The sequence below is a fragment of the Cibotium barometz genome, chromosome 27, assembly GCF_041138505.1.
Source record: "Cibotium barometz isolate CiBa-2024 chromosome 27, ASM4113850v1, whole genome shotgun sequence".
Taxonomy (NCBI): Eukaryota; Viridiplantae; Streptophyta; class Polypodiopsida; order Cyatheales; family Cibotiaceae; genus Cibotium; species Cibotium barometz.
Window position 1 is genome coordinate 50,225,538 of NC_141072.1, and position 144,179 is coordinate 50,369,716.

General features: G+C 41.9%; 1 protein-coding gene across 1 annotated transcript; it reads left to right on the forward strand.

Annotated features, from left to right (window-relative positions):
• Positions 1-25,152: 25,152 nt before the first annotated feature.
• On the forward strand, positions 25,153-92,142 carry LOC147623491 (GDT1-like protein 5). The gene is made up of 11 exons (XM_086821656.1): positions 25,153-25,286; positions 37,226-37,294; positions 37,525-37,584; positions 38,640-38,687; positions 66,976-67,067; positions 67,167-67,203; positions 67,307-67,417; positions 67,792-67,836; positions 67,923-67,984; positions 91,560-91,632; positions 91,733-92,142. Exons 1-11 carry the CDS (start codon positions 25,266-25,268, stop codon positions 91,799-91,801), a joined length of 687 nt encoding a protein of 228 aa, XP_086677782.1. The 5' UTR covers positions 25,153-25,265; the 3' UTR covers positions 91,802-92,142.
• The last annotated feature ends 52,037 nt before the right edge of the window (positions 92,143-144,179 follow it).

Below are 144,179 nucleotides of genomic sequence, written 5' to 3' on the forward strand. Positions count from 1 at the left end.
TGATTTTTGTAAGGAAAATGTCCATGGAGTCTCCCTCATCCATATGATATGACTCTAATTGCTTGCGTATATAAGCAACATGTGCTTCATTATGTACCTGGTATAATGACGCAAGTGTATCCCAATCATGTTTTGTGGTCCTACATGACCGCATGTTTTGTGCTTCATTATGTACCTGGTATAATGACGCAAGTGTATCCCAATCATGTTTTGTGGTCCTACATGACCGCATGTTTTGTGCTTCATTATGTACCTGGTATAATGACGCAAGTGTATCCCAATCATGTTTTGTGGTCCTACATGACCGCATGTTTTTGTGGTCCTACATGACCGCATGTGAGAAATGATACTCCTCTTAACTAACAAAGCAAGCAACGCATGCGCTTGCGCATCTCTTCCATCCCACTTTGTTTGTTCCTGTGTAGGAGGTATGCTATGCTATGGTAATGTACCATGTAAAACTAAGTCCGTGTCTACAGATGTGCCTTCTGTATCATGTTCATCAGAGGAACTAGGATGTTTCTCAACACCAACCAGGGTTAAGCCATGAGATAGCTTAGCCTATGAGATGCCTTAACACACGTGAGGTGGTTAGCGTGTGAGATAGCAGGTTCTTGACTCGTGAGTTAGCAGGGTTCAAACTCTAAGGGTTTTTTACTTTAAAAGCTTTGATTTGTCAACATTTTGAGAGTCAGATTATGTGGCCTCTTTCTAAGGAGCAAGGTGGGTGTCATGAAATATCAGTGGCTAATTTACATGAAAATCAATCGCTATGCGTGATTATTTTATGCACATTTTATAGGTACAACGAATGAATGTATGCCCACATGCAGCAACAACACAAAATAGAGCACTTGCAACACGGTTTCCACCACTTGCAAGATTTCACATGACATGCGATTTGTGTGCTACTTATCCTCAGTAGAAAAAACATACCAAATATATCTCACTACCTCTAAACTGCCATTCCTCCTGTAAATATCTAAGCCTTGGTAGAAAATGCAAATATACCAACTAGTTGTAGGTATTGTCAATGCCTATTAAATGCAACCGAAATGGCTGCCGATAGATCATTGATGAGGCGATGGTGTAGAGTGTGGGAATGATACTTAGCAGAGGAATGCAAAAATGATAATATTGACGATGTTGTTGAAACTATTAAAGAGGAGCTCGAAGATGTGATATCAAAGATGATCACATCACTATCTACACACCAATTGTTTTTGTTATTTTGTAGTTCAAAAATAATTCAAACTAACACTCCCTCAGGATGCTTGTGAAAACATTCTAGCATGTGAACTAGCCTCGAAAGGTGCCCGAAACGCCCCGAAATGTGCCAAATTTTGTTAACAAAATTAACATAGTTAACGCAATTAATAAAACACTATATGGTATACCTTCTCCACCAAAGAGGATAGCTCAATCTAAGATAATCAAAAGAGCAACTCAAGGAGAAGATGACAAGGAGGTGGGAGCCAAGATAACCTACTCTGATACCAATTATTAGAGTGGAGATTAATATAGCAACACACACATAGATGTAGCATGCAAGGTGAGAGAGATATATATAACCACAATACTCGAAGTATATTGATGAGAATGAGTGAAGTACAAGGGATGTGACATGATAAGGTCACTACACTCATAAGAGTGCATATACATGCTCAGGGGGAAAAACTTGCTAAAGTGGAAAAAAAGTGCCCTGACCCATTATTAGCCTATATCCACATATCACTACTATATAAATGCTGAGAGAGAGAGAGAGAGAGAGAGAGAGAGAGAGAGAGAGAGAGAGAGAGAGAGAGAGAGAGAGAGAGAGAGAGAGAGAATAATCTGCTCCTACAAGGAAACCATGAGAAGGAAGCCAAGAAGGGGAAAGATATGCAGGAAGATACGTAGCTTAGTAGAAATACATGGAAGAAGAAGTAGAGGGAGTGGACGAGAGAAGAGGACAACTAAAAGAGTAGGGGAAGTTTATGGGAGACAAAGAGAAAGAGAGGCAAGGAGAAGAAATATGAAGTGTAAAAAGTAAAGGAGAAATAGAGAAGTCAGGAAGGCAAGAAGTGACGAGAACGGAGAAGTAAAGAAAGCAAAAGGGGGAAAAAGGAGGAAGAGAAGCCCAATGATGAAGACATAAAAAATACACCCAAGACTATGAACAAAGAATTAGGAAGCCAGAAGAAGAAGTAGGTTGGTAAAGCAAAAGATGCTGGAAAGCAGCATTAGGTCAAGCCGGAGAAGAAGAAATCCGCAAAGTTCCAAATGCAAATGGAAAAGTAGAAGACCGACGAGGAGTGATAAAGCACATGAGATAAAAAAGAAGTGGAAATCCAAAAAAAGGTCATCCACATGAGCAAGCAAAGAGAAAGAAAGGTTGGTCACAAGCATGACAAAAGTGGTAGAAACAAGTAAGCAACACTTGCTGCTGAGTGAAGCAAGGTAGAAAGAGCAAAGGGGAAGGTGATCGGAAAACAATTAGAAGCTAGCAAAAGGAAGGCTATAAGCTAGCAAAGAGAACAACTAGGTAGAAGCTACCGGAAGGTAAACAAGAAAAGAATGCAAGTTGGCATTGGGTGTAGTAGAAGCAAGAAAGAAAGCAAAAAGAATACGAGACAAACTAGGAAGAAAGCAAGTGATCGATCACCCTCTAGTACATATTACTAAACCAGGACCGATTCTTGTCAAATGTTATTGAGAAGGACCTATTCTTGTCTTATGTATATTTAAGTGCTCTTATGAAGCAGATTATTATGAAGTACAAGAATTGAGTTATATAGACTCTTATTGAACTGCTCTATGTTGAAGTAGCCACTTGTTTGGTGAGGATTAAAAAAAGTACGTCGACTTGCGAGGCTGATATAGATATCTTCAGTTTAAGGATTGAAGATCATTGATTTGTAAAGATGGTAGCGTTGTTTTTGGAGAGGTTTGTAATTTGAAGGAAAATTCTAGGCGATGGGTTGTATGTACCATTGACCAGGCTTTCGCCCGCCATGGCCCCCCCATCCAGAGATGTACCTGGAAGTTGTCAATGGTGAGGCTTTGGTGCAAACGTTCTCCAGTGCATGAGTATGGATATGTACTCATAGAGCAGTTGCTACATTAATTTAGCCAAAAGAATACTAAGCAATAAGCTAACATATATATAATGGCTATTGAAGATTATTGGAAAAGCTTAATGCGTGAGATGGCTTAATCCGTGATGAGGCTTACATTGTGAAAGTACAGGTTCTTAAGCTGTGAGATGGAACTCCGTGAATTATAATTTCGTGAGATGGAATGAATTTGCAGGTTTTGACATCGTGAAGTTGCAGGTTTTGACCTCAAAAAAAAAATTTTGGGGTCATCTAGGTCATGACTTACAAAGAAACCGCTTCTTATGCACTTATTTCTCACATCCAGAGGAGTGACAAGAGCATTGTTTTTTTTGTCCTTGATGCGCTCATAAGTCTCCGTTGCAGATGTGGGTATTGATTCTGGAATTTTGTTGAAATTTGAGCATAATGATGAGCTATGGTGGATCATGCACTAGAATCAACATCATTAACAAAGTGATTAGCAAATGATTAAGACGTAATTAGTGAATAATTAGCACATAGATTAATGTAGGCATGGATACTCAAAAACCAGCAAATTCTCATTAGGGCTATGCCTCAATTTATAGAGTTTACATCAAGCATCAAATCCCATTGATTTCTCCATGATTCACTCCCAGAATATCTCCACCTTTTGCCTGATTCTCTCCACCTCTTCTCTTTTCCCTGAATATCTCCCAGAATATCTCCACACTCCTAAATTCTCTCATGCTACCCATTATTCTCTCCTAGTAGATTCTTCTAACCTTTTCACAGGTTCTTTCACAATTACATCTCCTCTTTTACAGCCTCTATCCAAGAGCTTGTTCCCACACACACCCTATTCACTTGTATTTTCAACACCTCCCCTCAAGTGAATAATCCTAGCACACCTGGACCCTGTATCAAGTTTCCCTCTTACTTGATAGCCCGCGACCAGTGCCTCAAGTCCCTAAACTCCATAGTCCTTGACACTCTCTCTCTCTATGTGTCCAAGGCTACTATAAGTGCCCGCGACCTTGACTAAAGTGCTCACACATACATCTACCACGTGGCCTACATCATCGGTGGCTCAGAGGTGGTTTTACTTTATTGGGGCAGGTTACATTGGGTTGTGGGGTCTCTCTCTCTCTCTCTCTCTCTCTCTCTCTCAGAAAAGATGATCCGACTCCACTTCCCTTGGAGCCTCCATGAAGTTTGCCGATGTCATTCCTTCTTCACTGGGTTTGCTGTAGCAGTCTCTCGCCATGTGTCCTGGCTTTCCACATTTGTGGCAAGTGAAGGTCCTCCCTCCTACTCTGCCTCTTCCTCGTCCTCGTCCTCGAGAGAATCCTCCTCGGGTGAAGAATGCTTTTTCCTCTCCTGCTGTTGAGTCGAGCCCTTTCTTCTCTTTGCCTCTGCTCTCTTGCTCCAGTAGAGCTGCTTCTATCTCATGTATCTTCAATTCAAGTACATTCTTTAGTGTTGCTACAATGTTTTCATAATCTCCTTTGTCCACACTCTTCAGAAGTATAGCTAATGCTTCATCATCTTCTACCTTTTTGCCAATAGCTGCCAGCTGTTGCTTAATGCTTTTATATTTGTTCAAGTGTGTGATTAAAGGTTCACTTTCCTTCATGTCCAATTTGTAGAATTGCATTAACAGATTTATCTTTGAATTTTTTGCTTGTGTACCAAATAATTTATTGAGTTCATCCCATGCATCTTTTGCCCACTGTATCCCTGTGATATGATGAATGATTTCATCATTTAAACTGAGTGCAATAAGTCCCAATGCTTTTTCATTCCTACTCTTCCACTCATTTTCTCCTCTCTCTAGGCATTCATCTCTCCCTTCAACTAATCCCCACAGATTTTTCCTCATCAGCAAATACATGGTTTTTGTCTGCCATGTATAAAACTGTTCCCCATTAAATTTGGCTATTTCCTGTGCTGAATTCATGGTGATGTGAAGGGGGTCTTACCTCTTGATCCAAATTCAAGATTCAAGGGCAGTGTCTACCCTTTTACAACTCAATCTGGTGTTTAATAGATGATTACAATAATTTTATCAGCATAAAATCACCAGAAATTACATTAAATTGAAGGTAACCAATTTGTACGGGATGGTTGGAGTATCAAACCAACTCCGATTTGAAATCTGAAGCTTTAGGGATCTGTATCAGATACCTAATGGTTAATTTGAACCCTCAATTGCACCAAAATACAGTGATTAGCACACTGATTAGCAAATTAATGCTCTGGTTTGTGTGCAAAAAACAGAGTATGCGGGGAGTCCAGATCTGGTGCCTTCCACTTCAAATGAGCTCAAATGCTTTCAAAGGCATCAATAGCAATGAGTCCAGTAGAGGATTAAGCCAAGAAACACAAGATTTGACCAAATAATGAAAGCTTAATCTCTGTTTTACCAAAGTCACCTGCAGATTTGATGAAGAGCTTTGATCTCAATGTAGACTTGATGAAATTGATTTCTGTCTTCACCAGCTTGTAGAGCATGCTTGATTACCCCTTGGGCTAAGAGGAATTAGAAACATTTGAACTGGCTTGAAGAAATCTCCATTCTGCTTCAAAAAAACGGTGCCCCTTCATCTGCAAAAATCAGCGCTGATACGTGGCAGTTTGCTGCGTTTTTTACATAGGCTTGAAGCCAAGGATGTTAGCTAGCTAGTGGTAAAAGCTTTTGCCCTAATTTGATATGTGCAAGATGCTAGAGATCCTCCACTGGCTGGGGGTGAAGGGGAAGGTGAAAAACTCACTAAAAATTGATTTTTTTGCTAATTACCTACTAATCCTAATTAATTAACTAATGGGCTCATAAACCTAATTGATTCTAGGCATGGCTCTGATACCATGTTGAAATTTGAGCATAATGATGAGCTATGGTGGATCATGCACTAGAATCAATATCATTAACAAAGTGATTAGCAAATGATTAAGACGTAATTAGTGAATAATTGCACATAGATTAATGTAAGCATGGATACTCAAAAACCAGCAAATTCTCATTAGGGCTATGCCTCAATTTATAGAGTTTACATCAAGCATCAAATCCCATTGATTTCTCCATGATTCACTCCCAGAATATCTCCACCTTTTGCCTGATTCTCTCCACCTCTTCTCTTTTCCCTGAATATCTCCCAGAATATCTCCACACTCCTAAATTCTCCACCTCTTCTCTTTTCCCTGAATATCTCCCAGAATATCTCCACACTCCTAAATTCTCTCATGCTACCCATTATTCTCTCCCAGTAGATTCTTCTAACCTTTTCACAGGTTCTTTCACAATTACATCTCCTCTTTTACAGCCTCTATCCAAGAGCTTGTTCCCACACACACCCTATTCACTTGTATTTTCAACAAATTTGTTGCTGAGATGTTGTCAAGGCAGTAGGGAAGAATGCTGATTGTTTGGTTGAACACACAAGCTCTTGTGTTGGTGCTGAATGCACGAGAGTTGTTGAGTGATTTGCTGGCCATTGCTTGGGTCTCCATTCTTATCGAACTTTAGGTGAAGTTGTTGAGGTTGAAGTCGGTGGTGAGGTTTTCTTCACATTGTTCGATTTTGGCAACTATATGATGGAATTACCATCATAGTATCCTTGTTGTTGAAGCACATGCATAGGCACCCATCTTTGATGAACATTATAAACTGGTGGGGCCGATGTGCTTGGTGCTAAGGCATTCTTCTTTGTGCAAGATTAGCGGACTTTGTGATGCGCTTGGGGACCCAAGCTTTGGTATTTCTTTGGTAGTACCCTTGTGCCTGCAATGCAGTGTTTTTGGTACCCACACTTGATGACTTGGTGGAGTTTTTTGAGGAACTCGCATATGCTTTGGTGGACTATGTTGTGGAGTACTTTTCTTTTTCCTTGGCCTCTGAGTGCTATGTTGAGGAAGAGGATTTGACTATTGAGGCACCCAAATTTGATTGACACTTTCATAGTAGCCTTGAGCTACAAGTAGCTGCTTTTCTACCCACATTTTGATACTATTAAGATACCTTGATTGTGGTTGTCGTGGGTGGAGTTTTCTTTTGGGTTGATGTGGAAGGTGTTGGGTCCTCCTTGGTTGATGCTGAGGTTGTAGGTTTGAGACTCATGGACATTGTTGATGAGGATGAGGGTAGAGTCTTTTGTGGAGTGGTTGTCGATGATAAGGCCTTTGAGCATGTGGTTGTCTCCTTTGTTGAGGTTTGTCGATGAAGATGCATAGGCTCCAAGGTTTTTCCTTTGAGTTCCTTGTTAGAGAGAGCTAGTTTGGCTGTGGGAACTTCTTTAGAAAGAGCTGCTGATTGCAAGGTTTTGGCATCGAACTTCGTATAGGTGAGGATGGAGTTGAAGAAGTAGATACTTTATCGGAGTCGGTCGTTGATGCAGATGGTAGGTTATTGTGTAGAGGGGCTTTTGTGGAAGAGGCTTGTATCCTTTTGTGTTGAGCATCATAGATATCCATTAAAGTTGGATCCTCTTCCTTGCAGTATGGTATTATCAATTTTTTGTGTTTGACCATCACGATGACTCTATCGCTAGCAAAGCACAGTGGTGCTTGGGCAGTAATAGTCCATTTATGCCCCCAAGATCAAATCTACTTCTAACACATACTCAACCACAAAAAACTTGCAAGTGAGGGGGTTAGTTTTAATATACATTGTATGTTTAAAGTACCCCAAACATGGCATGTTCAAGTCTTGTCTAAAGTTTATTCTTTCAAGATGTGCCGTGAGTGTTGGTTGACCTAACAAATTCCATAGCTCAAGGGGCATGAGATTGTGTTCTCGTGTTGGATAAAGCTATGCTTGAGCTGTGGTGATTTTATTTGCAATTTCCAATCCAACTAGAATCCTAGGGATCTTTTCAATAAGATATGTTGGTAGTTTTTGCTCTTGCAAGGTTGCTTCCTCCCGTAATAGCAAATTTACATTGCTTGCAGGAGTTTTCAAGGTGATTGTTTGCATGGATTCATCTAATGAATACAACGATTCACCTATCCACCAAGTTCTACCAAGGACGACATCATACTCAAGGGAATCTAGGGTGACATGGAATGTAAATTCCATATCGCCATATCGCCACCATCGATTGTTTGAGTTGTGTATCTAAAGTAACCTGGAACTTCAATGTTTTGTCCATTGGCTCCTTTTGCAAGACTATTGCTTGTAGGGATGAGTTTAGGTTATCCTAATGACACCCAAGTGTCTATTGTCACCACGATGTTATGACTAGCTCGAGAGCTAATCAATGCGCATTTGCGCTTAACATCATTGCCTGTAGGGAATTCTAACCATACCATGATAGAATCTTCCAAAGAAACCATGGGTGTTTCAGTTATTGTTTTGGCTTCAGATCCCGTTTCTGTTTCATACTCCCATTCACTTTCATCCTCATTTTGGCTTCTAGCTTTTTCAAGAGTACCCACCAATACATACACTGGCACACTTGGCCTCTGACAATTCTTAATGATGTCTGTTTGGAAACTTGCGAATCTTCCACTCTAGAGAAAACCTTTGGAGCACGAGCAAAGCACTCTAAAATAAGTATAAAAATGCAATTATATGGGCTTTCTAAATAGCATAATGAATCTATTGCATCTTTTGTAAATAAGTTGAAAAGCACTATCACCCAACTTGTGTATGTAAAAGCCCCTGTGCGCCTGATGAGGATGCTATAGCCATCTTGCTTAAAGCAATGCCTATCAAATACAACAACATCGTCTCATTGTGCTCAAAGAGAAGGAACTAATTCCTTTCTTAGAGAGTACAATCAATTCAATACAGGAGGAGGAGAAGAAGCGGAACTTCAATAATAATCTTAACACAAGTTGTTTTCTGTTCAGTCTTTGCTTCATTACAAGTAGCTTTTGCATCAGTTTCAGTCAGTGGCCATAGCTGATAACAGCAATGATGTATTTCGCATGTTATCTGCTGTTGATGACAAATTGGATGGAGACAGCAACTACCCACTTTGGGCATACATGATGCAGCATGTTTTGGTTGCAAAAGGAGTGTGGAACATTGTGCAGGGTATGGATGTACGTCTAGGTTTTGTGGATGTAGGATCTATTGAGGATGTTGCAGGTTCTAGTAGCTCTACTGTTGCTGCTGTTTTACCCACTGCTGGAACAAGCTCGTTGGGATGGTAAAGATACGCAGGCTCATGCCTTGATTGCAGTTTCTGTCAAACGTAACATCACCCCACATATTCGTTCAGCTAAAATAGCAAAACAGGCTTGGGATATTCTAGGTTTGTATGCAGGTTAACGAGGCAAAAATCTCTTACCTATGTAAAGAGCTAGAATCGAAGATTATGCAGGAAGATGATGACATGAATGTTTTTCTTGCTGAGATTAAAGATCTCAAGGAACAGTTGATTTCTGCAGGTGAGATTATTCCTGATCATTCTCTTGTGCAGACTGTTCTTGATGCTTTACCTGAGTCATATCAGACTTTTGCTTCCACGTGGAGACTTGTTACTGAAGGACAGACCTGATGTTGTCAAGTATGATACTTTAGTCAACAAGCTCTTGCAAGAAGCACAGTCCAGGCAAAACAGGGCTAGGCAGCATGTAGTTGATCAGGCATTTATTGCTGCCCAGCAGAGAAGAAGTGGTAAGGCAGCCCCTTTCACTGTTTCTTCTCCTATTAGTAGGTCTGCAACTTCTTCTCCTTCCACAGGTGGCAACAATAAGTCTAAGAAGGCTCTTGATAAAGGCAAGAAAAAGACCAGGTGCAACTATTGTAAGGCAAATGATCATGTCATTAAGAATTGCCCTAAGCTAAAGGCTAAAGAGGCAAAGAAGAAAGAGTCAAATGCAGCCACAATAGCGGATGCTTCTACAAATGCAGATTCTGTAAATGTTGTGCAGGATACAGATTGGGCGTTTAGCGTGTATTGCCAGTTTGACCCATCTGTACATGATGCATGTTTGGCAGTTTCTGTTGACTCTAATGTACGGTATTTTGATAGTGGTGCTACAAAGCACATTACCTCGCATCGTGATATGTTCACTTGTCTTGACGTTGTCTCTGATGGGAATACTGTCACATGTGCCAATAATGCTTCTTACCTAGTGAAGGGCGTTGGTAAAATTATACTAACTGCTGCAAATGGCAGCGCTTTCACACTTTTAGATGCTTTGTATGTGCCAGGGATAAAGAAGAATCTATTGTCTATCTCTGCGCTTGCTAGACTTGGACTTGTAGTCAAATTTGTGGATGACAGATGTACTGTTCATGATTTGACTTCTGGTGATACGATTATTGCATCTGGCACCTTGTTTCGTGGGCTGTATAGGCTCAATTCTTATGACAAGTGTGTGGAAGATTCAGCAAATGCAGTTTCTGATGAAAAGGCAGTTTCAGATGCAAAACTATGGCATGCTCGTTTTGGTCATCTGAACTTTGCTAGTTTGCTGCGTTTTGCAGAAATTTGATATGGTTGCTTCATTGCCCCCTCTTGAGGCACCATTGAAACATGTTTGTGAAGGCTGTATTTTGGGCAAAATGCAGCGTTCTGCGTTTCCAAAGGATGGTTCTGTGCGGGCCACTCGCAAATTGCAACTTGTACATAGTGATGTATGTGGGCCTATGCAAACTCCGTCATTTGGTAAACACTTGTACTTCGTGACTTTCATTGATGATTACTCAAGGCATGCATGGGAATATCCACTGAAGGCAAAGTCCGAAGTGTTTTTGTGCTTCAAACAGTTTTTTCTTATGGTTGAAAATGTATCCAATTGTACTGTGGGCACCCTCCGTTCTGATCGAGGGGGGAGTACTTGTCTAAAGAGTTTGATGCATTTCTGGCTAGTCATGGGATAAAACACCAATGTACAGTGCCGTATACCCCTCAGCAAAATGGTGTTGCTGAGAGGAAAAACAGGTCACTCATGGAGATGGCACGATGTATGGTCAAGAGCCAAGCTTTGCCACATGTGTTTTGGCTTGAGGCTGTCATGTGTGCTGCATATGTACTCAACACGTGTCCCACTAAGGCCTTGCAGTCTATTACTCCATACGAAGCTTGGCATGGCAGGAAGCCTTCTATTGGTCACTTGCGTGTCTTTGGTTGCTTGGCCTATGCTTTAGTGCCTGTGCAACAACGCAAAAAATTGGATGATAAGGCTGTCAAATGCATTTTTGTTGGTTACAGTGCTGAGAGCAAGGGTTACAGATTATATCATCCGCAGTCAAAGCATATCTTGATTAGTCGAGATGTTGTTTTTGTGGAAGATGCTGTGCAGCCTTTGTTATCATGTACCAAAGAGACAGGTGTGAGCTCACGGGATGTATTTGATACATTGTTGCCTTTGTTTACAAGAATTCAAATGTAAGTCCTAATGAGGCAAATACTCAGCCTATGCAGATTTCAAACGACATCATAGATCAGCCTATTTCTGATGCAGATTTACAGGATGTAATTCATGAGGATAGGGCTGAAAATGAGCAGGCTAGAGGTATGCCTAAATGGCTGGTGCAAACCTTGCGTGATAGTAAAATTGATACACCTATATCTAGTCGTACTCGTTCAGGTTTTCAGCATGCATCTTATGCATCAGCAGATTGTTATGCTTTGGCTGTGTCTAGTATGTGTGAAGAGGAAGAACCTCTTTCATTTGATGAGGCACAAAAATCAGAAAATTGGTTGGCTGCAATGCAAAGTGAATATGATGCTATAATGAAGAATGGTACATGGTCTTTGTGTGATTTGCCTATTGGTAAAAAGGCCATTGGATGTAAGTGGGTTTTTAAGTTGAAACGAAAGCCAGATGGCAGTATTGATCGCTATAAAGCTAGACTTGTTGCAAAGGGTTATGCTAAAGAAAAAGGCATTGATTTTGATGAGACCTTTGCTCCCACTTGTCATATGACTACCATTCATAGCATTTGTGCATTGGCAGCGCATAATGGTTGGAATGTACATCAGTTGGACATAAAGACTGCGTTCTTGAATGGAGATTTGCATGATAGTGTATTGCAGTCTCATGGTTTTGTTCAAAGAGGGCAGGAAAACAAAGTGTGCAGGTTGAAAAAGGCTTTATATGGTTTAAAGCAAGCTTCATGAGCTTGGTATGAAAAGATACATGCATATTTGACTGCACATGGTTTTCAGAATAGTCCAACAGAAAGCACTTTGTATGTTAAATGTGTGGATGATATACATCTAATCATTGCTCTCTATGTCAATGACATGCTGCTCACAGGACCAAATGAAAGTCATATTGCTGATTTTAAGGCTGATTTGAATGCCTCTTTTGAGATGTCAAATTTGGGGCATTTGCATCATTATTTGGGAATACAATTTAAGCAGTGTGATGGAGGTATTGCTTTGTGTCAGACAAAGTATATTGAGACATTGTTGCGGAGATTTGGCCTTGAAGACTGCAAGCCTATTGCTACTCCAATGGAGATAGGTTTGAAGTTGAGTCTTCATGACGCTGGAGATCACTTTGATGTCACACTCTATCGGATAGCTGTTGGTTGCCTCATTTATGTATACATTACGAGGCCGGACATTCAGTTTGCAGTCTCACAGGTGAGCAGGCTTATGCATAGCCCAGGATCTCAGCATTGGAAGGCAGTTAAACGCATCTTTCGCTACTTGAGTGGCACCATACATCTTGGGTTGTTTTATCCCAAGGGGGGATCGTTGCCGCTAGATTTACATGCTTTTTCAGATTCAGATTGGGCTGGTTGCTATGACACAAGAGTGTCCACAAGTGGTTTTTGTTTCATGCTCGATAGCTCGTGCATATCTTGGTTGAGCAAGAAGCAACCTACTGTGGCCACTTCTAGTTGTGAAGCTGAGTACAGGGCAGCTTTCACAACTACGGTTGAGTGTGTGTGGCTCAGATGGCTTATGGCTGACCTGGGTGTTGGACAGGAGTCTGCCACCTCTATCTTCACTAACAGTCAGAGCGCATTGGTAGTTGCGAGAAACCTAGTTTTTCATGCTTGCACAAAGCACATTGAGGTGCATTATCACTATGTCAGGGAGAGACTCTCAGCAGGAGAGATCAGCTTGGCCTATGTGCCAACACAGGACAACCTCGCCGATCTTTTCACAAAGGCGCTGCCTCGTGAGAAGTTCGAAGCTTTCCGCAAAGCTTTGGGCTTGCTTCCCTTTGTGGACTGATCTACTTCGGGCATGGCACTCCCCTATACATGAGTGCCATCTCTCGTTCACACCATCACTCCCAGGGGGGATTTGTTGCCATATATATATAAGCAGTGATGTGTGTGAATACACTTAGGACCGCCGGGGCACTTTTTCCCTCTTTAGGAGGTTTTTTTCCCCGGCTTGTATATACGCCCATCCTTCTAGGGCTACATTGACACAATCTAATACATTGTGTGTTGTGTGCATTCTTGCTTCTTCTTCTCCAAGCTTTGTGTGCTTTCCTGCAACCCTAATTCCAACATGCTGGGGCTGACATTGGATGGCCATCTCTGTCCCTTGTCTGTAGCTTGAACTTTTTGCCCTGATCCCCTAGTTACTCCTTTTGCATCATAGTATTTCTAGGCTCGAAGTTGGTTCTTAGGAACCCACTGTTGAATTATTAGACTTTGATTGTTTTTTGCATGGGGACTGTGATGTTGACACCTTCTCTGTACGATAGCTTCTTTCTTTGGCATTAGAGTTTCTATGTCATCTATCATAGCCTTCTTTCCCTTGTTTAATGGGCTCCATAATGGCACGGTAATGATATCCTTGCTCTCATCGAGTTGTGAAGTCCTCTTTTCCCACTGGATATTACAATTACTGGCACAAATCCAAGATCATCCAAGGATCATTTCTTCCTCCATAGATCTTGCAGGCATAACAAACACCTTTCCAACCAAGGGATTATTTCTGATGGAAATATTAACACTTAAGAATCCCACGGCTTTGGTAGTTGACAAATGCACACTTCATACTTGTGCATTGGTGGCTTCAAGGTGACGTTTGTCTATAGCTTCCCATGTTTCATAAGAGATCAGGTTATGACTTGATTTCGTATCGATTAATGCAATGCTCATTGCATGACTTTTAGTCATAGAGACTTTCACACTGAGATGTGCCGGCTCAATGTCCAGGTCATCCTCCTCAAAGAGGGTTAATGAAGCCATGTTCACATGATGAAATATTCTTTCATGGAGTCTCTATTTGGCCTTGGCTTCCCTTGCCTTGGCTTCTTCTCGAGCTTGCTTGATTTTTTCCTTGGCTAGCTCTTTCTTTTGTTTTAGTAGATGCCCTTGCATGAGCATCTCTTGAAACCTGAAAATCCATCTAAGAAGCTCTAAGCTTCTTCACCAGCTACCCGTTCCAATACGTGTTCCAATATAAGGCAGTGGGTAATGGTCCTTCCTCGTAGCTACATTGACCTTTTTGAGATCAACATAGACCCTAAGTTTCCCATTTTTCTTTGGCACTATCACAATTGGTGATAGCCAATCGGTGTGCTCAATTTCGTAGATGAAATCCGCAGAGCAAACAATGAGTTTGTCAAATTCATCCTTTATAATTGCTGCATATTTTAGATTCATCTGGTAAGGTTTCAGCCTGGTAGGTATTGATCCTTCCATGATTGGTATCATGTGTTGTACCACTTCAAGTGGTACACCCTTTATTTCTTTTTAGTTCCAGGCAAAACAATCCTTAAATTCCTTGAGGAGAGCAATAAGTTTCCTTTCCTCATCTAGAGTCAAGCCCTTCGCGACATAGATAGGTTTGGTTTCCTCCCCTGGCTCTGTAATATCAATTTCCTTTACTTTTGCTGGACCATCCTAGATGTGGACAAGCCATCTTCCTTAACTCTTTTGGTTGTCAATTGGATCTTTTTTCGTTTGTCAATCGTGTATGTCTTGAAGTGGTCTGGAACTAAGAGTGGGTCTGGTTTATCTTCATCCTCTCTTTTTGTTCAAGCTTGAGCCATCACCTTCTTGGCCTCGAGCTTGGCTTTCGCCAAAGCCTTGTTTCATTTTTTGCGGCCCGCTTTTGTTAGCCTAGGCGTTTCTAGCTCTTGAGGGATGACCTCCTCCTTATGTCTCCCTTTTCAGGATATCTTGCTCAACTCCTCACCCCAATTCTTAGAAAACTTATCGTGCACCTTAGTAGCTTTGAGATATCTCAGAACAACTAGGCATCCATGGGTTAACTTCGTAGCAGGGCATTTCATCGAGTGATATACCTTTTCTACTTCTAGCATCTTCTAAGGCATTGGGCATTGGTGCGGCCTTGTGATCTAGTCCCTTCTGTCTGGAGGCTTCCTCCTCCGACTTCTCTTCACTTGGTTGTACATTGACCATACAGACAGAGGTGGTAGGAACATTCCCGAATTCAACGTATTGGGTTCCTCGGGGTTGCATAACATCTATGGTGGCCAACATATGCATCCAGTTTTCACTAAAATCTGGAGGTGGAAGCGATGCATACATTTCAGCTTCTTCTTCCTCCTTTGAAAATTCCACAGTTGGCTGGCATACTTGTATGGATGTGGTTTGCTCAGTGGGTGACCGAGTCATTACCAAACATTTGTCCTTCCATTGGGTATGCTTTCCACGTTCACAGATCTATCTTTAGGATTTGTGAGTCCCTTCAAACATACACATGGTCTAATGCCCAATCATGCACCAATTTGGATTCCCTCATGAAGGGTCTCCCCAAGATTATGTTATATGAGTTTGGTTGGCGTAGAAAGTCCATTACCACAAATGTATGATGGTAGTGGAACGTGAAGAGTTTAAGTCGTACATTCTTCAAAAGCCCATGGGTCTTGAAGATGTTTCATCTACTGTTTAACGATAAGATCCGCTCTTTCCAGATCTGGTTTTCCCCAATTCTCCCAACCTCTTTTTGTGATGATGCCAACTCCCGCTCCTCCATCTAGGATAGCCAATGCTTAGTACCCATTATGATGAATCATGATTGTAGCATTAGTGTCATCACTTTCATAATACCGAACCAATTGATTGACCAGTATCTTGACGAATCTAGGCATTCTTTCCCTTGCGTGTTTTAAGTTTCTTTCTGCTAGAGGTGACTTGGTCTCCTTGCAGTGGTCGTTGGTTTTAATCCTCCCTCTACCCATTCTTTTATATCTACCCAGAATGTTGGTAAACTGTGTAACAGTTGTCCTAATGGCATTTGGACGGGAGTGGATAGTACATCAGCGAGATTGCTTATGTCTCTTGGTTCTCTCGCAAGTGAGGACTCCTTCCACATGTGTGTATCATATTCACTCCTAGGGAATGAATGAATGGGCATATCTTGCTCAACCTCCCCAAACATTCTTGCCACCATAAGGTCTCCTTGAGATCCTTCTTCAAACTCTTCTATAATTGGAGTAGGCACATCCAATTCTCTTTCCCTTATCGGCTTGTTTCTTGGATACATTGTATCCCTAGCCTGGTTAGCCCTTAATTTGGCTTTATGAAGTCATAGGACAGTCTTCTATTTGATGAGGTCCACTCTGCAACCAAAACATTATAGTGGCCCCCTTCTCATATTTGAGTTTATGTCCTTACCTTTATATTATGGTTTGGAACACTGGTACTGGCGTGTTATTTTATAAGACATAAAGTTCTGGCGCAATCTCTGTGGCTTCCTCATAGTACTCACTATTGATTTCTACCTCACCCTCATCCGATGGCTCCTCCATCGACACTTGGTTGATTTTAGCTTGTGGTGGTTATGGCGGTAGAACAGGTGGTGGCAGAGCTAATGCATCATGTACCCATAACATCCCTCTTGGTAAATAGGATGGGTTTGTCTGACTTGCAGTGATTTGCATTAGTGGTGCTGGCAATGGGTGCCAGTAATTGTGCTACGGTTTGGAATCTTGGATACCTGCACATGAAAGTGTCATGGGTCCCTAATTTCATGTAATGAGCACAATAGAGTAATGGCCTTACTCTTAATTGAGGGCAGTCTCAGTAGTGATGTGATTCATTCTGCACATAGAACACCACACTAAATCTCTTCGAGGGTAGAGATGAGCATGCCCATGACCTGATGCTTCTCTTCCATCCTTAACCTTAAACTTGTCTAGTATGGCATTACTGAGGTTGTCCATGCTCATGTTCCCAACTTGCTTGCTCGGAGTTCTTGTGTCTTGGTGACTCAAGACTCACGAAGTTATTGCTGCTGTTGCTGCTGAAGCTTTGTTGACATCTTTAGGTTGATTCAAGCATATTGTCTTCATATTCGACTTCCAACTTACAACATGCATCCAGAGTAGCCGGTCGGGGGCTAATACTAGATAATCATGCATTTTGTGATCTCAAACTCCTCTGTGGAAGCAGGGTAATAACTGATCATTAGTTAGCCTCTCATGTAGTTTACATCTTGAATTCAAGTGCTTGAGCCGGGATACATAGTCTCGCATAGACTCATTTTCTTTTTGTTCGATATTATGTAGCCATGCCACAGGGATCCATCTGTCACCACTTCGGTCAAAGCTTGGCACGAACATATTCTTGAGCTGAGTGAAATTGATCTTATCTTTTGGCTTTAGGGTTCAAAACCATTGATGATGCTTTCCTTCTAGGGTCAGTGTTGAGAAGGCATGAATCATGGTTACATCACTCATTGGCCCACAGGTTTTGCATGTGGACTCAAAGATCTCAACATGTTGGATTGGGTCCCCATCCCTTATGGCCCTCCTCATCCTAGGAGTTCCAGTGTTAGACAGCCGAGAACTCGAAGGCTAGGTTGGTACTTCTGGTCTTACGCCTTGTTCAGCATTGGTTGATGGGCCTACACCCGCCCAGATTGTGCTTCGTCTTCTGTGTTGGTTTGGAGACCAAAAAATCCCCTGATACCACTGGATCTTGTAGGGGAAGAGGGTTTTTTCTTCCTCTCCAATCCTAGGGAATCGTAGCCCTTCTTCCATGAACTATTCACTACTTGTATCAATGGTGGTTAGAATTCTCTGAGCTGAAACACTCAATTGAGTGCTCACAGAGTGGCCTAAACCAACACTCTTTTGATAAGAAGATCCTCGGTGGTTCGATACACTATCGTTGTTGGGAGTAAGGTCATCTCCGATGAGTTTGCCAGACCTCAATTGCATGTGAATATGATTTGATAGACTAAATCACTACCACAAATGAATTTTTGTACGGTTCTGTTGATCTGAATTTTTAGGCCATGAGATTGTAGGTAGCAGCAGTTCACGTCGTGAGATAGGAGGAAATGGTTCACGTCGTGAACTACTTTTTGCACTTTCACGTGTTCAATGGTTACTTTGAATTTTGTGTCCACGTGCCCTGATCTCAGTTGGTTGGGCTCAACTTGCAAATTTTAAAGCACTTTCCTAACTTGAATCTGACTATCCTTGGTTTGTGAACTAGATCCACTACTGATAGTTCACGTCATGAAACCATAAAAAATAGTTCACGTCGTGAAGTAGTAAGCAATGGTTCATGCCATGAAAAGGTATACAGTTCACGTCGTGAAATCAAAATGGTTCACGCCATGAAACAGGGGGTGTTTCACATCGTGAAGTGTAAAATAGTTCACGCTGGTATACAGTTCACGTTGTGAAATCGAAATGGTTCACGCCGTGAAACAGGGGGTGTTTCAAGTCGTTAATTTATTCTCTGCTAATTCATGGGATGAGGTTCCGTAGGATCCATTGTGTAAGAGGTGTCAAGATAAGGTACCCTATTTTTAGCAAGGTAATCCCGCAAATTGCGGTGCTGATTGCGAAAGTGGTTCACGCCGTGAGATAGCAGGAAATGGTTCATGTCATGAACCATTTTCCTGCACTTTCCCATGTTCACTCCCACGTCGAAAGAGTGAAGATTGGGTATAAATTACCTATCCAGATGCTCCAAAATGGTTATGCTAGTAATGAGGATTGTGTTCACAACCAATGGCTCCTTATTTTTGTGATTTTTTTGAAAAAACAAAAATAAGTATCACTCTACTCGTTCACACCAAGTTTGGTGATACAAACATCAAAATTTGAAAGAAAAAACAGTGTAGTTTTCCTCTAAGGTCACCCAAATACACACCCACACAACAAGAACAAACAATTTCTCACAAATCTTTACTTCTACTCAAACTTTATCCATTCATTCTTTACACAATGCACTACCTGAATGCAAGGGCAATGATGAAACATGTATAATGGGAGTTGAAACTCAAAGATGATGGAAGAAACAATGGTGTTTCCCAAGCATCGATGCCAAAAATGCTATGGGCTACCACACCTCCCAAGAAGGAACTCTAAGTAGTCTTCATGCTAATTACTTAATGTTATATTTTGTTTTCTACACAACACTCTTAGACTAGAACTTTGACCATATTTATTTTCTCTTTATTTTTCTTTTTCATTTTTTGTCCATCACTAGCAGCAGGTGGCAAGAGATAGGTGATTGATTTTTGGGTGGTCACAATTAATGTTTTCGTGTTTTATGCATTTGAATGAGTCTCAAGCACATTTGGAGGAGTTTGTGTAAGAATATATAAGAGTTTAATGTTCCATAAGGATGTATGGGGTTATTAATTGAATTTGTATGTCTATTTTTCATTTGCTTATACAAAAGAAAATTATACACAAAAGATTATATTTGTACTAGAGGGTATAACGTAGAAAGGAATGTAGTCGTAATGGTAATGGAGGGTAGTGTAGGTAGTACTAGTATGGTAGAATATTATATGTCATTAGTTTGAAGAAAAGTTAACATTATATAATGTACAACACAAATATAATAGTAATAAATAATATGTCTTCTAAACTATTAAATTAATTATTCTATGTTTCGTAATAAATATTATACTGCAAAAGAGAATAAATGCTAAGAAATAGGTTTCTCAATATGTGAAATACAACTTTAATAAGGCTTTGCTTATTTGTTTTTAAGTAATATGAGATAAAGGAAGGAGAGAGAGAGAGAGAGAGAGAGAGAGAGAGAGAGAGAGAGAGAGAGAGAGAGAGAGAGAGAGAGAGAGAGAGAGAGAGATTTTCAAGTTATAACCTTCATTATTAGAGGGGGGACCTCTAAAAAAACTTTGTGCTCTCAAAGTTGAGGGGGGAACTCTTAAAAACACTATGGAGGGGGTGTTCATTATAGAGGGGGGACCATTAAAATATTATTGGAGGGAGGACATTTAAAAAAAATATTTGTTATGTACTCTTAAAGTTATAAGAAAATGAAAAGTCTCCATTTTATAAAGGGAGACTTTTTAGACATTCCTTTGAATGTATCCTTATAAAGGGAGATTTTTTAAACATTCCCTTCTCTTGTATGTTTCTTTGTTATATTCTTTTAGATTTTTTGAGACCCTTTAACTATTTGAAAGTTTGAATGTCACTCCTTTAAACTTCCTTTTTCAAAAAAAGATGATTAATATTATGTAGTTTTTATAGGGAGTTTTCAAATATTAAAAATTCTATTAAATCAAAATTTATACTTCAAGTTACATCCTTTGTACAGAGGCAAAATTAAGGGGTGGACCTCTAGGAAGCGAGCTTTGTGATGTACTCTCAACATTAAAAACAAATGTCACATCTTTCATTCATGAAATAATAGTTTTTTTGAATATTTTCTTGAATATGTATTTGTTACATATCTTTCAAAGTTGAACTCTAAAATCAATATCTTGAAGATTTTCTTGAAAATGTATTTGTATATATCTTTCAAAGTTGAACTCCAATAATCAATATGTTTTTATTTTTATTTTTAAAGACACCTTCATTGTTTAAAGTCTAAAATTCCATCCAAAAAGGCTTTTCATTATTTTGTAAATTTTATAAGGACTCCAAAAGTGGAAAAAATCATATGTCAAATTTTATATTAATGCTATTCGTACAATTTTCTTTCCCAAATAAAGGCCAATCATTATTTTGTAAATTTTATAAGGACTTTTCAAATGTTAAAAAATAATTATTTGTAAAATCTTATACTACTAAGGAAACAAAGAGAAGCCACATGTGGTGTTGTGTGGCTTCTCTCCATGCATTCCTATTGGAAGTTGGGAGTGCAAATTACCATGTCTAGGTTTACCATTGGCAAGATTGGTTAGGGATAGTGATGTTGCGAGTAGAAGAATCGTAGGTTGAAAGTGTGTTGAGAATTATAATATGTAAAGTAATGGCATCTTAAACCTAAAACATTAGCAGAAGGCATCCTAAAATGGTCCACATAATTTAAAAGTATGTGGGATACTATAGAGTGTGGTTCGGTGTATAAAAGAAGGGCATCCTAAACATAGGTCGTGGGCATCCTAAAATGGTCCACATAAAGCTAAGGAATACTAACACTCTTATCCATATAATAAAATAAAGATAAAGTTAAAATATATGTATTAGAATGTAGTATTTTCATTAATACAAAGTGAGATTTTATATATACTTTTCAAATATATATTTCTTTAATAATAGACAAATATCGATATATTTTATAAACTATAAACACTAGTAACTTAAATGCACATATAGCTTAAATGCACGTAGACTCTTAACACTTTATTGGTAGCCTTCCACGTTGAAAGGCACCTCACTCCCACCTGCCCTCCATTCATTAGCCTATTCACCCTTCCCTTGTTGGGCCCACCTACCATTTTAATAGCCTAGCATTTGCATAAATGCTTTACCCAATGTGTGTGTGTGTGTGTGTGTGCATGCGTGTGCGTGAGTGCATGTGTGTGTGTGTGTGTGTGTGTGTGTGTGTGTGTGTGTGTGTGTGTGTGTGAGAGAGAGAGAGAGAGAGAGAGAGAGAGAGAGAGAGAGTGAGAGTTAATGAATGAGGACCTTTTGTTAATTGTAGGTGTGGAGAATATGGGAACATAGGTCTAAGGGAGTGAGGTGTGGATAATATGGGAACATAGGTCTAACGGAGTGAGGTGTGTGTAAGTGGAGGACATGTTCTCTTCTCTAACACATCACCTCCAGAGTTGCCTATGTTGTGATACACCTTTGAGTCCCAACCTCTCTTGCAAAAATCTATCATGTGGGTAATGTGGATGAGGCTACTCAACCTCTCTTGCAAAAATCTATCATGGGGAATGTGGATGAGGCTCCTCAACCTCTCTTGCAAAAATCTTCTTTGATCTCCCATGATCAATTTACACATAGGTCATTTGAGTTGTAGTATTACTGTTTGTAAACATCAAACTTTGTGTTGGGTGCTTTTGAGCTAAGTCATATTTGTGTGTAATTTTTGCATGTGGATGAATGGCATAGCATTACCATGGGTTTCATACTAGGACTTATATGAGAGTGTCTTCAATAATATGCAAAGAAGTGAGTATCAATGTCTTTGATGTACAAATCTCATTAAGGGAACGATTACGAAAGTCTAAATCCTATATTTAATCAATGTTAGCTAGGGTAAGTGATAGATGTAAAATTGTCAAGGGTATGGTACCGTGATTCTAGTAGTGAGTATCAAAGTCTTTTGATTACACACGTCATTAAGGGAATGATTATGAAAGTCTAAACCTTATATTAAATTAGTGTAAGCTAGGGTGAGTGATAGAAGTAGAATTGTCAAGGGTGATACCTATGTTATAATATAATAATTAGAAATTTAAATTTCTGCCATATAAGAAATGAAGATTTCTTGTTTAATTGGGCAAGAAATAGATTGACTTATAATTTTGTAGCTAGGTTACGAGAGTAGAAATAGTCTAGATTAAAAAGGCCATTGTCTTTTCTTTCCTATACTTCAAGTCTTATTCAAATAAAATGCTTGAATCACAAAGAAGTTTTTGCATGTGGATTCAGACATGTTTATATTTAGGTTCTTCTCATCTCTAGTTGCCTAGTCACATCCTTTTAGGTTCTTCTCATCTCTAGTTGCCTAGTCACATCCTTTTATTGGTCTTCACCTCACATGCCATCCCTATTTGTTTTACTTTTTCTCATCATGACTTCCTTATTATTGGGCACTCGATTACCATTGATCTAGATTCCAAATGTGCTACTACAGAATTGGCAAAAGAACCATTTCACTGATAGAGTTCATGGTGCTTAGGGAGGACCAAACTAAAGAATTAACTCCATAATTTGATAAGTAAGATAACCAAAAATTCAATTCAAAAGAAGAGGCTTTGGCACATATACTTACAAATCACTTCAATCCATTCATTAAATCTCTTCAAAATGGGAGCCAAGTACATGCCACCGACATTGAGCACTTCAATCCATTCATCAAATCTCTTCAAAATGGGAGCCAAGTACATGCCGCCAACATCGAGCACAACAAACGTAAGGCATCACTCTTCTTTAGATCTCTATTCTTTTTACTTCATTGACCTAAGGATTGAGATAGTTATTGTGCCCATTACTTTGTAATCGTACTTGAGAAATTTGGAACCATATCTACATATTACTTTGTAAAACCCCCTTTTCTCCATTCCCCCCAACCACATTATTTGAGGCATCATCTTATCATTGACATCTAATCACTTTTCTTCGTGAATACAACATTGAAAGGGCATGGTAGCTAAACCGAGTTTTCTAAAGGTCATGCTCTTACAAGCTATAGTCCAGTTTGCAAATGTTTATTACAAATGACTAAGAGCTTTATCACATGTTAAAGACATAAAAAGTCAATGTCCTAATAATACTAATACTTATTGGTTTTTGTGTATGCTTCCTTCTAATTTCTCCTTAGCAATATAGCTTAGTGTAGGCTAATTTTGGTTAATGTTCCTCTCACATTTTTTTAAAAGCAAAGCATGTGATTATTATAGAGCACAATAAAGACAATGGAGGAGAGACTAAAAAGGGTGTGCTTTCAAAGGCGCGAGCTCAAGCAATACTTGTGTGGGCATTTTCCCATGACGCACCACGCCTTCTTTGTATGCTGCTCACCCTCTAGCTTCTCAGGTTGCTTAAATATCTAAATCTTGGGCGAGGAAGCATTATGATGATACTAAAGAGGGTGTGTTTTCAAAAGCATGAGCCCAAGCAATACACTCACGTGGGGACTTTCCCATGATCCACCACACCTTCTTTGCATGTGACTCACCCCCTAGCTTCTAAGGGTGCTTACATATCTAAATCCTAGGCAAGGAAGCATTATGATTAATGGGTAGTCCATAAGCAACTTGAGTTGTAAGTGCACACCCATAGCTACCCTCTATTACCATTGCAAATTCTCTTATTAGGGTGTATATAGAGTTGATGAGCGCACATCCTCCTTCGCCCTATGTATGGGTGAGCACTCTAGCAGTGAATTAGACAAAATTTACAACCCACATTGCAAATCTTCTTGGAAGTTCCCTATGTAGTTCTAATCTTTGTTAGAGCAGTAACCTTAGGTGCTTTACACAAATTGAAAAAAGAGGGAGAATCTTGCTAGAGGGGGGGGTCTCCCTTGCTTATTTTCATGGATGGGGAGTCTCATTGGCCATCTCTCCACCCACTCAGGGGAACTATTATAGTCATCGAGAAAAGGGAGAGAAAGGGGGATCTCCCACTCATTTTAGTGGACATGGAGTCTTCTTTGTCCGTCATGGTTTGGGGTCGTGGGAGGGATGATCCAGACCGTTCAATCAAATGTCTTTTTAATCACATAAGCAACCCACATAATCAAGGAGATTTTGACACGTCAGCCCTTCGACTGCATGACCCATCCAACCAATCAATCAAGCACACATCAGCAGGTGGAATCAAACTGGATTTCACCACATCAGCTGTGGAACGCTAGAGATCTTTCCACATCAGCAGGTGGGGATGTACTTCTCCTTGAACGCGAAGCAATTGATGAGCTGCAAGGACCAACACTTCCGCCTTTCTCCCCTCCATGTCGCTGCTTCCCCGCGCTCCGCGAGTGAGCAAGTTTGACATTGGACCTTGAGCCCCCGCCCACCTCGCTTGACCTCCCACTCCCCCAGTACCATGACGGTCGGGAAAGGCCGTTGGGAGGCCTTTCCGGTCGGAAGGGGGCTCCCGGCCTCCCTATACCATCTCCCTAACAACCTCATGAACACCGCGTAAGCCTGTAAACAAACTTATATATTTTGTTGAAATAATGTGTCAAGAGTAGCGAGGGTTCTAACTTAAGACCCTGCCATGGATTTTGTGTACTTGTCCGGCCTAACAAGGGAACCTTGTCCGGACGCCGATAACTTGCATAGGTAATGCGCTTAACTATTAAAGAAAAAGAAGAAGATTCGATTAAGCTTATAAGAATCGATAATCGAAGATGGAGCAGCAGAAGTAGCTGCTGTGAGAAAAGGTCTCCTCCTCGACCACGCCATGGGCGTGTCTGTGATTGAGGTTGGCTCTTGTAAAAGCGTCCCTTTTTTTTGAATCGTGGCTGTGTGTGTGTATGTGCGCGCGCCTTGCGTTTTTATTGCCTAGCTACATGTTAGCTGAATTACTGTGATTGTAGCCTTCTACAGAGGAACCTTCTTTGTGGGTTTCTTCTTCCCAAATGTTTGCCTCGAGAGGTTAAAAGAATTATAGTCAAGACCTCCAAAGATCGGAAGGGAGATTGCAGATCTAGATTTTGAGGAGGATTATGATTTCTCTCTCCTCTCTACCACACTCTTCGGAACTTGTGTGCTTCAGGTTCCATGGTATTTTTGTCCTTGTTACTCGGGCAAGAGGTTTTCCCAACACTGGTTCGAGTAACAAAAGGCACTGTTATGTCAACAATGGCTTTCAGCTTATTCCAAGAATTAAAACTTGTAGAGCTTCAAATCCAAAGGTTTTTAGAGTGTCTGACTCTCTTGTTAACTGACCTTTTTAACTTCAAGTTGATGCAAACATACATGCAAAGGAAGACATATGCTACACCGAAAATAGAGACACATGCCTACTGATTCTTATATTACTGCACGACCAAGATTTTTAAAAAATTAATATAAAATGCGTCAGGGACAACATGCCTTTTGTCAGCTGCTTGGACTCAAGATGTCACATGCGTCAGCTTCAACACTGAGATGAGTGTCATGCCGGGGCCACCAGGGTTTTGCAAATGATTTAGCTCATGTAGCTAGTTCTAACCTATTAAGGGACTAAATACGCTGTGAGTGTGAGGTAGGGTGTCTTAATGGGCAACAAAAGGCCCAGTGTTAAAGCAATGAATGCAAGTTATGCACACTGACACAAACTAATGCAAGTAGACCTGGAGATCTATACTTAAATTTCCTCCCTCCCCATTCTATACATTTTCTATGAGTCTTTTGGAGTAGCTAGCCTGAGAGACGATGAGAACTACAAAATTGGGCTTCAGAAGGAGTTATAACAGCAGCAACTTATGTATATCAGTCCAAGGCTTCCTAGTAAAGCAGATTTCAGCAATTAGGAGAGGACATCTTGCTTGTTCGCATCCCTGCTCTTTGAGCTCAGTAAGCATTTCATTATTTACGAGATTTAGTGGGATTCTTCTTAAAATTGTGGTCTTTATTCAATCCAGTAATATAAATTATAGAGTAGTTTAGGTTGAAATTATCAAGTCTTAAGTTGTTATTTTCTCTTCCTTTTCTTTGCGTTTACCAATTTTGTGCCTCTGTGTGGCTTAAAGAATCACTGTTTTGTTAGTGCACCCTGCCAGATTAACCTGACATTCCCGGAAGGGCATGCTTTTCTATTGGTCAAAGGTACTGGAGCATGTGTATATATCCAATTTTTAACCACATAAATTTAGTTCCTGTTTTAGGGGAGATTCAACTTATAAGTCAGATTTGAAGGTTGTTTCAATTCGTCAATCAGCAATTCAGCTTCAAACACAGTAATCGGAGGGGGTTTCTTGGTTGTTTATGTGCCACTGTTCTTCTTGTGGTCATGGATGGTGTCTCAATCCAAGTACTGTGAATCTTTTGAAGAGAAAGTGGCATTGGATTTTGTGAGGGCACTTATTCTTGTCTGGAGAGGATGAGGAGGATATGTGATGTTTATTTTTTTGTCCACGTCTTCCTGTTCTCCATATTCCTCCAGGGTAATACATTAGGCCATACGTATGGTCGGTGCCATACCCTCCTGCGAATAGAGTGTGAGCCACATAATGACATTTCAGGTCCAAAGCATAACTAAGAAAGGAAATAAAAGTAGGGTTTGGGCTGGATGTTTGCAATTTCTTTTTTGGTATTTCAACGGATATAGAAAGCCACCACATCTCAAACACGCTCAGCTTCATTGACTCGGCATCGTTGATAGTTTCAAACATATTATTTGCAACCTTGATCTCTGATGACTGTCATCATCGCTTTGTCTCCTCATGAATTCCCACACTTGTCATCCTTCTATTCTTGGTAGCTCTTCCACTGGAAAACCCCGCCCTATCTGCCTATTGGATTGAGGTTGGTGATGGTTTTGGGACGGGTGATAGTGTTGATGGTGAGCCAGGATGCATAGCAGTCTCTTGTGTAGTGAGGAGATCCTTGTATGCTTGTGGGAATGCATGGTCCACGATATTGCGGGAAGGAGGAGGTGTATCTACAAACTTTTACAGTGGATGTTCCTCCTAGAGCCCTCTTTTGGGCACGAGTGATCACCATGCAGGTGGGGGGTCGATCACCAACAATGATTGAAGTGGGTGGTGAGGGGGAGACTCCTAGGGAAGGAAGGAAAGTAATTGGGACTGGATGTGGTTACAAGGGGCATGCTCCTTCTCCCACTGAGACTAGGTGTGTTGTTGGAAAAGTGAAGTCCGTAGATGGAGAAGCCCGAGTGTCAGCCTTCTGTGTAGGGTGGCCATGGGTATAGTGATCCTTCGAGCCTGGGCAGTAGTGGCAAGGTGGTCCTTTAGGCAAGAGGCATTTACTTTGGTAGCTCACCACACGTGCAATCTCTCTCTCTCTCTCTTCTCTCTCTTTTGTATGCATTTTACATTAAGCATGTTCTAGGATGGTGTTTAGGGCTGAAAGAAGACTCCCAGAGCTTCCGCATGTGACAACATGCCACTTATTGCCAATATTAGGAAGGCGCCACTTGCTTGCTGATGGTGTGCAAGTGGCGGTTCTCATGGACTTGGTAAATGCCATGGAGCGTGCGTAGCCGACGAAGAGGTTGGTTGTAGCCTGTAGGTAGGTACTTCATAGTAACAGGAAATGCCGTTCTGGGTGGTTTGGAATGGTGTGTTGGCATTATCATCTCCAGATTGGGCATATATGTGCATATTTCATGCTGTATCTGGCGAGATTTATGAGGCCATGCATTCATCTTATTTTAGATATTTTTTTGCTATTTTGTCTATTTTTTAGACATTATTTTAGTATTTTTTGCATAGTCGGCCAGCCCACTATTTTTATACTGGCTGACGAGCTCTTGTCCAACCTATAAATAGGTGGCTTGGGTTTGCATTAGCATATCATTATTCAGCTATTGCTTTTGGTTGTATGCACACCTACGGGCAGCCCTCGTGCTCTACTTCAGCAGATAACAAGTTTTCTACTTTAGTTCTTTTGCACGTGTGTTTCTTTGCAAGATCTATCTGCTGTTTTTCTGATTTACAGCCATTATTTCATGGTATCTGAGCCCAGTGTTGCAAAGGGACCTGCGTTTTCTACATCTACTGCACTAGGCAAAGATCCACCGCATCTACATCTACAAAGGAGCTGCGTTTTCTGCTGTGGACCTGCGTTTTCTGTTGTGGAGATGCGTTTTCCATTGAGGAGATGCGTTTTCCACTGAGGAGCTGCCTTTTATTTTGAGGACCTGCGTTTTCCACAGAGGTGCTGCGTTTTCAGCCTGAGATCTGCGTTTTCAGATCTCAGCCCGTATTTTGGTGCTACAACAAGGTTTTTAACCCAGGGGAGTCATTTCTTACCTCTCCTTTTGGTTTCCTACCCTCCCATCCCTTCTTCTCCTTCCTTTTTCTTGGCTGCACTCAGCTTTCGAGGAGGAGTTTGCTGATTTTCTGATCAGCTTTGTTGAAGAGGAGGATTCTGCTGCGTTATTCGAGGATATGGCTTTTGGTCATAGTCATTATTCTCTCTCGGGGATTCTCTTTTCTTCTCTCCGATCCCAAGCCCCAACTTCACAGGCTTCTTCTTCCCAGCTTCCTGTTTCTCTACCTTATTTCCAAATTCCTGCTTCTTTTCCTTCCATATTCCCCACCATCACCACTTCTCTTGTTTCTCCCCTCCCACAAACTCTCATCCCAACCCCTTCCCATGTGCCATCCTATTCGCCCCCTCAAGTGAGTGATTCCATGAAGCTAACTGCTACCAACTACCATACTTGGTCGTTTTATACGCAATTGCTTTTGAAGGAGCAGGTGTGTGGCCCTCTGTGACTTACTTACATGACAAATGTTTATTGAGAGGCAAAGGGAAGACAGATTCTGCCTTTGTTGCCCAAAGTAAGGGCAAGTCCAAAGGAGACAAAGGAGGCAGCAACAACAAAAGCGAGAAGGGCAAAAGCAAGGATTCTAAGGAATCCAAAGGTTCCAAAGAGGAGGAGTGTGCCTATCGTGGCAGGCCTGGCCATACGGAGGCTTGGTGTTTTGCAAAGCGTAATGATTCCAAAGCCGCCAAAGCCAAGTACAAAGCCAAGGAGACCTCCAAAGATGCTGACAAAGATTCCAAGGACAAAGGCAAGGACAAGGTTCCAGAGGAGGGCAATGCCAAAGTGGCATACATGGTAGTTACAGATACTCCCGTTTCTTCACAGGATTCCTTCCTTGTGGTCACAGAGATCACTTCTGATGCAGAGGTGAGTGCCACACATGAAGAAATTGAGTGGATTGGTGATAGCGGCGCTTTGGCACATATGACCAAACATTCCCACATTATGGAGGATTACAAGCCACTTTCTTCTTCTGTACGCATTGGAGATGACTCCTTCTTACCTGTCCATGGAGCTGGTAACATTTCTTTTGGTTCCTCTGCTACTTTACATGATGTTTTACATGTGCCACGTATTTCGAAGAATTTGTTTTCAGGGAACATGGCTGCTCGGAAGGGACTTGGCATTTATTTCGATGATGAGGTGATTGATCGGAGGACTCTTACGGTTGTGGCTAATGGTGTTCATGATGAAGGCCTCTACAAGATCACCAACTTCTCTTCTCAGTTTTCTTCCTTGGAATCTCATCTTCATCAGCTTTTCTCTCCCTCCCATGCCTTAGTTTCTATTGCAGATACTTCTTTGTGGCATTCACGTTTTGGTCATGTGCCTATTACCGCTTTGCAAAAGCTTCATTCCAAGCAACTTGTTAGTGGACTTCCAGAGTTGAGAGCTCTCCCACACATTTGTTCCTCTTGCATGATGGGGAAACTGTTAGCATTATTCATCTCTTGGTAGTGTGCCCAAGTTGTGTATTAGGGGTGCCCAGATTTATCCCGGGCAGCACCTTATTTTTTCCTCATGTTTAGGCCCTCGGTTGTAGGGTTGGCCACCCATTATCACATGTTTATTTTTGTCCAGTCGTGAGACTTTTCTGGAGCAAGTCGGCCAGCTTATCTTGGGGCTATATAAGGCTTGCCTCCTCCTCATATGTACTCACTTTGACAGGGGCTTCCAGGCCCGTGTCCTTCCTTAGGGGAGTAGTTCATCATGCCCACACATACGGGGACCACCCCTTGCACAGGGCTAATTGTATCATTGCTTCTTCATCATTATGCAGATTTGTTTTCCTTCTCTCTGTGCCTATGTCTTACGCGTTCCGCTGCGCACTTTTGACATGGTATCAGAGCACCGGGTTGAGGCTCTTCTATGGAAGGTGTTCTGGCATTTTTTTTAGAGAGAAGGATTTCTGTGTTTTTCTATACTGCTGTTTGCAGAGGAGGAGGGAGCGTTTTGGCCTTGTCTAGGCGGCTGAAAGAGGTACATGGCAGTCCCTACTGGCTGCGTTTTGCAGAGTTGGGGTAGCAAGCAGGGGAGACACCCTGGCTGCGTTTTCTGCAGATATGGGGGAGCAAGCAGGGCAGACAGCCTGGCTGCGTTTTCTGCAGATATGGGGCAGCAAGCAGGGGAGACACCCTGGCTGTGTTTTCTGCAGATCTGGGGCAGCCAGAGGAGGTGCTGAAGTTGCTGTGTTTTCCTCTTCCCTTTCTTCTTCTTGGTACACGTGCTGCTGGCTGTTTACAGCAGCGTTTTTTGCATTATCTCATCTGCGTTCTTGGAGGCAGTGGAGGCAGGTGTTCTTTTTCAGTAATGGTGCCTTCCCACATGGCCTTGAGCCCTTGCTCGGCCAATCTTTGCTTTGTCAGAGTTTTCAGACTCATGGGTGCACAGTTGGATTCTCATCCTCGAGGTGTGTGTGGAAGACAGTCAGTCCTTTCTCGACAGCAGAGGGGGTCTATGAGTTTGTGCCAGTTCAGCATAGTTTTGCTGGTGTACAGGTGTTTCCTTTAGGTTCTCAGGGTGTTCACCTTTAGAGGGGGATGTGGTTACTTGGCAGTGAGCCACTCCTATTCCCTAGGAAGATGGCCTTCTGGATTACAGGATATAGGCACACGAGTCTTCATCCCTAGGATAAGCATTGATTTGGGAGCTTGGTGTACAGGGTGATATCGGCATTCATGCAATTGTAGGCTAGGTCACTTGGTGACGAAAGGTGTTGTCGAGGTTCACTGGTACTTGCTTAGTTGCAGAATGGGTACAGGATGCATGGTAGGTGTACGGGTTCATTGGGTGCAAGTAGGTACCAGTGGAGCAGCAGTTTGGAGTAGATGATTGACATCAGATTGTGCTTTGGGATGATGAGTTGTGGATGTTTGGTTCCACATGGACATGTGACTAGTTGGTTGGGAGCTTGCCAGCTGGGGGTGTCAGGTTTTGGCAGGAGAGCTTTCTTGAGCTCAGTGCCATAGTTAACACCAAAGAGCTTAGGGGGTGTTGCCATGTGATTGGGTGACTCATAGGGGTGTGTGAGTAGTAGTCCCATCACGCGACGGCGAGTTATGGATACAGGTTTTAAAGGTCAGGTGCCAGCAGGATTGTCAGCTACAGTATTGGAGGTATGCTTCTTCCACTTGGAGTGTTAGCAAGACAGAGAGGCATTCGTGGACCGAGGGATACATGGAGATCCGGAAACCTTGTATTTGGAGATTGGTGCTCAACAAGCTCAGAGTTGGAGGCTTGAGTACCAGGGCTGATGTAGATATTTCTAGGGTGTCTAGAGGGGGTGCCAACAGGGAGACAGTTTGGCGGTGTTCTCTAAGGAGCAAATTTTTTTTTTCTTGGAGGTAGAGTCAGACGACATCCTTTCTTGGGTTGAAGAGGGAGCACATTGTGTGACAGGTGTGATATAGATTGGGTTGGAGATATGGACATCTGGTGGTTCATTCTTTGGATTTTGTTGGCCTTCTGGATCGGGAGCAGTTTCTTGGAGCAAGTGGCAAAGGCGGGAGCAGATCGACTTTTCGACTTGCTTTGGAGGTTTCCTTTTCGAGCTCCTTGGACCGGTTTCACTCCCAGGATCTGAGAGGGGGTGCTAGCATTATTCATCTCCTGGTAGTGTGCCCAAGTTGTGTATCAGGGGTGCCCAGATTTATCCCGGGCAGCACCTTATTTTTTCCTCATGTTTAGGCCCTTGGTTGTAGGGTTGGCCACCCATTATCACGCTATCTGGCAAGAGTTGATTCCCACCCTACGACGCCAGTATGACCGCATCTGGGGCGACTCGGATCGAGCGATCTTGCGACGCCAGGCCTTCCACACCACTTGGCGCAGCGGCCCTTTCTATACTCTACACGCGGGTACCCCCCGCTGGCACTACAGGCCACGTGTTTGGATTTCCCTCCCTCCTATTGTATGATATAGCCTCTCAGTTATTTGTACTTTTCTGCACCTAGGGAGAGTCTCCCTAGCTGCCTTGATTGGATCTCTGCTCTACCTTCTTATGAGCAGGAGAGGGTTTGTAGCCCATTGGGCTTTTTTCTTTTTATAACTAATGAAAGGATCTTTTCATGGAAAAAAAAAAGTGTGTGTTGACGTGATGTTCCCGTTCCCTAATCCCTAATCCCTATATGCCGTTCCCATTGTGTTGTGACTATGAGGTACTTTCATCAATGAATCACCAGCTTGGAGTGCCACTTGTCACTTGTCATGATAGCTCGATGGCCGACACTAGTCAATTGTGAGGCAATCTGATAAGATTGCTCTCAAAAGATGTGCCCTTCAAGTCTCTTTATATAGGCGACCTCCATCAGCCCGTTTTGGGTCCAAACCAAGGGTGCCCATGGGTTGGCCCATGGCCCCCCAAAGACTAAGGCTTTTGACCATATAAATGGCTGGCCTTTTGACACTTTGACACCACACATTTGCCCAAGGCTCGGACAAAGACTTGACACACACTTGGGCTTCCCCGGGCACCTGACCAAATAGTCTAATAAGTGCGTGGTTGGCCAGTACAACATTATACAACTTCCTCGGGCGCCCGACCAAATAGTCTAAGAAGTGCCTGGTTGGCCAGTAGAGCATTATACAACTTGCAAAGAGGGTTACATGGACTTGTGCCACAGGCACAACGGACACCAATCCTAAACGTAGATGTGCTTGGCGACTTGTTCATTGGACTAGGGCTCACAACATGTTGTTGGCACATCAGAATAGGTGACTGATTTCCTAGAAGCTGTAGAATGTCCACGTAGGACAATGGTGCATGCGACATTCACTCGTGCTTAACTTGTTGGTAGAGGCTAGCAATGGTGCACCGTTGCGTTCCATCTGATGTTCACGTTAGCTTTTTTTTTTTGTTTTGGGTTTTTTGCTAGTAGGTGATGGATGCAATAAAAAATAGTTTTTTTTTGAGTTAAGTGTGGGAGAGCCCAGGATGGGGTAGCCAAGATTGGCCATATTTAGTTGGTGCTGATTGAGAAAATTAAGAGCCCAAATCGTCATGCTGGCAGCCAAGTGTCACCAAGCACAAGCAATTGTCACTCTTCCAAGAATGTACGCACTCGCGCATGCGGTGAGGAGGGGAAAAGGATGTGGGCAACCCAATGTGTGACATCCTCACCTACTCTCTTATCTGTTGTTTTTTTTTTTTTGGGTTGAAGTCAATGCATGGAAAGAGACGAAAGGGGAAAAAATCTAATTCTCTCTCTCTCTCTCTCTCTCGTAGGGGAGAAGATATACCTAGGGGATGATCTTACGCAGACCTAGGTAGAGCATAGATGAATGAACAAGTGACCATTCACACATGGGCGGACACACACAATACCAAAAGAGATACTAACAAACCCCCCTTTGTGTCACAAGGACAACAAAAGTGGACGGCACAATATAAGAAGCGCAAGAATTTATGCAGCATTCTACATGAATATGAGGTCCGACAGCTTCTGTCGGGGACAACAATGGAACAGATGCTGAGTTCTTCAGCAAGACTTGGAAGTGGAGATCAGGAGTGGAAGGTGTTCAAACAAAAATATCAGTCAAACTCAAAGTCAGTAGTCCAGGGAGGAAGGATGACAAAGTGTCCACCCCGTCATCAAGTTCAGTAGGAGGGAATGTCACGTGCATGCCTGTGCCATGGCTAATCTCAAGCATGAACAGTCTTAATCCTTGATTAATCATCAGATAGGACATGTAGTTAGGTCACCATCTTCTCCCCCACAAGGGAGTGGGTCAACATAGTCAATAGAAGTTTACAGAAGTTAGCTACAGTCAAGTAGAAGTGCAGTAGTAGTATTCATGCATTGTACATAAGTCTCATACATCATTTTCGGTGTATAATAAATACAAAAAATTAGCACCTCTCTCTCTTCTCTTTTGGTCTTTATCAGTTAAGTTAAGCATCTTTGTTCGCAGTAGAAGGTGCAAGTGCCTGTGGATCAGTACAACAAGGCTACTGCGCATGCAACACTTTGGGTTAATGGTGAAACAAACCATTAACACGAAGTAGAAGTGAATGTATGGGAAGGTCTTACTCTGGACTCCGGAGCAGTGTCTAGTCCCATACAAATTATTGGGTAAAAAATAAAGCATAGATAATAATAAAAAAGAATATATTATTTATAAAATCTGAAAGAGGAGGTGGACCAAATAGATGTACTGAAGCCTGAATCAAGAAGTGTTGATGTCGGACAATCTCAGACTGCTGGTCCCCCCCTCGCATGTATAGCACCCCGTGAGCACTCTCATGTCTCATGCAACATGATATTGAGAGTGGTTAGCGAAGACAAAGCTGCATGAAGATGTCAAGAGTTGATGCCCCCCTCAATCAGTAGTGCTCTAGAGAACATAGCTGTCATCCTCCCAATCATCATAGGGAGGTGTCCGTGATGAGGGTGGCATGATTTGGAGCCTCGTACGTTGTTGCAAGATCAAGATCCTCCGCAATAAAGTTCACGTGTTCCTTGTCCTGGAGATCTGCGAACTTTTTGAAGCATCTTGGTTCTTGATGCCACTTCGGGAGAGACTTTCTTGTGGGATGAAAGAGGCTGCTTTAAAGTACGAGTTGCATAGACCCTGTCAGAGTTTGTAGCTGTCAGGGCCCTTGTCCCTGAGCTGCCGGTCTTCCTCAATGAGGAGACCCACCATGTCCTCGTAGGAAAGTATGTCGATTGGCACGGAGGACGGCCAGAATTTCGGAGTATTGAGGAATGTCCTCAATCCCCGAAAGGAGGCAAACACACAACTAATAAAAATATGCCACATGACACACACTAGGATAAGATAAGTGGATAAGTGACACATGGGTAGACACACACAATACTAAGAGAGATACCCATGATGAGATTACATGGACACTATTGTATCTCTTTTGGTCTCATAGACCGATTGGGTCTTTTGAAGAAGATACCTCAAAGAACTCTCTTAAATAGAGTGCGCGTTTCTTGAGAACCTTTTACAAAAAGGAGCCAAGTATTTCATTAAGATTGACTTAAGAACGTGTTACCATTAGATCTGGATTAGGAAAGTGGATGTTCTCAAAATTACGTTTTTTGCATAAGGTATAGGCATTATTGGCTTTTGATGTCATCATTTGGGCTTATCAATGCACAAGTGAGATGATGAAGGATTGCTATCCTTTATGTTTGGGAGACATTTTAGAAGGTAGCTTTGATGGAAATCCATCATAAACTCATCAACCAAGCAACATAAAATCCTCTTTTTCTCCAAAGACTCATAAGGCTGGACTAAGAGGCTTCTTCTTGTTAAATCCATGGTGTAATTATAAAGTGAAATTGAGGAGTCCAAAAACCGAATTCGCCCAAGGTTGAATTTTGCTCACAAGCTCGTTAATGCTTTGTTGATCTATAAGTGAAGTGATTTTTTTAATTAGATCTTCATGTAAGAAACACACTGCTCAGTGAGCCGAAAAATTGTGATTCCCAAACTGTACAACAGTAGAAACTACAAACGATTTGATGCAAAAACACATGTTTCTTCAAAAAGGGTTAGCTTCATCATGTTCTTTAAGGACTGCTGGCAGCTGCATCTCCATCATTTTATCAGTGATAGTGTGGGCATTGCTAACTAGTGTGGCCATAAGAGTTGTCTTCAATTTGGCACTAGAAAGGGGTCCTTTTAGTGCATGGGAATTGCAAGGGTTCTATGAGCAGTACTGCAATGGCAAAAAATGATGCATTTTGTGGAAGTATTCTTGCGACTTGTATTTACTTGATGAAGGCTATTAGATGAAGTGCTACCATGCTGTGATTGTGTAACACGCGGAAGCTCTGGGAGTCTTCTTTCAGCCCTAAACACTCCTGGAAACATGCTGATGCAAAACGCAGACATGAAGAGAGAGTAGAGAGAGAGCGATATGCTGGAAAATTCAGTATATTTATATAGTACAAAAAGGTACTCTTCTACAGCCCTAGGCTGTCTTCATAAAAAGGGTGATAAACACCAAAATCTGTCCTAGACTAAGGACCCTAAGGATCCACTCCCTAAAGGAATGAATGACCACTATGAGGAGCACCCTTGCCTATTTATAGGCCTTCTGGAACATTGAAGGAGCTGGCCGAGTGCCGTCGGACCAGCCGACTGATGCTTGGACTCCCCTTTTTACTGGTCGGGCTGCTCCACACCATGGACTGAAACGCCTGCTGCAGCTGACCTCTTCTGGTACAGCCGACAGGCTCTTGTCTTCATCCTACATCATCTGTGTGCAGCCGACAGGCCTTCCTCTTGCCCTCCAAGCCTTGCTCCAAGTCCACACTGCCAATAGCACTCTGTGCTCCAAGTTCTGATTCTTATACTCTTTTTCTGGCTGCTTCTTTTGGACCAGCATCTGGTAATGTCCATGGCATTTTATGCACATGACAGATTGATTGAAGGCGTAAGCTCTAAAAGTTGTTGTGTGTTTTTTTCAGGGTTTTATCAAGTCAATAGCAATGACCATTGTTTCTGAGATTGGAGACAAGACCTTCTTTGTTGCAGCGGTATGCACAAAAACACGACTTTCTTATCCAATTATTGTTATGGTTTTGAACAGGTTCAATTTTTCACATGATTCCCATTTATCAAAGTCATGAACACGGTTTTAGCTATGGCAGAATGAAGTCTTCCAAATGGCTGTTAGAGCTGCATGACATGGATATTTAATTTGCAAAAAGCTCTACTTTTTTTTGTCGGTTATGTGTTTGCATATATTTGGTTGATTTTGCTGCAGCTCATGGCCATGCGGCACCCCCGGAGGCTGGTTTTGGGTGGAGCGTTTGGAGCTCTTGCGGTGGGTGTTCTTATCTTGATACTAAGTAGACCTTATCTGGTTTGTTTACTATCCAAGGTGGGAAAAAACGTTATAAAAAAAACAAAGTTACAGATTGTGGTGAAATGTCCCAGTAGTTTTTGTTAGTGAACGGGCAGTTGGAAATTTTATTTGCATCTTAAGCCTATGGATTGGCGAGACTAAGTTTTAGAGGTAAGGAGTAAAAGAGGAGTGATCCACTTACTAGGGACAAGTGGTATTGTGACGGGTCTTATGTTCTAGAGATCGATCTTGTATGGCATGTACATGCATCTCTCACTATGTACTTTCACAAGTGGTGAGAGATACTTTCTCATGAGCCATGTTTTATGACCCTTGGTGCTATGCCATGGCTAGTCGAGGAATAAGAAGGCCATTTTCCCCGTATTTGACTGCCACCATAGAAAGCAGGAAATTGGTCTGAAACTAATCTTGAATGAGAGAAAGAGTAGAGGATGTAGGAACTGAGGTAAGAGGGAGCTTGAGAGAGGAAAGATTATCTTTGATGAAATTTACTGTCTGTCTAGAAGCGGTAGGAGCTAACAAACAAGAGCTTTGTGTGTGGAAGAAGCTTAATTGCAGCAAGAGCTTTGTGAAATGAAATGGCAAGGGATGCAATCATGGATTTGGGGATCGTTATTGTAGAGAGGGAATGTGTAGGCTGAGATAACAAGTGTAGGTGGTAGGTGTAAAAGTTGTATTTGCTTGGGTTATGCTGATCTAGCCTACACTCAATCAATGGTTGTGTAGATTTAACCTTGATTACATGAGTCATCGCCACAGGTGCCCATGGAAGACAAGCTGGAGTGTGCACTAGCAATGTTTTGACTGACTGCATGGGATTGACCATAACCTGTGGCCACTCATAAGTGTTTTGACATAGCTGTGATGGAAAAACCTGGGTGCTTAGTTAGACTAATAATGATATGTGGTTTTTTTCAAATCTTTATTTGGGAATTCAATTTCTTTGTGTCTTTGTTTTAAGGGGGATTTTAAGAAGATTGTTGCATTGATTAATGTCTAATGCTGATTTGCAGATCATGACAATTCTATCTGCAATGTTTGGATGGGCAGCACCTAACCTGGTAATGGACAAGTTCTTGTTGAAAAAAAGAGCTCCATAACTGTGTGTGTTACTTCATGAACATTTTAACACATCACAGGAAAATGTTTTTTTTTGGTATCCAGCTGCTAGCTTCTAGCAAGGACTTGAATTTTCACACAAGTGTGGATCTGACCCTCATGCTTTCACCTAACATGTGTTCTACATAAAATCGTGTGTTCTACATAAAATCGATCCAAACATCATCTATACAAGATCCAATGGCCCTTTGCATTTACAGTTACAGTATTTTGGACATTAGATTGGAGAGAGAAAAAGAAAGAAAAGAAAGTTGTATAACATCTTACAAAGGACTACAAGGGTCTATGAGCCCAAGGTAATACATCAAGAATTTATCTATCATGCACATTGGCATGAAAACACGTTGAAGAAAGGTAAAACAACTTACTGCTTACTTCATAATGGGTGCTGAAAATAGGCAACTAAAAAGGATGGAATGATAGAAGGAATGTGGTTTTGTGAGTGAACACCTATAAATATACCCATGTAGCATCTGCTCTTTGCCTTGTGCAATAAGAGGTTTTGGGTGCATTTCAAAACCTCTGTATGATTGTGTCTGCCTGTCTCTGCTTGTCTACTTGATGTCATCTGGTGTGGGACTGCAAACATCTTGTCTCGATCATACATATGACAACATCCTCCTAGATGACAAACATCCTCCTTGACTCAGTGCCATCGTGAGATGCCCTTGGACTGGCGGGTCTCTCAAAGCTAAAAGGTTTTTCTTGAAATATTTCTAGCCTAGTATAAAGAGGTAAGAAGGCTTTGTGATTGTCCAATAGCCTCTAGAAGCGGTCGCCGGTCATCCGATAGTCTCACTAGTGGGTGTGCACATACACACACAAAAGAGAGAAAAAGAAAGATGTATTAAGGTCTTCAAAAGACCTAGAGGGTCTATGAGACCAAAAGGTAGTACAATGTATCCATGATGGATATTGAAGAGAGAGAGAGAGAGAGAAATGAAATGATATATTAACGTCTTCAGAAGGCCAAAATGACCTATGAGACCAAAAAGGTTACAACAATTGGTGGATCTGATACAATGTCTGTGTAAGAAAAGCTAAAAACAACTAAACAACTAACTGAAACTGAACTAAGAGAGAGAGAGAGAGAGATAGAGAGAGAGAGAGAGAGAGAGAGAGAGAAATAAAACATGACTCAATCTGAGAGTGGCAAAATGATTCAAATGCTTTCTTGATTATCATTGAGAAGAGTGCCTTTAAATAGGCTCCATACATGCTGCTAATACAGCTTAATTGTCCACTTGATGCATTAGAGGGAGGTGGCATCCTTAGGCCTTCATGCTGCATGTTATAAAGTTTTCTACGCTTAGCCCATAGTAGCTTTGAAACGCGTTTCAGATTGTACGAAACGGATCGAAACGTTTTGTTGTATGAAATGCATTTTTATCCCATCCCCCTCCCCCCAAAAAAAAATAAAAAAATAAAAATAAAAATAAAAATAAAAATCCGTCTTATCATTGCGCCGACTTTTTGTTTTGTGGCACACGTTTTGAGGAGCTCCTTTTGTTTTTGTGCGCATCTGTTCCGACTCCCATTGTACAGTTGGAGAGGCCTGTGTTTTGTCATTGCAACTTGTGATTGATAGAGCAGAAAGGCAACCCCATCGAGCCTCGCCAAGTCAATCCTGACAAGATTGATATCACAAAGTGCAAGGAGATTCCCGACATCCGTCAGGAGGAGAGAGATATCTATTCCATGTTGTATGAGGAGATTACAGCTACATCTCGTGGTACACGATCCCAGGCACTTGCTAGTACCAGTGTGACACCAACGGATGAGGCATTTGAGGAGGATTCAGCCAGTGGTAGTGAGAGTGAGGATGAGCGTGATGGAGAGGAGGATGAGGATAATGGGCAGGAGGATGAGCCTTGAGTCATTTATCTATGTACTTTTTTGGATTTGGTGGGTGATTGTCATGACTCTTGGGACTCATCATGATTTATCTTTATTAAGATGTTTTTTAATCTTTGTGTTAAGTGAAGTACCAGACTCTTGGCTGCCTAGTATCATGTATGGAATGTGGATTCTAGAGAGATGAATATGGGTGTTGTTTTCTAGCATTGAATCATTGTTTACATTGAATAATAATGAATCGAATGTGTTTTCTCATGAGTCATGTTTTTCAAGTATTTTGCTTGCTAAAATAGGCTAAGGCCTAAAAACTTATTTCTTGTACTGTTGTACATTCTATATATATATATATATATATATACATTTTTGTTTGAAACTTTTTTTTGTGGTCGTTTCAAAAAAATATGAAACTTTTGAGACGTTTTTGAAACCCGTTTCAAATGAGGCATTTTTGAAACTCTTGGTAACTATGGCTTAGCCGCTTCCTCCTCACCTAAGCTAGCTGCTTCTCTTTCATCTTTACAAGATATGGTGGCAATAGCATAAGTACCATTAACACTGGCATAATTGCTTATGCTAGCAATAACATAAGTACCATTGACACTAGCATAGGAGTAGTGACACTACTAGAGGATGATCCAATATTGACGTCTTAGACTTGGGATTTTTTTTTCCTTTTTCTCCTCCTGTCATCGGTAAAAGCATACTTATTTCCATGAAGAGAGATGGTTTGGTGTGCAATTAATTTGTCGTCGAAACCATACAATTATTGAGTGTCCATTGCTAAGGCTTAGGCAGCAACAATATTGTGCTCAATTCCAGCGCCATGGGAACCATGATAAAACTCATTGTTGGTTACCAAGGTGTTACGTCCTGACCGACCTAGGGTGAGGGCTAGGGACATGCGTGCTAACCCAATATTAGGGTTAAAGGCTTGGTTGGGACATGGGGACCTGGAGGGGCTAAGGGTGCTAGCAAGAAGAGGTCTAGATTGGCTAAGATCTTATAATTAATACCGTAGGGCTAATAATGGCTAAAAGCTTATAAATAAAGTATGAAAGCTTTACAAAATAAAAGCATGCCACTTATAGCAGGGTTATTACTGAATAAGTGACCTTGGGGTCTCTGATTAGAGTAGCTTGGGGCTACTAGAGAGTGTGCAAGATCTCACGGCCATGGAGCTCCTAGCGGGTAGCTACAGCTTGGTGGTATGGGATGCGAGGTTGGGGTCATTGGTGACTTGCAGGTTCACGACAATCTGACCTCAAGCTCAGGAATGGTTCGAGGTACCGATTGGATGGTGAGTTGTTAGCCACAGTCATGGGATGCGAGGTTGGGGTCATTGGTGACTTGCAGGTTCACGACAATCTGACCTCAAGCTCAGGAATGGTTCGAGGTACCGATTGGATGGTGAGTTGTTAGCCACAGTCTATCGTGGTCACATGATGTGTTAGAAGTTCAGGTCTATGGAGACCTTTCTATGGTTTCTCAGATGTCCTCTATCTTGATCCACAATGGTTCTATGTCAGATTATCCATGGGCACGATCTAGTGAAGACCTTACATTGGTATCAAAGGCTGGACTGACAAGATTGAACTTGAGGCATGAAGGATATACGTGACAGTACCCTCATGCGGGCTGGTTTCCTTGCATGTGGATGTGTGGGAGAGACAAGGAAAAGAATGCTCCCATGCTTGTGGATGTGGAAGGGGCAAGGAAGAAAGAAGCAAAAAAAGCATGCACGAGATCCCATGAGAGATTCTTTTTCTGCTCTGCCCATGTTGGTAGACAGGGATGGTGGAGCTTATGGTCAGGGAAAAGCATGGAGAAGAGGGGCAGTAGTGCACAGCTCTTATGGGGAGGAAGGTAGACAAGCTTTGGGCATGGAGGCCATTGTTAGCAGTCATCTCCTGTCTTTACACTATGTCAGGGCCTCTGTTGTGGGTGTGCCCGCCCGTTTTAGTGTCTTCCCATTTTTCCTCACTCTCCGTGTATTTTTCCTATTTTTCTAGAGGTGTGTTTGGGCTGTCGGCTGCCTTCAGGTGCTGCCCGACTTGTCCCTCAGTGTTAGCCGACTGCATGTCTTCTGGCCGATTGAGCCTTTTGCTGGTCGTGGGCAGCTAGGGCTGTTGTCGCCTGTTTATGGGCCAGCCGACCAGCAGCCTAGGGCCATATTAAAGGGTCCCTTGCCCCCACACTCCACATTGTACATTACTGGGATTTTATGTGGTGTATATAGCAGAGTTACACAACTTCTCTCTCTCTCTCTCTCTCATCCGTGTATTGCTCTGTACAGCAGTTGTCTTCATTTCCGCTTTGCATTCTGACATAGTATCAGAGCCCCAGGTGGCTTGAAGCTTGGAGACAATGGGACGTCGAGGGTTTGCTGATTTGAGGTGCTGATTGGAGATTGTTTGGCTGGCCGCTGTACGGGACTTGGAGATCGGGTAGAAGGCAACCATCACCGTTGGACAACCACCGTGCATTTTATTTGCAGCCTCTTCTTCTTTTTTCCCACCCACCCTCCCTTCACAAGACCTTGTGAACCCTTGAGATGGTAGACTTGCTTGAGATGGCTGAGAAGCACGTGAAGATTCCAACACTCCCCACGTTCCCGGTGGACCGACAGTTGGACGGGAACAACTACGGCATATGGAAGGTAATGGTGGAGTCTGTTTTGGAGTCTTATGACTTGGCTGATTTCATTGTTGTTGGGGTTCCACGGCCGGAGTTGGAAGATGGGAAGTTACCCTCTATACGGAAGGAACGGGAGGCATAGGCACAGTTATGGGATCGTGTTAATGCCCGCGTCCGTTCTTTCATCGTCCTAAATTGCACACCAGAGGTGATCAATCACATAAAGCATATGACGCTGGCCAAAGGGATTTGGTAGCATTTGGCTTCTCTGTACAATAGGGTATCACCTATGAAGAGGATCTCCTTGGAAGTTCAAATGCGGGTGATGAATCCTGCAAAGTCGTCGACGATGCAGCACCACATCAACAAGTTGCAGGCTCTTCAGCAGGAGGTTCTCTAGGCGGGGAAAGAGATATCGTTAGAGGATATGGCCATCACGTTGTTGTTCCATTTGCCCTTTTAGTACTCAACATTTTACTCCTCTTTGATCACCAATGGCAGGCTCAGCACCATCACATGGGAGGAGCTTGTGCCAATGGTCTTGGACCAGGAAGAGCGATTTACGAACCCTCCACAAGATGAAGTTTCTGAGGCCTTGACTGGTCAACTTTCGAAAGGCCGTAACAACAACAGCAAGGGCAAAGGGAAGTCGTTAGAGAAGTCTTCTGAGTGAAGAAGCCCGATTTAGACCGTGAGAGATTGAAGGCTGAGAGGACCTGTAACGATTGTGGCGAGAAAGGCCACTATTGGAGAAAGTGTCCCAAATGGACTGGGAAGAGTGCTGATTCTTCAGCTTTAGCTGCAAAGACTCCAGCCTTTGTGCACTTGGAGATGTTGGACACCGATGCTTCATCTTCTTCGAGCGAGGAGGCAGTTGGCTTCATCGCCAAGGATACTTGGGAGTGGATTCTTGATAGTGGTGCTTTCAGACGCATGACTCCTTCCCGTTAGTTCTTTCAGGATCTTAAATGGCAGTCAGGTTGCATTTTCATTGGCGACAATTCCACCATACCGATTCACAATGAGGGCCGGATGGAGATCATTCTCGATGACAAAGGGGGGAAGCATTCCTCTCGTGTTCTTTACGTCCCCGCACTTGGTTTCATTTGTTGTCAGTGCATGAGGTTTGCAAGACTGGCTTCTGGGTGGAGTTTGAGAAGCATTCTGTTGCTCTACGGGACCGAGAGAGTGGCCAGGTTGTTTGGGAAGGTGGAGTGGAGAATGGTATATACAAACTGTCAACACTCTCCTTATTGACAGGCTCTCAGATTGGTGACTTGTGGCACTTTCGGTTTGGCCACTTGAATGTGGATGCGTTGCGGCGAGCTTTCCGGGACCAGATGGTGGTTGGCTTGCCAGCCAGATGTTGTTAGCAGGTAGGGATGTTTCAGGTAGGGATGTTGTAGTTCTTGCATTCGTGGTAAGCAGCACAGGGAATCTTTTCCGAAGTAGGCTTCCAGGCGGGCTTTAAAACCTTTGGAGTTGGTACACACTAACTTGTGTGGATCTATGCAGACACTATCCTTGGGAGGTTCTTTGTATTTTATGTTGCTTGTTGATGATTGTAGCATATTCACTTGGGTTTATTTTCTTTCACAGAAGGACCAAGCTTTCACTCAGTTCAAGGAGTGACATGTGATGGTGGAGAAAGAGTCTGGCTTGCAGATAAAGACTCTTAGGGCTGACAAAGGAGGAGAGTTTTCTTCCAATGCATTCTTGCGGTTTTGTGCAACATGGCATCAAGCGGGAGCTGGCCAATACAGGTTTGCCTTCAGAGAATGGAGTAGTTGAGTGAAAGAACAGGACTGTGGTGGAGATGGCGAGGACGATGCTGGAGCATAGTGATCTTCCTCGTTCACTTTGGGGAGAGGCTGTGGCTATGGCTGTCCATATCCTCAACCGTTCTGCGACGACTTCAGTACCGAGAACATGACTTCCTTTGAGGCGTATTTTGGTAGGAAACCAGATGTCTCCCATTTCCGTGTGTTTGGGAGTGATGCATATGTTCACATTCCAAAGAAGCAGAGGGGGAAGCTTGACTCAAAGTCCCAAAAGCCTGTTTTTGTGGGATATAACTCTCTTTCCAAGGGATATAGGTTGTATGATCTAGAAAGGAACGAGGTCGTCGTCAGTAGAGATGTGGTTTTTGATGAGTATGTTTCAGTTTCCATTGTTGGTGAGCCGCCACTTCTTGGAGACCCAGATGACTTTGATAATGATTCCCAGTCGATTGTTCCAGCTGGACAGCCTCAGTCAGTTGAGGAGGTTGAGTCCGCGGCTGGAGATGAGTCCCTGCAGAGGAGGAGGCTTTGCGTTCTGTTCAAGTACCCAGGTGGTTGGTAGACACCCCTCGGGAGTCAGGTGTTACGGAGCTTCCCTCTGAATGGACCATAGAGGACGGACCTCGAAGATCACATAGAGTTCGTGTTAAAAGTCATTTAGCGGAGCTCTTACAAGTAAACTATGCTTTGATGTCTCGTATCATGTGGGACAAAGAGCCCACTTTTGTCAAGGAAGCCCTTGCACAGGATACTTGGAGAAAATCCATGCAAGTGGAACTTAGAGAAGAATAAAACTTGGGAGTTGGTTCCGAGGCCATCGAAATGGTCTGTCACATTGGTGTCAAGTGGGTCTTTAAGACCAAGTATATGTCAGATGGGTCGGTGGACAAACACAAAGCCAGACTTGTGGCTAAGGGTTATGCTCAATGGCGGCCAGGCATCGACTACGAGGATACCTTTGCACCGATAGCAAGGATGACCACGATTCGGACCGTTCTTGCCCTTGCTTCTTCGTAGCGGTGGCCTGTATTTCAGATGGATGAAAATCTGCGTTCCTTAATGGTGACCTGCAGGAGGAGGTGTATGTTGAGCAACCTCCAGGCTTTGAGGTTCCAGGATCAAAGGGGATGGTTCCAGGATCAAAGGGGATGGTTTATAGGTTGCGGAAGGCCTTGTATGGTCTTAAGCAGGCTCCCAGGGCTTGGAATTAGAAGATTGATTCCTTCTTTCTACGGACTAGATTTGAGAGAACAGTTGCAGATCCTAAGTTGTATCTCTTTTGGGAACGCGGCATGGTCACATTGATCATCCTTTATGTGGATGACCTTATTCTCACTGGCAGTCATGTGGAGCACATTGCAGTGACGAAGGCTGCCTTGTAAGGAGTTTGAGATGACCGATTTAGGCTTACTCCACTTCTTCTTGGGGTTGGAGATGTGGCAGACCCAGAGGGGGTTCTTTGTCTCTCAGCACAGCGGTATCTCCATGAGTTGCTTGAGGCCTTTGGGATGGAGAACTGCAAGTCTATCACGTCACCGATGGACCCGAACACAAAACTTACATTTAATGACCTTGTGAGCTAGTTGATGCCTCTTTGTACCAGAAGCTGGTTGGTTCATTGATTTGGTTGCTGAACACCAGATTGGACTTGAGCTCGTTTATGCAGACACCGTTGAAGTCTTATTGGGATGCAGGATTGTGGATCTTGCGGTATCTACAGGGTACGAAGGATCTTGGACTCTTCTACGCCACTGGAGGTGAAACGAAGGACCGAGTTCGACTCCAAGGTTGGAGTGACTTAGATTCGGGAGGAGATCCAGACACGAGGAGATCTACATCAGGCTATAGTTTTACCCTCGGCTCAGGAGCTATTTCATGGAGGAGCAAGAGGCGACCAACTATTACCTTGTCGTCTATAGAGGCAGAGTACTGGGCTGCTTGTGAGGTTGTGTGGCTGCAAAGGTTGCTTGGCGAGATTGGGTTTCCACAGAAGGAGCCCATGGTCATCCAATGCGATAACCAGAGCTGTATCGCTATTGCTCAGAACCCGGTCTTCCATGCCCAGACCAAGCACATAGAGATACAATATCACTTTGTTTGTGAGAAGATCTTGGCTGGTGACATCTTGCTTCTTTATTGTTGGGCGGAGGACAATGCGGCAAACCTCTTCACGAAGTCTCTACCTCAGGCTATGCTCCGGCGTGTGTGGGAGAGATGGAATTAGGGTTAGGTTAATTCATGTGTGGGAGACATACACAGAGAGAACAAGGGAGAGAGAGAGAGAGAGAGTTGTGGGGATAAGTCAACTCATGAGGCATGAGTGTGTGACTCCCCTATCACACATGTATATTGCACTAGTACACATAGTGCACTTAGTACATTAAAAGTACTAAGTGTACTATGTACTATAACTTATGGGCTTGTACACACTATAAGGGTGGGCATAGTGCCTTTATCCCAACAACCTCCCACTTAAAGGCAAAGTGCCCTTAAGTAAAGGAAAAGAAAAAATCAGCATGTACATGATAATATACAAGGCCATATCAAGGCTGAAACTGGCCTCATCCAATGCCCATCAAGTGTCTGCAATGAGCAAACCGCTCCGGAGGCAAACTCTTTGTCAACAGATCAGCCGGGTTGTCATCCGTATGAATCTTAACAAGCTGAATTTGCTTGTTCTCTATCACCTCTCTGATGAAGTGATACTTCACATCCACATGCTTCGTCTTTGCATGAAAGACAGGGTTCTTTGCCAACTGGATGGCACTCTGGCTGTCACAATGCAACAATGGAATATCCCCAGTATAACCCAAATCAACCACTAACCGAGATAGCCATAATGCCTCCTTGCAAGCCTCTGTGGCTGCAATATACTCGGCCTCTGTAGTAGATAAGGTTGTGCACTTCTGCATCCTGGATATCCATGACACAGCACCTCCTGTGAATGTAAACACATAACCGGTAGTAGACTTCCGGTTATCTGGATGACCGGCATAATCCAAATCCGTGTAACCATGCACCAATGCATCCTGTTTGCCAAAACAAATGCACAAATCCTGTGTGCCCTTCAGGTATCTCATGACACCTTTCACTGCTTCCCAATGCTTCTTGCCAGGGTTGGCCATGTATCTAGAAACCACTCCCACTGCAAATGCAATGTCCGGCCTAGTAGCAACCATGGCATACATGAGACTGCCACAAGCTGAAGCATACGGAACCTTGGCCATATCAGCCCTGTCTCTATCCGACTGTGGGCTGTCCATAGCACTGAGTTTCACATATGGAGGCAAAGGAGTACTAGTCTTCTTCCCCCCGTCCATATTGAACCTCTGCAAGACTTTGCCAATGTATTCCTTCTGAGACAAATACAACACATGCTGATTTCTGTCCCGAAGTATCCGCATACCCAAGATGTGATTTGCATCACCCAAATCCTTCATATCAAAGGTTTGATGCAGCCTCTGCTTCAAGGTATCCATCTCCTTACGAGATTTCCCGGCAATCAACATATCATCAACATACAAGATGAGGATTAATAGACTGCCATCCAAAGCTTTCTTGGTGTACAAGCAGTGATCTATGTCACTTCTCCTGAATTTCTGGGATTTCATGAATGTATCAAATTTATGATACCATTCCCTTGGTGCCTGTTTGAGCCCATAAAGACTCTTTTTCAGCTTGCATACAAGCTTCTCCTTTCCACTCACTGCATAACCCTCTGGCTGCTGCATATATATCTCCTCATGGAGATCACCGTGAAGAAAAGCAGTCTTCACATCCATCTGAATCAAGTCCAGATCATCATGTGCAACCAAAGCTAATACAGCTAAGTGTGGTCATTTTGACCACTGGAGAGAAAATCTCCTCAAAGTCCACACCATATTCCTGCTTGAAGCCCTTAGCCACTAACCTGGCTTTGTATCTTGGCTTTGCATCTGGTGCAACTTTGAGCCTGTATACCCACTTGCATGGCAAAACTTTCTTGCCTGCAGGCAAATGCACCAACTTCCAAGTTCCATTTTTATGCAGAGCTGACTTCATGGTACGCTCCCAAAGAGCTTTGTCTGCCCTCTGTAAAGCCTCCTTATAACATGAGGGCTCCCCACAGTCAGTAAGCATCAAATAGTCAACCCCTGGAACAAACCTGTCAGGGGCTCTGGAGGGTCTTGTGGACCTCCGTACCCAATGACCATCATTTGCAGGTTGCTGTCCAGCCTGCATATCACCCATTGGTGGCTCCTGTTCCATGCCATAAGGCTGAAAAATCATGCCCGGTATCTCCTCTAACTGTGGTATATCCATAGGGATATCTTCTGCCATCTCTGGCTGTCCATTTGGACCATTTTCAGCACCATTTAAGGGCTGGTTTTCCTGCTGTAATGGCTGATTTACAGCCCTTTGTTGTTGTCCATGATGTCCATCATCATCAAAGATGACTCTGCCAGGCTCCTGTTGCCTTGCAGGCTCCTTATACATGCATGTTTCATCAAAAATGACATCATTGCGCGTATAATCTTTCTATTCAAGGGATCCCAAAGTCTATACCCCATTTCACCTCTGTCACCATATCCTAGGAATATGCATTTGTGAGACTTAGGATCAAGTTTGGTGCGCATTTCCCTGCGTATGTGCACGTACGCAACGCAACCAAACACTCTCAAGTGCTTGTATGACGGAGGCTTCCTGTCCATACCTCTTTTGGCACTTTCCCACCAAGCCTCGTGTTAGGTGACCTGTTTATAAGGTGAACGGCTGTCATAACAGCTTCAGCCCAAAAACCATGAGGTAACGCAGCATGTGACAACATAGAACGGACCTTCTCCTGAATGGTCCTGTTCATCCTCTCTGCTGTCCCGTTTTGTGGAGGATCATAAGGAGTAGAGAGCTCCCTCTTGATGCCTTTAGCATCACAAAAGTCCTGAAACTGTTTGGACATGTACTCTCCACCATTGTCGGAACGCAAAGCCTTCAATGTTTTGCCAGTTTGATTCTCAACATGAGCAACAAACTTCTGAAACACTGAGAATGTATCACTCTTCAAACGAAGAGGATAGACCCACACCTTACGTGTGGCATCATCAATAAAAGACACAAAGTATTTTGTCCCTCCCAAAGAAAGCTGAGGCATCTCACATACATCTGTATGCACAAGCTCTAACTGAGCATCTTTCTGTCCAAGAGCTTTCTTGTGGGGGCACTGTAGTTGCCTATCATATATACAATGCTCACAAAACTGAAAACTTGAAAACTTTAGAGAAGGCAAGTAACCCAAACGAGACAATTGCTCCATTCCTTTGACACTCATGTGTCCCCAACGGCTATGCCACATAGAGATTTCCGGCAGCTCGGTTGCATTTACATTAGCATGGTGACAAACACCTGCATGCATGAAATAAAGAGTGTCCACCTTAGAGCCTCTGGCAACAACCAGTGAGCCCTTACTAATTTTCCACTTTCCACTACCAAATGTGGTAACATAATCAGCATCATCAAGCTGTCCAGTAGAAAGCAGATTCTTCTTGATCTCAGGCACATGCCTGACATCATGGAGCATAAGCTGTGAGCCATCTGAAAACACAAGCCTCACATCACCTCTGCCAAGAATCTTGCATGCATGGTTATCACCCAAATAAACCACTCCTTCATTGCCAGCAGTATACCTGACAAACAAGTCTCTGCAACCTGTGACATGAAAGGAGGCACCTGAATCAATGATCCATGAGTGCATACCATGACCACCTGTAAGAAGTGAATGGGCATCGAGTGAAGACGTAAATAGGACCTCATCCTCACTGCCACCTGCATGTGACACATTGATTTCTTCAATCTTGACTCCACTTTTGCCCTTTGGCTTTACATCTTTGGCTTCATCTTTCTCTTTGTCTTTGCCTTTTCCCTTTTCCTTTTGATCATTTTTCCATTTGTAGCATTGCTTTTTAATGTGTTCCTTCTTGCCACAATAATGGCATTCCAAATCCTTTTTGGAGCGAGACTTGCTCCTTCCCCGTTCTTGGCTTTTTCCCCTTTGTTGGGATCTCCCACGTGCATTCATTGCATTGGACTTTCCAACAGAGTTGTTTTTCCTGTTCATCTCTTCTTGAAGAAGAGCACCCTCAACATCTGCATATGACAGCATAGCATGCGAATTGCTAGTGGCTGTCCTGAATGTGTCCCAACTCTCTGGCAAAGTGCATAACAGAAAAGTGGCTTTGAACTCATCGTCCATTGCCAATTTTTGATTAATGACCTGGCTGACAATACCATTAAACTTATTTAGATGGGCTGTCATAGACGCCCCTTCCTTCATCTGAAGACCTATGAGTTTCTTCAACCAATACACTTTGCTTGAGGCACTTTGTTGGACATACAAGTCCTGCAATCTCTGCCACATTCCCCAACCTGTCTTCTCTTCACGAATGCTGAAAAGTAATGAGTCTGACACAGACAACATGATAGTAGATCTTGCCAGCTCATCCATATCTTCCCACTCTTCAGCAGTAAGAGAAGCGGGCATTACACCCCTTTCTTTGATAGGCTTGTGCTGCTTTTTCTGGAGCAACACATTGTAGCACTGGGTTTGCCAAATATCATAATTATGCGAGCCTTCAAGCTTCTTGATATGAAGCAATGAAGAGCTCTCACCTGTGGTTGCCATAGCAAAATGCAACCTGTCAATGCCTGACTCCCTGCAAATTGTGCAAACACTGCACCAAAAGCACACACAGTGCTCACAGTTGTTCTCCCAAGCTTTATCTCCCACTGTGGAAGCAAGAATGCAACTTTTCTCCCAATGTTTGTGATGAAATCACCAAAATCTGGTTGCTGCAGATTTTGGACAGCACCTTAAATGTGCTCTGTTGCCCTTCCAAAGTACTGTACAGCAGTACCAAGTGCTCACCAATGATGTACCAAACCTGTACCGGCAAGTACAGCAGCTGAAATTGAACCTTTTGGTCACTCAAAACAGTGTACAGCCATGCCAAAACTTGCACAAAGCTGTGCCAAATCTGTACCAGCAGGTACAATAGCAATAAATGCTCTCCTGGCTGTCCAAATGAGTGAAAATCAGACTTTTACAGTCCTGTATACTGCATACAACAGTCCCGAACAGAAATTGGGCAAAAGCCCCTTGACTGCAAGCTGATTTTTGAGGATTCAAGGCATAAATGTCTTGCCTGTTGCTTTGCCAAGCTCAACAAGCATACAAACTTGAAAAGCCCCTTGATTTAAGATCAATTTCTGATCATACATGGTACATTGACGCACATGAAAGCATCCAGAGTGTTCACAGTGCTTTCCCCTGGCCACATATGCATCCAAATAATGAAAGCCCCTTGATTTACAGGCACATTGAGTGCTTGTAAGGCATCAACACATTATCCACAGCATCAAATGCGATCGCCTGCATGCAAATCAACCCAATCGGCACAAAAGCCCCTTGATTTGCACTGCAATTTGCTGCAATTTTGCCCAAATGTGCAATTTCTCACATCATACAGCATGTATGAGTGCTTAATTGCACAATTACATCAAAAGCCCCAAATTTCGACATCCAATTTCCTGCAAATTGATCCTAATTGTGACCAATTTCCTGCAAATTGATCCTGATTGTGACCAATGTCACCCAATTTTGCCGATTTTGCTCAAAATTGAGCAATTCGACACCTGTATCTGCTCAATTGTTGATGTACTTGCTCAATTGCAAATCCCAAAAAAAAATTGAGGAAAATACCTTGTAATTTTTTGATTTTTCTCTGATTTGCAGGCGGGTTTTGTTGTTGCAGGAAAAGGGATGATGATGTTGCTGCTGTTCTGTGCAGGTCGGGCGTAAGAACAAAAGAGCATAAAGCAGGTCTTGTTTCTTCACTCTCTCGGTTCCTCTCCCACTGCTGGGCTGCAACTTGCAACAAACCAGGCACAGTAAACGAGTCGCATGGGCAGCAGGCTGCAGCACCTCCTTGTACTTTCGACCCACCAGTGAGCGTCCTTGCCTTCGTGTCCTTGGCTTCTTCGCTCGCCTAGAGCCAGCCTACACGCCTGAAGTTGATGGGCTCCCTTCGCTAATGGCCAGGCGCTGCTCTCGCTTCAGTGACGCTTAGCGTTTAACACGCCTGGCTTTTACGTGGACCACTACCCCGCTTACGAGCTCGCCTCCAGCTTCGCCTGCTAATGATTGCACGGTGTCCAAAATATGTAGCGCCTGCTGTTGACGGGCACCCGCCTGGGTATGCGCCTGATTGGCTGCCTGTTGGGCAGCGTAGGCTACCTGCTGCGCTGCCTGCCTGGCTGGTCGCTTCTCCTCTTTACACAGGCTGCGCTGTAGACTAATGAGGGTGACAGCCAGCTGATAGCAGTCACAGGGTACAACTTGCACAGGGTACGACCAGCAGAATGACCATGGCTCCAGTTGAAGGCTCTGATACCAGTTGTGTGGGAGAGATGGAATTAGGGTTAGGTTAATTCATGTGTGGGAGACATACACAGAGAGAACAAGGGAGAGAGAGAGAGAGAGAGTTGCGGGGATAAGTCAACTCATGAGGCATGAGTGTGTGACTCCCCTATCACACATGTATATTGCACTAGTACACATAGTGCACTTAGTACATTAAAAGTACTAAGTGTACTATGTACTATAACTTATGGGCTTGTACACACTATAAGGGTGGGCATAGTGCCTTTACCCCAACACGGCGGCACTCCAGCTCACTGGGATTGGTTCAACATCCAGGAGATGAGAGGGGGTGTTAGCAGTCATCTCCTGTCTGTACACTATGTCAGGGCCTTTGTTGTGGGTGTGCCCGTCCGTTTTAGTGTCTTCCTATTTTTCCTCACTCTCCGTGTATTTTCCCTATTTTTCTGGAGGTGTGTTTGGGCTGTTGGCTGCCTTCAGGTGTTGCTTGACTGTTCTGGTGTCACCAACCTGGACATTTCCCAGTATGAAAGGAGTCTGGTGGACTCCAGGATGTCTAAATATTTGGAAAGTAAAAGCTTTGGGAATGGATTATCCTAGAATACAAAGGACCACACTCCTAAAATTTAGGAGAGTTGCTATTTTTGGCCCGACTCCGATGGAAATTCTGTTCGCGTCATTACATCTGGAATTGAGCTGATACCAACAGTCAGCAAAGTACCTATGACAGAATGTCTACTAGTTGGGATATTTTTAGAGGTAAAGATTATGGAAGGACCCATCTCTTAGATTGGGACATGTGGCAAGAAAGTGAACCAAAGTAAGACAAGTGGCCTGACACTTGTTAGAAAATGGATCAAAGTGAGACAAGTGGCCTCACACTTGTCACTTCAGCTATTGTGTGGCTCTCCACTTGTCATTGTAGCCTTCTCTTGCCATTTTAGCTCATGGGAGGCCCAAATCTATAAATTGAAGCCCTCTCTCTTCATTAAAAGAGGCTCTCTTGCTGCACACTAGCCTCTACCACCGTTACAGGCTGCCCTAATGATGGCTACTCTCTTTCTCTCTCTCTTGAAGGCTGCCCATGAAGAATACCGGCTGTTGGGGTCTGTTTTGGAGGCTTCCATCGCGAAGAACGATGGAAGAAATTACTGAAGGCAAGGGTATTCAATCATTTATTATGATTTCTAGCCATTGTACTTATTGTACCAGCATTTGTACTTGCTGTATCTGCTGTACCAGCCACTGTACCGGCTGTACCAGCCATTGTTCTGGCTGTACCAGCCCTTGTACCAGCTGTACCAGCCATTGTACCTACTATACTGGCCACTGTACCTATTGTACCGGCTGAATGGAGAGCTGAACCTGTTGTACCAGCTCTATTGCATGAAGACCCGTGGTTTTTGGGGAAGAATCAGCACCCACACGGAGGTGTATGGATTATGTTGTTGGCTCGGCATTTCTACAGCCTATGTTCCGGCTCAGTTGCCTTGTGTTGGGCTGTGTTATGGCATTTGTATATGGATAATCCGGCATCTCCCGTGGGGAGAGTAAGGCCCTCAAGGCTTGTACATGATATTATTCTCCTTGGGTAATAAAATACTCCAAGGGGGGGGGGGTCGGCCCATTCCGGCCTCTATGTGGTGTCACATGTACAAGCTCCATTTTCAGCATTTGTGGATGTTTTTGTCCAGCTTTTATGTTTTATGCAAAGTGATGATGGATGTGTTAAGGCTATGGCCATGTTTAAGTGTTTTAATATGCATTGATGGTATCAACAAGTGTGTCAAAGGCCCTAGTCCCCCGGGCGAGTTACATTTGGTGCTGCCTGACCTGTCCCTCTGTGCTGGCCGATTGCATGTCTTCTGGCCGACTGAGCCTTTTGCTGGTCGTGGGCAGCTAGGGCTGCTGTTAGCTGTTTATGGGCTGGCCAACCAGCAGCCTGGGGCCATATAAAATGGCCCCTTGCCCCCACAATCCACATTGTACATTTCCGGGATTCTATGTCGTGTATATAGCAGAGTTACACAGCTTCTCTCTCTCTTTCATTTGTGTATTGCTCTCTACAGCAGTTGTCTTCATTTCCACTGTGCATTCTGACAGCCATAGGCCCATGAGGCAGCACAAAACCTAGGGTAAGGCCGGCCATAGGAGTTGCGAGGAAGCCCCAAGTGAGGCAGCACATGATGATGGGCAGATCAGGCCAGCCAGTAGGGGGTAGCAGGGCAGCAGGGTGCGCAGGTCCACGCCCAGGCCAAGGCTGCATGGTAAAAAAAGATTTATACTCTCAATGTTTGATACTCTCTTGGAGCAAGGTTGTGGTGCTGGGCTTCACCCAAGCTCTCATTCGCACGAGATTTACAAGCTTTTCTTTAAACCTTTCATTTCTTTTCAATCCGTAAATCCTTACCTTTTACTACATTTTCCAAGAAAAGTACGCAAGTCTGGCAGAACTTTATGGATTTAGAGGAAAGTATTTACATGGAATCAGTGGGAGTGAGTTGTAACTCAATGAAGTCCTTCGATATAGTATAACGACGTGGAGTCGTTCAACAATGGTAACTTTGAGCACGTGAAGCCACCAAGATGGCTTGGATTTTATCCACCACCAGTTGCACAGTGCAAGCTGGTCAAGAGCATGGTATCCAGTATCCCACAAGGGAGGATGATGTCAAAGTCCAAATTAATGGGTGCTCAATGCCTTCACCGACAAGTGACCATGTCCAGTGGTGTTAGGAGGCTACGTCTCAGTGGGATTCAAGTTTGAATTTGCACACACATTAATGGGTCCAAGAATAGCTCAATAGTTTTGACTTCATAGACCTTAAGTCGCGACACTTGTATTTTTTCTGTATTTTTTCATACTTTTTAAAAACCTCACTTAATGTATTTTTTAAAGAGGTCTTTGCCGAAATGTGATTTTATTGTCTTGCATGCTTTCTACATAAGTAGATAGAACTTACCCTTGGTGTTATCCGGAAAGTACCTTGTGGCAGGCAGTCTTGTTAGGAGTTGACATAACCCATGATATTGTGCTGATTCAGGCTGTCTTGTGGCGGAGGTGATTGGTTCATCCCCTTCAGAGACATAGCCTCCGAAGGCAGATTTAGTGCACATCCCTTACACGTTGGCAGGTCCAAACCTACCTTCGAGTGAGTACGAACCAAGTGAGTGCGAATATTACCCACAAGACATAGCAGGCCTCACAACCTTCTTGTCATCTGAAATCCGAGTCCTAATAAGTTCTCTATTACAAGGAAATTCTTAACTTGTCTTATCCGAATTGATGAATGGGAACCTAAGAGCCCATATAGTTGAACCAGAACCTGAAGACGAGGAGGATGAATTGTGCCACATTGAGCACTCTCCCTCTATACCCAAAACCAAAGGACAGCCAAAAGTGCGCATGAACAAGTTTGGACGCTACGAAAGCAACAAAATGAATGCCGTGTTACCTTTCGTTTATAAAGGAACGACGGTCTCCAAGGGCTTTATAATTTGACTATATATCTTGTCGTTTCATGAGAAACGCTTATGGTAACTATGCTCTGATTTCCCTTTGGGTTCTCGTGATCTAAGTAGATGGGTCTAGTGAATTATCACCATTTTGGACATTTCATATGTGGAAGGGCTCTAGAAAGCACCAGGACAATGCCCAAAAGGCTACGATTGTACAAGTTGTGGCAATGGGAGATCGCCCCGCTACCTGCATCTGCTCTGCTGGTTTGGGTTCTGGAAGAGGCCTTTTTGCCACAATGTCTCTTCAGCTACCCCTAGAAGGGGGCAACCTCTTTTGTGTCTCTTGGGATTCCATTGTGCACCATTTAGTTCCCCTTTTACTTTAACTTTTATGCCTGCGTATTAACTATTGATTAGGTATTTCCTATTTGAAATCCTCTGAGCCTTATCTATATGTAAACCTTTTACATATAAATGATCTATCCTAGTCTTACCTTTTACATATAAATGATCTATCCTAGTCTTACCTTTTAGTATTTCCTATTTGAAATCGCTAATGAAAAGGCATGATTAGTAAATAAAAGGTCAAGGGACTGAAGTTTGAAGGTCATGCACCATTTAGGCCTATATAACCATGTGTTTAGGGTCCATCTGGAATATGGTTGTGTGGAGAATCAAAGTACTAGTCTTACAAGTCCTCAAGCTTGTAATGCAAGGCGCATTACATTGGTATCAGAGCAAAGTTCGTTGTCTTTCATGTTTTCATTGAGCCACTCATTGCTAACTCTAATTATACTTATACCCATTAATCTCTACACCTTAATCTCTTTTCAATTCATTTCCATAGCTAGTCCCTATATTTCTCAAATCTTCTCCATACAAAATATCTCTTGCTTAATAAATTGAGCATACCTCTTGCCTAATAAATTGGGCATACTTTGGAGGTCTACATGGAGCAAGGGGAGTACAATACAACCTTGAATGATCATTGAAGCAAGTATCAACAACGACGAATCAACATAATTTTTGTTCCAAAGCATATGTGTTCTTCATCAACAACTTCTTCATCTTTGAGAATTACATCACGGATTATTAGTTCTTGATCAAACTCATCTACCTCGGGAAGAACCATGCTCAGAATTTAGGTCTCATTAGCATGGAAATGACGCTGCAAAAGGGTCTTCACCAACATTGAGGGGGAATTCTTCCCAATCTTTTAATCTATTTTCTATTTTATGTTGAGTCAAGGGTTGTTTGCCCGGGTCATCCCCCAAAACCTGAATATAGCCTTGATGTTATAAAAGGCATAGGTAGCTTCCTAAACCAGCCCCATAACGAGCCCACAGCTGTGGTCATCCCTCTATCCTAATTGAAAAATGTAATCATAACTAGATGTCTAGCATCTGTCATTAGGGATAATTCATAATTACCCAACCAAATAAGGTCATTGTAATGCATTGTTTTTTCTTTGTAAGAAAGTTTTTATTTTGCCAGAGTAAAGCACCCTTGGTTTTGTTGGAAGGGTCCGGAAGGATGACATGGATTTGTACGATGGCTGTAAAGCCTTTGGAAGATCAAAGATGCATGGGAAGCTACTCTTATAGGCCACTGGGAGCAGCCTAGGCCATGGCCATGTGAAACAAGGAGTACACTTTTGTTCGTTTTTATGTTGACCAGTTCAATTTTTTTTATAAAAACAGTGGATACTTTGAACAAAAGGCGAGTCTATTTATAACAAAAGCACCCTGTTTTTTAGTACATGTGAAAGGGATTACTCAGGAGGCTGTCCATACTGCATGTTTCGACTCTCTATTTATATGTGGACACTCTGTTTATATGGCATGATGGCTGGGCATACATTTAAGAGGGCGTGAGCATGCTTTTTGCAGGATCAGCATCACTCCTAGCATGCACATAATCTGGAGCAGCCCAGCATCCTGTCCGTGTATCCATACAACTTCAGCACCCCGTACATACATTATGCTTGCTGTCGTACACCTGTTTGCATAGATCCGTACTGTCTGTGCTGCTGTCTGGACTCCGTACTGGTTGTACATGCTTTGTGTATTTGCTGAACTGACAGTACCAGCTGTTGCATGCGCGGAAGCCTTGCTATACTGATCCACAGCCATAAGTCTGATTAAGAACATTGATGCTGAATAAAGCATAACTAAGACAGAGGAGAGAGAAGAAGAGAGAGATTGGGTATCAGGGTTTTTTGTATTAATATGGTACAAAAAGGTTACATAGATGCTTGTATATGACTCAGGGCTATGGTTAGCCCCATAGGGGTTGACCCTTGGCCCTTCTACATATCTTCTACTGAGCCAATGATGAATGAATGATGGATGAGACTTGATGATTGCTGAATTCTGTATTATGCTTATATATATGCTGAGGGATGCAGTCGGCCAGCTGCTAAACCATGTCGGCCTGCTGTGGACAAGGACCCAAATGAAATATTTCATTAAACATGCGCTTTTTGACTGTTGCTCCTGCCACTCTTGCTGCCCACCATCTAGCACTTAGCGAACTGCTGTACAAAGGCCTGCTGCCAGCCGACAGAGTGCTGGTTGCCAGCTGACAGCCCTTCTGTACCTCCTCATAACGATGCTAACAATGCTGGTGCTGATGATGATGGTACTGTTGATGATTACGATGACGATGATGATGAAGATGCTTTTGATGCTATTGCTATATGCTATCCTAACTGTTGCACTAATAAGGGATTAAGCCTATTCATGATGAAGATTAGCCATGGCACGGTCATGCACGTGACACTCCCTTTTGCTAAACTTGATGACGGGGTGGACACTCTGTCATCCTTCCTCCCTAGACTTCTACTGACCTTAAACTGCAACTGACTTTCTATTGACGTGGACTTTACTGACTGATATTTTTGTTTGAACACCTTCACTACTTATCTCCACTTCCAAGTCTTGTTGAAGAACTGAGCACCTGTTCAATTGCCGTCCCCATGCCTACTTTCCCTTAACCTTGACACAACATCGGGTCACCTACCGGAACTGATCATGCCTGTTGCTAGGCCTTTGGAAATGATCTGAGAGCTTAATGAGGTACTGGGTATGTGTACCTTCCCTCAGGGAATGCTTGCAGACCACTCCATCTGCTACCCTATTACATCCTTTCTCCCCTATTACATCCTTTCCCTTGGAACTGTGCACCTTCCTTGGGACAATGCTTAGTGGCTGAGCCTAAATGCTATGATACCAATGTTGCATGCACGGAAACCTTGCTGTACTGATCCATAGCCCTAAGCTTGATTAAGAACATTGATGATAATTAAGAATGATTAAGACAGAGGAGAGAAGATTTTGGTGTCAGGGTTTTCTGTATTAATATGGTACAAAAGGTTACATAGATGCTTGTACATGACTTAGGGCTATGGTCAGCCCCATAGGGGTTGACCCCTGGCCCTTCTACATATCTTCTATTGAGCTAATGATGAATGAATGATGGATGAGACTCGATGATTGCTGAATTTTGTATTATGCTTATATATATGCAGTCGGCCAATTGTTAAACCATGTCAGCCTCTTGTGGACAAGGACCCAAATGAAATACTTCATTAAACATGCGCTTTTTGACTGTTGCCCCTGCCACTCCTGCTGCCAACCATCTAGCCCTTAGCCAACTGTTGTACAGAGCAGTGTTGCATAGAAACGCGTTTCATACAGTTTCAAAACGTACGAAACGTTTCGTACAATATGAAACGCGTTTCATACATCATGCAGTTTTTAAAAACCTTAAAAAACGTTTCCTTTCGTGAATCGTACGGCGCAGTTCATTCACGCTTCCCAGTGGCGGCCGCCTGTGAGTTTGCAGATTTGTGTGCCATCCTTTTGATTCCTTCCATCGCTTGTGTCGGCCCCCTGCTCCTTGGTGTCCTTGGGCCTTGTGGAGGTCTTCCAAAGGGGTAATGTCATGTTTTGCTTTAAGTTGGTTTTCTCTGCACAACTCACAAAGCAGCACACTTTTTCTCTTCCATCAATATTTATGGCATATCTTCCACGGTCCACCCTTGCTCTATTGAGATTAGTTTATGTTATGTGTCGCACTTGCAGGGCCAACAATTTGCATTTATCCCCGCCTTGTAGGATGCCTCGAACAGGTGATTCTCTTTGGAACGATGTCACCTTCGAGTCTAGATATGGTGGCTCAGGCTCTGGAAAGTGGAAATGCAACTTTTGTGCTGATAAGCACCATGGCAGTGTCACCCGGTTGAAGGCACATTTGTCACAAACAAAGGGTTTCGGCATTGGGCCATGTAAGCATGTGCCACAAGAAATCTATGATAGCCTCAAGGCTTGGAAGGCCATGCAGCTAGGTATCCCCCTTGAGGATATCCCCAATCTGGGAGAGCCTGAAGCACGTCAAAGTGTCTCCAAGAGGACTCGCAGTATCAGAGAGGAAGATACCAGTGGTGAGGTTGCAGGTGGTTCTAGCTCGGCACCTCGAGCCAAAAGAACTAGTCTTCCAGTGTTCAAGAAAGGACATGTACAGGCAGGGATGCAAAAGGCTGCCATGAAAGAGGCAACGAGGGAGTTGATGAAGTTGTTTATTCAATGTGGATTATCCTTCCACATTGTCAGGACTCCTCGATGGAAGAAGGCAATGAGAGCTATCTCCCGCATTGGGTGTGAGTGGGATGGCCCCTCCTACGAGACATTGCGCACTACTGAGCTTTGCAAGGAGCAACTAGCTGTGGAGATGGAGATGGAGCCTCTCAAGGCCACTTGGGCAAAGTATGGTTGTACTTTGCTTTGTGATGGATGGACAGATGCGCGGAAGAGAAATGTGTACAACATTCTTGTGTCCTCCTGCAAAGGCACAATGTTCATTCGTGCCATAGATGCATCGGTGCCAGGGATAGTGGTTACAGGGGAGTTCATTATGTCCCACATGCGCCAGGCAATCAATGAAATTGGGCCTGATAACATTGTGCAGGTGATCACGGACAATGGGTCCAATTGTGTATCCATGGGCAGGATGTTAGAGGAGGAGTTCCCCAAGATTGTGTGGACACCTTGTGCAGCACACAGCCTTGACTTGATGATTGAGGATGTGGGGAAGCTTGATTGGGTGAGCCATGTATTTTCAGCTGCATCTACCATGGTGAACTTTGTCACAAAGAGGCCAAAGGTTTTGAGCATGTACAGGGCCAATAGTGATCTTGAGCTTCTAAAGCCCTCCAAAACTCGGTTTGCATATATGTTTATTGTGGTGGAGAGACTAGTGAGAGTGCGACATGGCTTATTACGCACTGTTGTGTGTCGTGAATGGACAGCATGGGAGGACAAGGATGAGCCCAAGTCTATAGCATTCTCTCGTATGGTCATGAGAGATACTTGGTGGCAGGATGCAGAGGGACTTGTGAAGGCACTTCAGCCCATGTATAGTGTCCTTCGGCTCACAGACATGGAGGGAAGTACCATTGGGCTGCTTTATGAGTTCATGGACGGAATTGGTGAAGCTCTCAATGATTTCACTACCTTGTCGCGTGACAGGTGCTCACCCTTGGGCTTTAACTTTAGTCTTTGAGTTATTTTATAAATCTTGATCTCTTATGTATGTCACATGTTACATGTAGAGTTCAAGATATTAAGGAGATCTGGAATCGGCGTTGGGATTGGTTTCATAGGCCAATCCATGCTGTTGCTCACATTTTGCATCCCCTTTGGAGGAATGAGGAGCATGTTAGAAGTCATCTCCTGTCCAGTTTTATACACCAGGGCCTTTGTTGTGGGTGTGCCCGCCCTTATGAGGTGTTTTCCCATTTTTCCCCACTCTCCGCATTTTTCCCCTATTTTTTTCCATTTTTCTGAGGCTTGGGAGGGCTGCCAGAGGGTGCCAAGAGCAGTACAGTGCTGGCCGACTGGATGTTTATCAGTCGTGGGCACTCTTGCTGCTGGCCGATTGGTTTTGATCAGTTTTGGGCACCAGATTGCTGGGCGACTGCACTTATGCAGTCGTGGACCTTTTTATCAGTCGTGGGCTTTTCCTTATGCTGGCCGACCCCCCTCTAGGGGGGTATATATAGGTCCTTAGCCCCCATACCTCATTTGTATCATATCTCGGGATCTTCTTGTGTATATAGAGCAGAGTTACACGCCTACATCTCTCTCTCTCTTGTGCTGTTTTTCTGCCTGCGTTTTTGCTCGTGTTCCCAGATTTGGTCATCATCTCCGCTGCATATTCTGACATGGTATCAGAGCCCTAGGCTCTAGATAGGTCTTGGGATTTGTGTGAGCAAGAGGGGGCTGTTTTGTGGCTGATTGGTGGACTGTTTTGGGCTGATCGGGAAGAGGAGAAGCAAGAGGAAGGCGGGCTGATTTGCTGGACAGCCACTTGCAGGTATCAGTTCTTCTTTGTTCCCACCCACCCATCCTTTTCAGAGTACATCCCCGCTATGGCAGATCTGTTTGAGATGGCCGAGAGACATGTGAAGATCCCGACACTCCCCACGTTCCGGGTGGACCGTCAGTTGGACGGGAGCAACTACGGCATATGGAAGGTGATGATGGAATCCGTTCTGGAGTCCTACGATCTCGCCGATTTCGTCGTTGTTGGTGTTCCACGGCCGGAAGTAGAGGAAGGGGAGTTACCGTCATCCCGAAAGGACCGGGAGGCCCAGACGCAGATGTGGGATCGCGTCAACGCCAGGGTCCGTTCGTTTATTTGCCTCAACTGCACACCACAGGTAATTAATCATGTAAAGCATATGACGCTGGCCAGAGGTATATGGCAGCATTTGGCCTCACTTTACAACAGGGTATCGCCCATGAAGAGGATTTCCTTGGAAGTACAGATGCGGGTTATGAGCCCTGCAAAGTCGTCGACGATGCGGGAGCATATTAACAAGCTGCAGGCTCTTCAGTAGGAAGTTCTCCAGGCTGGGAAGGAGATATCGTCAGAGGACATGGCCATCACGTTGCTGTCAGCACTATCACATGGGAGGAGCTTGTGCCCATGGTCCTGGACCAGGAGGAACGATTCACGAACCCTCCTCAGGGTGGAGGTTCGGAGACCTTAACTGGCCAACGGTCGAAAGGCCGTAACACGGGCAAGGGGAAGGCTTCGTCGGAGAAGTCTTATGAGAAGATGTCCGTTAGTGACCGCGAGAAACTGAAGGCAGAGAGGACCTGTAATGATTGTGGCGAGAAAGGCCACTACTGGAGGCAGTGTCCCAAGCGGAAGACCGAGAAGGGTGAAGACTCCTCAGCAATCATGAAGACTCCGGCTTTTGTGCACCTGGAGGTGATGGACACCGATGCTTCATTTTCTTCAGGCAGGGAGGAGATTGGAGAACTCTCCGCAACGGATACTCGGGAGTGGATTCTCGATAGTGGTGCTTCCAGGCACATGACTCCTTCCCGTTCCGGTTTACAGGATCTCTGCAGACTTTCTGGTCATATTCTTACTGGGGATACGTCCACTATCCCAGTTCACAGTGAGGGCAGGATGGAGATAGTTCCCGATGGCAGAGGGGGGAAGCATTCCTCCCAGGTGTTGTATGTTCCGGCACTTGGTTTTCATGTGTTGTCAGTGCATCAGGTTTGCAAGACTGGCGTACGGGTGGAGTTTGATGAGCATTTTGTTGCTCTCCGGGACAAAGCAACAGGCCAAGTGGTTTGGGAAGGTGGAGTGGAGAATGGAGTTTACAGGCTTTCAGCACTCTCTCTCCCAGGTCCTCAGGATTGTGATGAGTGGCAGTCTGGTCATGGCTACTCAAGTGTGGATACGCTGCAGGTACAGGCTTTCCGGGACCAGATGGTGGATAGCGTACCAGTAGTTGGCAGCAGTTGGCAGGAACTTTCCAGTACTAAGGTTGGTAGTTCTTGTGTTAATGAGTCAGAGGAAGCTGAACAGGTCACTTATGCTCTGATGTCTCGCTCTATGAGGAGATCATGGCTCCGGTTCGCACTACACGATCTTCTCGAGAGGCTAGAGGATGAGGCCTTTGAGGACTCGGCTACCGGCAGTGACCTTGAGAGTGAGGCTGCAGAGGCAGAAGATGCAGATGAGGATGAGCATGAGGATGCAGATAGTAGCTAGCAGCTGCCAGTATCATTTTATTTGGACATGTTATTTAGTTTGAACTTTGGACATGTTATTTATTTTGATCTTGGATTTTGAGTCATGACTCATCACCCACGTGGTGATGCTTTTGATTTTTGTTTAGTCATCAGTGATCACCCACGTGATTTGTGATATCATCATATCTTACATGTATTTTGTTTTTATTGAAATGAATTCAATGTGGTCTCTTATAAGTTATGTCAACAGTTTTTTCTTTTGTATATTTCAAGTAAAAAATATACATGTTTTTTCTGTTTTGTATGAAACCTTTTTGTACCCGTTTCTTACCTTTTATGAAACGTTTCAAAACGTATGAAACCCGTTTCATACCTGCCGTTTCTGAAACGCCTGGCAACTATGGTACAAAGGCCTACTGCCAGCCGACAGAGTGCTGGCTGCCAGCAGACAGCCCTTATGTACCTTCTCATAATGATGCTAACAATGTTGGTGCTGATGATGATTTACTGCTGATGATTACGATGATGATGAGGAAGATGCTTCTGATGCTATTGCTATATGCTATCCTAACTGCTGCACTAATCAGGGATTCAGCTTGTTCATGCTAAAGATTAGCCATGGCACGAGCATGCACGTGACCCCAGCTGATTTATTGTTTGTATCAGCTGATTTTCCTCTGATTGTGCTGTGGGCTGCATGTGCAAGTGCACCGGTTGTACATGCATAAGTACTTGCGGGTATTTATGATGTATATTGTGTTCTCTATTCAATTAACTTTCATGCTGTATTTGAAGGCTTCTTGAGTATGAGGGGAAGATCAGTACCCACATTGGTGTTGAAATCACTTCATTAGTGTATGGTAATATGGGCATGTTGAAATCACTTCATCAGTGTCTGGTAATATGGGCATGTGTAAGGCACATTTGTACTTGTAATACTGGATATCATATTTGGATATCCCAGGGTGAGGGAAGAGGGGGGTGCATAGTTACCAGGAGTTTCAGAAATGCCTGATTTGAAACGGGTTTCAGAAACGTTTCAAAAGTTTCATATTTTTTTGAAACGACAAAAAAAGTTTCAAACAAAAAAGCAAAAAAATAAAAATAAAAATAAATAAATAAATAAATATATATATATATTAATATAGACTGCACAACAGTACAAGAAATAAGTGTTTAGGCCTCACCTATTTTTGCAAGCAGAATACTTGAAAAACTTGAATATTTTTTACACCCTAATAACTATTGCCAACATGGTACACCCATAGTATTTATGGGGCCATAGACTATAGCTGCACAAGCTCCATAGTGCAACCTATAGACGCATATGCCAAAAAAAAGGGCAGAAGGCTGCAGGCTGCAGGCTACAACAGCCCATATAGTTCAGAAGCATATGCAAAAAGAAGATTAAAATACCCTGACTCAAGGTAGGCTTACCTTGGCACTTTCACCTGTGACCCGGCAGCTTCACAGTTGGCAAGTACAAGGTACACTGTACACAGCAGCGGGAGTTAGGACAGATGCACACAAATACAAAAGGAACACCTTGAAACGTGTTCCACAAAATGGAAAATCAGTGCATCAATAAGACAGATTTTTTGGGGGGGATTTTTTTTGCTAAAAAATGTGTTTCAATAAACGAAACGTTTCGGTCCGTTTCGTACGGTTCGAAACGCTTTTCAAAACTACTTGGGGGGGGGGGAGTGGGGTGTGTGTGTGTGTCGGCCCATTCCAGCCCTAATGTGGTGTTACCTATGTGTATCTCTTCTACAGTTTATGTTCAATGTGGCTGTGGCCATTTGTAAGTGTTTAATTTGCATTAATAGCTAGTGTGTAAGCTCCCTACTTGAGGTACAAAATCCTCAGTTCTTGTTCTCATAGGCAGTATCTGACCTTGCAGATGCTAATACAACTTCTCTCTCTTTCTCTCTCATGATAACGGTGGTCATGCATCAATTTTGGAGCTTTTCTGAATATATTTATCTCAATAACTAGTTTTGATATTAAGTCACCTAATTCATTCAAGAAACAGATTTCTCCCAGGGTCACCCACAACTTGGCAACTGTTCTGTTTTTCTTTTTTGGACTGCGCTCGCTTTGGGATGCTTTTACAAAAAAGGATGGGTGAGCACGGACACATTAGATGCTTTTATTTTATGTTTCCTCTTGCATTGTTGCCCAAGGAATTGGGCTTTACTGAGCTTGTAATGTGAGTGGTTTCAGGGAATCATCGGAGCTGGCTGAGGTGGAAGCTGAGCTGGTTAGTAGAGCTCATTATTAAAAAAGCTGGCATTAATGGGTTCTGTAGAGTTGAGCTTGTGGTCTCTGCTGCTGGTGATGTATGTGATTATGGAATGTAACAGGATAATGACCAAAAAAGGAAAAACAAGAAGCGTTCCATGAATGAGGATAATGACTTGAAAAAGCAGCAGAGGTCGTTGCTTACAATGCTATTTTCTCCCATACTTCTGGAGGCATGTATTTTCTGGCAATTTTTCAATAGTATTTTTCACATGTACAGGCGCACACATATTAGTAAGCAGGTGCCCCTTCACCACTCCCCAAAAAAGCACATGCACACACACGTGCATGCATGTATCCCCTGTGCAAGAATGCACTCTCATGTGTCAATATGCACAAAATAGCCAACATCCACATACATCCCGGCACACTCAAGAAAACAGGCACAAAATAGCCAACACCATTCAATCTCATCAAATGAAACAGCTTCTATGGTACTGCAGTTCAGACAACACCAGACAAAGAAATGGATGGGTGTCTATCATGTCTTTAATATTTGGGAATGATTTTTGTCACAAAAGCTGACTCCGTTGACTTTCCATTTCAGACTTTCTCTCTCACCTTCCTTGGTGAATGGGGAGATAAAAGCCAGGTATGTTTCCTTTTTTCTCAATTGACATAATAGTCGATTGACATTGCCAAATTTGTTACTTCAGAGTTTTGAACTCATCCTTGCAGATTGCCACAATTGGGCTTGCTGCAGAGGAGAGTGTTGTTGGTGTGGCACTTGGGGGTATACTGTAAGTTAGAATGTTGGCTTTGTTAACTATATATCACACTCATTATGCATATGCGAAGACATATTGTATGTAATTTTGCCTCGGATGGTGATGTGCTGTTTGGTTGAATCTTGAAAGAAATCTTTTAAAAGTTTTGAACAAGGACCTCCTAAACTTGAATCTAGAAAGTGATTGTAGAAAACAAAATAATCAAAGCTAAAGAACCTTCTACAACATCCTAAAAACCTGCACATTGGCCGAAGCAAGAAAGAGGATACAATTCAAGTCTCTTGGGAGGAAAATGGGCCACCTCACACCTCTTGAGCCTGCCTAAGTGCAGTGCTCCTATGACTCCTCTATTCACTGGTATTTACTGCCATCTCTGGCATCAGGCTGATTTATCTACCCATACTGCCATGTCCGAGCTGCAAGGGCAGTAGGTGAGCTCACAGATGCTTCTCAGCTAAGGGTGTAAGCTCACTCTCTATTAAAGAAATGGAGTTACAGAGCCAGCATATAATTTCATCTTTCAAGGGTCTGGATACTGAATTGTCCATGTTCACGATCTGTATTTACTATGGCTGGCATGATGGTGGTCCCCCCATGTGGATTTTTTGTAATCTCCTCTGGATAGTGTTGTCATATGCATCACCCCAACATGGATGTGCATACCACTGGAGAATGAGTTGACTAGGTGAGTGTTGGCCTTATCGGATAAAGGGATGAAGACCTGTCACATGTGGAAGCCCTAATACATTCATTGCTGATTTGTGCAATTATTGTGGTGCGTTAACTGAGAGGAGAGAGAGGAGAGAGAATATGCCAAACATTGGATATGGTTCCTATAACCCATTGAAGGCCCCCCCCCCCCCCCTTTTGGGGTATTTGGTTTTTTATGAAGTTTACATGAGTACAATGCAGTTCTTAATCTTTGGCCTGAAGATATTCCCTTTCTTGTGTAGTTGAACTTTGGCCTTGGTACCCAGACTGAATGGTAGTCAGCCTTGCTACTCCGATTGGTTTCTTGCTGGAAGAACCTGCCTACTCAGCGACTTTCTAGAATACCACGTTTTGTAATTGTTTGTAGCAAAACATTTGGTCTTTCTCTATTAGAAGTCATCTCCTGTCTATACCTATACACCAGGGCCTGTGTTTTGGGTGTGCCCGCCCTTATTAGGTGTTTTCTCATTTTTCTCCACTCTCTGTATTTTTTCCCATTTTTTCCCTTTTGAGAAGTTACAGCATGATGCTTGCTCATTCTCTACGACTCGTGCTATGAGTGATGCAGAATTATGGCATGCACGATTTGGCCATTTGAATTATGGCAGTCTGTTACACCTTCAAATTTCAAAGGCATGATATGGTGTTTGAGTTGCCAACTCTTGAGACCCCTACTAGAAATGTATGTGAGGGGTGTATTCTTGGTAAAATGCATCGGGCATCATTTCCAAAGGATGGATCTGTGAGAGCTGTTAAGAAATTACAGCTTATACATAGTGATGTATGTGGTCCTATGAGAACACCATCTATTGGGGGATATCTCTACTTCGTCACTTTTATTGATGATTACTCCAGATATAGCTGGGTGTATCCATTAAAGCAGAAGTCAGAGGTTTTTATGTGCTTTAGGCACTTCATATTCTTGGCTAAAAATGCATGTGAATGTAAAGTTGGCACCCTTCGTTCAGATCGAGGGGGAGTATATGTCCAAGGAATTTCATGCATATATGGCTGGAAAAGGCACAAGGCATCAATGTACAGTGCCATATACACCTCAGCAAAATGGTATGGCTGAGAGTAAGAACATGTCTCTCATGGAGATGGCACGATGTATAGTGAAAGCCCAAGATTTACCTCATGGTTTTTGGTTAGAAAAAACTATGTGTGCAAACTATGTGTTGAACAAATGCCCTACCAAGGCCTTACAGTCTAAAACTCCTTATGAAGCTTGGCATGGCAGGAAGCCTTCTGTGGCTCATTTTTGTGTTTTTGGTTGCCTTGCTTATGCACTTGTGCCTGAGCAACAACGTAGTAAGCTTGATGATAAGACAGTTAAATGCATATTTGTGGGATACAGTTTAGAAAGCAAGGGATATAAACTCTACCATCCGGCCTCAAAGCAGATTTTGGTAAGTAGAGATGTTGTTTTTGTTGAAAACTCAGTTCAGTCCATACTTTTATGTAAAAAACAGCAAAATGTATGCTCACAGGACATGTTTGATTCGCTCCTACCTTTGTTTAATGGAGGGCAGCTATATGTAGAGCAATTGAATTCCCAACCAAGTGCTGAAATTCAGCCTTTGCAGGTGCAAAATCAGCCTGCAAATCAGCCTTGTGATGAGGCAATTATTGAGGATGTAGTGGATGAGGAGAGAGCAGCCATAGAAGAATCTAGGTGTATGTCAAAATGGCTTGTGTAGACATTAAGGGATAGCAAGTTGGCAGCTCCTTTACGTAGCAGAACTCGTGCAGGTTCTCATCGTGTAAATTATTCTCATGTGGATCATGTTCTCATTTCTACTTTATGTAATGAGGAGGAACCTGTTTCCTTTTTGAGGAAGCATAGGATGATGATCATTGGATGCATGCTATGTAGGATGAGTATAACTCTATACTCAAGAATGACACCTGGTATTTGATAGATCTACCTCATGGCAAGAAGGCCATTGGTACTAAGTGGGTTTACAAGTTAAAACGCAAAGTAGATGGTAGTATTTGATCGCTACAAGGCCAGACTTGTTGCAAAAGGGTATGCCCAATAAAAGGGCATTGATTATGATGAGATCTTTGTACCTACATCTCGTATGACTACCATTAGGTGTCTCATTGCTTTGGCAGCACATCATGGGTGGAATGTACATCAGTGGGACATTAAGACTACATGCATTCTTGAATGGTGATTTACATGAGGAGGTGTATGTATCATAGCCTCCTGATTTTGATGTGAAAGGAGAAGAGTCTAAAGTATGCAGGTTGAAAAAGGCTCTTTATGGTCTTAAGCAGGCTCCTAGAGCATGGTATGAGAAGATTCATGCATACTTGGTTGCAAATGATTTTTGCAACAGTCCAACAGAGAGTACCCTCTATGTGAAGAGGAGTAAGGACACATTTTTGGTCATCGTTCAATACGTTGATGACATGCTGCTCTCATGGGACCCGGTAAAGATCAGATTTCGGCCTTTAAGGCTGATTTGCAGTCATCGTTTAAGATGTTAGATTCGGGATCCTTGCATTATTATTTGGGGATTCAGTTTATGCAGCGCAATGATGACATTGTTATGCTGCAGTGTAAATATATACAGAAGCTATTGAAGAGGTTTAATCTAGAAGACTGTAAACCTGTGGCTACAGCCTACACCTATGGAGACAGGTACTCGACTTAGTCTTCAAGATACAGGAGACTCTTTTGATGCTAGTTTGTATCATCAGGCTGTTGGATCTCTTCTTTATGTATGCAACACGAGGCCAGATATACAGTATGCGGTCTCACAATTGAGCAGATTTATGCATAGACCAGGTACGAAGCATTGGTAGGCTATCAAGCGGGTTTTCCGCTATTTGCAGGACACTGAATATTTTGGATTGTTTTATCCAAAGAGGGATGCGTCACAGCTGCATGCTTTTAGTGATTCAGATTGGGTTGGATGTTATGACACACGAGTATCCACTAGTGGGTTTTGCTTTCGCCTTGGCGATTCATGTATATCATGGCTTAGCAAGAAGCAGCTTACAGTGGCCACTTCCAACTGTGAAGCTAAGTACAGGGCAGCTTTTACAGCTACAATTGAGTGTGTGTGGCTCAGACGTCTTATAGCTGATTTGGGTGTTGGACAGTCGTCTAGCACTACGATTTTCACTGACAGCAGCGAGAGCGCATTAGCAGTTATGAGAAACCCAGTGTTTCATGCTCGCACTAAGCACATTGAGGTGCATTACCACTATGTCAGGGAAAGACTTTCTGTAGCAGAGATCAGCTTGGTCTATGTGCTTACACATGACAACATGGCAGATTTATTCACGAAGGCTCTTCCTTGTGAAAAGTTCGAAGCTTTTCGTAAAGCTTTGGGCGGCTTACTGCCTTTTCAGGATTGATCTGCCATACCTTGTACTTGTTCACATCATCACTCCAGGGGGGATTTGTAGCATTATATGGTAGTGATGTGTGTGAAGACACTTAGGACCGCTGGGCAACTTTTTCCCTCACTAAGAGGTTTTTTCCCCGTGCATATTATGTACACCCTCTTATCTACTCATTTTGGGGTGTGTACTTATCTTTTGTATCTGGCACACATTTGTTCATTCTAATCTAGTGAGTTTGTGTGCTCTCAAGCTTCTCTATCTTGTGTGTGTGCATTGTTGCAACCCTAATCCTAATTCCAACACCTTCTCAGATCTTTTACAAGTCGAAAAAACAGATGTGTGAGAGCTGGCAGCCTAGCAGAGAAATGCAAGTAGTTGGCTTTGTTTGCCTCCATTTCTCAATCCGATCCCTTTCCGACGGTCTGGTCATGGATTTATGTCACTGCAACATGTTTCTATAGATCAAGGGAAGGAAGAAGCTTGCCAATTACAATTTCCAGAAGTGAAAGCATGAGGTTTGCCACCATCCAAGTGCTTACTTTGTTGAGTACTCACCTGTGTCATGCTTGGGCTTCTCCAGTGATGCGTTGACATTGTGACTCATTACACCACAAAGCACACAGCAAGTAGGATCAAACCCAGGCCAAGGCACAAGAGCCTCTGAGCTCTCCCACGAGCCACATAGCCAAACGCTGAACGTGTCTTAGGAGAGGCTTTTGCTAATGTGTTAAAGCCCTCTGCACAACTGTACTTTGCCGATGGCAGTGTTGATGATGACGTTGTTTCCAATGGTGACGATGATGATGACCTTTGCTTTGTTATGCAGAGTTGACTGTAGCACTCTTTCACTCTCGTGTAGGTGCACATTCTCAAGTATATGCAGCTGATTGAAAAAACAAGCTTTTCCTTGAGCTTTTAAAAAAAGCAAAGTCTTCTCGCTATTTCTTCCAATGTCCACGCTTCTTCATCTTACAAAAAAAAACTATGACTCTTCTTTTCTAGAAACAATTGTTCTCTTCTTACAAATAGAAGCAAGAGGTTTAAGTAGCCATAGCTTTCAAATTTAGCTTTCTAAAAGCTAATAATTAAAAAAACTTCCAAGCTTTCCCCCCAAATATTGCTTTACATGGCTTTAAAAAAAAACTTTGAAGGGTTGAGAGATCCTTGAGACTTATCAACGCTCTCAAAAGCTTGACGAACCTTCTCAAGGTGCCCAAACCTAGAGGAATAGATGCAAAAATCATCCAAGTAAACACGAAGAGACGTACCAAGATATGGCTCAAACACCACATTCATAAAGCGTTGAAACGTTGCCGCGGCATTCGTAAATCCAAAGGGCATTACATGATGAGCAAAGCATCCCCATGATGTGATGAAAGTAGTCTTCAATTGATTCTCGGCAATACGAATTAGGAAGTAGCCTGAATACCCATCACACACCGTATACATCTCATGACCCGCCACACGATCAGGAATCTCATCTTGGAAAGGAAGAGGATGGTGATCCCTTTTGGTGCAAATATTAAGAGGTTAAAAATCAACACATATGCGCCACTAACCTCCCTTCTTTGGAGACACGACCATGGGTGAAACCATTCTAAATTCTCTAAATTCTCCACGGGAAAGATCAAACTCGCTCTCAAATGTCGATCGATCTCTATCTTCAAAGCATTATGTTGGACGGTCCCCAATCTTCGAAGTCGTACCACTGGCTTTGCCTTGGGCTTCAAATCTATCTTGTGCTCAATCATAGTTACTCATCAAAGATCTGTGTACTCTGTAGCAAAGAGTTGGGGAAAACCATCAAGCATCTCAAGGTAATCCTTCTTCTCTTCCTTCGTCAAAGAGGATGCAAGCAACTTTGCATTGTTGGTCCTCCTCTCATGTGCCGGCATGATATCCCTATCCAAAACATCAAGATGAACCCTAAACACATCCATAGAGATCTTATTGAGTGGTGAACCCTCTTCCTCATTATTATAAGAAGAGCTTGTAGCATCAGTGTCATACTCTCCTCTATCATAGGAGGTCTCTTCCTCCAACTCTTGAGCTTGCCCACTTCAAATGTTGTACCTTATTCGATGGTCACCATATTGCATAAGAAAATTTCCCATCTTCCACTTTTGGGTCATGTTCACTTGTCGCATCCAAGGCCTTTCCAAGATGAGAGGGTAGGCAGCCCGATCCGCCTTAGTAGGAATAACCTGAAAATCTGAAGGCACTTGCATACCACATATATCAATGTTAAGCTTCTTAATCATCCCAAGAGCTCGCACATGAGAATTATCGGTCAACTTGATATGAAAGGGAGAAGCTTCATGGCAACAAAGCCCAAGCTTCATGGCAACTTGATATGAAAGGGAGAAGCTTCATGGCAACAAAGCCCAAGCTTTTCCATGGTTGCTTGACTCATGACATTCACGGCCATTGCTCCATTGCTCCGTAAATGGTTAAGCCATAAATAATCACTGGCAAATCATCATGCAAATGGATCGTAACATCACTTGCCTCTTTGTGAACTCCCTTGGACCGTTGCTTGGATGACCTTATGCTAATAGCTCGTGACCATTGTTTCCTCATAATTGGACTAATAGCCAAAAGCCGCTGAAGAGTCATGTCCACCTTGAGTGTTCATAGATCCTCCATCAAGTCATACGCCTTGACGCCACAGCCAAGCTCAAAATCACCCAATCCAATCTTTCTTTTGAAGATCTTCTTGCATTTTCGTGCCGCATGAGAAGTCTCAACCTCTTCCATGCTCGCCTCCACTCGAGCACAATTTCTTTTCCCCACAAGAACCTCCCCTCGACTCAGTGCTTCCCGAAGCTATTTCTCAATAGACGCGCCCCAAGCCATTAGCTCCTAGCATAGAATATGGATTGGCCTCCTAAGAGCCTTGACAATTGTCAAGCACATGGCCATGTTCTCGACAATGAACACACTCCACTTGAGCTACCCCCCCCTTCTCTAGGCTGGGTATTTCTCGGTTGTTGCTGCAATAACTGAACTCAAAGGTTAGCAAACTCATTAACCAAACGATCCACGGAATTCTCACCTTGATTAGCAACAACCGGCGTTTGTGTAGGAGCCGGTTCCAAAGATGGAGGTCACAAAGGCAACTGCATCTTTGTCTCTCTCTCCTTGGCAATCTGAATTGCATCTTCAAGAGAGGCCGGTCTTCATCATCAAACCTTGCTTTGTAGCACAGGGTCCAAAGAATCAATACAGCAATTTAGCTTGCCTTTGACAAATTCTGAATTTCCACCCACAACTCTATAGGGCTCTCAACTGGCCAAACGTCGTACAGAACGCTTGTACCAATGCATCCCAATTGTGATGAATAGCTTGGGGCAAAGAAAAGCACCAATTTCGAGCATCATCCTCAAGCCAAAATTCAAAGTTTTGTATGTGTTCTTGAACACTCCATTTGTCTTTGACACTCAGTAGCATTTACTTTGCAAGAAACACATCCATCGACAAAGGAGCATTGGGGTAAAAAACATCACCATGCATGCTAGAAAAAAGATAGAGAAATCACCAATACTAGTCAGCAATCCGCGTCAAAGAGAGGCTTCCATGGTCACCGCACCAAAATGTGACGCATCTGAGGATCTGTGTAATGCGTCAATTTGTGTTAGTGGAAGCGTCAAGAGGGTATTGCCCCGACTAGTCTGTACACAAACCACCAGTGATAGTGTCCCGTCCTTTAGTAGTCCCGGAAAAGTTATGTCAAGAAGTACACACACAAAAGTGCCAAGCGTGCGTGAATACACTTCAAGGAAAAAACATCATTGTGAGCTTAACTTCTCGGAAAAAAAGCTCTCCCCTCGTGGGAGGATTTCTGAATTTCCAGAAAGCAAGCACGGCTTTTGACTTTATGGTTTTTTGGAAAAACAGTTGCTTCTTTAATATGAATTCAAAAAGTTAAAATGGTTGTGTGGATATCCACATGTCCACACAGTTCACTGCACAGAAACCGCCGCCGGCAACAACCACGAGAATCCAGCCAACACACAGCTCCGGCCAAACAACCAAGCCACACCGATGGGCGCCAACCAGCCACAATGTGAACACCACACCACAAAGCGCATGGCAGGCAGATTCGAACCCGGGCCAAGGCACAAGAGTCTAGAAGCTCTCCCACTAGCTACAAAGCCAGACGCTGAAGGGATACTTTTGCTAAGGTGCTAAAGCCCTTTATCCTCGACTGTACTCCACTTCCTCCCTTCGATGGCAGCGCTGATGATGATGGTGTTTGTGATGATGGCAACGATGATGATGATGGCCTTTGCTTTGTTATGCACAATCGACCGTAGCTCTCTCTCTCTCTCTCTCTCTCTCTCTCTCTCTCTCTCACTTTTGGTCTCATAGACCCACTGGGCCTTTTGAAGATGTTTATGTAACTTTCTTTCTCTCTTGTAAGGCGCACACGACTGAAGCTCTCTCTCTTGCAAAGCTCGCTGTCTCTCATGCACCTGCGCACACCCTGCCCGCCCGCCTGTGCGCTAGTGCCTTCGCCTCATGCACCTGCACACACCTTGCCCTAGTGTCTTTGCCTCCGCATGCACCTGCGCACCCTGCCTGTGTGCTAGTCCCTTTGCCTCATGCACCTGCGCACACCCTGCCCGCCTGCCTGTGCGCTAGTGCCTTCGCCTCATGCACTTGCGCACACCCTGCCCTAGTGCCTTCGCCTCCCCAATCCCACCCACCCTTCCTCACACCTGTGCACACCCTGCCCTAGTGCCTTCGCCTCCCTTCCTCACACCTGCACGCACCCTGCCCTAGTGCCTTCGCCTCCCTAATCCTGCCCACCCTTCCTCAGGCCCCCAAGGCAGCAACATAACTCTCTCTCTCTCTCTCTCTCTCTCTCTCTCTCTCTCTCTCGGGAGGGGATCAGAGAGGGAGAGACACCTACAGAGGCAGATTACAGACTTCTTTCGACCAGAGATTGAGCAGTCAGGCCAGCAGGCATTGCAGCTAGCCCCAGAGTATAGCCGCACCAGAGGTACAGTGATTGGGCTCTAGAGCTGGGGCAGTCCAGGCGCCCCAAGATGAGAGGCCCATCTCGACACGGGTGGAGACTACAACAGAGGATCAGGACCATACTAGCACGGCATGGGAGACGTCCAATCAGAGTACTCACCATGGAGGACATTGAGGATATCCGCCATCGACCGATGAGAGACATCTTTGGATAGTGATGTATATGATGCTTACCTTTGTTGCTAGAGTTTTCCTCCCAGATGTTATCCATTAGGAGCTCCTAGTACCTTACTTTTTCTCATAGTTGTTTCAGTTTTAGTTAGTTGTTTAGTTGTTTTTAGCTTTTCTTACAAAGACATTGTATCAGATCCACCAATTGTTGTAACCTTTTTGGTCTCATAGGTCATTTTGGCCTTCTGAAGACGTTAATATATCATTTCATTTCTCTCGCTACTCCCTGCCCGTGGAAAGCACTGTAGAGTAATCTCGAGGAATGGCTCCGAGGCTCCAAGAGAAGCTCGAGGCCCTCGAGACGGCAATGAAGGCACTAATCAAGGAGAACAAGAAGACATCCGATTCCAACCTCAATGAGGTGGAGAACAAATTACACCGGCATATCATGGCCCTCGAAGCACGGGTCACGGACCTTGAACAAGAGAACACGGCACTTAAGGAGGAGGTGAGTGCATTGAAAGTGGAACTGGTAGCTGTCAAGAACACCGAGAAGGAAGAAGGGGAGATCAATGACAACACTCTCACGGCCATCAAAGAAGAGATCTCCAAGGAGATCGCAAAGGACATGGAGGGAAAACTCGAAGCCAAGCAGTCAGGAAGGGTTGAAGTGGTGAAGAAGAACATCCGTAAAGAAGTGAGGGAGGAGACTCAAAGGGAAGAACACCAAATCATTCACACCACCATTGAGGAGGAGAAGATGAGGCATGGCCGTCGCCTCAACATTCGAGTCACAAGTATAGCCGAGACACCCGACTCCACTCCCAAGAAAGATGGTTAGCTTCTATGCATGAAGCTTGGCTACAAGGAAGCGGACTCTCTTCCCTTCACCAAAGCATGGAGAGCCGGGAAAGACTCAACACGCAAGAGAGCCCCCATCCTACAGTTTGCAGGAGAGACGGAGAGGGTCACCTTCATGAGGAAGAGGGTGGTTCTACGAGGATTACAGGGAGATCCCATCTATTTGGATGACGACCTTACAAGGATGCAGATAGAACACAGGAAAACATGCATGCCGAGAGTCCTACAAGCCCGGAAAGAGGGCAAGAGAGCATTCTATCGCGATGGCCGTGTCATCATCGATGGCAAGGCCACTGATTAGCGCCAGGCGGCCTATGGGACATCGGCTATGGAGGATCTAGATTCACAGATACACACAGCAGTTTGGAACTGCAATGGAGCACTTTGGACCCATCCTGGGAGGATGGAGGAGGTCATGGAGGGATGGGACATCATACTACTTACAGAGACGCACCAGAGCACCCTCCAGAGAGGGGGCTACCCAAAGTAGAGGGCTATCAGTGGGAGTTTACATACAGGGGGACCACACGGCAGAGCACATCGAGAGGATCTGGAGGTATAGCGGTACTCTTCAAGCAAGAGCTACAGGAGCGCCTACAGGTGGTAGCACGTGACCAGGAGGCTAGATACATGTGGACTAGACTGTAGCTCTCAGCAGACAGGGTGTTATACATTGCTCTATGCTACTTCTCTCCTAGAGGATCGAGATATTCCATGACAGCAGAGGAGGAGAGTAGAGGGGAGGAGGAGAACACAGGGCCATTTGGAGAGTCACCATATGCAGCCCTTTCAGATGAGATCATACACTACTCCAACCAGGGGGAAGTCCTCCTTATGGGGGACTTTAATGCATGGACACAAAGCCGACAGTGCGACATTTATGATTTCGAGCACCCCGAGGTGATGCACACACTAGAGGTGGAGGACACGGGAGCTTGCAGGGTGTCAGAGGACATGGGGCTGGATAACACCAGATATGGTCATCACTTACTTGAGCTGGGAGGGCGACACCATCTCGTTATTTATAACAGGATGAGACAGTGGCAGGATTTAGGAGCACTAACATGCTTTCCATGATCAGGGGGGGTTGCACAGTGGACTACATCATGGGGTCCATGGAGACCACACAGGCAGTGACATCTTTCACCATCCCCCCCCCTGTCCTATTGGTGCGGATCACACGTACCTCTTACTATCACTGGCGAGCTCCACACCAGCATCCACACAGCCCACACAGGCATCGCATACAACTTTCTACTTCACCCATGACTTGGCATAGACATATATAAGCATCATGTATATGACGGGCTACTCCAGATGGATCCCCTGTCACCTCTAGACACACTCACCACCCAGCTGTCATCTCTACTACATACGGCCGCCACCCGCAGCTTCCCCCATCATACACACATTGCACACAGATAGATCTGGGAGCATGTCCCAGAATCGGTGGTATGATGATGACTGCAGAGAGCTATATAGACACCTCCGTGCCCAGAGAGCACTGGGGACCATTACACAGAGACAGGCGAGCCAATAGATGAGGACCCTCACACGCCATAAGAGGCGTGCATATGAGGAGGCACAGTACTGGGATATATACCACCTACTCATGAGTAGAGATGTAGCCACTGCATGGTGCAGGATGAGAGAGCCTCGCCCTCGTACCCCGATTGAGGATCCACACACATGGCACACATATGCAAAGAGCCTCTACCATATCCCTCAGCAGTCGCCCATACCATAGCCATAGGAGTCCCGCCCTATCACCTCTACTTTCTTTACCACCTCGATGGTACAGAGAGCTATCCGCCGGTTATAGCATGGGAGATTGGCTGACCACACAGGTATACAGAGTGAGCATCTTATTTATGCAGCTGACACACTGGGACCCTTTGTTGCTCACCTCTTTAATAGGGCACTAGTTGAGGGCCTACCAGCTGAGTGGACTATGCACACCATCGTGCCTCTCCACAAAGTGGGAGACATGCTAGACCCCAGCAACTACAGATGATTGGTCATGCATTGGCCAAACTTTATGGCGCAGTGCTCGAGGCATAGTTGAGCTCATATGTAGAGGAGGAGGGACTGCGAGCACCAGGGCAGGCCGGATTCTGACGAGCTTTCTGATTGACCAGGCTAGGGTGCGGGAGAAGAGATTATACTGTTGCTTTGTGGATTTCCGCAAAGCATTTGACACGGTGCCACGTGAGAGACTCTTCTAGCGCCTACAGTCATTGGGGATCCCATTAGAGATAGTTTGGGGCATCTATGCTTTATATGAGCAGGTCCTTGGGCGCATACGATGCCCCTGGGGGCTATCTGATGTTATTGCTAGCACCATAGGTGTGAAGCAAGGATGCCCACTCTCTCCTACACTATTTGGGCTATACATCGATGAGGTGGCTGACTTCATTGGTCACGGTGGTGGGGATGGGGTAGACATCTCAGGTACCACAGTCCACATTATGCTATATGCAGATGATATTATTCTGGTCTCGGAGTCGCGGATGGGACTACAGCACCATCTCCATGCACTTGATGACTTCTGCACACAGAGGGGGCTTACATTGAACCTTGGGAAAACCAAGGCCATGATTTTCCACACCTTAGGGGCCAGTTCGACGACAGGCTATCTTCACACTAGCAGGAGGACAGGTAGAGGTGGTAGACTCGTGTGTACCTGGGGATTACATTTACGACTCCGCCAGGAAGATTTACTATGGCACTGGCAGCCAGGGATAGACTCACACGAGGGTATGCAGCTCTGGCCATGCTAGAGAGACTGTGTCACCAGGCACACTTCCAGGAGTCCCGCACTAAGGGGTGGTTGTTTGACACACTAGTCACCCCTGCTTTGATGTATGCTGCAGAAGTATGGGCACCTGGGCTCGCCACCTCCACATGGTCTTAGATAGAGAGGCCTCATATTCTCATGCTCTCACGGATGATCCGCAGCAAACCCTCCGTCCCACATGACATTGTCCGGACGGAGTTTGTTGCACCTCCTATGCTAGTAGAGGCCCTCTTCCAGACAATCTGCTTCATACAGAGGATCAGAGATATGCCATCAGATCGACTCTCACATAGCTTTTGAGGCATCCAGGCAGCTTGCAGAGAGTGGAGATAGGAGATCATGGTATTCACAGATGATACAGTGGCTCACTCAGCATGGTCTCGACATAGATCACCTACCACCTTTCCAGTATGATATACATGCACCACACATCCAGCTCTCTCACAGTGAGAGGAACAGAGTCCTTCGGCAAGATTTATGGCAGTGATACACTCAAGAGACTTGGATTACACCCAGTCAGCCTCTACCACCGAAGATGCTATACTACACAGAGATCAGTTTATGCGTATCTCAGCGGATGGATTCATACAGAGACCTGGATACATGGATGTGTACATGCCTCACAGCGCCCGAGTGGCGATTGGCCAGCTCAAAGTGTCATCACACCAGCTTGAGATTGAGGCAGGTAGGGTAGCACGGATCCCCAGAGTAGAGAGGATATGTAAACTATGCCAGGAGGAGGTTGAGAGTGAGGAACATTATGTATGCAGATGCAGAGCATATAGTGTCATTAGAGAGAGATACACCACCATCTTCAGTGGACATCCCTCACTCCGCCAGATCATGGAGTCCGCAGCATAGTAGCAGGGGAACGCTAAAACCGGTCTATGGACACACAAAGCGGTAGTTCATTCACAAATAACCTGGACTTACTGAGACACACATTCACAGAATCCTCGCTCCCTCGCTCAACAACACATTGGCCTCGAAGTCCGGCGCCCCTTGCGGTATTTCTTTATTGTTAAAAGGTTGGAAATTACAAAGCACAAGTGCAACAAAGCACTCTACTTACATCAGCTGAATTTTACAAATTCTAGGAGAATTTTGCCAGCATAACTGCATTAAAACTGTTCCATAACATCTCAGAATGAATCCCAACTGACAGGCTCACTTCCATAGGCATCAAGCTACCCAATGGAGTCCAAAACATCACAATTCAGCTTGCTGTAATTTTCTGCTCAGACCTGTTTTCAGCTCTGTTTTCAGCCCAAAATAACCCTTGTACTGTCCTGGAGGACTTAAACAAAGTCCTACTGCATTTTGGCATCAACCGGGCAACATAACAGCCCAAAAACAGCACCTAAACAGTGCTGAAACAGCATTGTTTTGAAGAGGTTATTACCCTCTTCTGTCCCTGCTTTGGTGTAGGAACCAACTACACCTGTTCCTGTTCAAGGAAGCAACTAGCCTTTGCATATAAGCATGAAATTCACACAATTGTACCTGATTTTATCTGATGATAGCATTTCCATAGTCTGCAAGAGAGAGAAAGAGAGAGAGAGGCTGTGGGGAGCAAGCTCAACCCTCAATTTCTGAGTTAGGGCAAGGGAATGCACCACGAATGCTGGTTTTTCCTGCAACAAAACACCACGATGGCTGCAAATGAGCCTCCTTCCCCAAATTCCCACGCTTCCCTCTTCTCAATGAGGAAAATGCACCAAAATTTGACACTTGGCACATTTTTAAGCCTTTTCCACATGCAATCTTCCAGGCTAAAAATCTCCTGACTGGTTCACATTCTCACAACAGCCCTTTGTCAGCTTTTGGTCCCCTTGACATTCTGCACAAACTGACGCGAACACTTTTCAATTCCGACACTGCCAAAAATAGCAGTTCCCTAGATTTTAGGGATGATGTCATCTGCATTCCTTCTGGTCTCCTGACCATCTTTGACCACTATGGTCACTTCAAAATTTGCTTAGAATTCAAGATACATTCACATTTCGGTGGCGGCCACTTACTAGTGTAAACTGGCCTATACCCTCTTTCAGTGCCCATGTCCTAGACACTGTCATTCATCTTTCAGTGCCCATGTCCTGGACACTGTGCTTCATCTTTCAGTGCAGTTCTCAGGCTTAGCCAACCACTGGTCCAAAGTCCCACTGGCTGACCCATTTTGACATTGCAATGGCCCAAGCCCTTCCAAGAGATCCCGGGGAAAGCAACAGCAACCAAAGAGAAAGAAAAGAAAAATATATATTTATAAAGAAATGTAAATAAGGAAAACAACTGCAAAAAGTTTCACCTCCTGGTGACATACCCCCCTCTTGAAAGAAGCAAGCGACCTCGATTGCAAGTCCACATGCAAACGGATGACACAGGACGATCACAAGACTCCGCAGGTGATTAGTGTCATCGCATGTATCTCCTGCCAACGGATGACACGGGGCGATGATAGGGATTCCCCACTACCATTTGTGCCATCGCAGGTTCAAGCCTTTCAAATACATGTTTCCGGATGCAACACAGGGCGATAGCATATATCTTGTACTATTAGTGTCACAACATGTAAATCATTCATTTGAAGCGTAACAGATACAACTTCAAAGCACTGAAAGTTCATTCATTGATTAAGTCATTGACAACAAACGTCAAAACTGTACATTGCCAAACATATAATACAAATGTACAGGTCATTTAGAATTCAGCTTCAAAAAGCAGAAATAACTGGGACAGACTCTCCTTTCAGCTTCACATCCAAAACATGAGTCTTGTCCCTATGTACAATTGTGATTTTCCTGTTGAAAGCATCCAACACTGCATGTTTCCTATGACACCATGGAATTCCCAATAGGACATCACATCCTTCCAAGGGCATGATAAGAAACTCCTCTGTGTCGACATAACTCTGTATATGCATGTGAAGTTTGCCAAGTATGGGAGTGACAGGAACTGAATGCCCAGGGCATGCCAAATCAGCCTGTCCAACTAGTCCCATCTCTTCAGCACGAATTCCTAACTTGGCTGCCAATGCTGGTGAAATAAAGTTGGCTCGAGCACCAGGGTCAAAAAAAATCAGCACTGTAGCATCTCTGATTTTACCCCATGCTCTGCACAATTCTGTCGCATAATCACATTGCTGGTCACCAACCATGTCAGGTATCAATCCTGCACTCGACATTGTCTTCTTCTTGGGTGGCCCTTGTTTATCCTCCGCATCTTTTGGTGGCTGTTGTGGACATTTTGCAGCCATATGCCCTTTCTGTTCACAGATGAAACATTTCCCAGCTTGCATCAATGCCTTTCTCTCTTCAAATGACTTGCCATATAGTGGCCTCTTCTGTCCTTTGTCTTGAGGTTCCTTCTTCACTGTGCTCTTAAAGCCACGTGAACCTCCCTGTAGCAATGCATTAGCCATGTTTGCATTCTCAATGAGCTGAGTCATATTAGAAACATTGGTCTTAATGCAATAATCCCTGATTTCTTTGGGCAAACCACAACAATACTTCTCTATTTGCTCTGACAATGGCACTGTCCTGTAAGAAGTTACTGGCAAGAGTGCATCCCAAAACTTCTTATTATACTCTTCCAAATTTACACAGATGGCTGCATCAAGTTTGTGCCATGCTGTCATAACATCCACTTCAAAAGTATTTGTAAGCCAGGCAAAAGAGAACTGTTGTTTAAACTGAACCCATGTAGCAGGTGCTTGTCCTTGCATCAACAGTGAGGTCCACCACTGCAATGCATTACCTTTCAAGAAAGTAGCAGCCTTCCGCACCATAGAAGACTCTGTAAAGTTACCCCCAGTGTGCATCAAACTGCTGAATGAAAGTCAGCGCTTTCAATTTGTCCTGCATCCCACTGAAAGTCTCAAACTTTACTGCTTGACCTCCTTCTTTGTAATCCTTTTGCACCTTTTCTGCATCAGTCCTTACTGCTCTTTGTCCACTAGGTTGAGAAAATTCAGCCACACTGACAGGTGCTGCGGGCCCCAAAACTGGACTAAAATAAGTTTGAAATCCGGGCTGCATACCTATATTGGCATAAAGAGGGTTCACAGCTTCCATAGGCATCATTCCTGGTGACCCTCTTGACATCAATCCTGGCAAAACTGTGGGCGGCCTAGCCATGGCCTGGAAAACAGATCCACCACCAAAATAGCCAGGCTGGAAAGCAACGAATGGAGGAATGGTCGGCATGACCCTTTGCACATTACTTTCCTGGCCATTAAATGCATGTACCTGTGCCTGTGTAACATGCTGCACTGGATCAGCTGCCACTCCTGGTGTCTGCTCTACATGCTGTGGCATCCTTGGCATTTGTTCCTGTGCCCTCTCAACTGCATGCTGAGATGATTCAGCCTGGGAATCCCCTGTCCTTGACTGCAAATACCTCTTCATCCTGGGATTCTTCACCAATTGTTCAAAGGTACCAACCATGCTCAGGAGCTGCGCATGAAATAAATCCTCTTGTTCCTGTTCTTCCTCTAACAAGGCTGGCTGTACTACTGGCTCCATCCGAGCAGAGGCTGACACCTGGGCACCTGTCACCTCTATATGCTGTCTGCGAGTAGAAGAGGAACTCTCTTCGGCAGGGAGCTTGCCTTTCCCTTTGTCTGTCATACTGTCAACTGAAAGTTTAAGGGAACCTGTATCCAAAGAAAGAGACCGTACTCTTTCTCACCTGTAATCAGTTGTACCTCACTATGTGTGTCTCCTGTTCACCCAATCCAATCCGTGTCCGGGCTCTTGCAGAAAAGAGGACCCAGTCCCGACAACGGAACCATAAAACCGGTCTATGGACACATAAAGCGGTAGTTCATTCACAAATAACCTGGACTTACTGAGACACACATTCACAGAATCCTCGCTCCCTCGCTCAACAACACATTGGCCCCGAAGTCCGGCGCCCCTTGCGGTATTTCTTTATTGTTAAAAGGTTGGAAATTACAAAGCACAAGTGCAACAAAGCACTCTACTTACATCAGCTGAATTTTACAAATTCTAGGAGAATTTTGCCAACATAACTGCATTAAAACTGTTCCATAACATCTCAGAATGAATCCCAACTGACAGGCTCACTTCCATAGGCATCAAGCTACCCAATGGAGTCCAAAACATCACAATTCAGCTTGCTGTAATTTTCTGCACAGACCTGTTTTCAGCTCTGTTTTCAGCCCAAAATAACCCCTGTACTGTCCTGGAGGACTTAAACAAAGTCCTACTGCATTTTGGCATCAACCGGGCAACATAACAGCCCAAAAACAGCACCTAAACAGTGTTGAAACAGCATTGTTTTGAAGAGGTTATTACCCTCTTCTGTCCTTGCTTTGGTGTAGGAACCAACTACACCTGTTCCTGTTCAAGGAAGCAACTAGCCTTTGCATATAAGCATGAAATTCACACAATTGTACTTGATTTTATCTGATGATAGCATTTCCATAGTCTGCAAGAGAGAGAAAGAGAGAGAGAGGCTGTGGGGAGCAAGCTCAACCCTCAATTCCTGAGTTAGGGCAAGGGAATGCACCACGAATGCTGGTTTTTCCTGCAACAAAACACCACGATGGTTGCAAATGAGCCTCCTTCCCCAAATTCCCATGCTTCCCTCTTCTCAATGAGGAAAATGCACCAAAATTTGACACTTGGCACATTTTTAAGCCTTTTCCACATGCAATCTTCCAGGCTAAAAATCTCCTGACTGGTTCACATTCTCACAACAGCCCTTTGTCAGCTTTTGGTCCCCTTGACATTCTGCACAAACTGACGCGAACACTTTTCAATTCCGACACTGCCAAAAATAGCAGTTCCCTAGATTTTAGGGATGATGTCATCTGCATTCCTTCTGGTCTCCTGACCATCTTTGACCACTATGGTCACTTCAAAATTTGCTTAGAATTCAAGATACATTCACATTTCGGTGGCGGCCACTTACTAGTGTAAACTGGCCTATACCCTCTTTCAGTGCCCATGTCCTAGACACTGTCATTCATCTTTCAGTGCCCATGTCCTGGACACTGTGCTTCATCTTTCAGTGCAGTTCTCAGGCTTAGCCAACCACTGGTCCAAAGTCCCACTGGCTGACCCATTTTGACATTGCAATGGCCCAAGCCCTTCCAAGAGATCCCGGGGAAAGCAACAGCAACCAAAGAGAAAGAAAAGAAAAATATATATTTATAAAGAAATGTAAATAAGGAAAACAACTGCAAAAAGTTTCACCTCCTGGTGACAAACGCCGTTTCCACCCCTTGGGAACGGTGGAACACGTTCCCCCAAGGCTGAGATGCCTAAACCGGGTGGAACGTGCATGGGGGAACGATTTGGCATGGGAACGGCCAGGGGAACGTGGGGGAACATGGGGGAACGGTTTCATGGAACGTTTGGCTGCCGTTCCCCCCTTTGGGAACGTTTTTTATGTTTGGCCAAGAAAAAAAAAAAAAAGAGAAAAAGTGTACCTGTTGTTGCAAGCCGCCTGTGGATATCCTTGAAAGACGTACCCTATTGTCGCCCTGCCCGCATACTTCCTAGGCCCGTGCGGCGTGCGTACTTGACAGCTCTGAGTCACGAGTGGGCTCCTCTCTTGAGTCTCTTTAGACTTCGACTCCTACTTTCCAAGGCAAGGCAGCAAGGCTACTTACTTTTCCCTCTCTCTTTCTCTCTGGTTCCCCCTTACCGTTCCCCCTCGTTCTCGTTCCCCTTGTGACCCGTTCTCGTTCCCGTTCCCGTTCCCGTTCCCCTGATGGGGCTTTCGTTCCGTTCCCATTCCCGTTCTGTTGCTACTATGGTCCGCAGACCAACGCAGATTTGGCCAGTTCTTGTTAGAGACACAGTACCACAGAGAGACACTGATACGGACTCATACCATAGGGAGAGGTGGACGACAGCTCCAGCTCACTGATTTCTTCCAGAGATCTATCCGAGTGCCTACCCTAACACAGGAGGGGGTTACACTTCAGCGTGTTGTGGACCTCGGAGCCAGACGGAGACCGAGAGCACCAAGCTACCAGACTCCCAGACTACATCAGCACCATATCCAGGAGCGGGTGGCTCACTTACACTCACACCCGGAGATCATGCTCCGAGGTATTTTTGCCTCGCCATCGCCTATGTATCACATATTACACCCCCATTATGGTATAGGTTGGAGCTAGTGTCACCAGCCTGGACATTTCCCAGTATGAAAGGAGTCTGGTGGACTCCGGGATGTCTGAATATTTGGAAAGTACAAGCTTTGGGAATGGGGGATTATCCTAGAATACAAAGGACCACACTCCTAAAATTTAGGAGAGTTGGTATTTTTGGCGCGACTCCGATGGAAATTCTGTTCGCGTCATTACATCTGGAATTGAGCACATACCAAGAGTTGGCAAAGTGCCTATGATAGAATGTCTACCAGTTGGGATATTTTTAGAGAGAGTTTATGGAAGGACCCATCTCTTAGATTGGGACATGTGGCAAGAAAGTGGACCAAAGTGAGACAAGTGGCCTGACACTTGTTATAAAGTGGATCAAAGTGAGACAAGTGGCCTCACACTTGTCACTTCAACTATTGTGTGGCTCTCCACTTGTCATTGTAGCCTTCTCTTGCCATTTTAGCTCATGGGAGGCCTAAATCTATAAATTGGAGTCCTCTGTCTTCATTAATGAAGGCTCTCTTGCTGCACACTAGCCTCTACCACCGTTACAGGCTGCCCTAATGATGACTACTCTCTTTCTCTCTCTCTTGAAGGCTGCCCATGAAGAATACCGGCTGTTGGGGATTGTTTTGGAGGCTTCCATCGCGAATAAATACTGAAGGCAAGGGTATTTAATCATTTATTATGATTTCTAGCCATTGTACTTGTTGTACCAGCCTTTGTACCTGTTGTACCAGCCCTTGTACTGGCTGTACCAGTCCTTGTACTTGTTGTGTACTTGCTGTACCACCCATTGTACTAGCTTTTGTACTTGATGTACCAGCCTTTGTACCTGTTGTACTAGTCACTCTACTTGCTGTACCAGCATTTGTACTTGCTGTACCTGCTATACCAGCCACCATACCAGCTGTACCAGCCATTGTACCTGCTGTACCAGCCACTGTACCGGTTGTACCAGCCACTGTATCTTCTGTACTGACTAAATGGAGAGTTGTACTTGCTGTACCAGCTCTATTGCATGAAGACCCATGGTTTTTGGGAAAGAATCAGTACCCACACGGAGGTATATGGATTATGTTGTTGGCTCGGCATTTCTATAGCCTTTGTTCCGGCTTGGTAGCCTCGTGTTGGGCTATGTTATGGCATTTGTATATGGATAATCCGGCATCTCCCATGGGGAGAGTAAGGCCCTCAAAGCTTGTACATGATATTATTCTCCTTGGGTAATAAAATACTCCAAGGGGGGGGGTCGGCCCATTGCGGCCTCTATGCGGTGTCACACGTTTTCAGCATTTGTGGATGCTTTATCGCTTTTATGTTTTATGCAAAGTGATTATGGATATGTGTTAAGGCTGTGTCTATGTTTAAATGTTTTAATATGCATTGATGGTATCAACAAGTGTGTCAAAGGCCATAGTCCCCCGGGCACCCGCCGCGAGTTACATTGGTATCAGAGCATAGGCTTTCTTGGAAGCGGAGGCTTCCTTCTATCAATAAGGAAGAGAAAAGATCTCAAGTGGGGACCACACTTACCATCATTGGTGTTAAGCATGGCCAGCCACTTCATAGCTTATGAAGCAAGAGCATGAGCAGTAGACAGCTTGTTGATCTAAGGATTTATGAATTCACAAAATTTATCTTGGAAGTATGGAGTTGACTTTATGTGCATACGTTTAGCACTCTTTCCTTATGGATATTGTGGATTATATTATCAAGCTTACAAGCAAGCTATATGAAGATATATCTCGGGATATCTTAAGGATATGGTGAGGAGATATTTCTTTTGACTTCATGACCAACCTGGCAATGAAAAGCTAAGTATACTTTGAGTTTGCAAAGTTGGTGCTTTGGCTATTTACTATGAAGTGTTTTTGATGTTCACTAACGCTTGTATAGCCATGCAGTGAGAAAGGTGGTGTTGTCTGCCTTGAGATGGTTTCAGGAAAACATTGTTTATAGCTCTCTTTATTTGGGATGCATTGGACTTATGAAACTCATGGTTCACATACCCTGTGTAGTGTTCTCTTGTCCTACGTGCTCTCTTGAAGATTGTTTCTACCATATCTGGGTGGAACAATAGAGAGCAGATGGAAGGGAACATGGGCACTTCAGAGGGTAGTGTCGAGCACAACATGCCGTGTGTAGTGTTCTCTTGTCCTACGTGCTCTCTTGAAGATTGTTTCTACCATATCTGGGTGGAACAATAGAGAGCAGATGGAAGGGAACATGGACACTTGAGAGGATAGTGTGAGTTGGTGGCCGAAATCCCTATAAACTATGTGTAGCAGAAATGCTTATGGAACACCAGGTTATCTATGCTTGCGAGTGATTGTTTTATCTTGTTACTTGAGTCCACCTCTCATCCAAGGTGCGTGGTCAGAGTACCAACACAAAGTGCAAGTGGTAAAGTGGACATGACGCCTGGTTGGCACGAAACTTATATCTATGCCAAGGGTCATGTGGACCGATGTCTTGTTGGCAGGAGACTTATTTTGTCTCGCCCATTTACTTGGGACATGATTATGAAATCTGGACTTATGGGACTGTTTTGTCTCGCCCATTTATTTGGGACATGGATTTTTTTATTTTATTTTAAAAAGCCATATTAGAATCACTATCTCCCCATACAGAGTTTCATTGTTTCCACACCATGCTTGTTGATTAGAGTTGGGATTGTATGGGAGAACATGGGAACTGTTGGGATTGGGAGAAAGGATTGCCAGAACTATGGAGAATCAGCTTTCCTGTCACCATGGTTTGTGCTCTTGAATGGCACCACTTTGTGTGCATAGCACATGTTTCTGTGCGAGGCACTAGTTTCTTGTGCATGGCACTTATTTTAGTGTCTTAGCACCTGGTTGGTGATTTTCATTGCAATATGATTATCTCATTGATATTGGTGATTGAGACACAATTGGCTCTTGTGCGTGTGTCTAGCATATCTTCCATGGAATTCTTGCCCATTTATTTTGGGACATGATTTTGATATTGGTATTATGGAGACTTATTTAGTCTCACCCATTTCTTTGGGACATGGATTCTTCAGTGGAGCTGCTGAAGGATCCCTGACGGTTGGCCTCCACAGCTCCGGTGGGCTCATTTAGGTACTGGTACTTGGGAGAGATTCTGAATGTTTCCATCAAAGTTAATGAGTATCTTATGCGTAAGAGAAGATGGAGACTTTCAAACCATAACAGTCGAACTGTTGGTTGAGAGCTGTTGTTGGTTTTTTATGATGAAGTGATTACAAAATAAATTACAAGACTACCCTTTAGATGCTCCCTTGGTTGACATTGTCCTAGTAGGAGATGAGCCTCGGTAGCCCCTAGAGGTAATGGTTAGTCCCACTGTGACATATGTCAAAAATTGACGGTAGGCTATTTGTAATCCATTTTTATCTTCCAATACTGACCGGACAATGGTCCTAGTTCAGCAGTTAGTTAGTGGCTAGGTTATACATCAGGGGATTTTTAAAGCATGACTGGTGTCTATTTTTACTTTTACAAAATAAAATTGGGCTTTGTTCATGATTATTTGGACAAATGGTTCTGTTTGTTTGGCCATTACAGGGCACATTTTCTTTGCTCAACTATTGCAGTTTCTGGTGGAAAGCATCTAGCTTCCCGCATCTCTGAGAAAACTGTATGTTAATTGTTGTCATTAGATTTGTATGGTCTAATTTTGAACTAATACACATAATCCAAAATATTTACTAGTCTCATGAATCCCGACATACATGCAGGTAGCATATTGCGGTGGTTTTGTTTTCCTTGCCTTTGGAGCTCATTCTTTATTATCTGGAGTCCACTAATGGGAGACTCCCATGTACCCTATTCCATGTTCCAAGAGTGTAATCAATGCGGGGGGAGGCTGTCCAATAATTATTTCAGAGCACTGCATATACTGTCTGAGAATAGTGTATTTTTCTGTTCAAGCTGAATTCTTATTTATGCTTTCAGTGTATAATGTTCAAGACTACACTCCCAACCCTCCAGATTGTTAAGCAGTGGAGTGGTTGAACATAGAATAGGAATTGTCACAGAAAAGTGTGACAGTTTAGTAGACCACAGAATGAGTGCAGGTTCACAAATAATTAGCATGCTCTAATCTAGTTTGATTTAAAACTGTGTTAATATGATTCAAGGGTTGAAGTTATGCCAAATGAATAGCAGGCTACTTGAAGAGATTACCTATCTGCATCTAGAAGGTTACTTGTGTTGCTTAAGCAGTACATTTCTTTATGAAGGCTTGATGTCAAGGGCTTTAGGTATGGTTTTCCTCCTCCCACTGGGAGTAAGGGCTTTAGGTATCCTCCCACTGGGAATAAGGTTTGCAATATGTTTGTTTGTGTTCACTTCACTAGATCTTTTTAGATGGAGGAAATGGATTGATTGTGATGAAAAGAGGATGAGAAGAAATAGGAAAGACTGGAGAAAAATAAGGTAAAGAATGTGCACTACCTTATGTTCACATTGCCATTGGAGAAAGGAGAACCTTGCTTCATAAGTTCTTCATACCACCACCTGTGCATATTACAGAAGTCCTTTATACCACCACACTAAATTTATGCCACTAACGTTTTTGGTCAAATTGACTTATCGTGACTTGGAAAAGATGGGCAGGGTAGAGAAACAGGAAAATCTATCACATAAATGAACAAGGCTTGAAATAACCAAATAATAATGTCCAAACAATCACGTTTCTTGTGCTCCTCTAAGAGAAGATTGCAGAACAGTGCAAGAAAAAGAATGTTCATAATTGCTTTGTGGATCATGTCATTGAACAAGAAACATCATGCAAAGTTTTTAAACTTGCATTCTTGCAACACGGCTGTACACGTGTGGGGGGGGGAGGGGGGGTGTACTCTCTATATATATATATATAAGGGTGATGACATGGCATATGTGAGCCTACGTGTTGATGTGGCACTTTTTTAAAACTCTTTTTGGTGATGACATGGCACATGTGAGCTTATGCGATGACGTGGTAGCCTACATGATGTGTTTTTTTTTCAGTAATGACATGGCACATGTGAGCCTATATGCTGGTGTGGCACATTGTGAGCTTGCGTGATAACACATCGCTTTTTTTTCCAAGAATGTTTGGGTTATAATGTGGCAAATGAGGGCCTAGATGATGATGTAGCACACTTTTTTTTGGGTCTCAATTTTTGCGCGCGTAAAAATTTTCTCCAAGGGAATTTTTTTCAAGCTTTTTTTGGGATGATAACATGGCACACATGAGCCTATGTGACGATGTGGCACATTGTGAGCTTACGTGATGGCATAACATTCTTTTATTTTATTTTTTTGGTGATAGTGGCACACGTCAGCTTGGGTGATGATGCAAAACACGTTTTTTTTGGATCTCAAGTTTCATGTATAGAAATTTTATCCAAGGGATGGAGTATCCCTAATAATTTAGGGAAAGAAATTCAAAGGGTCTAAGGGGAAGAAAAATTAAAAGAGCCTAAGGTGTTAGTTTTTGAAGGGGAGTTGAGTGTACATGCGTGTATGCGTGGGTGCACATGCGAAGGCAATTCTTAACTTTGGACAGATATCAAACCCAATGACTGGGAATCTAAGAGTCCACACACTTGAAGCTAAAGTTAGGACGAGTCGTGCCGCACTGAGCGCTTTGCTTCCATGCTCAAAACCAAAGTACTCGGGAAACTATTTCAAAAAGTGATGAAATGAATGTCGTGTTACTTGTCATTTATAAAGGAATAAAGGAAGCGATAGTCGCCACAATCTTGGATTGTAGTGCTGGCACCAGCATAATCACCAAGGATTGTTGGGAGACCTAGGGAAGCCCATCACTCGTAGAAACAAGTCTCATGGTTGGGCTTACTGATAGGAATACAACTAAACCTTTGGGGCGTGTTCTTTGGAATGCCTTCAGGATGCAAAAAGCCTCGAGCTAAGCTTCCACCACACATTCACAATGATAGATTTTCAAAGAGGGAGTCCTACATCATGATTGTCAAAAGGTCTTATATAAGAGACGCAAGGCTAGTTTGTGATTAAGAAACCAATCAAATTTACATATGCCAAGGTAATCACTCCTTGAAAACAAACTTGAAAATAGGGAAGACTCATTCCATGTAAGAGGGAAGACTCATCCCATGTAAATGTAATTGGAAAATCAATCACATTTACATATGCAAAGGTAACTACTTCTTGAAAGTAAACTTGAAAACAAGGAAGACTCATCCCATGGGTTGAGGAATTCTCCCCAATGAGTCTAACACAACTGCTCAAACATCGTCAATTGATATCTGTAGAGCTTGTAACAAGATGTGGGATAAGGACCAAGAATATGAACCCCTCCTAGAGACTACTATGAGGATTGGATTCACGTTTGGCGACCATGGACTCTCTTCCATATAAGCTTGGGACAAGGTTTGCACAATTGGACGGCACCAAAATCACATCTCTGATCGTGCTCGATGCATTTGAAATAGAACTATCGGTAGAACTTGCTGCAATTCCCCCAGAAAGACTAAATAGTTGTATGGCTTGTCTTGGTTGCTCGTCTTGGTTGTAGCCACAAAACGTGGTCTTAGAGAATGTGGACCTCATTAGCCCATTAGGAAAGGAAAAAGGAAAGTCAGTCAACAAGTGGGGTAGATTTTACATAAAAGGAAATGTCAAATCATGGAAGTTTCCAATTGTATTAAAACAGTGAGGGACGAGCACTGAAAAGCAATGACAAGCACTAAAAAGTAGTTTAAAGTAATCACAAGCACTATAAAGTGGTTAAAAGTAGTGACAAGCACTATGAAGTAGTTTAAAGTAGTCAAAAGCACAACAAGTAGGTTAAAGCACCAAAAAACATGTAAAAGCAGTCAACTTCTTTAAAGCAGTTGACAAGCCTTGTAAAGCAATTTAAAGCACATAAAAGCAATCAACCGCTTTAAAGCACTTGACAAGCCTTGTAAAGCAATTCAAAGTACCAAAACACATGAAAGTAATAAACTACTTTAAAGCTTGGACAAGCACTAAAAAGTAGTTAAAAGCACCAAAAAGCACATAAAAGTAGCCAATTGCTTTAAAGTAGTGACAAGTATTGCAAAGTAATTAAAAGCACATGAAAAATGTTTAAAAGCAGCCAAATGCTTTAAAGCAATGTTAAGCACTGTAAAGTAGCCAACTGCTTTAGCAAGCACTATAAAGCAATCAAAAGCATATGAAAGTAGACAACTCCTTAACAATAGTTTAAAGCATGTAAAAAGTAGTTAAAAGCACTTGAAAATATCCGACCAAGGTAAGCAAGCACTGTAAAGCAATTAAAAGCACACGAAAGTAGGCAACTGCTTTAAAGTAGTTTAAAGCACTTCAAAGTAGTTAAAAGCACATGAAAAGCACTCGAAAGTAGCCAACTGCATTAAAGTAGTGACAAGCATTGCAAAGCAATTAAAGCACATGAAAGTATCCAACTTCTTTAATGCAGTTTAAAGCACTTCAAAGTAGTTAAAAGCACATGAAAGTAGCCAATCGCTTCAGCTCATAAGCAATGGCAAGAAGTTAAAAGCACTAAAAAGCACAGGAAAGCATCAAACTGTATTAAAGCAGTGAAAAAACACAACAAAGTACATGAAAGCAGCAAGCTGCTTTAAAGCAATGACAAGCACCATAAAGCAGTTAAAAGCATTTAAAGCAAAGGAAAGAAGTCCACTCCTTTAATATAGTAATGACCATTATAAACCAACAAATGCATGTGAAAGGAGTAAAAGTCTATGTAAAGTAGTAAAAAGTACTATAAAGATGTGTTCAACTATAGTGGCAACCATTCGAAAGCACATGAAAGCAGTCAATAACTTTAAAGTAGTAGCATCCATTATAAAGCATTGAAGGCACATAAAAGAAAATGCTTTAAAGTAGTTCAAACACATAAAGCAATAACTAATCTAAGTCTCATCAAGGAGATGAACTAGATGATTCATGACACATCTTTTTGAAACCCGCTGGTGGCAAACATCCTTCTTGTTTGGAGAGGCCCAGGTCGTTGATTCCCAAAAGTTAAAGACAAGATCCTTAACCATAGTTGTGATTTCACTAGTATGTGGTTGTTTTTTACATGTGGATAAGGGTAGCACTCCATCTTCTTATTTGATAAATGCACTTTTGTTGAATGTTTCCTTCACTTGCCTCTGTGTGAGACTCTTTTTTTGGTAGCCCGATACTCTCTAACCACCTTGGACTTGCATTAGCACGAGGCTCACCATCTACATGTTCATCCACCATCAGTAAAAAGGAGATTAATCAATGATATGAAAGTTTAGTAACAAACAACAAATATAATATGTAAGAAAAATTAGAGGAGCTATGGAAAAAACTTACCAACATAATTTTTATCCATTTCTATCGTGTAGCCTGGATCCCCATACAAAACTATGAAAGCCACCTGAACTTTTAATAGAAAAACCACCATGCCATAAGCATCTAAGAGCACGAGAGAGAGAGAGAGAGAGAGAGAGAGAGAGAGAGAGAGAGAGAGAGAGAGAGAGAGAATTTTGGAGGACGGGTAATAGAATTTATGGTGCTCTTGAGGGGGCAAGGTATGAGTAGAGGACCAGGATCAGGAGCATGCGACCATTATCCCACATGAATACATTTGTAAGAGGTTTACCCTCCACATATAAAAAGGGTCATTTTGAAGTAATGAATACAAGTATCTCTCAAGCCTCTCTGTGATGAAGAGTACAAGTTTCCATCTTGTAACCTAATCGTGCTTGAGTCAAGCTTGGTTAACTTATTAGGTTCATCATTATGTTGTTAATTAGGTTACAACCACCATAGAATTAGTGTTCTTTAATCATAGTAATTAGGGTTAAGCACACCATAGCCATGCATACTTGAGGTGTCATGTTCAATCTTTTGACATGGTATCAGAGCCTCCCTCTTCTCTTTGACTCTTCTTCAAATCATTATCTCACCTCACATTAGCTTAATCTCCTCACTAATCAATCAATTAGCCACTAATCACATCTTATCCACTCTTCCCTTTGACTCTTCTTCAAATCATTATCTCACCTCACATTAGCTTAATCTCCTCACTAATCAATCAATTAGCCACTAATCACATCTTATCCACTCTTCCCTCGTTGTGGCCAAGATTTGCAAGAGCTTGTTCTCCTTACATAAGAAACCAATTGCATTGATCTTTTAGGAGAACAATCATTAGCCCTAGCCATCCCCTTTGCCCAGGGGAATCGACAAAAATTATCGTCTATATAGAGCGAATAGGCCATCGCTCAACCGATTGGTTTTTTGAACCTATTTCATCCACGGGTCATGCCTACACCACTAATTGATTCATCATCTCCATGCATGCAACTGCAAGCATCAAGAGAAGGGGTGTCAAGGAGAGTGGGAAGACCACATAGGCCAAGCCATGGAAGAGGTTAGAAGATGCCACCGCAGGCAATCATAGGGTTACATCATTTGATGCTACAAGTTGCCCACCACTAATTGATTCATCATCTAGGTGAATGCAACCGCGACGAGTATCAACAGGAGAAGAGGTGTCTAGGAGAAAGGGGAGGCCATATAGGCCACAGTCACCCATTTTCTAACTAATGCACATGTTTTAGGGTTGCTTGAGCTACTTCTTTCTACTCTAGTCTTCACACATTATCAAGGCTAAGAGCTCTATGCAAAACCCTCATCAAGATACCTTTCCATGAGCTCAATTGAGCCCTCCAAATTCTAGTCATGCTAGTTACCATGTTTTCTCACCAAACACAGGCATTACGTGATGCTTAGTCAAAATTGGGCTCAATTGAGAGTAAAGTTAAAATCTTTGGGGTATATTAGCTTTATACAAGCATCAACATTCATCATTTGTTATTTGGTTGGGTTTTGGGAAGCCTTTAGAGAAAATTTCATGGGATTAGATAACTTCTTGCAGTAACATTCAAATTGCCACTCTTGTAAGAAATTAGACACTATCGAGAGTCAAACTCTGGTAAGACCTTTGCAATGGCATCACGCACTATCATGAATGTTGAGAAGTTCTCTGGGGAAGGATTTCACACCTGGGCCACACAAACGACGTATCTTCTCATGTATAAGAAGCTATGGAAATTAATTAAGGAGAATGCACCCACTAATCCAATTGAGGATTGGGCCGAAAAAGATGAATAGGCACTATCATTGATTGGATTACACTTGGGCACTAATGTTATTCATCACATTGATTTCAAAACCATAACAAAACAAGTAATGGATGAGTTAAATTTAATATTTAATTCCAAGGTCAAAAATCATTAAATCCAAATAGATTTTTATGGCTTAAAGATAGAATTTCATGAGTCGCTATAGCATAATTCATAAGCAAAATGAAAAGTATAATGACTCACTTCAATGGAATTGATGCAAAGATAGAGGTGAAAAGGATACCCTTGCCATACTTATAAAAAGCATGCCAGAGGAATATGGTGTACTAGTGAAACCACTCTAAAGAACTTACCTAAACCGACATTTTGTTGAGATATTGAGCTCAACTAGTGCTACGACGGCGGACATTGATGACCCGCCTGGGTGATAGCTTCCGCATCTACACCACTGGCATGGTTGGTGAGATTATGGGTGATATGTCGCCAGTGGGATGACAGGCTGTGTGACAGCCATTTTGGATTACTAGAGACTGGCATAGTTATAACGCCAACTCATTTATTGAAAAGATGAAGGGGAGAAGAGAGCTTGAGCTCTTGCAAGCACACACACACACTCACAAAACCCTAAAAGAGAACACACACGGTGAGAGGCTGAAAATCTTCTTCTCTTTCACACAACACTCAACACACCATATACAAAGATAAGAGTACATACATATAAAAAGGTACTCAACCAAACACATACTAGGGTTCTCTATAGTGTGAACCCAACTAAATGAGCTGGCGCTATAATTATGCCAGTCTTCTCTAGAATGGTTGTCACACAGCCTGTCATCTCACTGGCTGCATATCACCCATGATCTCACCATCCATGCCAATGGTGTAAGTGTGGGGCCTATCCCCCAGGCGGGTCATCAGTGTCCACCGCCTCACTAGATGAGCTCGATATCTCAACACTCCCCCTCAAGCTCAACTCCATCTCATGTACACCAAGCGAAGCCCTGAATTTGCGAAGCTTTTCTGTACCCAATGCTTTGGTGAAGATGTCAGCGACCTGATCCTATGTGCTGACATAAACAAGGTCAATGTCTCCTATGCCAAAACCTTCTCTCTGACAAAATGGTAGTGGACCTCTATATGCTTCGTACGAGCATGAAAAATTGGGTTCCTGGCCAACTGTATACTGCTAATGTTGTCACAGAAAATGACAACTTGTCTATCCACCACTGATAGACCCAAATCTGCCAATAAGTAGCTTTCTCAACCAAGCTACCTCACATCATGCTGCCATTATAACAGCACCTCTGTACTCGGCCTCTGTATACTGGATAGAGCAACCCGCGACTGCTTCTTCTTGCTGTTCTAAGTCACAGCAGCTCTTCCCAAAGAAAACATGAAGCCACTAGTAGATCTTCTATCTGAGATACTACCAGCCCAATCAGCATCTGTGTACCCATGTACACATATCTCTGTCCCAGTTTCATAAAATAGTCCACAATGCAAAGTAGACCTCACATACTTTAGTATGCGTCTCAATGCATCCAAATGCGGCTTCCGTGGAACCTGCATAAGCTGACTCACCAACGCAACAGCATAGCTCAAATCCGGCCTGGTGATCATCATGTAGATCAAGCTTCCTACTATGTGCCTATACATAGTAGGATCCTCCAAAATCTCTCCTGAATCTACACTCAACTTGCCATTTTGATCCAATGGCACTGAGATAGGCTTACAGCCTGTCATACCATACTTGGACAGCATGTCCAAGCCATACTGTCTTCTCTGCTGTAATCCAATACCATGTGGTGACCTAATCACCTCAATGCCCAAGAAATATATGAGCTCCCCTAGATCCTTCATCTCAAACTTCTGTCTAAGCAAGATCTTTACATCAAAGATCTCTGCATCATGGTCCCCCGTAATGATTAGGTCATCTACATAGATGACAACAAGCATAATCCCTCTATCACTGTGTCTCACATACAACGAGAAATCTGCATTGGCTACATGAAAGCCAATAGTGACAAGATATTCAAAAATCTTGTCAGACCATGCTCTTAGTGCTTGTTTTAAGCCATACAAGGCTTTCTTCAACCTCCTACAAACATGCTCGGGGTGACTCACATCCTCATAACTAGGTGGCTGTAACATATACACCTCTTCCTACAAATCCCCATGCAAGAATGCATTCTTTACATCCATCTGATGTAAAGACCATTGCTTTGATGCAGCCACTGCTATCACAACTCTCACTGTTGCCATCTTGGCAACTGGTTTGAAAGTTTCCTCATAATCAATGCCATATGTCTGCGCATATCCTTTGGCTACCAATCTAGCCTTGTACCTGCTTATGCTTCCATCACTGTTATGTTTTACTTTGTACACCCACTTGCATCCAATGGATTTCTTGCCTTCAGGCAATTGCACTAAATCCCAAGTCTTATTTCCATATAGTGCATCCATCTCCTCATCCATAGCTTTCTCCAAACACACATTTCCAACAGCCTCATCAATGCATGTGGGCTCTACAACCTGTACAACTTTTTCCATGTATGCATAGTGATGTGCCACACATAACCATTATAGGTAAACCTCTGCACAGGATTCTTCACTCTCCCAGATCTTCGCAGCTTTGCATTCATGGCTTCCATAGCCTTCTTTACACCAGGTGTTCTCATAGCTGGTATCCCAAGATCCTCATCAAGGCTCATCTCGGAGCCACTAGACTCTCCATCAACATGAGAATGCCCTGCATAAATGTCAAGCATACTAAGGGGCTCAATCACTTTCTCTTTGCCTTTATGTGATGTACTAATCACATTTGCAGGACTGGTATTGACACAGCCTGCCACTCCATGGTCTATCAATTGAACCACTAGATGAGGACTCTCTTGGTCCACTCAAAGACTGTGATTGCTGACTTGCATTCTGTTGTGCAACCACATTTCCACTTACATCAGCCCCTACAGCTTTTTTTTCAGCAGCATACCAACTGCTCATCTCATAAAAAACAATATCCCTACTTACCCCTCAACTCACGTGTAGCAAGGTTATAACACCTGTATCCCTTTTGCTCAAGGAAACATCCAATAAACACACATTTTTCAGCTTTTGGATCCAGCTTAGTTCTCAGCTCATCTGGCACATGCACATATGCAATGCATCCAAAGACTTTCAGATGAGACAAATAAGGTTTTCTGCCAGTAAACCTCTCCTCTGGAGTTACATCATGTATGGTTGCAGTTGGAGTCCTATTCATGATGTAAATTGCTATAGAAATAGCCTCATGCCAATAGCTATGCGGCATATTCTTCTCTCCCATCAATGCTCGTGCAATCTCAGTAATGTGCTTGTTTTTCCGCTCATCTCAGCAACTCCATTTTGCTGTGGAGTGTATCTGCATGTAAACTGTCTTCGAATACCATTCTTCTACAAAAATTCAGAGAACTCATTGGAGAAGTACTCTCCCCCTTCATCTGAACTTAGGCACTTTACATATTTCCCTGTTTGCTTCAACCATAACTCTGAAATTCTGAAAATAAGTGAACACCTCACTCTTCTCCTTCATGAAGTATACCCACACTTTCCTTGTGTGGTCATCAATAAATGTCACATAATACCTGCAGCCTCCCATAGACATGGTCTTCGTAGGACCCCATACATGTGAATGCACAACATCTAGTGCATTTCTGCTCACATTTCTGTTACGTGGAAATACATGCTTTGTTTGCTTTCCAAATTGGCATGCTTAACATATTTTCTGCATACCTTCAACTTTAAACTTTGGCAGCCCTGTCACAATTCCTTTAGTCTACATAGACTTCATTCTCTGCACATTCACATGTCCAATTCTTTTATGCCAAATGTTTGTGTCTGCAACAATTCCTGAACCATTTGCAAACATCGCAACACTCACTTCAGGCATGTTTATATTCAATGTAAACATTCTGCCCACTCTGTTGCCTTTTGCAACCAACCTGCACTTGTCTTTAAAGTCTTCAACATAACAACCATCAGGGTTAAACCGAACCTGCAAACCCTGCTCAATTATCTGGCTAACTGAAACTAGATTCTTTGTTATGTTTGGAACATGAAGTACATCTGCATAAGGTACTTCACTTTGCCATCCTGCATAGACAATGGCACATCTCCAACATGGGTAATTGGATGAGCAATGTCATCCCCTGTTTCCACAAAACCTGGTCTTTCAAGGTTTTTCATCACCTTGAACCACTCCCCATGACTTGTCATGTGGTTTGAATGAAGCACCTGAATCAATAACAAATACTTTAACTCTTTGGTTCCAATACTTTAACTCTTTCACATGTGCAGAGCAGTCGGATTGATCTCCAGTATCTCCGATGCCTCTTCATGCTCACCTTCTATATATAGTCCCAGTAACCCTTTCCCATCAAGAAATTTGTCAACCTGAACCTCCAAGCATGGAAGTTGTTCATATCAAGCTTCTCATCAGCAACAATCTCGTTTATGCCATCATTTGACATCTTGCCAGACACACAAATTTACCAGAAACAACACTCTGGTTTGTCCTGCACAAACTGCTGTATTTTCTGTAGCAGTACTGTACTACACTCAAATGTCACAACCAGTGACCTCAATGTGCATACATACACCCAATGGCAACTATTGATCTCCTTGCAGCACACACAATGTCTGCACAACCAATCTGTCTTCTTCCTGCAATTCTTAAAACACAGTTCTGCAGAGAATCGATGACTTACCCGCGGTGCTCGAAATCGCTTGCTTTCTGAAAAACAAAGGTCCTAACTCACCCAAAACATGTTTTCGGCCCGAAAAATGTCGTCCAATAGGACAGTATAGTTGCCCTATAGCTTTACTCCCGCGAAGAATGCTCCTCAATCATAGATCTTTTGCCGATGCCTCCCGTAGAGCTCCCGACAAGGGTGTCGCCAACACAAATAGGGAAGAGTAGATGAAGCTCTTACCCTCGTACCACTTCCTGTGCTTCTCTTGCTTGCAGCTCAGCCCTTAGCGCATGAACCACGCTCTGATACCATGAAAAGATGCAGGGGAGAAGAGAGCTTGAGCTCTTGCAAGCACACACACACTCACAAAATCCTAAAAGAGAACACACAAGGTGAGAGGCTGAAAATCTTCTTCTCTTTCACACAACACTCAACACACCATATACAAAGATAAGAGTACACACATATGAAAAGGTACTCAACCAAATACATACTAGGGTTCTCTATAGTGTGAACCCAACTAAATGAGCTGGCGCTATAACTATGCCAATCTCTAGAATGGCTGTCACACAGCGTGTCATCTCACTGGCCGCATATCACCCATGATCTCACCAACCATGCTAGTGGTGTAAGTGTGGGGCCTATCCCCCAGGCGGGTCATCAGTGTCCACCGCCTCACTAGATGAGCTCGATATCTCAACATTTAGCGGGTTCACATTATGGACTGACCCTTGTATGTTGTAGTAGTTGAGTACTAACCCATATAGTGTGCTCTTATCTTTATGTTATGTTGGTTAAGTAGAGAAGAAGAAGATAGGAGAAAATTCAGCTATCCATCTTTCTCTTGTGTCTTGCTCTCTCTCTCTTGTGTGTGTGTGTGTGTGTGTGTGTGTGTGTGTGTGTGTGTTTGCTTGCTAGGGTTTGAAGCTCTCCCTCTCCCCCACATTCTCTTTATGGTATTAGAGCCTGGTTCGTGTGAGAGCTAAGGAGGCAAGCAAGAGGCAAGAACAAGCAAGGAAGGAAGCGGTACTACACGGGTAAGAGCACCATCATCTCTTTTCCCTTCTTGGTTTAGGTACAACACCCCCTCAGTAGCTCTGGGAACTACACATCTTCGATTATTGAGGAGTTGTCTTCATGGATGGAGTGGAGCTATAGAGCAGGTATACTGTCCTATTGGACAATTCTTTTTCAGCCAGATTCGCATTACGGGCCTCGTTTCGTCACTACAGGGTATTTTCGACAGTTTTCTAGAAGTTCTGGTAGAGAACTGTTTCTGCTCGTTGGTTATTGCAATGCAACAATGCATTTTGGAAGTGCAGACAAGGTTTGCACATGTATTGTTGATACTGGGTGTATGTACATGTACTCTGGTCACATTTGGTGACACACATGCTGTGCTGAAGTACCACTGCTGCAATAGTTACAGGAGATACTGTTATATTATAGGTTACATACAGAAGTTGTCTGTTTGCAAGTTATTTGATTGCTGTAGGAAAACAGGTCTGACGAAATTAATTAGATTGTTAGTAAGAAGCTGGATAAGAATAACTTCCATGCCGGGAAGTTCAGAATGACAATGAGGAGCCTTCAGAGTTATCTGAGGAGAATGCCACTCTTGTAGATATAAAGGCATTCAAGGATTGGAATTAGGGTGCAAGAAAAGTCATGTACTGGCTTTCAATTAGTGTCACAGACACTATGGTAGGACACATACAGGATGCAAACACTCTAGTAGTTGCATGGTAGAATCTGGTTCAGATGTTCTAGACTAACACAAAGGCAAGGAAGTTGCAGTTAAAGCAAGAGTTGCATACTGTTGAAAAGAAAAGCATGTCCATCAATGAATATGCCTTAAAGATCAAGGGCATTGTTGAATCCCTTGGGTCTATCAATGTATCAGTGGAGGATGATGATTTGGTGAGTGTCTGTCTGAATGGTCTTGGTAAAGAGTACAAGCCATTCAACAGAACATGCTCCACATCTGCAGAGCAGGTGGCTCCATCTATCCCTCTTTTAGCAAGCATCTTCGCAAGATGGAGGACACCCCTTGAATAGTGCCAAAGAAACAATCTTTGCTTTAAAGGCATTTTTCATCTTTTACTCTTTTGCATACCCTATAGAGTGTTGCCATCTGCGTGAATCCAAGGTGGTGGAAGCAAATGATTATTTTCCAAATGTAATCCTAGAGCATGGTTGGTTTTCCCTTTCACTTTCCGATCATGCATCCTATCATTTTCAACCAGTGGAGGCAATGATTCATATGGTTGCAATAACCTTTCAATCTTCCTACAAATTGGTCTATGATGCAAACCCAAGTTATTCTTACTGCACACCTACGACGAAAAGGATAGCACATTTCTTGTATCATCTACAACATCTTGTACATTGTGCAAGGATGCCAAAACGCATGCTTTACGGGTGAAAGCAAGATAAGGTTGGACCCAAAAGTGGTGTCAAGGACATTGCTTTTTGTGAGCACTTTAAAACCTCCTTAAAATTTAGAATTTTATTGTATTACCATCATGATGTCACTGTTTTGGGAGCACTTTGAAACCTCCTTAGAATTTATAATTTTATTGTATTATCATCGTGATTATAGTGTGATCTATCACTATGACTATGATCTGTCACTATCATTATGGGGTGATCGTGATTCACTATCATTATGGAATGAAAATGGTCCGATTGAGCATGATGAACTTTCACTCTCCCTCCCTCTCTCTCTCTCTCTCTCTCTCTCTCTCTCTCTCTCTCTCTCTCTCTCTCTCTCTATTTTGTGTCAAAAGATTGAACATAACACCTCAAGCATGCATGGCTATGGTGTGATTAACCCTAAATACATGATTAAAGAACACTAATCCTATGGTGGATGTAACCTAATTAACAACATAATGATGAACCTGATAACTTAACCAACATTGACTTAAGCAAAATTAGGTTACAAGATGAAAACTTGTACTCATAGAGAGGCGTGAGAGCTGCTTGTATTCATTGCTTGAAAATGACCCTTTTATATGAGGAGGGTTCACCTCTTACAAATGTGCTCATATGGGATAATGTCCAAGAGTGATGTGGCTACATGCTCCTGATCCTAGTCCTCTACTCATATGCCCCCTCAATGGCACCACAAATTTCAACACCCCCCCTTGGTGCCATGATGTATAGGCTATTGCAAGGTGGTTGGATGTGAGTTTCAAAATATCAATCACTCCCCCTTAGCGCAACATGTTACTTAAGGTAGTCAAGTGTGGTATTACAATACGTCTCACCCCCTGGGCACAGAAATTACTACCCTTAAATGTTGGTGTAGAATTCTTGTTTCTGTGTTGTACTTTGCTTTCTATTCTTTTTACTCTAGGCATTTAAAAAATATCAAGCTAGGAATTATCTACGTGCGAAGCCCTGCTAAAGTCTTACGACACTTCCCCATCATTCCATGTATTCAAACAATGTTCAGATGCAAATCCATTATGTCTTTGATGACTTGGCCCATCGGAACACCAGATCCACATATGACGTTATATATGTGCCCGTCGCTTGCTGATTCTCCAACATGGAAGCATATCAAAGAGAAGTGGGTGGACTTTTTTGGGGAAGAGCCTCATCACATTCGTACGGACTAGCAAACAATGGATGGAGTCACTCCATTTGGCTTACAAAGTTCATCATGGAGTACATGGCCCATTTGCGTAGTCAACCCTGCTACCATGGTTAGCGATAAAGAAGGAGCACCTTTTGCTTTCCTTGATAGTTCCAGGGAAGTACAAGGTTAAGAACATGGACGTCTACTTGGCTGATGAGCTACACACGTTATGGGATGGTATCCAAGTTCATGATGCACCTAAGCGCTTTGGAGAAAGAGCTACAATAGTGCGAGGAATACTTATCTGGACCATGCATGATTGGCCGGGCTATAGAGAGTGCTCTTGTAAGATTCCTCCTCAGCCTGAATAACAAATAAGCCTCTACTTCAATCCCTTGTAATCGTTCTTTGTTTCTAAATACAAGAAAATATTATTTTTCCTTGTTGGCCTAGTGAGATAAAAATTTCTAGAGAGTGGTAAATCGATATTGGGATATTTTTGGATAAATAAATTCTACAAATATCAAAAAAATATTTTCCTGAAACAGAAAAGCAAAATAGATTTTCCAAGGTGTAATTGGAATTAATTAAAAATGATTTAGAAGACCTTAGCCTAAGGGTGTCAAGATTTTTTAAAAATTTTGGATTAAGGTTCCTATGGACCAATAAGATTAATCCAAGTGTTGGGATAAGATAAATCCAAAGAATAAAAGAAAATACCCAAAAATGAGTAAATGCCCACATAAGATAAAGAGTCGACTAAGTACTAGGCTTATTAGTTAAAAATTATGAAGTATTAATAAAAAATGAGATATTTTGGAGTAATCATTCATCTTTGACACATTGGTAAGGAGAAGGGGGCCTTCAAGGAGACACCTATTTCACATGTGTGGATGAGTTTTAAACTCAAAAATAATAGGATATTTTTATCTCTCCTCTCTCCTGGATCAAACCAAATAAAAAAGGGAGCCAAACTGGTCTAAATCTTGTCCAAATTTAGCCAAACTGAACCTGAAAAATTCTAGAACTCAGTTGGACTCAATTAGTGGCCTCCCTCACCTATAAATAGAATCTCATTCTTTTGTATTCTCATCTGTGAACTAAACTATGCTGGTATTACTCTAAGATAAGCTTATTTTCTATTATCCTCTAAAAATCCTCTACAAATTAAGGAGATTGGAGCTTCTTTCTCTCTTCAATCTTCCTTGGAGTCTTCATCAACATACCAAACCAATTGATTGGTTGGGGGCCTCTACTTTGATTAAAGAATCAAGCAATCTAGGAGGTAAAGTGTGGTTTATGGTCTTTTTTTTGTAAAATCTTCAAATGTTTCTCTCTTCTCAACCCCTCTCAAGCTTGAGAAGCATTCAATTGAATTTTAATACAATGGAAGTTCTTTAATGAATTGTAGTGATAAAACACATAAATTTCTATTTATGCTTAAATTATAATGTTCTTTTAAAGCATTTCTCTCTCCCCCCCAAAGAATGGTCATTCCTATGACCTATTCTATATTCAAATGAAGCTTCTCATGAAGCAATTCTCTACTCTAAAAGTAATTTCTATGCTTGGCAAATTGAGGCCAAATAAGTGGCTTTTTAAATGCTTTTATGCTATTCAATTCATGGAAAAATTAGGAAACAAGTCCATAATTGGATATTGATCCAATTAATTGTTATTCTATCATGATATTACTAAACTTTATGTTTTCAAAATTATTGAGAATTATCAGTATTAGCAGCGGGGCTATGGCAAAATTTCTAAAAAATTAACACATAAATCATTTTCATTCATAATATGAAAAGAGGACTTCCTACCATATTCTAGGATTAATCATCCTAGATTAATTGAATGATTCTCATTATAATCATGGAAAATTTAATTTTTATGTTTATACATAAATAGTTAATTAGAAAAAAGAGAAATTTTTAGTAATCCATTTTTAATGTTAAAAGGGTAATCCCCATGACAATGGAAATCCATGTATTCCAATGAAGTAAGAGAAAAATTATGATGCTAAAATAATGTATATTTTATTTAAAAATTAAAGAAGGATTTTAGTTAAATTTATCTTTTTGCATAGATAAGTTTAAATGATGAAAGAGAAATTTCCACCATATTGGAATTCAAATATTTAAATGAGAAAAGTGTAATTCCTAGTGTAAAGGAATAATGGAGATTTTTATTTAAATTTTAAGAGAAAATTTAGTTAAATTTATCTTTTTGCATAGATAAGTTTAAATGATGAAAGAGAAATTTCCACCATATTGGAATTCAAATATTTAAATGAGGAAAGTGTAATTCCTAGTGTAAAGGAATTAATGAAGATTTTTATTTAAATTTTAAGAGAAAATTTAGTTAAATTTATCTTTTTGCATAGATAAGTTTAAATGATGAAAGAGGAATTTCCACCATATTGGAATTCAAATATTTAAATGAGAAAAGTGAAATTTTTAGCTTAATGAAATTAATGGATATTTTTATGTAATTTTTAAGAACTTTAAATAGATTTAATTTATGGTAAAAGAGAAATTCCCATGATAATTGGATTGCACTCATTAAAATGAGAAAAAGAGGGATTTCAAGTTTATTAAAGAAAAAGGTATGATATTTAGTTAAAAAGAATAATTTTTATGATAATTAAGAAAAGATGGATTTGAATTAAATTTTAGTGTCAAAAGATGAAATTTCCACCATAATTCTACCTAATGAATTAGGGTTGAGAAATTATGTGATAGAAGAATATATTTGGATATTTTAATTGATAAAATCACTAAATGGATATTTACCCAAAACTAGATGTTTATCTGAAGGGAATCCTTGTAGAACTAAACCGAATGAATTTGGTTAGACTACGAGAGGGACGGACATTAAACCTACTTGTCAATCTCTCGATCTAAATCAAGTAAAAACTTCGTGACCAATTCTAGTTCTAATCACAAAGAATAGACTACCGGAACTAAACTAGTTTTTTCTGACCGAACTCACCAAGAATCTAGTTGGACAATCAGACTGAATGATGGGTACACTACCCTCATGAGAGATCAAGGATCCTCATTATGAAACTGGGAATTATGGAAAAAGGGTTTTTGGAACCAATCTCAAATTGAAATTTTACTTGCATTGAAGCCTGTATTTTTTTAAATTCAAAGGATTGTTTTACGCTAGAATGCTGGAGGAAGCATTTGGCTTATGTTTTTCTTGGAACAGCTGGTGGGGAGTCATCCAAGGGACGTCGCTTGCGGCGGCAAAGCCTGTTGAGGTCTTGACCAGCCTCGGTACGCTTATGTTTTTCTAAGAGGAGGTTCGTTGGAACAGCTGGCGGGGAGTCGTCAAGACGTCGCTCGCGGCGGCAAAGCCTGTCGAGGTCTTGACTAGCCTTGGTACGGTTAAAATGGTGCGCTTTCAGTACGATGGGCGAGGACCGACGAAGCGGTCCCTGAGTGAAGTGTTAGGACACCTAAGGAGGATCCTAGAGGGTTCTGACCAAGCGATGCATAGGCTCGCGGCGGTTGCTCTAGGACACCCATGCGTACGTCGAGGAAGATTTCGGATGGACTAAAAGGAAAGATTTTTGGAAACCAAATTTTGATACTGGATCTCGTTGGTTAGCCAACTGGTCTTCAACGGAGAGTCCAGAGGATATTATTGTAATACAATGGACTCGAAATTTTGAAAAATGATGATCAGAAATATTATGATTTCTATTGAAGGATTGTTTTAAAGCCAGTCGAATCTGTTATGAATGGTAATTTCATATTGGGTGTGTATGTGGTATGCCTACCTTAATTTTTGCATGAATCGCTAGCTAGGGGGCCTGGGAACTCTTTTCCTCAGTACCCGGGCAAAAACACAACCAAATCTTTATAAAGGAATCCCACCGAAACAGTGGTCGAGTGGTTGGCTAACCCATGGGCCGGATGGGGTTAGGCTGGATCGGAGGATTCCTGAGAAACAACTAGATACGATTAGTTACGTTAATTAGTTTAAATCCTGAGAAGACCTTGTTGTGTGGGAGGGGATCAGCGGAATTGCCTCGTAAATGAGGAAAAAAGCGGTGATTCCATGGACCAAGTGCAAGTCTCTTCTTGATCTGGCTATGTGACTTCAGGTTGTTCGGTCAGATCAATTTATCTAGTTAGGACTTGAGTCATTAGAGTAATTCCCTCGTTAGAAGATTTTTCCCATGGCAGAATCGCCTGTGCCTTCCGGGCGAGGGGAGTCTTCCGGGTCGGGTCTCAGAGGGACCGCTCGGGCTAGCCTCTCGTCCTGGACATCCGCCAGGCGAGGCCCCGAGTGTGGATCCCCGCCCCGTGTGCGGGAGGCCAACGCCGCTTCCGTCGTCGCCGGTAGGGCACCGCGAAGGGGGCGGGGACCTCACAGCTAGTATCAGAGCCTTGTTGTTGAAAGCTAATAAGGATAAACGAATTCTTATCAGAAATTGATAATAAAAAACTCAGAAAAGCATTTTTCATAATGTATTTTCATTCTGCAAGTCTCATTTTAATAAAGAATTTTTAATCAAAGAAATTATTATTTTTAAATGGAAGTTCCATACTTATATGGTGTTCCCGACCAGGCTCGCACACCATTTCGAGGATTTATATTTTCCTGACCGAGCAGAGAGACGATAGCATAAGTGGTTTGTAGGGTAGTATGTCCACGCCTCTTGCGCGACCAGCGTGCAATGCTAAGGCAGAACCTCTCATTGGCCATGATTCTGATGAAGCTAAAAGCGATACATGGTGTCATTCTATATCATTTAATGCCTCGAAATTTTAGACTTTCATGCCAAATCTATAGACTCCTTAGTCGCTTTATTCCTAAAGGAGAAGATAATAGCTCCCTTGACAGTAAGAGAACAGTTATATCAGGGCATGGCTATGGCCCAGTACCGCCGTCTTATGCGTCTCCTGAGGAGATTTTGATTTCTGGAGCCGAGCTGCTCTATGTACATATTACAACTTTTATATAAATAAAGAAATGTTTTATGGAGAGAAATTCCCTGTTGTATTGTTTATGGACGAACTGATAAAGAAAAATCTGTTACCGGACATATGTCATAGATCTCCAATAAGATCATTTATCTTGTTTAAGAAGTTGTTTTCCAAATCCCTTAAGTCTTAGGATCTCGTGGATGATATCAAAATAAAAATTTAATAATATATCATTTTTGGCAGAATCATGAGACGAGGAAACCGTGGTCGTCAGCCAAACCCTCTCTCTGAAGATGATGAGTTTGACCCTGATGTTCGCAAGAAGGCTCTTCATAGAACTCAGCGAGGACCCTTCAAGGGAGAAGGGGAGAACCTGGGCGAGGCTGTGGAGAAATGGGTGGAAGCTATGGAAGCATATTTTGACGTCACAGGCTACAATGAGCGAAGCAAAATGGCTCTTGCTAGGCTAAAAATAGTAGAAACAGCCAGGGTAGCATGGAGGAACCATTGTGACACCAACCGTCTGGACAGGAATACTCAGTCCTAGAATGACCTTAAAACCTATTTGAGGAAGAGATTTTGTCCCCCTAGGTTTTTGGAAACCAAAATGAACGAATTCTTAGAGCTGAAGTAGGGGAGCAAAACCATCGAGGAATATCACCAAGCCTTCGCTCTTCTACTCAAATATTCACCACCTCTAGATGAAGAGCAACTCATGGGGCCAAGTTCATTCGGGGAATGAACGAACCCTTGGACATGCTGGTCAAGAATGCCAAGCCAATGTCCATGGCAGAAGCTGTCAGAATGGCGAAGGACTTTGCCAAAGCCTTCATCGTGAAAGTCCGGCCAAAGCCAGCTCCCTCATCCTTTAAAAGATTTCAGACACCGGGAAGTTCTTCCAACTTTCCACCTCCAAAGAGACAACAAGGTCCTAACCATAATGTGGAGACAAGAAGCTTCAAGAATGAAGGAAGACCTTTCCCCCAAAGTACATTCTCAAGAACTCTGACTCTCTCCAGAATGCAAAGGGAAGAGCTTCGAAGTGAGAACAAATGCTTCAGATGTCAGGGATTTGGGCACCAGCTCAAGGATTGCCCATCTCCTTCGGTGGGCCAAGGAAGCCAGGGTCCCAAAGTTCAGAGACCGACTCCTTCATATCAGTCCAATCAGGGTCCCCACGCCAGAATCAGGGTAACCCAAGAAGAGTGCCAGCTCAGCCCCTGTAGCCTCCATGCAAAGCAGTCTCCGAACTCCCTCTCCCAGAATTGGAATAACCAAAGAGAGAGAGTTCCACCTCATACTGCAACAGCCAGAGCAGTCACCATAGCTGAGGAAGTAGAGAAGAGAAAGGACACATCTATGCAGTAATAGAGCATCAGGGGAATAACTGTCAATTCTCAATCCTCCAGACTCCAGCAGAGTACCAAGGTAAGCAATTCAAGCTTTTGATTGATTCAGGCAGTACTCACTCTTTTATTTCCCCAGGATGTCTGCGTAAATTAGTCCTAAATCAAAAATCAAGGAAACCTATGCAAGTGGAATTAGCCAGTGGTGGGAAGATTCTTTTCACTCACCTTGAGACTGACCTTATTCAGTTTAGCCTAGATGGGAACGTAACAGAGTGCCAGTTTAGAGTCCTACCCCTGGGAATATATGACGGAATCCTTGGAATGGATTGGCTCCAAAAGAATCAAGCTGACATTCATTGTCACAAAGGAACCATCTCTTTCCTTGACCTTCACAGGAATAAAGTTCGAGGTATTGGAATTTCCGGATCCCCAGTGCTACAATTATTCAAGGCTTCCAAATTATTAAAAGGGCTCAGAAAGAGGCAAGCTGTGTATGTCATTAAAATGAATCCAGTATAGACATAAAATGCAAGGCTAAAAAACTAGAGTGGTTAAGTGAGTATGCAGATGTGTTTGCTGAAGAGCTGACTGAGATGCCTCCATCTCATGAAGTAGATCATGAGATCGAATTAACCCTCGAAGCTCAGCTTCTAGTAGCCCAGCGTGCATACAAAATGCCAGTCCCTGAAGCCATAGAACGTAAGGAACAATTAAGACAACAGTTAGAATAGGGATTCGTCAGACCCAGTGTCTCACAGTCGGGTGCGCCCGTTCTCTTTCAAAAGAAGAAAGATGGAACGTTAAGACTCTGTATCGACTACAAAGGACTGAATCAATTAACAATTAAGAATAAGTATCCTATTCCTAGGATTGATGAACTTTTGGGTCGGTTAAGTGGGACCCAAATGTTCACAAAGATAGATCTCAAATCCGGGTACTACCAAATCAGAATCAAGGAGTAGGACATCCCAAAGACAGCATTCAATACTCGCTATGGGCATTATGAGTTCACAGTCATGCTGTTTGGATTGACTAATGCCCCGGCGACATTCAATCATCCTTATGCAAGATATTCTCAGAATACTTGGATGATTTTGTTCTTGTCTTCTTTGATGATATCTTGGTATACTCAAAGAATGCTGAAAGAATGCTGCAGATCATGAAGATCATGTGCGCAAGGTCCTGGAAATCCTAAGGAAACACCAACTCTTTGCAAAGAAGAGCAAATGTTCTTTCTCTGTCGACCAGGTGGAATACTTGGGATTCATAGTGTCAAAGGATGGGATTTCTCCTGACCCCGCAAAGATCTAAGCAGTCGTAGAATGGCCAGAACCCAAGTTAGTAAAGGAAGTCAGAGGATTCCTAGGGTTAACCAGATGGTATAGGATCTTTATACCTAGGTATGCTCAGTTAGCATCCCCCTTAACTAACCTTCTCAAGAAGAGTACACTTTTTCAGTGGACTGTAATGTGTCAGAGTGCCTTTGACAAGCTAAAGACAGCCTTAGTAACCATCCCTGTCCTTAAATTGCCAGATTTTACAAAACCCTTTGAGGTAGTTATACTGATGCCAGTGGGTTTGCCTTAGGCGGTGCTCTTATGTAGGAAGGTCATGCAGTGGCCCATAAATCCAAAAAACTTAGAACACATGAGAGGAATTATGTCGTCCATGACTTGGAGTTACTCTTAGTAGTAGTGTATGCTCTGAAGTTGTGGAGACATTATCTTTTGGGACAAAGTTTCACCTTGATGACACATCATCAAGGTCTGAAGTGGACCTTCACCCAAAGGGATCTCAACATGCGTCAAAGGAGATGGATGCAAACCCTGTAGGAATTTGATTTTGAAATAAAGTATCGGCCAAGAAAATAAGGTTGCAGATGCGCTCAGTAGAAAAGCCTCCTTGCTTGCAATAATAGTGGTGTCAAATCCATTGATCAATGAAGCAAAGGAGAAAATCTTGCAGGATAAATTCTTTGCCCCTATTGCTACCCTTCTGATGCAGAAAAGCAAGACTCCTCACGAAATGAGTTGAGTTCTTGGATACAAACTAGATGAAGGATGCATGTATTATAATAATAATCGGCTATGTATCCCCAATGATGAGGGAATAAAGGGAAGAATTCTGAGAGAAGCCCATGATAGCCTGATAGCTGGACATCCAGGGTTTATAAAAACCTATATGTCTATGAAGAAAAGCTTCTTCTGGCCAGGACTCAAAAAGGATGTACTTGATCATGTGCAAAAATGCTTGATGTGCCAAAGAGTCAAGGCAGGAGAGTCAAGATGCCAGGGAAACTGTAGCCTTTAGACATTCCACAGATGAAGTGGGAATGCATCAGTATGGACTTTGTCACTAGATTACCTTCAGTGAAATCAGGTTACAACTCCATTTTTGTGGTAGTTGACAGGCATGTGATTCCAGTGAAAGAAACATACTCTACAGTGGATGTTACTAGAAATTTCCTTAAGGAGATCTTCAGATTGCATGGTTTACCCCAGAAGGATAGTAAGTGACAGAGATCCCAAATTCACATCGAAATTCTGGACTGCATTCTTTGAAGCAGTAGGAACTTTCTTGGATCTCAGCACAACCTATCACCCCGAAAAAGATGGCCAGACGGAAAGGGTGAATCAGGTAATAGAAGATATCCTTCGGTCATGCTGCGGGCAGGGAACCCAAGAAGTGGTTGATGATGAACAATTGATCTCTCCGACTCAAGGCCAGATGGTACTCCAACCTGAGGAAATCCTTGACGTTTGGGAGAAGATTCTCAGGAGCAGAGTCCTCAGAGAATTATTAATAAAGTGGAAGTTCTTCCCTCCACCTGGGAGAAAGAAGAAGAGTTGGCGAAGGATTACCCCCACTTTGCGAGATGAGGACATCTCGCGTTTTTTGTGGGATCCCAACTGCCCCCTCTGCGCATTGGATTCCCGGATGGTAGTAGCAGACAGCGGAAGTAGCTTCCTCTTGTGCGGGGCACGATTTCCCACTCGGGGCCTCACCCTCGAATGTCTGGGCACGAGACTAAGTTGGTGGTCATTCCGAAAACCGAAACCAGGAAAATTTCCCATGCCCGAAAAACGGGGGCGATTCCACCATTTTGAATTTCTTAACAAATTTTTCTAACGAGGTCAAGATACTGAACTAATCTTCATCTGAATAAACCAGATAGAAGGGAAACTATTACAGACTTAACTTGAAGGGATCAACACTTTTTTTCCTAATTGAATCAGGCACAGCCATTGATCTATTCATTAGAGAAGTCTTCAGGCTTTTATTTAACTACTCGAGTTCTAAGCGTACTCTTATTAATCAATTTTATTATTAAAACTCTACTGATTCTAGCCTAACTCCATCCGGCCCATGGGTTAGCCACCGCCCAACCACTGGAATTAGTAGAACCAGACAAGTACTCACCCACCAATAATTGAATGACTTCTTAACTTTTGCTTTAGAATACAGATACGCACACACTCCTCTTTAAACTTTAACTTTTAAAAACAATCCATTGATAAACAATTATTAATTACAGATGTCATAACTCAAAATTTCCATTCAATCCTTGTTTCTTAAAAAACAGTATCACTCTGGACTCTCCGTTAGGTCAGCAAACAGATTTTAATAATTTTCTTGTCATCATACATATATATATCTTCCATGACATACACATGGGTGTCCTAAGCACCGTGAGCCCGTGCATCGCCTGGTCAGAACTCTCTAGGATCCTCCTTAGGTGTCTGGCACTTCACTTAGGGACCGCTTCGTCGGCCCTCGCCATCATACCACCGGAAGCACACCATTTTTCACCATACCCAGGCTGGTCAAGACCTGGGCAGGTTTTTGTCGCGTGAGCCGTCCTTTGAACACTCCTCGCCAGCTGTTGCAACCGAACTTCCCTTAGAAAAACACATATACCAAATGCTCCCTCCAGCATTCTGGCGTAAGACAGTCCTTTAAGAAAACAGGGTTTCTATGTAAGTTTTCAGTTTTGATTTTCTTTTGAATACAATGGGTATATCTTAAATCCGTATCCCAATACTTCTAGATCACAGGTCTAAAATTCCAACAGAATTTCTTGAATTCTGTAACCTTGATCCTCAGATCAAAATCAAGGGTCTTAACTTGATTTCAGATTTGGTGGGTGATTTGAGTGAATTTTTTTGAATTGGTCACATCGTCTTTTCTTGAAACTGACGAAGGAGTTATGTCTTGATTCAGGGTTTGAGTCTGGAAAGGTTCTCCTGAACTGTCTTTCTCGAAGGGTAATATTTTAATTACTACTTTACTGAATTTCATTCATTGAGTATTTGCTTAACTGAATTCAAAACTAATCACCAATTCCTATGAGGAAATAAATTAATCATTTATCTAAAACTCCGACTTCAATAGTTTTTCTGAATTTTCTCATTACCATCCTAGAGAATATGAAACGGTAGAATTTTCTCTCACAGAGTGTTTACTTATTCATTTACCAAAATTCATGGGATTTAAACATAGGATTAAGGAGAACTCTTATTTTGATATAAAAATTATGTATGCATCTGTTTATGCATAAAATCCAACTTCTATGGAAATAACACTTTTATATTTAAAAAAATCCTTTTATGCATAAAAATCAATTTTGATAAAAATAACACTTTTATAATAAAAAAATTCTTCTATGCATCTATTTATGCTTAAAAATCAATTTTGACCTTTTATAATTAAAAAAATTCTTTTATGCATAAAAATCAATTTTGATGAAAGGAACACTTTTATAATAAAAATTTTCTTTTATGCATATTTATGCAAAAAATCAATTTTGATGAAAGTAACACTTTTATAATAATAAAAAATCTTTTATGCATCATTTTATGCATAAAAATCAATATTGGTAAAAGTAACACTTTTATAATAAAAAAATTCTTTTATGCATCACTATGCATAAGAATTAATATTGATGAAAGTAACACTTTTATAATTAAAAAAATTCTTTTATGCATAAAAATCAATTTTGATGAAAGTAACACTTTTATAATAAAAAATTTATTTTATGCATCTATTTATGCAAAAAAAGTAATTTTGATGAAAGTAACACTTTTATAATTATAAAAATTCTTTTATGCATAAAAATCAATATTGGTGAAAGTAACACTTTTATAATTAAAAAATTCTTTTATGCATCACTTTATGCATAAGAATCAATATTGATGAAAGTAACACTTTTATAATAAAAAAATTTCTTTTATGCATAAAAATCAATTTTGATGAAAGTAACACTTTTATTAAAAAAAATTCTTTTATTCATCTATTTATGCATAAAAATAAATTTTGCTGAAAGTAACACTTTTATAATTTTTAAAAAAAAATATACATCATTTTATAAATAAAAATCAATATTCGTGAAAGTAACACTTTTATAATTAAAAAAATTCTTTTATGCATCACTTTATGCATAAGAATCAATATTGATGAAAGTAACACTTTTATAATAATAAAAAAATTCTTTTATGCATAAGAATAAATATTGGTGAAAGTAACACTTATAATAAAAAAATATCCAATTGCATCTTTCTATGCATAGAGTTTAAATCTAATGAAAATCACTCTTTTATAATAAAAACATAACCAATATGTATCTTTCTATGCATAGAATTTAAATTTTAATGGAAATAACACTTTTATAATAAAAATATTTCTACTATGCATTTTTCTATTCCTAGAATGAAAATAACACTTTTAGAATACACAAATGGTGGGGATTACTCTTTTTGAATAATAAAAGATAAAACTTATTTCACAAAATTTAAGAAAATTTTGCCATAACCTCCTTTGTATGGCTGACAATTTTTCTATTTTTTTATCCTCAAGTTAATTAAAAATTATCCCAAATGGTTTAAAGCATTCTAAACTAATCAAATTTCACTTTTAAAAGAGAAACAATATGAAAAGTTTAATTCTAACAATTTGATTACTTATTAAGGATAAAGAAAGGCTGAATTTAAGAATGAAGAGAGGAGGAAAGCCTTTCCAACAAGGCATAACATCATTTTTTCATTTTTAGAAAACAAAAAATAGAAAACCATTAAAAGGAATAAAGAAAAAGTAGGATTTCTAGCTTACTTGAATTTCTATGAGCTTTCCTTTGGCTTGATGGTTTGAGGGGTCTACTCTGAGTGGCCACCAATTCTCTTGAAGAGGAAAAGGTGAAAAACTAATGAATTATCAATAAATTCACTGTTTTTGGCTCTGGGGTGGAGTAGAGTAACAGTGCATAAAACACTATTAAGCTTCTACAAAGGGGGAGGCTTCTATTTATAGGAAAAAGTGAGATTCTAACTAAGCAAACTGATTCTAGAATTTTCCAGATTATTTTGGTCAATTTTTGACCATTTTTGGGTCAGTTTAGCTTACTTTTTGGAACTAGACTTGAATTAGGAGAGAGGAGAGATAAAATATCTCAATATTTGAGAATTTAAAACTCCACCTTACATGTGAAATAGGCGCCTCCTTCATGAGGGGGAATCCCCACTTTTGAGGTGTTAAAAATTCTTTTTTTTAGTATTTCCTTTGGTCCTTAGTCCAAAGGAACCATTCTTCATCTTATGTGAGTATTTACTCATTTTTGGGGGGGATTTTCTTTATTTCTTCAATTTATCTCCTCCATACATTTGGATGAATCTGATTGGCCCCTCAGAAGCTTAATTTAAAATTTTTAAAAAATCTGGATCCTTAGGATCCAAAAATATCTAAAATCTGAATAACCTCTCTCTAAAATATTTTCTCTCTCTAAGCCAAAATAGGTAGAGATAAGATCTTTTATATTTCTGAAGAGGGATTTGATTACAAGGGGAAGATACTGGACATCTTGAGGGGCTGGGAAGGAATCTTACATTCTCTCCCACTTGAAAAACACGAGATGTCCTCATCTTGTAAAACGAGGGTAATCCCGCAACAGTTTAGCTTCTTTCTCCCAGGTGGCATCTTCAAAAGGATAGAACTTCTATTTAACCAATAATTCTCTCAAAATTCTATTCCTAAGGACCTTTTCTTGAACATCAAGGATTTCTTCAGGTTGGAGTTCCATCTTGAAAAAGTTAAGATTTTATCAAGTACATGATTCGGGCTTGGTATATACTTTTTAAGAAGGCTGACATGAAATACATTATGTACTTTGAGATGAGGAGGCAGAAGAAGCTCGTAGGCTAAGTCACCTACTTTCTTTGTAATTAGATATGGCCCACAATATCTGGGGGATAACTTCTTGTACTTCCCAAGAGATAGAGAACTTCTTTTGGGGTGTACTCGAATGAAGACCATATCTGCTTCTTTGAATTTTCTGTCTGACCTCTTCTTATCTGCATACAGTTTCTGTCTATCCTAAGTAGCTTTTATATCTTTGTAAATTGACTGCATTTGCTGCCCCATGTCATCAAGCATCTGTCTGGACATCTCGACCCTAATCAATGGGTTGGACCAAGTTAATGGAGTTAAACAATCTTGTCCATACAGAGCTTTGAAAGGGCTCATCCCAATACTTCGGTGATAAGAAGCATTGTAGGCGAACTCGACTAGGTGCAGATAACTTAGCCACTTCTTGGGTTCCCTGCCCCACAGCATGACCGAAGTATATCTTCGATTACTTGGTTTACCCTTTCTGTTTGACCGTCGGTCTCGAGGTGGTAAGCTTTGCTGAGATCCAAGAAAGTTCCTACTGCTTTGAAAAATGCATTCCAGAATCTTGACGTGAACTTGGGATCTCGATCACTTACTATTCTCATGTAGGCCATGCGATCTGAAGATTTTCTTAAGGAACACTCTGGCCACATCCACTCTGCAGTGTAGGTTTCTTTTACTCGAATCAGATGGGCAACTTTGGTTAGTCTATCAACTACCACGAAGATGGAGTTGTAACCTGATTGCACTGAAGGTAATCCAGTAATAAATTCCATACTGATACATTCCCACTTCATCTGATGGATGTAACTTCCCAGGCATTTTTACTCTCTCGGCCTTAACTTTCTGATAGGTTAGACATTGACGTACATGATTAAGCACATTCTTTTTTAGACCAGGCCAAAAGAAGCTTTTCTCTCTCAGAGACATGTAGGTTTTGATGAAACCTCGATGTCCTGCAAATAAGGCTGTCATGGGCTTCATTCAGAATTTGACCCTTAGTTCCCTCATCATTGAGAATGCATAGCCTGCGATTATAATACATAATTCCATCATCTAGGCTGTACCCTTGAACTCGGTTCAACTCTTGTGGAGTTTTGCTTTCCTGCATAAGTAGGGTAGCAATAGGGCTAAAGAATCTATCCTGCATGATCTTCTCTCTTGCTTCAATAATCAAAGGATTTGACACTACAGTAATTGCAAGCAAGGAGGCTTTTCTGCTGAGGGTATCTCTGCTACCACATTTTCTTTTCCTGGACGGTACTTGATTTCAAAATCAAATTCCTGCAAGGTCTGCATCCACCTTCTTTGGCTCATGTTGAGATCCTTCTGAGTGAAGATCCACTTTAAGCTCTGATGATCTGTCACATTAAAGTGAATCTTTGACCCAGTAGGTAATGTCTCCACAACTTCAGGGCATATACTACTGAAAGTAGTTCCAAGTCATGGACAGCATACTTCCTCTGCGTTCTAAGTTTTCGGGATTCATAGGCCACTGCATGACCTTCCTGCATGAGTGCACCTCCCAGGGCAAAACCACTGGCATTAGTTTTGCTACCTCAAAGGGTAGAGAGAAATCCGATAGCTTCAGAACGGGACTGGTTACCAAGGCGGTCTTCAGCTTATCAAAAGCACTCTGGCACCTGGCAGACCATTGAAACGGAATATTCTTCTTAAGAAGATTAGTCAGGGGGGAAGCTATGAGAGCATACTTTGATATAAAAATTCTATACCAACCAGTAAATCCCAAGAATCCCCTGACTTCTTTCACTGTTTTTGGTTCAGGCCAATCTATGACTGCTTGGACTTTTGCAGAATCTGGAAAATTCCCATCTTTGGATACCAGAAAGCCCAAGTGTTCAACATGGTCGGCAGAGAAAGTGCATTTGCTCTTTTTTGCAATGAGTTGGTGCTTCCTTAGAATCTCAAGAACTTTTCTAACATGAGCTTCATGGTCAGCTGCATTCTTTGAGTAAATCAGAATATCATCAAAGAAAACAAGAACAAAATCATCCAAGTATTCTCTGAGAATGTCTTGCATTAGGCGATTGAATGTAGCTGGGGCATTTGTCAATCCAAATGGCATGACAGTGAATTTATAATGCCCATACCAAGTATTGATGGCTATCTTTGGGATATCTTGCTCATTAATCCTGATCTGATAATACCCTGATTTGAGATCTATCTTTGTGAAGATCTGGGCTCCACTTAGCCTATCCAGAAGCTCATCAATTCTGGGGATAGGATACTTATTCTTAACTGTCAGCTGATTGAGACCTCTGTAGTCCACACAGAGTCTTAGCGTTCCATCTTTCTTTTTCTAAAAGAGAACTGGCACACCCCAAGGTAAAACACTGGGTCTTACAAACCCTTGTTCTAACAGCTGTCTAAGCTGTTCCTTGAGTTTGATGGCTTCAGGAACTGCCATTTTGTACGTGCGTAGGGCTACTGGTGGCTAAGCTTCGGGGGTCAATTCTATCTCCTGATCTACTTGCCGAATCGGAGGCATCTCAATTAATTCTGCTAGGAATAAATCATCATAATCACTTAACCATTCAGGTTCTTTAGCTTTTGACTTTGTGTCTACTGGATTCATTTTGACAACATAAATGAGCTGCTTCTTTCTAAGTCCTTTTAGTAACTTAGAAGCTTTTGGGGATCCTGAAATTCCGGTTCCTTGAACTTTATTTCCGTGAAGGTCGCGGAAGGAAATGGTTCCATTATGACAGTGAATGTCAGCTTGATTTTTGTGGAGCCAATCCATTCCAAGGATCCCATCGAGAACTCCCAAAGGTATAACTCTGAACTGACAGTTAGTTAAATTCCCATCTAGATTGAACTGAATACGATCTCTCTCAAGGTGAGTGAAAAGAATCTTCCCACTGGCCAATTCAACTTGCATAGGTTTCCCTGATTTCTGTTCTAAGACTAGCTTACGCAAGCATCTTCGGGAAATGAAAGAATGAGTACTGTGCCTGAATCAATCAAAAGCTTAAAAGGCTTACCCTGATACTCAGCTGGAGTATGAATGACGGAGAATTGGTGATTTGGCCCTTGGTTTTCAATTGCTACATAAATCTGTCCTTTTTCCTCTTCCACTACTTCTGCTATTGTGATTGCTCTGGCTACTGCAGTCTGAGGCGAAACTCTTTCTCTTTGGTTGCCCCAGTTCTGGGAAGGAGTTCTGAGGCGAAACTCTTTCTCTTTGGTTGCCCCAATTCTGGGAAGGAGTTCTGAGGCTACTCTGGATAGAGGCAGATGGCTGAGCTGGAGTTCTCCTGGGATTGCCCTGATTTTGATGAGATGGACCCTGATTTGACTGATAGGAAGGGGCTAGTCTCTGCACTCTCGATCCTTGACTTCCCTGTCCCCTTGACATGGTAGGAGTCGGGCAGTCTTTCAGCTCGTGACCAAAACCCTTGACATGGTAGGAGTCGGGCAGTCTTTCAGCTGGTGACCAAAACCCTGACATCCAAAACACCGGTTCTCACTTCTGAGCTCATCCCTCTGAAGCCTTAGAAGAGGTGGGGCTCCTGAGAAAGTGTTCTATGGGAAGGGTCTTCCTTCACTTCTGAATCTCCCAGTATCCTGATTCTGATTTGGGCCTTGCTGCCTCTTGGGGGAGGAAAGTTTGAAGTACTTCCTGGGGTTTGGAATCTTTTAAAGTTAGAGAGTGCAGGATTCGGCGGGACCTAAATAACAAAGGCTTTGGCAAAGTCCTTTGTCATTCTTACTGCTTCGGCCATTGAGACAGGTTTGGCATTCTTCACTAAGGTGTCCAATGGCTCGTTCATTCCTCGAATGAATCTGGCCATCAACTGCTCTTCATCCAATTGCGGGGAATATTTGAGGAGAAGGGAAGAGGCCTGATGGTACTCTTCAATTGTCCAGCTATCCTGCTTCAGCTCTAAGAATTCATTCATTTTGGTTTCAAGGAAGCCCGGAGGACAAAACCTCTTTCTGAGGTACACTTTAAGATCGGTCGAGGTCTGGGTATTATGGTCGAGATGGTTGGTCTCGCAGTGATTCCTCCAAGCGACCCTGGCCGTTTCCATAATCTTTAACCTGGCGCGAGAGCCATCTTGCTTCTCTCATTGTAGCTAGTTACATCAAAGTATTCTTCCATAGCCTCAATCCACTTCTCCACTACTTCACCTAACTGCTCCCCTTCACCCTTGAAGGGACCAGGTTGGGATCTATGTAGGGCTTTTCGAACATCCGGATCTAACTCTTCGTCTCATCGGTTAGAGGATTCGGTTGCCTTGCACGGGCCGCACGCCTCATTATTCTGACAAAACGAGATTTTTGTCAACTTAACTTTGACACAGATTTATGATTATTTAATTTTTGTTGCGATTTATTCTTTAAACATATAATTATTTCATCATACTTCATGAAACAAGATTTACTGTGATAATTTTACTAACCATACTCACAATCATAAAAACAATTTGGAATTTTTTTACAAACATCGTTTATTATCAAAAATTTTCGATATATACATAGAGCATCACGGCTCCCAAAATCACTGCCTCAATTGCGTATGCATAAAGAAGCGAAACTGCGAAGGAGACATACCATGGTACACACGATTCATTACAGAAAGAGGTGCTCTAATTCTACTTCTAGGGATAAAGCGGCTAAGAAGCCTAAAAACTCGGCATGAAATTCTGAAGCCTAAAAACTCGGCCTGAAATTCTGAAGTTCCTGGGTGAATGATCAAAGAGTTGTACATGCTAAACAAGCCCTAGCCTTATCAGAATCATGGCTAAGGAAATATTTTGCCTGAGCCTCTGACGCTGACTGGTACTGACATTAATACATCGTCCTCCAAAGAACCACATATACCGATGTCACTCAATGGGATCAGGAAAGTAAAGACTCTCAAAATGACGTGCGAGTCTCACTCTGCTTACTCGGGTCGTCGTAGCAGAGTTGATGAGGTGCTCAAATGCAAAGGCTATCATATCCTGACTCTTGGAGAGTTCAGGAATGGCAGATAGATTCGGGGTATCCATCTATGAATTTCCAATTCATCTATAAATTTCCAATCCATCTATAAATTTCCAATTCAATTTATGAGTTTTCAATTTTTAACATTCATTCAACATAATATTAATAAGTGAAAACATTATTTCACATCGTCTTTTCTTGAAACTGACGAAGGAGTTATGTCTTGGTCATAGACTGATTCAGGGTTTGAGTCTGGAAAGGTTCTCCTAAACTGTCTTTCTCGAAGGGTAATATTTCAATTACTACTTTACTGAATTTCATTCATTGAGTATTTGCTTAACTGAATTCAAAACTAATCACCAATTTCTATGAGGAAATAAATTAATCATTTATCTAAAATTTTGACTTCGATAGTTTTTCTGAATTTTCTCATTTACCATCCTAGAGAATATGAAACGGTAGAATTTTCTCTCATAGAGTATTTACTTATTCATTTACCAAAATTCATGGGATTTAAACATAAGATTAAGGTGTTGCCATATATATAGGCAGTGATGTGTGTGAACACACTTAGGACCGCCGGGGCACTTTTTCCCTCTTTAGGAGGTTTTTTCCCCCGGCTTGTACATACGCCCATCACTCTAGGGCTAACTTATCTTTTGTACATTGACACAATCTAATACACTTTGTGTTGTGTGCATTCTTGCTTCTTCTTCTCCAAGCTTTATGTGCTTTCCTGCAACCCTAATTCCAACAATTGGTATCAGAGCAGGCATCGGCTTCCCGGGCTACGCTGCCAGCACCCTCTGATTCACGTTCTCCGATTGAGGTGAGTTTTCACGAGCGCTTGCAGGTCCCTATACTCTAAAAATAAGCCCGAAGAGCTTTGCGTTCTCAGAATTTGCATCTGAGGTCGTTTCGGGCTCCGTTTTTGCATTTCAAGTTCTGCACAGGTGTTTTCGTCATTTTCTGCAAAAATTTCGACAGTGCAGTTTTCTGCAAAACAGGCATACGTGTTCTATTGTGGACCGTGCTACATAGCACAAGTTGTCTTCTGTTCAGTCTTTGCTTCATTACAGGTAGCTTTTGCATCAGGTTCAGTCAGTGGCCATGGCTGATAACAGCAATGATGTATTTCGCATGTTGTCTGCACAGCAACTACCCACTTTGGGCATACATGATGCAGCATGTTTTGGTTGCAAAATGAGTGTGGAACATTGTGCAGGGTATGGATGTACGTCCAGGTTCTGTGGATGTAGGATCTGTTGAGGATGTTGCAAGTTTTAACAGGTCTACTGTTGCTGCTGTTTTACCCACTGCTGAACAAGCTCGTTGGGATGGTAAAGATGCGCAGGCTCATGCCTTTATTGCACTTTCTGTCAAACGTAACATCACCCCACATATTCGTTCAGCTAAAACAGCAAAACAGGCTTGGGATATTCTAGCTAGTTTGTATGCAGGTCGTAACGAGGCAAAAATCGCTTACCTGCGTAAAGAGCTAGAATTGAAGATTATGCAAGAAGATGATGACATGAATGTTTTTCTTGCTGAGATTAAAGATCTCAAAGAACAGTTGATTTTTGCAGGTGAGATTATTCCTGATCATTCTCTTGTGCAGACTGTTCTTGATGCTTTACCTGTTGCTTCCACGTGGAGACTTCTTAATGAGGACAGACCTGATGCTGTCAGACCTGATGCTGTCAAGTATGATACTTTAGTCAACAAGCTCTTGCAAGAAGCGCAGTCCAGGCAAAACAGGGCCAGGCAGCGTGTAGTTGATCAAGCATTTATTGCTGCCCAGCAGTAGAGAAGAAGTGGTAAGGCAGCCCCTTCCACTATTTCTTCTCCTATTAGTAGGTCTGCAACTTCTTCTCCTTACACAGGTAGCAACAATAAGTCTGAGAAGGCTCTTGATAAAGGCAAGAAAAAGACCAGGTGCAACTATTGTAAGACAAATGATCATGTCATTAAGAATTGCCCTAAGCTAAAGGCTAAAGAGGCAAAGAAGAAAGAGTCAAATGCACCCACAATAGCGGATGCTTCTACAAATGCAGATTCTGCAAATGTTGTACAGGATACAGAATGGGCGTTTAGCGTGTATTGCCAGTATGACCCATCTGTACATGATGCATGTTTGGCAGTTTCTGTTGACTCTCATGTATGGTATTTTGACAGTGGTGCTACAAAGCACATTACCTCGCATCGTGATATGTTCACTTCTCTTGAGGCTGTCCCTAATGGGAATACTGTCACATGTGCCAATAATGCTTCTTACCCAGTGAAGGGCATTGGTAAGATTATGCTTACTGCTGCAGATGACAGCGCTTTCACACTTTCAGATGCTTTGTATGTGCCAGGGATAAAGAAGAATCTATTGTTTGTCTCTGTGCTTGCTAGACTTGGATGTGGTCAAATTTGTGGATGACAAATGTACTGTTCATGATTTGACTTCTGGTGATACGATTATTGCATCTGGCACCTTGTTTCATGGGATGTATAGGCTCAATTCTTATGACAAGTGTGTGGAAGATTCAGCAAATGCAGTTTCTGATGAAAAGGCAGTTTCAGATGCAAAACTATGGCATGCTCGTTTTGGTCATCTGAACTTTGCTAGTTTGTTGCGTTTGCAGAAATTTGATATGGTTGCTTCATTGCCCCCTCTTGAGGCACCATTGAAACATGTTTGTGAAGGCTGTATTTTGGGCAAAATGCAGCGTTCTGCGTTTCCAAAGGATGGTTCTGTGTGGGCCACTCGCAAATTGCAGCTTGTACATAGTGATGTATGTGGGCCTATGCAAACTCCGTCATTTGGTAAACACTTGTACTTCGTGACTTTCATTGATGATTACTCAAGGCATGCATGGGTATATCCACTGAAGGCAAAGTCCGAAGTGTTTTTGTGCTTCAAACAGTTTATGCTTATGGTTGAAAATGTATCCAATTGTACTGTGGGCACCCTCCGTTCTGATCGAGGGGGGGAGTACATGTCTAAAGAGTTTGATGCATTTCTGGCTAGTCGTGGGATAAAACACCAATGTACAGTGCCGTATACCCGTCAGCAAAATAGTGTTGCTGAGAGGAAGAACAGGTCACTTATGGAGATGGCACGATGTATGGTCAAGAGCCAAGCTTTGCCACATGCGTTTTGGCTTGAGGCTGTCATGTGTGCTACATATGTACTTAACAGGTGTCCCACTAAGGCCTTACAGTCTATTACTCCATACGAAGCTTGGCATGGAAGGAAGCCTTCTATTGGTCACTTGCGTGTCTTTGGTTGCTTGGCCTATGCTTTAGTGCCTATGCAACAACGCAGAAAATTGGATGATAAGGCTGTCAAATGCATTTTTGTTGGTTACAGTGCTGAGAGCAAAGGTTACAGATTGTATCATCCGTAGTCAAAGCGTATCTTGATTAGTCGAGATGTTGTTTTTGTGGAAGATGATGTGCAGCCTTTGTTATCATGTACCAAAGAGACAGGTGTGAGCTCACGGGATGTATTTGATACATTGTTGCCTTTGTTTACAAGAATTCAAATGTAAGTCCTAATGAGGCAAATATTCAGCCTATGCAGATTTCAAACGACATCATAGATCAGCCTATTTCTGATGCAGATTTACAGGATGTAATTCATGAGGATAGGGCTGAAAATGAGCAGGCTAGAAGTATGCCTAAATGGCTGGTGCAAACCTTGCGTGATAGTAAGATTGATGCACCTATGACTAGTCGTACTCGTTCAGGTTTTCAGCATGCCTCTTATGCATCAGATTGTTATGCTTTGGCTGTGTCTAGTATGTGTGAAGAGGAAGAACCTCTTTCATTTGATGAGGCACAAAATTCAGAAAATTGGTTGGCTGCAATGCAAAGTGAATATGATGCTATAATGAAGAATGGTACATAGTCTTTGTGTGATTTGCCTATTGGTAAAAAGGCCATTGGATGTAAGTGGGTTTTTAAGTTAAAACGAAAGCCAGATGGTAGTGTTGATCGCTATAAGGCTAGACTTGTTGCAAAGGGTTATGCTCAAGAAAAGGGCATTGATTTTGATGAGACCTTTGCTCCCACTTGTCGTATGACTACCATTCGTAGCATTTGTGCATTGGCAGCTCATAATGGTTGGAATGTACATCAGTTGGACATAAAGACTGCATTCTTGAATGGAGATTTGCATGAGGAGGTGTATGTATCGCAGCCTCGTGGTTTTGTTCAAAAAGGGCAGGAAAACAAAGTGTGCAGGTTGAAAAAGGCTTTATATGTTCAAAGCAAGCTCCACGAGCTTGGTATGAAAAGATACATGCATATTTGACTGCACATGGTTTTCAGAATAGTCCAACAGAAAGCACTTTGTACGTTAAACGTGTGGATGATGTACATCTAATCATTGCTCTCTATGTCGATGACATGCTGCTCACAGGACCAAATGAGAGTCATATTGCTGATTTTAAGGCTGACTTGAATGCCTCTTTTGAGATGTCAGATTTGGGGCATTTGCATCATTATTTGGGGATACAATTTAAGCAGTGTGATGGAGGTATTGCTTTGTGTCAAACAAAGTATATTGAGACATTGTTGCGGAGATTTGGCCTTGAAGACTGCAAGCCTATTGCTACTCCAATGGAGACAGGTTTGAAGTTGAGTCTTCATGATGCTGGAGATCACTTTGATGTCACACTCTATCAGACAGCTGTTGGTTGCCTCATTTATGTATGCATTACGAGGCCAGACATTCAGTTTGCAGTCTCACAGGTGAGCAGGTTTATGCATAGCCCAGGGTCTCAGCATTGGAAGGCAGTTAAACGTATCTTTCGCTACTTGAGTGGCACCATACATCTTGGGTTGTTTTATCCCAAGGGGGGATCGTTGCCGCCAGATTTACATGCTTTTTCGGACTCAGATTGGGCTAGTTGCTATGACACAAGAGTGTCCACAAGTGGTTTTTGTTTCATGCTCGGTAGCTCATGCATATCTTGGTTGAGCAAGAAGCAACCTACTGTGGCCACTTCTAGTTGTGAAGCTGAGTACAGGGCAACTTTCACAGCTACGGTTGAGTGTGTGTGGCTCAGACGGCTTATGGCTGACTTGGGTGTTGGACAGGAGTCTGCCACCTCTATCTTCACTGACAGCCAGAGTGCATTGGCAGTTGCGAGAAACCCAATTTTTCATGCTCGCACAAAGCACATTGAGGTGCATTATCACTATGTCAGGGAGAGACTCTCAGCAGGAGAGATCAGCTTGGCCTATGTGCCAACACAGGACAACCTCGCCGATCTTTTCACAAAGGCGCTTCCTCGTGAGAAGTTCGAAGCTTTCCGCAAAGCTTTGGGCTTGCTCCCCTTTGTGGACTGATCTACTTCGGGCATGGCACTCCCCTATACATGAGTGCCAGCTCTCGTTCACACCATCACTCCCAGGGGGAATTTGTTGCCATATATATAGGCAGTGATGTGTGTGAACACACTTAGGACCACGGGGGCACTTTTTCCCTCTTTAGGAGGTTTTTTCCCCCGGCTTGTATATACGCCCATCACTCTAGGGCTAACTTATCTTTTGTACATTGACACAATCTAATACACTTTGTGTTGTGTGCATTCTTGCTTCATCTTCTCCAAGCTTTGTGTGCTTTCCTGCAACCCTAATTCCAACATAAGGAGAACTCTTATTTTGATATAAAAATTATGTATGCATCTGTTTATGCATAAAACCCAACTTCTATGAAAATAACACTTTTATATTTAAAAAAATCCTTTTATGCATCTATTTATGTATAAAAATCAATTTTGATGAAAGTAACACTTTTATAATAAAAAAAATTCTTTTATGCATCTATTTATGCTTAAAAAATAATTTTGATGAAAGTAACACTTTTATAATTAAAAAAATTCTTTTATGCATAAAAATCAATTTTGATGAAAGTAACACTTTTATAATAAAAAAATTCTTTTATGCATCTATTTATGCATAAAAATCAATTTTGATGAAAGTAACACTTTTATAATTTAAAAAAATTCTTTTATGCATCATTTTATGCATAAAAATCAATATTGGTGAAAGTAACACTTTTATAATAATAAAAATTCTTTTATGCATCACTTTATGCATAAGAATCAATAATGATGAAAGTAACACTTTTAAAAAAAAATCTTTTATGCATAAAAACCAATTTTGATGAAAGTAACACTTTTATAATAAAAAAAATCTTTTATTCATAAAAATCAATTTTGATGAAAGTAACACTTTTATAATTTGAAAAAAAATCTTTTATGTATCATTTTATGCATAAAAATCAATATTCGTGAAAGTAACACTTTTATAATAATAAAAATTCTTTTATGCATCACTTTATGCATAAGAATCAATATTGATGAAAGTAACACTTTTATAATTAAAAAAATTCTTTTATGCATCATTTTATGCATAAGAATCAATATTGGTGAAAGTAACACTTTTATAATAAAAAATTATTTCCAATATGCATCTTTTTACTCGAGTTCTAAGCGTACTCCTATTAATCAATTTTATTATTAAAACTCTACTGATTCTAGCCTACTAACTCCATCCGGTTTAGCCACCGCCAACCACTGAAATTAGTAGAACCAGACAAGTACTCACCCACCCATAATTGAATGCCTTTCTTAACTTTTGCTTTAGAATATAGATACGCACACACTCCTCTTTAAACTTTAACTTTTAAAAACAATCCATTGATAAACAATTATTGGTTACAGATGTCATAACTCAAAATTTCCATTCAATCCTTGTTTCTCAAAAAACAGTATCACTCTGGACTCTCCGTTGAGACCAGTAAGTCAGCACAACGAGATCCAGTAATAATTTTCTCGTCATCATACATATATATATCTTCCATGACATACGCATGGGTGTCCTAAACACCGCGAGCCCGTGCATCACCTGGTCAGAACCCTCCAGGATCCTCCTTAGGTGTCTTGGCACTTCACTTAGGGACCGCTTCATCGGCCCTTGCCATCGTACCGGAAGCACACCATTTTTCACCATACCCAAGCTGGTCAAGACCTAGGCAGGTTTTTGCCGCGTGCGCCGTCCTTTGAACACTCCCCGTCAGCTGTTGCAACTGAACTTCCCTTAGAAAAACACATATACCAAATGCTCCCTCCAGCATTCTGACGTAAGACAGTCCTTTAAGAAAACAGGGTTTTTATGAAAGTTTTTAGTTTTGATTTTCTTTTGAATATAATGGGTATATCTTAAATCCGTATCCCAATACTTCTAGATCACAGGTCAAATTCCAATAGAATTTCTTGAATTCTGTAACCTTGATCCTCATATCAGAATCAAGGGTCTTAACTTGATTTCAGATTCGGTGGGTGATTTGAGTGATTTTTTTTGAACTGGTCACATCGTCTTTTCTTGAAATTGACGAAGGAGTTATGTCTTGATTCAGGGTTTGAGTCTGGAAAGGTTCTCCTGAACTGTCTTTCTCGAAGGGTAATATTTCAATTACTACTTTACTGAATTTCATTCATTGAGTATTTGCTTAACTGAATTCAAAACTAATCACTAATTTCTATGAGAAAATAAATTAATCATTTATCTAAAATTTCGACTTCGATAGTTTTTCTGAACTTTCTCATTACCATCCTAGAGAATATGAAACGGTAGAATTTTCTCTCACAGAGTATTTACTTATTCATTTACCAAAATTCATGGGATTTAAACATAGGATTAAAGAGAACTCTTATTTTGATATAAAAAATCTCTATGCATCTCTTTATGCATAAAATCCAACTTCTATGGAAATATCACTTTTATATCAAAGAAAATCCGTTTATGCATCTATTTATGCATAAAAATTAATTTTGATGAAAGTAACACTTTTATAATTAAAAAAATTCTTTTATGCTTCTATTTATGCATAAAAATCAATTTTGATGAAAGTAACACTTTTATAATTAAAAAAATTCTTTTGAGCATCTATTTATGCATAAAAATCAATTTTGATGAAAGTAACACTTTTATAATTAAAAAAAATTCTTTTATGCATAAAAATCAATTTTGATGAAAGTAATACTTTTATAATTAAAAAAATCTTTTATGCATAAAAATCAATTTTGATGAAAGTAACACTTTTATAATTAAAAAAATCTTTTATGCATAAAAATCAATTTTGATGAAAGTAACACTTTTATAATTAAAAAATTCTTTTATGCATCATTTTATGCATAAAAATCAATATTGGTGAAAGTAACACTTTTATAATAAAATAATTCTTCTATGCATAAGAATCAATATTGATGAAAGTAACACTTTTATAATTAAAAAAATTTATGCATCTATTTATGCATAAAAATCAATTTTGAATGAAAGTAATACTTTTATAATAAAAAAATTCTTTTATGCATCTATTTATGCATAAAAATTAATTTTGATGAAAGTAACACTTTTATAATTAAAAAAATTCTTTTATGCATCTATTAATGCAAAAAAATCAATTTTGATGAAAGTAACACTTTTATAATTAAAAAAACTCTTTTATGCATAAAAATCAATATTGGTGAAAGTAACACTTTTATAATAATAAAAAAAATTCTTTTATGCATCACTTTATGCATAAGAATCAATATTGATGAAAGTAACATTTTTATTTTTAAAAACAAAATCTTTTATGCATCATTTTATGCATAAGAATCAATATTGGTGGTGAAAGTAACACTTTTATAATAAAAAAATTATTTACTATATGCATCTTTCTATGCATAGAATTTAATTCTAATGAAAATAACACTTTTATAATGAAAAAATATCCAATATGTATCTTTCTATGCATAGAATTTAAATCTAATGAAAATCACTCTTTAATAATAAAAACATAATCAATATGCATAGAAAGATACATATTGGAAAATAACACTAACACTTTTATAATAAAAAAATATCCAATCATATGTATCTTTCTATGCATAGAATTTAAATCTAATGAAAATCACTCTTTAATAATAAAAACATAATCAATATGCATCTTTCTATATGCATAGAATTTAAATTTTAATGGAAATAACACTTTTATAATAAAAATATTTCTACTATGCATTTTTCTATGCCTAGAATGAAAATAACACTTTTAGAATACACAAATGGTGGGGATTACTCGTTTTGAATAATAAAAGATAAAACTTATTTCACAAAATTTAAGAAAATTTTACCATAGCCTCCTTTGTATGGTTGACCATTTTTAAAATTTTTCTATCCTCAAGTTACTTAAAAATTATCCCAAATGGTTTAAAGCATTCTAAACTAATCAAATTTCACTTTTAAAAGAGAAACAATATGAAAAGTTTAATTCTAACAATTTTATTACTTATCTAGGATAAAGAAAGGCTAAATTTAAGAATGAAGAGAGGGGGAAAGCCTTTCCAACAAGGCATAACATCATTTTTTTATTTTTAGAAAATAAAAATTAGAAAACCATTAAAAGAAATAAAGAAAAAGTAGGATTTCTACCTTACTTGAATTTCTGTGAGCTTCCTTGGCTCGATGGTTTGAGGGATCTACTCTTGTTTGCAACAAGACTGGCCAACCAATTCTTTTGAAGAGGGAAAGGTCAAAAACTAATGAATTATCAATAAATTCACTGTTTTTGGCTCTGGGGTGGAGTAGAGTAACAGTGCATAAAACACTATTAAGATTCTACAAAGGGGGAGGCTTCTATTTATAGGAAAAAGTGAGCTTCTAACCAAGCAAACTGATTCTAGAATTTTCCAGATCAGCTTGGTCAATTTTTAACCATTTTTGGGTCAGTTCAGCTTACTTTTTGGAACTAGACTTGAATTAGGAGAGAGGAGAGATGAAATATCTCAATATTTGAGAATTTAAAACTCCACCACACATGTGAAATAGGCTCCTCCTTCATGAGGGGGAATCCCCACTCTTGAGGTGTCAAAAATTCATTTTTTTTAGTATTTCCTTTGGTCCTTTGTCCAGTTCCTTAGTCCACTCTTCATCTTATGTGAGTATTTACTCATTTTTAGGGGGGATTTTCTTTATTTCTTCAATTTATCTCCTCTATACATTTGGATGAATCTGATTGGCCCCTCAAAACCTAAATTTAAAATTTTTAAAAAATCTGGACCCTTAGGATAAGGCCTTTTGAACAGATTATAATTTATTTCTAATGCTCCTTCTGAAAATCTTTTTGAACTTCTGTTTCGGGGGAATTTATTTTAATAAGAAGAGATATTTTTCCATCTAAAAATATCTAAAATCTGAATAACCTCTCTCTAGAACATTTTCCTTCTCTAAGTTAAAATAGGTAGAAACAAGATCTTTTATATTTCTAAAGAGGGATTTGATTACAGGGGGAAGATACTGGACATCTTGAAGGGCTGGGGAGGAATCTTACATTTTTCAAGTGGGAGAAACAAGATCTTTTATATTTTTAAAGAGGGATTTGATTACAGGGGAAAGATACTGGACATCTTGAAGAGCTGGGGAGGAATCTTACATTTTTCAAGTGGGAGAGAATGTAAGATTCCTCCTCAGTCTAAATAACAAATAAGCCTCTACTTCAATCCCTTGTAATCGTTCTATGTTTCTGAATACAAGAAAATATTATTTTTCCTTATTGGCCTAGTGAGATAAAAATTTCTAGAGAGTGGTAAATCAATATTGGGATATTTTGGATAAACAAATTCTACAAATATCAAAAAAATATTTTCTTGAAACAAAAAATTAAAATTAATTTTCCAAGGTGAAATTGAAATTAATTAAAAATGATTTAGAAGACCTTAGCCTAAAGGTCAAGATTTTTTGAAAATTTTGGATTAAGGTTCCTATGGACCAATAAAATTAAGAGATAAGATAAAATCCAAAGAATAAAAGAAAATACCCAAAAATAAGTAAATGCCCACATAAGATGAAGAGTCGACTAAGTACTAGATTTATTAGTTAAAAATTATGAAGTATTAATAAAAAAATGAGATATTTTAGAGTAATCATTCATTTTTGACACATTGGTAAGGAGAAGGGGACCCTTCAAGAAGGCACCTATTTCACATGTGTGGATGCGTTTTAAACTCAAAAATAATAGGATATTTTTATCTCTCCTCTCTGCTGGATCAAACCAAATAAAAATAATATGATATTTTTATCTCTCCTCTCTGCTGGATCAAACCAAATCAAAAAGGGAGCTAAACTGGTTCAAATCTTGTCCAAATTCAGCCAAACTGAAGCTGGAAATTTCTAGAACTCAGTTGGACTCAGTTAGTGGCCTCCTTCACCTATAAATAGACCCTCATTCTTTTGTATTCTCATTTGTGAACTAGACTATGCCGTATTACTCTAAGATAAGCTTATTTTCTATTATCCTCTACAAATCCGTATTACTCTAAGATAAGCTTATTTTCTATTATCCTCTAAAAATCCTCTATAAATTGAAGAGATTGGAGCTTCTCTCTCTCTTCAATCTTCCTTAGATTCTTCATCAACATACCAAACCAATTGATTGGTTGGGGGCCTCTACTTTGATTAAAGAATCAAAGAATCTTGATTAAAGCAATCTAGGAGGTAAAGTGTGGTTTATGGTCTTTTTTAAAAAAAATCTCCAAATGTTTCTCTCTTCTCAACCCCTCTCAAGCTTGAGAAGAATTCAATTGAATGGCTTTTTAATACAATTAAAGTTCTTTAATGAATTGTAGTGATAAAACACATAAACTTTCATTTATGCTTAAATTATAATGTTTTTTTAAGCATTTCTCTCTCTCTCTCTCCCCCAAAGAATGGTCATTCCTATGACCTATTCTATATTCAAATGAAGCTTCTCATGAAGCAATTCTTTAATCTAAAAGTAATTTCTATGCTTGGCAAATTGAGGCCAAATAAGTGGCTTTTTAAATGCTTTTATGCTATTTAATTCATGAAAAAATTAAGAAACAAGTCCATAATTGGATATTGATCCAATTAATGGTTATTCTATCATATGATATTACTAAACTTTATGTTTTCAAAATTATTGAGAATTATCAGTAATAGCAGCGGAGCTATGGTAAAATTTCTAAAAAATTAACACATAAATCATTTTCATTCATAATATGAAAAGAGGACTTCCTACCATATTCTAGGATTAATCATCCTAGATTAATTGAATGATTCTCATTATAATCATGGAAAATTTAATTTTTATGTTTATGCATAAATAGTTAATTAGAAAAAAGAGAAATTTCTAGTAATCCATTTTTTATGTTAAAAGGGTAATCCCCATGACAATGCAAATCCATGTATTCCAATGAAGTAAGAGAAAAATTGAGATGCTAAAATAATGTATATTTTATTTAAAAATTAAAGAAGGATTTTAGTTAAATTTATCTTTTTGCATAGATAAGTTTAAATGATGAAAGAGGAATTTCCACCATATTGGAATTCAAATATTTAAATGAGAAAAGTGTAATTCCTAGTATAAAGAATTAATGGAGATTTTATTTAAATTTTAAGAGAAAATTTAGTTAAATTTATCTTTTTGCATAGATAAGTTTAAATGATGAAAGAGGAATTTCCACCATATTGGAATTCAAATATTTAAATGAGAAAAGTGGAATTCAACTATTTAAATGAGAAAAGTGAAATTAATGGATATTTTTATGTAATTTTTAAGAAGAATTTTAAAGAGATTTAATTTATGGTAAAAGTGAAATTCCCATGATAATTGGATTGCACTCATTAAAATGAGGAAAAGAGGGATTTCAAGATTATTCACAAAAAAAAGGTATGATATTTAGTTAAAAAGAAGAATTTTTATGATAATTAAGAAAAGATGGATTTGAATTAAATTTTAGTGTCAAAAGATGAAATTTCCACCATAATTCTACCTAATGAATTAAGGTTGAGAAATTATGTGATAGAAGGAATATCTTTGGATATTTTAATTGGTAAAATCACTAATGGATATTTACCCAAAACTAGATGTTTATTTGAAGGGAGTCCTTGTAGAACTAAACTAAATGAATTTGGTTAGACTATGAGAGGGACAGACAGTAAACCTACTTGTCCATCTCTCGATCTGAATCAAGTAAAAACTTCGTGAACCAATTCCAGTTCTAATCACAAAGAATAGACTACCGAAACTAAACTAGTTTTTCCTGACCGAACTCACCAAGAATCTAGTTGGACAATCACACTGAATGATGGGTTGACTACCCTGATGAGAGATCAAGGATCCTCATTATGAAACTGGGAATTATGAAAAAAGGGTTTTTGAAACCAATCTCAAATTGGAATTTTACTTGCATTGGAACCTCTATTTTTCTTAAATTCAAAGGACTGTTTTATGCCAGAATGCTGGAGGAAGCATTTGGCTTATGTTTTTCTAAGAGGAGGTTCATTGGAATAGCGGCGGGGAGTCATCAAGGGACGTTGCTCTCGCGGCAAAGCCTGTCGATGTCTTGACCAACCTCGGTACGGTTAAAATGGTGCGCTTCCGGTACGATGGGCAAGGACCGACAAAGCAATCCCTGAGTGAAGTGCTAGGACACCTAAGGAGGATCCTAGAGGGTTCTGACCAGGCGATGCACGGGCTCGCGGTTGCTAGGACACCCATGCCTATGTCGAGAAAGATTTCGAGGATGGACTAAAAGTAAAGATTTTTGGGAAGCAAATTTTGATACTGGATCTCATTGGTTGGCCAGCTGGTCTTCAACAGAGAGTCCAGAGGATATTATTGTAATACAATGGACTTAGAATTTTGAAAAATGATGATCAAAAATATTATGATTTCTATTGAAGGATTGTTTTAAAGCCAGTCGAATCTGTTATAAATGGTAATTTCATAAATGGGTGTGTACGTGGTATGCCTACCTTAATTTTTGCATGAATGCTAGCTAGGGGGCCTAGGAACTCTTTTCCTTGGTACCCCCAGGCAAAAACACAACCAAATCTTTATAAAGGAATCCCACCAAAACAGTGGTTAGGTGGTTGGCTAACCCATGGGCCAGATAGGCTAGGAACTCTTTTCCTTGGTACCCCCAGGCAAAAACACAACCAAATCTTTATAAAGGAATCCCACCAAAACAGTGGTCAGGTGGTTGGCTAACCCATGGGCCAGATAGGCTAGATCGGAGGATTCCTGAGAAACAACTAGATCGGAGGATTCCTGAGAAACAACTAGATACGATTAGTTACGTTAATTAGTTTAAATCCTAAGAAGACCTTGTTCTGTGGGAGGGGATCAGCCGGCGGCTGTGCCTCGTAAATGAGGAAAAAAACGGTGATTCCATGGACCAAGTGCAAGTCTCTTCTTGATCTGATATGTGACTTCAGGTTCGGTCAGATCAGTTTATCTAGTTAAGACTTGAGTCCTTAAAGTAATTCCCCCGTTAGAAGATTTTTCCCATGGCGGAATCGCCCGTGCCTTCCAGGCGAGGAGAGTCTTCCGGGCTCGGTCTCGGAGGGACGGCCGGGCTAGCCTCTCCTCCCGGACATCCGCTGCCCGCAGGCCAGGCCCCGAGTATGGATCCCTGCCTCGCGCGGGAGGCCGACGCCGCTTCCGTTGCTCGCTGGCAGGGCACCGCGGAGGGGGCGGGGACCTCACAGCTGGTATCAGAGCCTTGTTGAAAGCTAATAAGGATAAATGAATTCTTATCAGAAATTGATAATAAAAAAACTCAGAAAAAGCATTTTTCATAATGTATTTTCATTTTGCAAGTCTCATTAATAAAGAAGTTTTAATCAAAGAAATTGTTTTTTTAATGGAAGTTCCATACTTATCTGGTGTTCCCGACCTCACCCAGTCACAAGACATGATTGCGTTTGCCTTTGAGCATCTCATCTCTTTCGTTGTAACTCGAACAAGCCGAGTCAGACTCGCATGCCATTTCGAGGATTTATATTTTCCTGACCCAGCGGAGGGACGACAGCATAAATGGTTTGCAGGGCAGTATGTCGACGCCTCTTGTGACCAGCGTGCAATGTTGAGGCAGAACCTCTCATTGGCCATGATTCTGAGACGAAGCTGAAAGTGGTACATGGTGTCATTCTATATCATTCAACGCCTTAGAATTTCAGACTTTCATGCCAAATCTATAGACTCCTTAGTCGCTTTATTCCTAAGGAGAAGATAATAGCTCCCTTGGCAATAAGAGAACAGTTATATCAGGGCTATGGCCCAGTACTGCCGTCTTATGCGTCTCCCGAGGAGATTTTGATTTCTGGAGCCGAGCTGCTCTATGTACATATTGCAACTTTTATATAAATAAAAAAATGTTTTCTGGAGAAAAATTCCCTGTTGTATTGTTTATGGACGAACTGATAAAGAAAAATCTGTTACCGAACATATGTCATAGATCTCCAATAAGATCATTTATCTTGTTTAAGAAATTATTTTTTGAATCCCTTAAGTCTTAGGATCTCATGGATGATATCAAAAAAAAATTTTAATAATATATCATTTTTGGCAGAATCATGAGACGAGGAAACCGTGGCCATCAGCCAGACCCTCTCTCTAAAGATGATGAGCTTGACCCCGACGTTCGCAAGGCTCTTCATAGAACTCAGCCAGGACCCTTCAAGGGAGAAGGGGAGGAGAACCTGGGCGAGGCTGTGGAGAAATGGGTGGAAGCTATGGAAGAATATTTTGACGTCACAGGCTACAATGAGCGAAGCAAAATGGCTCTTGCCACGATAAAAATAGTTGAAACAGCCAGGGTAGCATGGAGGAACCATTGTGACGCCAACTATCTGGACAAGAATACTCAGTCCTGGAACAACCTTAAAACCGATTTAAGGAAGAGATTTTGTCCCTCTGGGTTTTGGAAACCAAAATGAACGAATTCTTAGAGCTAAAGCAGGGGAGCAAAACCATCGAGGAATATCACCAAGCCTTCGCTCTTCTACTCAAATATTCACCACCTCTAGATGAAGAGAAACTCATGGCCAGGTTCATTCGGGGAATGAACGAACCCTTGGACACACTGGTCAAGAATGCCAAGCCAGTGTCCATGGCAGAAGCTATCAAAATGGCGGACTTTGCCAAAGCCTTCATCGTGTCGTCAAAGTCCTGCCAAAGCCAGCTCCCTCATCCTTTAAAAGATTTCAGACACCGGGAAGTTCTTCCAACTTTCCACCTCCAAAGAGACACCAAGGTCCTAACCAAAATGTGGAGACGGTAAGCTTCAGGAATGAAGGAAGACCTTTCCCCCGAAGTACATTCTCAGGAACTCAGGCTCTCTCCAGAATGCAAAGGGAAGAGCTTCAAAACAAGAACAAATGCTTCGGATGTCAAGGATTTGGGCACCAGCTCAAGGATTGCCCATCTCCTTCGGTGGGCCAAGGAAGCTAGGGTCCCAGAGTTCAGAAACCGACTCCTTCATATCAGTCCAATCAAGGTCCCCCTGCGCCAAAATCAGGGTAACCCAAGAAGAGTGCCAGCTCAGCCTACAGCCTCCATGCAAAATCAGGGTAACCCAAGAAGAGTGCCAGCTCAGCCTGCAGCCTCCATGCAAAGCAGTCTCTGAACTCCCTCCAAGAATTGGAATAACCAAAGAGAGAGAGTTCCACCTCAGACTGCAGCAGCCAGAGTAATCACCATAGCTAAGGAAGTAGAGGAAGAGAAAGGACAGATCTATGCAGCAATAGAGCATCAGGGGAATAACCGTCAATTCTCAGTCTTCCAGACTCCAGCAGAGTACCAAGGTAAGCAATTCAAGCTTTTGATTGATTCAGGCAGTACTCATTTTTTTAATTTCCCCAGGATGTCTGCGTAAATTAGTCCTAAATCAAAAATCAGGGAAACCTATGCAAGTGGAATTAGCCAGTGGGAAGATTCTTTTCACACTCACCTTGAGACTGACCTTTCTCAATTTAGTTTAGATGGGAATGTAACAGAGTGCCATTTCAGAGTCCTACCCCTAGGAATATATGATGGAATCCTTGGAATGGATTGGCTCTAAAAGAATTAGGCTGACATTCATTGTCACAAAGGAACTATCTCTTTCCTTGACCTTCACGGGAATAAAGTTCAAGGAATTGGAATTTTCGGATCACCAGTGCTACAATTAGTCAAGGCTTCCAAATTATTAAAAGGGCTCAGAAAGAGGCTTCCAAATTATTAAAAGGGCTCAGAAAGAGGCAAGCTGTGTATGTCATTAAAATGAATCCAGTAGACATAAAATGCAAGGCTAAAGAACCAGAGTGGTTGAGTATGCAGATGTGTTTCCTGAAGAGCTGACTGAGATGCCTCCATCTCGTGAAGTAGATCATGAGATCGAATTAACCCCCGGAGCCGCGTGCATACAAAATGCCAGTCCCTGAAGCCATAGAACTTAAGGAATAGTTAAGACAACTGTTAGAACATGGATTCGTCAGACCCAGTCTCTCACCTTGGGGTGTGCCCGACAATTAAGAATAAGTATCCTATTCCTAGGATTGATGAACTTTTGGATCGGTTAAGTGGGACCCAAATGTTCACAAAGATAGATCTCAAATCCAGGTACTACTAGATCAGAATCAAGGAGCAGGACATCCCAAAGACAGCATTCAATACTTGCTATGGGCATTATGAGTTCACAATCATGCCGTTTGGATTGACTAATGCCCCGACGACATTCAATCATCTTATGCAAGATATTCTCAGAGAATACTTGGATGATTTTGTTCTTGTCTTCTTTGATAATATCTTGGTATACTCAAAGAATGCTACAAACCATGAAGATCATGTGCGCAAGGTCCTGGAAATCCTAAGGAAACACCAACTCTTTGCAAAGAAGAGCAAATGTTCTTTCTCTGTCGACCAGGTGGAATACTTGGGATTCATAGTGTCAAAGGATGGGATTTCTCCTGACCCCACAAAGATCCAAGCAGTCGTAGAATGGCCAGAATCCAAGTCAGTAAAGGAAGTCAGAGGATTCCTACCTAGGTATGCTCACTTAGCATCCCCCTTAACTAACTCTCTCAAGAAGAGTACACTTTTTCAGTGGACTGCAATGTGTCAGAGTGCCTTTGACAAGCTAAAGATAGCCTTAGTAACCAACCCTGTCCTTAAATTGCCAAATTTTACCAAACCCTTTGAGGTAGTTTTACTGATGCCAGTGGGTTTGCCTTAGGTGGTGCTCTAATGCAGGAAGGTCATGCAATGGCCTATGAATCCAGAAAACTCAGAACACATGAGAGGAATTAAGCCGTCCATGACTTGGAGTTACTCTCAGTAGTGTATGCTCCGAAGTTGTGGAGACATTATCTTTTGGGACAAAGGTTCACCTTGATGACACATCATCAAAGTCTGAAGTGGATCTTCACCCAAAGGGATCTCAACATGCGTCAAAGGAGATGGATGCAAACCCTGCAGGAATTTGATTTTGAAATAAAGTATCGATCGAGGAAAGAAAAATGGTTGCAGATGCGCTCAGCAGAAAAGCTCCTTGCTTGCAATAACAGTGGTGGTGTCAAATCCATTGATCAATGAAGCAAAGGAGAAAATCTTACAGGACAAATTCTTTGCCCCTATTGCCACCCTTCTGATGCAAGAAAGCAAGACTCCTCAGGAAATGAGTCGAGTTCTTGGATACAAACTGGATGAAGGATGCATGTATTATAATAATCGGCTATGTATCCCTAATGATGAGGGAATAAAGGGAAGAATTATGAGAGAAGCCCATGATAGCCTGATAGCTGGACATCTAGGGTTTATAAAAACCTATATGTCTGTGAAGAAAAGCTTCTTCTGGCCAGGACTCAAAAAGGATATACCTAATCATGTGCGGAAATGCTTGATGTGCCAAAGAGTCAAGGCAGAGAGAGTCAAGATGCCAGGGAAACTGCAGCCTCTAGACATTCCACAGATGAAGTGGGAATGCATCAGTATGGACTTTGTCACTGGATTACCTTCAGTGTAATCAGTTCCAACTCCATTTTTATGGTAGTTGGACAAGCTAACCAAAGTTGCCCATCTGAGTGAAAGAAACATACTCTGCATGGATGTTGCCAGAGTTTTCCTTAACGAGATCTTCAGATTGCATGGTTTACCCAGGAGGATAGTAAGTGATAGAGGTCCCAAATTCACATCAAAATTCTGGACTGCGTTCTTTGAAGCAGTGGAACTTTCTTGGATCTCAGCATAGCCTATCACCTCAAAACAAATGTCCGGACGAAAAGGGTGAATCAGGTAATAGAAGATATCCTTCGGTCATATGCTGCAAACAGCAGGGAACCCAAGAAAGTGGTTAAGTCATCTGCATCATCTGGTCGAATTTGCTTACAATGCTTCTTATCATCGGAGCATTGGGATGAGTCCTTTTAAAGCTTTGTATGGACAAGATTGCCTTACATCGTTGACTTGGTCTGACCCAATGATCAAAGTCGCGAAATGTCCAGACAAATGCTTGATAACATGGACCAGTATAGATG

What these genes read in the sequence shown, in the direction of transcription:
- LOC147623491 (XM_086821656.1), top strand. Translation starts at nt 25,266, where the DNA reads ATGGGCGTGTCTGTGATTGAG. An exon ending in GAGCGTTTGGAGCTCTTGCG is followed by an intron (nt 37,585 to 38,639) that starts GTGGGTGTTCTT and finishes GCTGATTTGCAG; the next exon opens with ATCATGACAATTCTATCTGC. An exon ending in GATGGGCAGCACCTAACCTG is followed by an intron (nt 38,688 to 66,975) that starts GTAATGGACAAG and finishes TTCAAGAAACAG; the next exon opens with ATTTCTCCCAGGGTCACCCA.